General features: G+C 46.6%; 3 protein-coding genes and 1 long non-coding RNA gene across 5 annotated transcripts; 1 reads left to right on the forward strand and 3 right to left on the reverse strand.

The window, feature by feature from the left end:
* Nucleotides 1–25,498: 25,498 nt before the first annotated feature.
* LOC120933813 lies at nt 25,499–30,897 on the reverse strand. The gene is made up of 2 exons (XR_005748129.1): nt 30,647–30,897; nt 25,499–25,900 (listed from the first exon to the last, which is right to left on the reverse strand). It is a non-coding gene; the product is annotated as an uncharacterized LOC120933813 (long non-coding RNA).
* Nucleotides 30,898–37,037: 6,140 nt separating this feature from the next.
* On the reverse strand, nt 37,038–59,287 carry LOC120930823 (activated CDC42 kinase 1-like). Its single transcript, XM_040342002.1, has 9 exons — nt 59,246–59,287; nt 51,318–51,626; nt 51,073–51,225; nt 49,084–49,361; nt 48,416–48,542; nt 47,611–47,757; nt 45,538–45,684; nt 39,601–39,695; nt 37,038–37,206 (listed from the first exon to the last, which is right to left on the reverse strand). Exons 1-9 carry the CDS (start codon nt 59,285–59,287, stop codon nt 37,038–37,040), a joined length of 1,467 nt encoding a protein of 488 aa, XP_040197936.1.
* Nucleotides 58,575–91,881, reverse strand: LOC120933814 (phospholipid scramblase 1-like). Of its 2 annotated transcripts, XM_040347210.1 has the most exons (8): nt 91,777–91,881; nt 91,556–91,678; nt 88,961–89,013; nt 78,864–78,891; nt 75,663–75,847; nt 67,505–67,666; nt 65,571–65,732; nt 58,575–60,500 (listed from the first exon to the last, which is right to left on the reverse strand). In XM_040347210.1, the coding sequence occupies exons 2-8, from the start codon at nt 91,599–91,601 to the stop codon at nt 60,447–60,449; spliced, it is 690 nt and encodes a 229-aa protein (XP_040203144.1). In that variant the 5' UTR covers nt 91,602–91,678; nt 91,777–91,881; the 3' UTR covers nt 58,575–60,446. The 2 variants fall into 2 exon arrangements, with proteins under 2 accessions (XP_040203144.1, XP_040203145.1); XM_040347211.1 differs by lacking the exon at nt 91,777–91,881 and having other exon boundaries at nt 91,556–91,766.
* A 14,141-nt stretch (nt 91,882–106,022) lies between these two features.
* LOC120933815 (asialoglycoprotein receptor 1-like) lies at nt 106,023–141,241 on the forward strand. The gene is made up of 10 exons (XM_040347213.1): nt 106,023–106,083; nt 108,288–108,366; nt 109,048–109,161; nt 123,434–123,529; nt 123,607–123,663; nt 127,692–127,763; nt 128,011–128,085; nt 133,294–133,445; nt 138,971–139,077; nt 140,668–141,241. Exons 2-10 carry the CDS (start codon nt 108,291–108,293, stop codon nt 140,813–140,815), a joined length of 897 nt encoding a protein of 298 aa, XP_040203147.1. The 5' UTR covers nt 106,023–106,083; nt 108,288–108,290; the 3' UTR covers nt 140,816–141,241.
* Nucleotides 141,242–144,179: the final 2,938 nt, after the last annotated feature.

Below are 144,179 nucleotides of genomic sequence, written 5' to 3' on the forward strand. Positions count from 1 at the left end.
TACAAGCTCATTTACATAATCTACACCGGCCGCAATGGAAGCGCCACCTAGCGGTCAGCCAAAACATTGCAATCTAAGATAGGACGGCGCAAGCCGTCGTATCTTAGATATGTTTAAGTGTATCTCTGTTAGAGAATACACTTAAACATAGGTCGGCTTAGATTCAGAGTTAGGTCGGCTTATCTGTAGATAAGCCGGCCTAACTCTTTCTGAATCTACCTAAAACTGTTGGTTGAGATGGAGTCATTTCATTGGGCGCCATGACTGATATGGATTGCATCGCTGGATGCCATGATTGACAGTTTGGATAGGGGTCTGGTTGGAATATTATGGGGAATCCCATAACACTCCTGAAGGTGGAGATGGGTTTTGCTGCGTGTTAGTACCAGGTCACAGTCCTCAAAATTCATACACCAGGAGGTGAGCAAGCCGGGGTCTAGTAGCAGAAATTGCAGGTAGGGATCAAGCAGCAGCATAATCAGTAAACAAGCCAAAGATCAGTAACAAGTGCTTACAGGTTCGGATCAGGTTCGGATCAGGTTCGGATCAGGCGGAATCGTAGTTGAGGGACAATCCAAAGGTTGGTAATGAACGGCAGCAAAAATATGGATGACATCAGGAGCAACAAGTGTGAGATATTTCCTGGAGAGAGCTGGAGAAAGCAAAATAATTTGGCAAACTGAAATGTGGAGGCATGGCTTTAATAGGAAGTTTAGTGTCATGTTCTTTTGTCAGGGCAGGTTTCCTGCAGTATATTGCAGTGCGTTACTGCATGTTTAACACAGTATATTTCAGTGCGTTATTGTAGGTTTACCACAGTATTTAGCAGTGTTAGAGCACCTTTACCACAGTATATTGCAGTGCGTTACTGCATGTTTAATGCAGTACATTTCAGTGCGTTATTGCAGGTTTACCACGGTATATTGCAGTGTGTTATTGCAAGTGTATTACAGTATATTTCAGTGCATTGGTGCACATTTACTGCAGTAAATTAGAGTGTGTTGGTGCACATTTAACGCAGTATATTTCAGTGAGTTACTGCACAATTACTGTAGTATATTGCAGTGCATCAGTGCACATTTAACGCCGTATATTTCAGTGCGTTATTGCAGGTTTACCACAGTATATTGCAGTGCATTAGTGCACGTGTATTAGAGTATATTTCAGTGCATTGGTGCACGTTTATTGCAGTAAATTTCAGTGTGTTGGTGCACATTTAACACAGTATATTTCAGTGGGTTAGTGCAAGTTTACCACAGTATAATGCAGTGCATTAGTGCATGCACATTTAACACAGTAGATTTCAGTGCAGTATTGCATGTTAAACGCAAAATATTTCAGTGCGTTACTGCACATTTACCTCAGTATATTGCAGTGCATCAGTGCACATTTAATGCAGTATATTTCAGTGCATTGGTGCACGTTTATCACAGTATATTGCAGTGTCTTGGTGCACATTTAACGCAATATATTTCAGTGCGTTGGTGCACGTTTACCACAGTATATTGCAGTGCACATAAATAGCTGGATTCAGGATGGCGGGCGCATAGTTGCGGCGGCGTAGTGTATGGCATTTACACTACGTCGCCGTAAGTTAGCGAGGCAAGTACATGATTCACAAAGTACTTTCCTGCTAAGTTACGGCAGCGTAGCGTAAATTCAAATAATTCAAATTCGGCTGAGGGGGCGTGTTTTATGCTAATGGGGGGTGACCTGACGTCATTGACGTATTTTACGAACGGCGCATGCGCCGTCCGTGTACATATCCCAGTGTGCATTGCGGCAAAGTACGCCGCACGGTCCTATTGTTTTCGACGTGGACGTAAATGACGTAAATCCCTATTCAAGGACAACTTACGCAAACGACGTAACATTTTCAAATTTCGACGCGGGAACGACGGCCATACTTAACATTACTATTCCAGCTTTTTGATGGAATAACTTTAGGCCTGAAAGTGCGTTACGTAAACGGCGTATCTGTACTGCGTCGGGCAAGCGTACGTTCGTGAATCGGCGTATCTACTCATTTACATATTCTAGGCCGACCGCAATGGAAGCGCCACCTAGCGGTCAGCCTAAAAATTACACTTTAGGATACAACGGTGTAAGACACTTACGCCGCTCGTATCTGAGCCTAATTTAAGCGTATCTGGTTACCAGAATACGCTTAAATTAGCGTCAGCGCAGATTCAGACTTAGGCTGGCGAATCTACTGATACGCCAGCCTAAGTCTATCTGAATCCACCTATTAAAGTAGTATATATCAGTGCGTTATTGCATGTTTAATGCAGTATATTTTAGTGTGTTATATTTCAGAGCGTTACTTCACATTTATTGCAGTCTATTGCAGTGTGTCAGTGCACGTTTAAAGCAGTACATTTTTAGCGAATTATTGCAAGTTTAACAAGTATATTTCAGTGTGTTATATTTCAGTGCATTACTGCACATTTCATGCAGTATATTGCAGTGCGTCAGTGCAGTTTTTACTGCAGTATGTTATAGTGTGTCAGTAGAGTGTGTCTGTGTAGTAAGTAATCAAGTTAAAGTCCACCAAACACCACTTTCCATTGATTAAAGTGCATCTACGTACATATTTCCCCATCTTTATTACATTTTGTTAATAAGCCCCCTCATCATGTCTGGGGACCAACAAGCAGAGGCAGACATTCCCATGGCACTGTGAGGGGGTCAGCAGCGTATCAGCGTATGTGTTCACAGGCAAAGGTGGGCACAGCCATTACTTGATTCAGATCTTGGTTCTGAGGTTGAGAAAAGTAGGAACATGGGCCTACAGATAGGGCAGAACACTGGCTAACAACAAATTGTCAGTCATGTTGCCCAAGCCGTAGTGTATTGGCAAGTTGGCTTCAGAGATGATGAGGTCAGTGACACGACTTGGGTGCTGGATAGAGCAGAGGAGGAAAGCGAGGCACAACAATTTTGCAGAATGTGCTGTACCACAATGGCTGGTTAAAAAGAAAACAGTAAAGTGCAGCGCTGAAAATGATGTTTTGATGTGATTACATTTTTTGGGGGTTTAAATGAATAAGATAGTGCTGTCTATATGAACTGAACCATTAGATTGCACCTATGTGCTAAGTGCAATATGAACACAATAAATAAATGAAAACAAAATTATTGGTGCATAAAACAAAAATCTAAAATATTGATAAACTAATAGCTGGATTCAGAGACGTTTACGCCGGCGTATCAGTAGATACGCCGGCGTAACCAGATACGCTTAAATTAGGCTAAGATACGAGCGGCGTAAGTCTCCTCCGCCGTCGTATCTTAGGGTGCATATTTACACTGGCCGCTAGGTGGTGCTTCCGTTGTTTTCCGCCTCGAATATGCAAATGAGCAAGATACGCCGATTCACGAACGTACGTGCGCCCGTCGCAATTAGTTACGCCGTTTACGTAAGTGATACGCCGGCGTAAAGATAAAGCTGCTCCCTAGGTGGCGCAGCCCATGCAAGGTATGGATGTCGGAACAAGCCTATCTTTTTACGTCGTTTGCGTAAGTCGTACGCGAATCAGGGTTGGACGTAATTTACGTTCACGTCGAAACGGCGTACTTTGGAGCGATGCACACTGGGATATGTCCACGGACGGCGCATGCGCCGTTCATTAAAAACGTCAATCACGTCGGGTCACCAGTCATTAACATAAAACACGCCCCCCCTGTTCCACATTTGAATTAGGCGCGCTTAGCCCGGCCCATTTACGCTACGCCGCCGTAACTTAGGAGGCAAGTGCTTTGTGAATACAGCACTTGCCTCTCTGACTTACGGCGGCGTAGCGTATATGCGATACGCTACGCCGCCTCAAAGTTATGCCAGTGTATCTGAATCTAGCTATAAGTGTATAGATGCACAAAATGATAAATGTGAATCTATATTAACCACTAGCCACCCGGCGGCCGACTATTTACGGCCGCAAGGTGGCTCTAATCTGCCGGGAGGCCGTCTATATACGGCCTCCGGTCGCGCGCCATTGGGGGTGCAGATGCCGATGCGCAGTGCCTGGCGGCCGCGATGTCCGCCAAGCACCCGCGTTTGGCAGTCACAGAGCCAGGGACGTGGATCTCTGTGTGTAAACACAGAGATCCACGTTCCTGTTAGGGAGAGGAGACAGATGGTATGTCCCTTGTACATAGGGACAACCATCGGTCACCTCCCTCAGTCACCCCCCTCCCCCCACAGTAAAAATCACTCCCAGGGTACGAATTTAACCCCTTCCTCGCCCCCTAGTGTTAACCCCTTTCCTGGCAGTCACATTTATACAGTAATCAGTGCATATTTATAGCACTGTTCGCTGTATAAATGTGAATGGTCCCAAAAATGTGTCAAAAGTGTCCGATGTGTCCGCTGTAATATCGAAGTCGTGCCAAAAATCGCAGATCACCGCCATTTCTAGTAAAAAAAAATAATAAAAAAAAGTAATAATTCTATCCCCTATTTTGTAGGCGTTATAACGTTTGCGCAAACCAATTACTATACGCTTATTGCGATTTTTTACCAAAAATATGTAGAAGAATACGTATCGGACTAAGCTGAAAAAAAATATATATATATTTTTTTTAACCACTTAAGACCCGGACCTTAAGGCAGGTAAAGGACCTGGCCAGTTTTTGCGATTCGGCACTGCGTCGCCTTAACTGACAATTGCGCGGTCTTGCGAAGTGGCTCCCAAACAAAATTGGTGTCCTTTTTTTCCCACAAATAGAGATTTCTTTTGGTGGTATTTGCTCACCTCTGCGGTTTTTATTTTTTGCGTTATAAACAAAAATTGAGCAAAAATTTTGAAAAAAATTCTATATTTTTTGCTTTTTGCTATAATAAATATCCCCCAAAAATATATAAACATTTTTTTTCCTCAGTTTAGGCCGATACGTATTCTTCTACCTATTTTTGGTAAAAAAATCGCAATAAGCGTTTATCGATTGGTTTGCGCAAATTTTATAGTGTTTACAAAATAAAGGATAATTTTATTGCATTTTTATTAATTTTTTTTTTTTACTACTAATGGCGGCGATCAGCGATTCTTTTCGTGACTGCGACATTATGGCGGACAAATCGGACAATTTTGACACATTTTTGGGACCATTGTCATTTTCACAGGATAATTAGGTGGATTTTAGGGGGAACTCCACGCCATTATTTTTACATTTGGGGTGGAGTTCCCCTTAAAATCCACACCAAACCTGAAGGGTCTGGTTATGGATATTTAGGGGGAACCCCACGTCTTTTTTTTTTTAAATTGACGGTGGGTTCCCCTTAATATCCATACCAGACCTAAAGGGTCTGGTTATTGAATTTGGGGGGACCTCTGCGCATTTTTTTTTTCCGAACTCCGAACCCGGACTGGAACTTTCAGCAATTATTCGGGTTCGGGAAAAACCCAAAGTCTGTACCGAACCCAAACTTTACAGTTCGGGTTTGCTCGACTCTTTTGGGGATACATGGCTGGGAGGAGGCAGTTCCAGATACTGTATTCCTCAGTGACCCCGGGGAGTCTGCTTCTCAAGCCTCCGCAAACTTGCAGTGCATGGGCTCCCTCATTCTTCAAAGCCTACAAAAGAACTCATCCTATCCCCACAGAGGGAGCAGAAGATAACATTTCTTGAGGACACCTTAAAGAGTATATGTAATGCCTTTCCAGACTCTGGTAGGTTACAATCTCATGGAAAACATGGAAAAAAGTTTTGAGGTTTCTGTTGGTCAAGAGAGGGGCGGTGGAGAAGGGGGCTGCTCAGTGATGCTTTTCAACTTTTTTTTAGTCCTCGGCACCCAGGGCTGTCAGCTTTCGCATCTTATCGGCAGTGTCTGCAACATATTGTGGGATATTATCTAGGGGCAAAAACAGAGCTGGAGAGCTTTCCAGTTGACGATCCTCTGAGTTTCTTGGTCATGAGAATAGACCACTGCCCAGAACTTGCCCAGTATGCAACTGAGCTGCTGGGCTGTCCTGCATCCAGTGTGCTATCTGAATGGGCATTCAGTGCTGCCAGAGGTTTTGTGACAGATAAGAAAGCGTGTCTGTCCACAGACTCTGTGGACCAGCTGACATTTATCAAAATTAATCATTCCAGTTTTCTGGATCTTGAATCTCTGAAAGACTGTCTAGGCTGCCTAGCTTTGTGGGTGTTAATTTCATCTGGAAGAAATTTTTTGGTTTAGGTTTCATGGGCACAATTAACTCCCAAGGACCAATTTTTCTGCACCTGTTTGATGGGTGCATATCATTTAAATTTTTCACAGAAAGGACAATTCTTGCTTTCATCAAGAGTATCTCTATATGGTTACGGTGTGAAGACACCACCGACACCCTGTTATTTCTATCCAAAGTCTGTGAAGGAGACACCAGAATTTATCCAAAAAAAATCTCTAATCGTGTTCCCAGTGCACTACATTGTGGCCTCATCATATAGACTGGTTACCCAAGACATTGCTTATAAAACAAAGAAATCTAGAAAATGTCCTTTTTTGGCTTTATAAGTGTCATGATTGCTGCAGCAGGTTCTATACATGGTATAGATGTGCCACTGCTACATGCAGAGTAAAGGGACCCCCCCAGGAACTATATTTTAAGGGTTTTTTGTTGTTATTTCTCATTTTTTATGTGTAGCGCTACCCCCGGAGAAGCCGCTGATTAGATTTGGGATCAGCATATTTAAGTTACCTCCGTGATGTGTCTAGGGGTGATGATGGCAACGAGAGCAGTAACTGAATATCCAGACTGTTGGTTGACGTTTTCAATGCTTTATTTCTGGTCCAACACAGTCAACTCGAGGTAGATAAGACAGATTGGTGAAAAGAAAGAATAAACCTTGCAGATACCGGCAATGGATGAATAGAAGCAATCCTGCCTCCAGTAGAATCTCTTTCCTTGTCGCCACTTCAGCCGAAGTGGGTAAAGTGCCCCCCGACAGACCCCTCTCACAGGCCTGGCAGCCGGAGTGTCACTTAGCTCTCCTGGGAAGGAACAAGTCTCTGCCACAGACTTGGCTCAAATGGAATTTGGATCTTAGGATGAGACCTCTGCCACAGGCCTAGTACTTCAGAAGTTTGGATAATAGAGGGAATCCTCCCAGTGCATAATTTGGGGCCACCGACTGACAGCTTGCTGCATACAACCTGTCAGTGTCCGGTACCCAGATCCCCGATGGTTCATTCAAGCCCTATTGGATCACCTGCCTCCGGGTTTTCCTCAAGCCGATCCACCACCGAACAGCACAACTCGCTTGGGATCTTCTCAATAGAAATAGGAGGACCCAGTAAGTCACTGGGGCCCCTTTGCAGCATCAGATGCTCCGGGCCATGAGGGTCCAGAGTCAGAAACTCCGCGTAGCATGTTCCCCCCTGGTAGGCCATATCGCCGGGGGCCTGTGATGTGCGTACACGCTAAAGGTGGGTGCCGCACCTGGAACCAGGAACCCGCGAAGAACTCAGAGCAAAGGCCTCTGCCACAGAATTACCCCTCCCCAGCATACTCCGCGAGGGAAAACTCCTCCAATTGGCTGCTGGGAAGAAGCGGCTCCGCCTGAACCCTCTTTGGCGCCACCTACTATCCGGAGATGAACTGTCATCTTCTGGAGAACAGAATGACCCACAAGACAGCTCAGGGCTGACGACAGCCAAATTTAAATAAATCAAACACAGGTGAGAGCAAGTAAGTCTCTCATCCCACTAGATTTAACATAGCACCTGTACTGATAAGTACACAGGCACGACATATGGTTTTACTTTAAGCATCAGAAAATCACTGCTCATTTAAAAATGATTTTTTACAAACTTTTCTTCATTGACACGTGTCCCCCAGGGCATTACCAGAACCCCTATACTCTTAATATGTTTGTAGCGCCTGGTTACTTTAGGTACCGGTGCTATTTAAAGGGAGATCAGAGTATAGTTAAACTCTGATCCAGATTGTTATGTGCAAAACAGGGTCTCTGTCTCTGTGCTGTGGGCTTATTCTGTTGTGCAGGGGTGTTCTTCCCATCCCTGTGCAGTAGGTGGCAGCAGTGGAGTGAAGGTTTGGGTACTCTTCCCCAGCAGCCAGTCAGGAGGGTTTGGCCTCCCTGTGCATGCTGGGGGAGGGTATTTATGGGGCAGACACCATTGGTTCTGGGTTCTCCTTCGTCCAGTGTGGCACCCACCTTTAGGGTGGCCACATCACGGCACCCCAGGGTTATGGCCAGGGGCGGACTGACCATTCGGTGAGTCGGGCAGTTCCCGAGGGCCCGTGGGGAGGGGGGCCCGGCCGGCTCAGTCTGTCCCTGAAGGTGCCCGCAGCAGCGCTGATTATTATGCACAATAAAATAAAAAACTGTACCCCCGAGGAAGCAGTGCTATGGAACCATTGGCTGTGGCTGTGTGAGCAGCTCAGAGGTGTTTGTTGGCTGGGATGGGTGGCTCATCAGAGCCCTGAGCCGTGCGGGGATATTCTGAGACAGGCGCTCCAGCCACCTCTCCCCCTGCTCTCTCCTGGGGAATCCAGCAGCCATAAGGGCCATAAGTCTGCCGTGGGTTACAGTCTGTGAAGGAGCCTTTGAGGCAGAAAGCACTGCACAATTCACATAGAGGAGAGCTGACTGAGTCAGCTTGGAATTTCAAATGGCATCAATCCACACTGATCTGCCTTGTGCAGCAGCAGGAGGTCAGTGTGATAATGAAATTCGTGCAGTTACTGTGTCTGTGTGTTGTTCTAAGAGCCATGCTGAGTGTTACTTCCTGGTTCCTTCCTTCTTGCCCTGTGCTCTGTGCCTATTTTACCAGATCAAGTGCTATTCACTAATGCACACTGATATCTGGTACAGCACTCAGTGTATAGATATCAGTGTTATATAGGGAATAGCACTTAGCTCTGGTTTACATAGGAGCAATTTGCCATGCGATTTGACATGTCAAATCTCATGGTAAAGGCACTACCTGAATCAGTGCGATGCCCCATTTGTGGCCCTGCACCGATTCCCAAAAGTAGTTTCTTTGCAACTTTTGCTGACTTTGGGGTGCAATTTCCATCGACATCTGTGCAGCAACCCGCTCAGATGTCTCTGAAATCGCCCGCCAAACTCGCACTGACGTGCGGGTATGAAATCGTGCAAGTTTAGCTGAACTTGCATGATTTAATTCCTGCTGTCAGTGTAAACCTGGGCGTAAGTGAGTGTTATTCCCTATATATGAATTACATAAAATCATTGAAATGTATACACTGAGTGCTTTTCCCCAAGTCCCCCTTCACACTGGGATGTTTTTCATGCGCTTTTGGGCTAAAAATAGCGCCTGAAAAGCACCTGAAAAATGTCTCCCCTGCAGTGTAAATGTGAAAGCCAGATACTTTCACACTGAGGCGATGCGCTAGCAGGACGTTAAAAAATGTCCTGCAAGCAGCATCTATGCCCATTGAAATGCAGCGGCACTTTGCAGGTTGTTTTATCCCTTTTTCAGACACTAGTGGGGGTTAAAAGTGCCCCACTACCAGCCGAATATCTCCACAAAAATTACGGTAAAGCGCCGCTAAAAATAGCGGCGCTTTACCGCTGCCGCCACCCCAGTGTGAAAGCGGCCTGATACTGTCATCTGTACACTAAGAATGCACCTTACATTGGTGATCAGTGAGAAGAATGTTCCTTACATTGATGATCAGTGAGAAGAATGTTCCTTACATTGGTGATCAGTGAGAAGAATGTCTCTTACATTGGTGATCAGTGGGAAGAATGTCCCTTACATTGGTGATCAGTGGGAAGAATGTCCCTTACATTGATGATCAGTGGGAAGAATGTTCCTTACATTGATGATCAGTGGGAAGAATGTTCCTTACATTGGTGATCAGTGAGAAGAATGTCCCTTACATTGGTGATCAGTAAGAAGAATGTTCCTTACATTGGTGATCAGTGGGAAGAATGTCCCTTACATTGGTGGTCAGTGAGAAGAATGTCCCTTACATTGGTGATCAGTGAGAAGAATGTCCCTTACATTGGTGATCAGTGAGAAGAATGTTCCTTACATTGGTGATCAGTGAGAAGAATGTCTCTTACATTGGTGATCAGTGAGAAGAATGTCCCTTACATTGGTGATCAGTGAGAAGAATGTCCCTTACATTGGTGATCAGTGGGAAGAATGTCCCTTACATTGGTGATCAGTGGGAAGAATGTCCCTTACATTGGTGATCAGTGGGAAGAATGTCCCTTACATTCGTGATCAGTGAGAAGAATGTTCCTTACATTGGTGATCAGTGAGAAGAATGTCTCTTACATTGGTGATCAGTGAGAAGAATGTCCCTTACATTGGTGATCAGTGAGAAGAATGTCCCTTACATTGGTGATCAGTGGGAAGAATGTTCCTTACATTGGTGATCAGTGGGAAGAATATTCCTTACATTGGTGATCAGTGGGAAGAATGTCCCTTACATTGGTGATCAGTGGGAAGAATGTCCCTTACATTGGTGATCAGTGGGAAGAATGTCCCTTACATTGGTGATCAGTGGGAAGAATGTCCCTTACATTGGTGATCAGTGGGAAGAATGTCCCTTACATTGGTGATCAGTGAGAAGAATGTCCCTTACATTGGTGATCAGTGGGAAGAATGTTCCTTACATTGGTGATCAGTGAGAAGAATGTCCCTTACATTGGTGATCAGTGGGAAGAATATTCCTTACATTGGTGATCAGTGAGAAGAATGTCCCTTACATTGGTGATCAGTGAGAAGAATGTCCCTTACATTGGTGATCAGTGAGAAGAATGTTCCTTACATTGGTGATCAGTGAGAAGAATGTCCCTTACATTGGTGATCAGTGAGAAGAATGTTCCTTACATTGGTGATCAGTAAGAAGAATGTTCCTTACATTGGTGATCAGTGAGAAGAATGTTCCTTACATTGGTGATCAGTGAGAAGAATGTCTCTTACATTGGTGATCAGTGGGAAGAATGTCCCTTACATTGGTGATCAGTGAGAAGAATGTCCCTTACATTGGTGATCAGTAAGAAGAATGTTCCTTACATTGGTGATCAGTGAGAAGAATGTTCCTTACATTGGTGATCAGTGAGAAGAATGTTCCTTACATTGGTGATCAGTGAGAAGAATGTCCCTTACATTGGTGATCAGTGAGAAGAATGTCTCTTACATTGGTGATCAGTGGGAAGAATGTCCCTTACATTGGTGATCAGTAAGAAGAATGTTCCTTACATTGGTGATCAGTGGGAAGAATGTCCCTTACATTGGTGATCAGTAAGAAGAATGTCCCTTACATTGGTGATCAGTGAGAAGAATGTTCCTTACATTGGTGATCAGTGGGAAGAATGTCCCTTACATTGGTGATCAGTGAGAAGAATGTTCCTTACATTGGTGATCAGTGAGAAGAATGTCCCTTACATTGGTGATCAGTGAGAAGAATGCTCCTTACATTGGTGATCAGTGAGAAGAATGTTCCTTACATTGGTGATCAGTGAGAAGAATGTCCCTTACATTGGTGATCAGTGAGAAGAATGTCTCTTACATTGGTGATCAGTGGGAAGAATGTCCCTTACATTGGTAATCAGTAAGAAGAATGTTCCTTACATTGGTGATCAGTGAGAAGAATGTTCCTTACATTGGTGATCAGTGGGAAGAATGTTCCTTACATTGGTGATCAGTGGGAAGAATGTCCCTTACATTGGTGATCAGTGGGAAGAATGTCCCTTACATTGGTGATCAGTGGGAAGAATGTCCCTTACATTGGTGATCAGTGAGAAGAATGTCCCTTACATTGGTGATCAGTGAGAAGAATGTCTCTTACATTGGTGATCAGTGAGAAGAATGTCCCTTACATTGGTGATCAGTGAGAAGAATGTCTCTTACATTGATGATCAGTGAGAAGAATGTTCCTTACATTGGTGATCAGTGGGAAGAATGTCCCTTACATTGGTGATCAGTGGGAAGAATGTCCCTTACATTGGTGATCAGTGAGAAGAATGTTCCTTACATTGGTGATCAGTGGGAAGAATGTCCCTTACATTGGTGATCAGTGGGAAGAATGTCCCTTACATTGGTGATCAGTGGGAAGAATGTTCCTTACATTGGTGATCAGTAAGAAGAATGTTCCTTACATTGGTGATCAGTGAGAAGAATGTCTCTTACATTGGTGATCAGTGGGAAGAATGTCCCTTACATTGGTGATCAGTGAGAAGAATGTTCCTTACATTGGTGATCAGTGAGAAGAATGTCCCTTACATTGGTGATCAGTGGGAAGAATGCTCCTACATTGGTGATCAGTGGGAAGAATGTTCCTTACATTGGTGATCAGTGAGAAGAATGTCCTTACATTGGTGATCAGTGAGAAGAATGTCCTTACATTGGTGATCAGTGGGAAGAATGTTCCTTACATTGGTGATCAGTGAGAAGAATGTCCCTTACATTGGTGATCAGTGGGAAGAATGTTCCTTACATTGGTGATCAGTGGGAAGAATGTTCCTTACATTGGTGATCAGTGAGAAGAATGCTCCTTACATTGGTGATCAGTGAGAAGAATGCTCCTTACATTGGTGATCAGTGGGAAGAATGTTCCCTACATTGGTGATCAGTGGGAAGAATGTCTCTTACATTGATGATCAGCGAGAAGAATGTTCCTTACATTGGTGATCAGTGAGAAGAATGTCCCTTACATTGGTGATCAGTGAGAAGAATGTCCCTTACATTGGTGATCAGTGAGAAGAATGTCCCTTACATTGGTGATCAGTGAGAAGAATGTCTCTTACATTGGTGATCAGTGAGAAGAATGTTCCTTACATTGGTGATCAGTGGGAAGAATGTCCCTTACATTGGTGATCAGTGGGAAGAATGTTCCTTACATTGGTGATCAGTGGGAAGAATGTCCCTTACATTGGTGATCAGTGAGAAGAATGCTCCTTACATTGGTGATCAGTGGGAAGAATGTCCCTTACATTGGTGATCAGTGAGAAGAATGTCCCTTACATTGGTGATCAGTGGGAAGAATGTCCCTTACATTGGTGATCAGTGAGAAGAATGTTCCTTACATTGGTGATCAGTGGGAAGAATGTTCCTTACATTGGTGATCAGTGGGAAGAATGTCTCTTACATTGATGATCAGCGAGAAGAATGTTCCTTACATTGGTGATCAGTGAGAAGAATGTCCCTTACATTGGTGATCAGTGGGAAGAATGTCCCTTACATTGGTGATCAGTGGGAAGAATGTTCCTTACATTGGTGATCAGTGAGAAGAATGTCCCTTATATTGGTGATCAGTGAGAAGAATGTTCCTTACATTGGTGATCAGTAAGAAGAATGTTCCTTACATTGGTGATCAGTGGGAAGAATGTCCCTTACATTGGTGATCAGTGGGAAGAATGTCCCTTACATTGGTGATCAGTGAGAAGAATGTCCCTTACATTGGTGATCAGTGAGAAGAATGCTCCTTACATTGGTGATCAGTGGGAAGAATGTCCCTTACATTGGTGATCAGTGAGAAGAATGTCCCTTACATTGGTGATCAGTGAGAAGAATGTCCCTTACATTGGTGATCAGTGGGAAGAATGTTCCTTACATTGGTGATCAGTGGGAAGAATGTCCCTTACATTGGTGATCAGTGGGAAGAATGTCCCTTACATTGGTGATCAGTGAGAAGAATGTCCCTTATATTGGTGATCAGTGAGAAGAATGTTCCTTACATTGGTGATCAGTAAGAAGAATGTTCCTTACATTGGTGATCAGTGGGAAGAATGTCCCTTACATTGGTGATCAGTGGGAAGAATGTTCCTTACATTGGTGATCAGTGAGAAGAATGTCCCTTACATTGGTGATCAGTGGGAAGAATGTTCCTTACATTGGTGATCAGTGAGAAGAATGTCCCTTACATTGGTGATCAGTGAGAAGAATGCCCCTTACATTGGTGATCAGTGAGAAGAATGTCCCTTACATTGGTGATCAGTGAGAAGAATGTCCCTTACATTGGTGATCAGTGAGAAGAATGCTCCTTACATTGGTGATCAGTGGGAAGAATGTCCCTTACATTGGTGATCAGTGAGAAGAATGTCCCTTACATTGGTGATCAGTGAGAAGAATGTTCCTTACATTGGTGATCAGTGAGAAGAATGTCCCTTACATTGGTGATCAGTGAGAAGAATGTTCCTTACATTGGTGATCAGTGAGAAGAATGTCCCTTACATTGGTGATCAGTGGGAAGAATGTTCCTTACATTGGTGATCAGTGAGAAGAATGTCCCTTACATTGGTGATCAGTGAGAAGAATGTCCCTTATATTGGTGATCAGTGAGAAGAATGTTCCTTACATTGGTGATCAGTGGCAAGAATTAAATTCCTATAATAAACATTTATTTTGAACATTGTGTAGAGAAATTATTTGCAATGTGGGCAGTGCAATATGTAGGTGGGACTTTGTGTGGATATAGCTTGAACGTGGGCAGGGACACAGGGGGCCCCATGTTCTTCTTTTGCCCGGGGGCCCCATGAGCTGTCAGTCCGCCCCTGGTTATGGCCTACCTGGCCACGCGGTGTTCCTGGTTCCGGGGCCACGTTGGCCTGGAACAATTGAGCAACGACTGGGTTCCCACCTTTGAGGATCCCAAGCAGTATTGCTGTTCGGTGGGGAGTCCGTCTGAGGAGCGCCATTTAGAGGCTGGCGGTCCAAAAGGGCCTCCACAAACCACCGGGGATGAAGGTAGCCGGACACTAAAGGATTGATCACCTGTCAGTCGGTACCTGGGTGACAAGTTGAAGGAGATCCAGGCGTAATTCACCTAAAGAGGATCTCCTCCGTAACTACAAATCAGAGAGGGCCTGTGGCAGAGGTGTCTCCCTGACGTTCACCAAGGAGGGTCTGTGGCAGAGACTTTATCCTACAAATGTTCGAGTACTACTCCGGCTGCCAGGTCAGTGAGAGAGGCCTGTCCGGGTACACTAAACCCACTCCGGCAGGAGTGGCACAGAGAAGTGTTACGTCTGGGAGCAGGACTGTTTCCTATTATCACGCCTGAATCTGCTATTCTCCCTTCTTCTTCAGGACCCCACCCTGCCTTCTTCAACTTCAACTTCAACCTTTCCTCACCACAAGTTTTACTGTTTTTACCCGGCTGGGTAATAAAGAGCACAGCAAAGAGCACCTGTTGCAGACATTCCTTTACTTCTACTACATGCATCACGCACCCCTAGGAATTCGGAAGAGCCATGAGGCAAACGTGCGACCCGAAAAAAAAAACAGCAGCTCCTCCGGGGGTAGTGCTACATGTCGAATTACTTGCATTTAAGCCTTCAAAATGGGCACTTCCGAACTTTTGCGATGTTGGAAAGTTCTGGCGCCCTCCCTTTGCTGTTTGTTGAAATATGTCACCAACTTGTTTATTCCATGCCTAGAAGACTTGGTGCTGTCCTTACAAATCATGGAGGTCATACAAAATACTTGATGTAGTAGTTTTTGTTGTGGGGTGTATGCATTTTTGCATCAACTAATTTGAGTAAAACGTAAGATCTTGGGGCCATTTCCACAAAGATCGTGCCTAACGTAATTTTTTCCATTTAAGTTACACTGCCTTAAAATTTCTACCTAAGTGCCCGATCCACAAAGCACTTACCTAGAAATTTTGGGCTGTGTAACTTAAATTCCGCCGTCGCAAGGTGTTCCTATTCAAATGGGGGCGATTCCCATTTAAATTAGGCGCGCTCCCGCGCCAGCCGTACTGCGCATGCTCGTGACGTTATTTTCCCGACGTGTATATTGCGAAATTACGTTACGCCGAGCTTTGTGGATTGCGACGGGTCAATAAAGTTGTGTCAGGAATAAAAAAAAATACGGCGGGAAAAAAAAAATTTCAAAATTCCAAAAAAATTGCGTCGCTGGACAGAAAGGTCTGCTTTTACACGGTGTACTAACTTTACACCATGTAAAAGCAGCCCTAATTTTGCGTATGCAACTTAATACTTACGGAGAAAAAACGAAGCTGAAAAGCTTCGTGGATCTCCGCAAGTGCTAATTTGCATACCCGAGGCGGCATTTCGACACAAAATGCCCCCAGCGGCGGATGCGGTACTGCATCCTAAGATCCGGCAGTGTAAGTCCCTTACACATGCCGGATCTTCTGCCTAACTATGGAAAATTGATTCTGTGGATCAGTTCCATAGTTAGGAACAGGGATACGACGGCGTTACAGCAATTACGCCGTCGTATCCCTTTTGTGGATTTGGCCCTTGAAATCTAAATGATATTATTCACCTTAATTTCATGTTATGAGCCAAACACATGTTCTATAAAACTCAATTTCATCAAAAGTTTGGAAATTGTTCTTGTGTTCATTGAGATTTTTAAATCTTACTTCTCAAAATGGTTGTACTTATGTATTTATGCTGAGCACTGTATATATATAAAGCCTGATGAAGAGCATGGTATGCTCGTAACTCTACAGTAGCATTGCATTTGTCTTGAAGAAACAACCAGTACATTGGAGAATGTGTCCCGTAGTCTTTTTTATTGAATATTGGTGGATTTTTGGGAGCCCACCTTGACACTGCAGAGAACAATACACACTGAGAAATGGCAGCTTTGAACCCAAGAGGATTGGTAGCAGGACTTTCCAGAGGACACCCCCGCTGTACCAGAACTGCCTCTAAACCCCCCACCCCCAACCTATTCTGTTGCTTCCATGTGTACAGGTGGTGGGTTCGAAACCCTGCTCTGCAACCCCTTGGTCCACCGAATGGAGAACTGACTGCTCCATTCAGTCCAGAGTTACTCACAGAACAAGTATTCCCTTGTGATTATAGGTTAAGGCTCCTGTAACAGTCACCACCGTTTACGATATTCCCATTCCATCGCCCCACGACAGCTTATCCGACAGTCCAACAAGCCAGCAGACACGATCCATAAGAATTCCCTCAGAGAGACGAGACATACGCTCTGTGTTCTGAGTCAAAATGTATGAACACTTTTAATGGTATCTTAGCTTTCTTATATATAGTACAAGCATATTTCAGCTAATCACAGGGACAAAGAACTCTCCACCCACACATCACACAATGGGGCTTCAATCACATTCTTTTAGACAATGACATTCAGTTGAGTTAATTATCCTCCAGACGTCCCGTATCTGCATTAGAGGAGGTAATTACTACAGCTTGACAAGTCACATTCCTTTACTAAACATAATTGACATGCTAATTCCCTACCCCTGAAAGGATACATCTGACCCTTAGGACTGAATTAGCATCTCACAATGGAATGTCTTGGAGCTGCCCCAATTAACATCTCAAAAGCACGTGTCCTCACATTGAATGAAAACACTCCACTGACCTGGTGGGGTCAGAATAACCACTTGTAATATCTCAAGATGGAATAGACAAGTGGGTGACTAAAGCGCTAGCCAACAGTGAAAATTAAAAGTGACCAGTGAAAAACAAAATGCTGCTCAAATCTAAAATGTGCTAACAACAAATAAAGGTCTGAATAAAGAATGATGAGCGCAAACTGAAAATCTAAAAGTGAATATAAAGACAGTCCATGGGGACTGATAACAATCAATAAAGATATGCAGTGAATTCAAAATTAGTGAAATAACCCGAAACTGATAATAAATCCAAAAATAAAAGTCCAAATATATAAATCAAAGTTTGGATAAATCAATCTAGTGTGCCAGTGATAAACAAAACTTCTGCACTTCGGGCATCAATGTGGACAATCTTGATAACTCTTTGCTTAGCCTGGGCTCACAGTGCGCTTACCTCCAGACACTAGGTCATGTGTGTCAACGTTCATTTTCTCCTTAAACGAAAACAAAAGAAGATGCGGGCCATGGATTCGATAATGAGATACATCAGATTACAAAGCAGATCAGGTGTTCAAATGGCAGGCAAAACACACGCCTCCATTACCCACTTCAACATATTCAACACCTGAGAAAGAAGAGTATATTGAAGATTTAGGGACAAGTCGACCTGATAAACATTTAGGTTGGCAGGATCAAGCTCCTCCACGAGTGAGAGGAGGTCAAGAACAAGATAATGGTGAAGCACAACGTCACCAAACACCTCAAAATACACGTCCAAAAAAACCTTTTAAAAAACCTTTCAAGAAACCGTACTGGAATCGTCGTAACTCTGAGAGGGACTATAGGGATAATAGGGGGCCAATTTATTATCCGCCACCCCATAATGCCAACCCTCACTATCCCCAATACTATAATTATCCGCAACGGAGTCCAATCCCCACACATAACCGGTTTGAACCTCTGCGTCAATACCAAGATCACCACCCTTACCATGCACCTTACTATGCACATAATTCCCATGAGTCTTTTTTAGACCGGGATCGGAGGAATCACTCTCCGAGACGGTACCCCCAAGATCCTTACTCATCCCCAAGGAGGCAGACACGGGAGGATCAATCTCCAAGAAGAATAAAGGAATATCAGAGATCCCCAAGAAAGCCTCACAACGTAAAGAAAACCCGAATTCCCAAAGAAAACGGGGATGTAGAGGAGGAAAGAGATCCAAAAAGAAAAAGAGTGGAAGGGGGAGGGGGTCTTCAACCTAAGTGGCAAGGAGCTGACCGCAGAAGAAATTTTGGTATTAGAGGGTGGTCTTAAACATGCACCAGTGAAGAACCTTAATACATTTGAAACTTTTATAGGCATACAAAAATATATCAGGAAAATGAACATTAAAAAATATTTTTTAGGTAATCCAATCAAATATGGATCTTCCACATTGACATCCACAAATCCCATTCAACATAGTACACTCCGCAATAATTCTGTGTTTAATCCACAGGTCAGCAATAATCCAAATATTGAAGTTTTCAAAAAATTAGTCCTTCAGGACCTTGATGGACTAAAACTGAAAAAAGCGAGTGATCCCATACATCTCAAAAAGGGAATGCAGTCCCTGAAAAAACGCAAAGACATTGTAATTAGACCTGCCGATAAGGGAGGAGGAGTTGTGGTTCTATCCAAAGAACAATACAATAAAGAACTCCTGAGACAACTGGAAGATACTGAGACCTACACCAAATTATTAGGAAATCCCACCTCCAAATACAAGGAGCAATTGAAACAACTTATTCATTTGGGAGTGAAAGGTGATATCCTGAATAAAAAAGAATCCGTATTTTTATTACCGGAAGTTTGTAGAATACCGATAATATACATCATTCCGAAAATACATAAAGATAAGGTCAACCCACCAGGCAGACCCATCGTCAATGGTGTTGACACCCATTTACAGCCAGGATGGGTCAATACCTTGACCAATTTTTGCAACCAGCTATTCAGCAAACCAAAGCATATCTAAGAGACACTAAACATGTTTTGCAGCTATTAGAAGAGGTACCTGTTGTGGAGGGACAAACCTGGATCGCCACGGCAGATGTATCCTCTTTATATACAATAGTAAATCATCACCAAGCTTGTAGTGCTACGAAGTGGCTTTTGAGAAATTATACTATGCTTATTTGCAAGCAACGGAAATTTCTCATTAAATGCTTGGAATTCTGTCTGAAATCTAATTATTTCTGGTACAATCAATCGTACTATAACCAAAGAACCGGCATCGCCATGGGCGCAAAATTTGCACCCTCGGTGGCTAATGCCTTCATGGCACAGTGGGAGGAGAGTGCCATTTATTCCAATACCCCCACTCAATTAGTATTCTACAAAAGATACATCGATGATGTGCTCATGGTGTGGAAAGGTACCAAGGAAACATTTGAGAATTTCTGTGCAGAATTAAATATTAATGATTAAAACATTAATTTGGTGTTCAATATTAGTGACAAATCAGTAATTTTTTTGGATCTAGATATTACTATATCAACCAATAAATTGATTACCAAAACACAATTTAAAAGTGTTGATTCTAATAGTTATTTGTCACTGAATAGCTGTCATCATAAATCATGGTTGCTAAATATTCCTAAGGGACAGCTGGTTCGTATTAAACGGAATTGCACAAACAATACAGATTTTTTGACTCAGGCAGAGTTCATAGGTGCAAGATTTAAAAACAAAGGATACTCAGATAACTTTATTGATGAACAAATTCAATCAGTTGCGGGTCTAGATCGAAATACGATGCTACAGGGAAATATTAAGAAACAGCGGGATATGATGGCCCCTGCCATTATTTTGGATTACAATATTCAGCATAAAGATGTGGAAAAATTGATCAAAAGACATTGGCATATTTTGAAAGAAGACAGGCATTTAAAATCCATATTGCCAGAAAAACCTAATATTGTGTATACAAGAGCCCCAACCATAAAAGACATTTTGGTGAAAAATGTGGTTGACCCTCCACCTAAGAGTGGTTATACGTTCTTTAATACGAAGGGCTTTGTTCCCTGTAAATATTGTTATGCCTGTAAACATTCTAAAGGTCCTCAAAAGAAAAGGACTGAGTTCATCTCCACCCATACAAATGAATGTCATACCATTAATGACTTCATTAGTTGCCATACTGAAGGGGTGGTATATGTTCTCCAGTGCTCCTGCAACTTGCAATATGTAGGAAGAACGAAGAGAGCATTAATGGTTCGAATAAAGGAGCATGTTGTTAATATAGAAAATGGCTTCCCGAAGCACAACGTTAGTAGGCATTTTGCGGAGAAACATAATAAAGATCCTAAACAACTAATGTTTTGGGGGATAGATAAATTCAACAAGCCATGGAGAGGAGCCCATTTGGTTAGGACAATAAGTCAGAAAGAATCTCAGTGGATTCACTCTTTAAATACTTTAGTGCCTAATGGGTTAAATGTTGAGTTCGACGTCAACTGTTTTTTAAGAAATTTTTAGTTGTTTTAGATTTCTGGTTTAGAATGCAATTATGTGATCTATTCATTGGAGGGGGATTCACTTGTAAACGCAAGGGGTATCACTCACTCCAGTCTAGTCCAGTACCTCATTCACAATTCAAGATTTTATGTATTTTACATTTTAATATTTTAAATTTTATCTTGAAAGGTTATTAAAATTTACAGACTACCATCAATTAATAATTGGATAATGTTTAGGACCCCATTGGTTAATTGTTATGAAACGTTTATCTATCCAATATTGGTGTCCTTAGTCTGTTATCTTGTCATTTATATAAATATTTTATTTTGACAAGTTTTAATGTGGGTTTTACATTTAATTGAATATAATTAATTTTTGGCATTTTGAGTTGTGCATATTCAATATGTCCGTTGTTTTTAGCGTGACATGGTCTGGTCCGTAATTCCGTTACGTCACCAGTTCAAATAAATAAATATTTTTTTCCCTTATCTTTGCCCTTCTCTAAAATGGCCGCAGCCTAGCTCTGTTCAAATGCCATTTTGTAATCTAAAATGGCTGCTGGACCATTTCCTGTTTGTATCAATATAAGGCAGTATCCATTAGTCACTCAGTAACCTCCGATGAAGTCACGTGTCGTGACGTAATGCATAAGGTTAGATGTGACCGGAAGTGACGTGACACCCTGACCGTCCACCGGAAGTGCCGCTGTTTGGCGTTTTATTCGTTTTTTCAATGTAAGCACATTTTTACCTTTATTAAATTTTAAAGTGCTTGCATACTTCACCATGAGAGCTTTTTATTTCTACATTTGCTCCTGATACACCTTGTGGCTATCCTGTGGAGTCGACTTCGCTGCGCCTGGACCTATACTGGTATTGGATACAGAGAACGCCCCTCGATTCTATCTCAGCACTGGGAAGATTCCGTGCAACATGTGTTACCCACTGTTTGGATTCTGTTCCAGTTTTGGGAGGATTTCGTTGACACACATGACCTAGTGTCTGGAGGTAAGCGCACTGTGAGCCCAGGCTAAGCAAAGGGTTATCAAGATTGTCCACATTGATGCCCGAAGTGCAGAAGTTTTGTTTATCACTGGCACACTAGATTGATTTATCCAAACTTTGATTTATATATTTGGACTTTTATTTTTGGATTTATTATCAGTTTCGGGTTATTTCACTAATTTTGAATTCACTGCATATCTTTATTGATTGTTATCAGTCCCCATGGACTGTCTTTATATTCACTTTTAGATTTTCAATATCTCAAGATATCCTGCAAAATGAATTATCAGTTATCATTCACCCTATGCCCAAAAGGGGCACAGGGTGACCCTAGACCCAAAAGTCATTAGTGACGCTGGCACAGGAGTACCCCCCATCCTTCAAAAGTCTCTGGGTGTCACAGGTCATTCCGTTACAGCTCCAAAAGTCCATCTGAAAGCCTGAGGCTTATGGGACAAGGGGGGCTCAGGTCACCTGATGCATGTTCTATTGAGGGGTCCTCTCTTCACCCCCAGGAGGATGACCTCTTCTCTTAGCCACGCCAACTCCTGACCTGACCCGGTTTACACTTTTTACTTGTATTCAGGACCCATTCACCTGCACCATTGTTAGATATTATGAGACAGGACCCACCCAGCCACGTGCAGTCTAACTGTGTACCAGTGGCGGTGCGTCCATAGAGGGCGCAGGAGTGCCGCCCCCTCTCTCCTGCATGAATCCATGTATTGTCGCTGCCGCCCACTATTCAGATGGCTGGCCCCCTGGTGAGCGCCGGTTATCTTAATAACTGCAGCTGGTTGGCTTTGGAAGTGCCTATCAGAGCCACCAGGGGGGTGCATTCCCTGGTTAACACTGACAGGTGTCTCAGCCACTTAGGTTCACTGGTTCTGGTTACCGGTAACCTGATTGGCTGAAGCGTCATCGAGGGCAGGAGAAGACATCGAGGGATGGTGGAAGGAGGATGGCTGACCCCAGAAAGGTAAGTGCCGGGCAGGGAGGTAGAGGACAATCTGGCAGCATTTTACAGGGCACAGTGGCAACAATTGATGGGCACAGTTGCGACAATTGATGGCACAGTGGTGACAATTGATGGCACAGTGGCTGCGTTTGATGGCATGGCAAAGTGGCTGTGTTTGGCATGGCACAGTGGCGACAATTGATGGGCACAGTGGCGACAATTGATGGGCACAGTGGTGACAATTGATGGCACAGTGGTGACAATTGATGGCACAGTGGCGACAACTGATAGCACAGTATCTGTGTTTGATGGCATGGCACAGTGGTGACAATGGGCACAGTGGTGACAATTGATGGCACAGTGGCTGCGTTTGATGGCATGGCACAGTGGTGACAATTGATGGGCACAGTGGTGATAAATGATGGCACAGTGGCTGCGTTTGATGGCATGGCACAATGGATGCATTTGATGACATGGCACAGTGGCTGCATTTGATGACATGGCACAGTGGCTGCATTTGATGGCATGGCACAGTGGCGACAATTGATGGCATGGCACAGTGGCTGCATTTGATGACATGGCACAGTGGCTGCATTTGATGGCATGGCACAGTGGCGACAATTGATGGCACAGTGGCGTCAATTGATGGCACAGTGGCTGCATTTGATGGCATAGTGGCTGAGTTTGATGGGCACAGTGGCTGCAATTGATGGGCACAGCAGCTGTGTTTGATGGGCACAGTGAGGTTGTTTTTTTTTTGGTTTCGTTTGTTTGTGCCCCCCCAAAAAAAATTTGAGCACCAGCCGCCACTGCTGTGTACAGATCCACTTTACAAGCTATCATTCTGCTATTCAGGCATCCTCTTAATAATAATACGCCTGCAGCCAGAAGCCAAAATGCTTCTTCTTTTAATTAAAGATAAGTTAATACAGCTTCTAAATCATGGCATTGAAGTAATAAGAAACTTCAGATAGACAGTCCAGAAACCACTATCCATTGCCATCACAGAGAAGAACTGTTCCCACCCATTTTTGGTTAGCTCAAGTGCAGGAAGGTACATCCTATGGGAAGCCTTAAGCCGGAGGGTCACTAATTCAAATTTTGTGTTGACAACTAAGCTATAGCCAGCCTGAGTATTGCCTGTTTACATTATTTGAGTTCATTGGTGTGACAGACTCACCTGGGACAGAGGCTTTTGGAGGGGACTGAATGCTAGCCTCTTGCCTTGCGATCATGGGCCCTGGCATTTGGGGGAACGGTGCTCTTTGTGAGCTGTATGTCTGGGGACCCTTTATATGCCATATAAGAGTGACTGATTCATACTGTTGGGACATACAGTGTAAAAAGATGCTAATGCCGTCACCTCCAGCCATCTGTCTGTTCTCTGTGCTAATTGACCCTGCTATTGTGTGAAGATGTCCTGTGTTTACACTTATGATAATGTGTATTGTATAGCAAGTGAGCGAGGAGACGTGACATCTACCCTGAAAGGACACATCTATGAGTCACCTAGTCTGGGTAAATGATTAGTTAATTAGCTCATGTTAATTTATGTTCTGGTTACCTCCTCTTTAACTGTATATAAGGTTGTATTCTTGGTTCTATTAAACTCTCCATGTTCAGCAGACAAACAAGTCTCGTCTCGTTGTGTGCTTGAGAGCAGCTGGAATATCTGATATCTATATCCAGACTGATAGGAAGTGGTATATGACGGAAGCACTCAAGCGGAGTGTGGGACGTACCGTTACAATTGGGTTTCCCTGAGCCCAAGGTACTTCTGGAAAGGTTATTTTCCTCCCAGACTTTGCCTGAGGGCAATGTATGATATGAAGATCTTCCCTTCCTAGGCCTGCTGTCTGGGGAGAATGTGAGTCCAAAATGAGTCCTGCCTGCGGAGAGGTCCAGCCTTTATGGACCTGACTCTGGGAGAGAAAGCCCAACCTGAAGAAGAGTCCTGTTCAGGCAAAACTGTGAGAGGTCCTACTTATTGGCCTACTGGATGTACACCAGCCTGTGACAGAGGCATACAGAGTTCTAACCTGACCTGTAGAAAAAGTAAAAAGTAGAGGGAATTTTTCTTGCTGTTTTTTTTTTGGCATTGTGGGCCAGATTCACAAAAAAGATATGACGGCGTATCTCCTGATACGCCGTCGTATCTCTGTGATCCGCCCGTCGTAACTATGCGGCTGATTCATAGAATCAGTTACGCATAGATAGCCCTAAGATCCGACAGGTGTAAGTGTCTTACACCGTCGGATCTTAGGATGCAATTCTAGGCTGGCCGCTAGGTGGCGATTCCATTGCGGTCGGCGTAGAATATGCAAATGACTAGTTACGGCGATCCACGAAGATACGCGCGTTCGTCGCAATCTCTTAAGTCGTCGCTAGTCGGTTTTTCCTGTCGCAAACTTAGGCCTGCTTTTTTATGGCTTATCTTTAGAACAGCCATGTTAAAGTATGGCCGTCGTTCCCGCGTCGAATTTCAAAAAAAAACGTCGGGGTGCCGTAATTTTGCGCAAAGCACGTCGGGAAATTTCCTAACGGAGCATGCGCAGAACGTTCGGCGAGGGAACGCGGGTAATTTAAATGGTGGCCGCCCCATTTGAATTAGGCGGGCTTGCGCCGAGCGGATTTATGTTACACCGCTGCAAGTTTACAGGTAAGAGCTTTGTGAATCAGGCACTTACGCTGTAAACCTGCGGCGGTGTAACGTAAATGGGATACGTTACGCCGCCGCTGCGCAGCGTAAATGTACCTGAATCTGGCCCTTTGTACCCCAAATCCTCTTCCCTTACGCAACTGAGCCAATAAAATAGCAACAAGCAGATCAATGGAGTGGAAGTCTCATTGTCACCGTCGTCAGGGCGGTGAGTGTTTCTGGGTGCAGCTAAAAGACAAATCTCCATTAGGAAGGGAAAATAATGTGTTAAAAACCAGCAGGTCTCAAAGCGGTGGCCGGTCGGTGATTGAAGACACGTCCTCTGGCACCATCCTAGGCAGGCAGGAATTCTCCTCGAAGGGAAGAACCTTCATGAAGTCTATTTAGCAAGGTTTGCTATGTATATGATATGGAGGGAAGCAGCTTCCAGGTTCCAGTTGAACTTCTCCAGGATTTGGCGGCACTCCTCCTTACTGTACCGCGTCACGTTGTACAGCTGAACTACCTGGAAAGAGAAGAGAGTATTCCATGACACAGAGAGAGAGAGAGAGAGAGAGAGAGAGAGAGAGAGAGAGAGGACCCTTACATTGAGAAATTGGTGTCACTTCTAATTCATACTGATGTAGGGTTCATGAGATCGCAAATTATTGTGCTTATCTTCTAGGCTTTAACCAGTTTCAATACTAGAGTGATGATTATGAAATCTAAAAAAAAATAGTTTTGGATGGTGTGAGGAAGAGTTGGAACCCTCGTTCCAATTCTTTTTATGCCTTTGTCTCACTTCTTCACTTTACTTCTGGCAGGATTTAAGGGACCAGGACCCCACCCTGCCTTCACCCTCCATTATGGGTGTAACGGGAGTCCCTTTTGGGCATAGGATGACTGAAAACTGATATCATGAATTACATGAGATGGGACATTAATTATAATTCATGTACTGCAAGAACTTGACATATTACAGGTCAATAAGAGTGTCTCCTTCAATGCTTAACATAGACTGTTGAGATGCTAATTAAGTCCCCCTGGCTGTAGTTGGGGCTTGCTGTGATTGCATTCTGTGTCCGTTGTGCTAATTAGGTCTGCTTCTAAGATATTTCATTGTGTGATGCTAATGACACTGTTTTGTGTGAAAAGTCTATTGATGATAAGATGTGGAATGTGACTTGTCAACTGTATCTTGACATATTACAGGTCAATAGGAGTGTCTCCTTCAATGCTTAACATAGACTATTGAGTTGCTAATTAAGTCCCCCTGGCTGTAGTTGGGGCTTGCTGTGATTGCATTCTGTGTCCATTGTGCTAATTAGGTCTGCTTCTAAGATATTTCATTGTGTGATGCTAATGACACTGTTTTGTGTGAAAAGTCTATTGATGATAAGATGTGGAATGTGACTTGTCAACTGTAGTAATTACCTCCTCTAAATGAGGAACCAGGCTGTCTGGATAATGATTAGTAATTATTCCATCTGAATGTGTATTGAAGCCCCATTGTGTGATGTTGGGGGTGGAGAGTTTCATTGTCCCTGTAACTACTGTAGCATACTTTTTGGTGTATAAAAGACTGAGTTTTACCATTAAAAGTATTCATTCATTTAGGAACCAGTAACAGAACTGTGTTGTCTCGTCTTTCTGGGGAATTGGTATGGATCGTGTCTGCTGGCTTGTCGGACTGTCGGATAAGCTGTCTTGGGTTGGTGGAATGAAAGATCGCAAACGGTGGTAACCCCTGACCGTTACAATGGGTATCCCCCAAAGGGGTCTTCAGGGATAGGGCTCTCTCCCTGGTAGTCTATGGCCATGGACCTGCGTAGCACGCTGCAGCTAACTGAATGTGAGGCATCATTTAAAAGCAAATATTTCTGTGCACTTAGTCCAGTAGGGGAATGCTGCATTTAATATCCCAGATACAGGAAGATATAATTCGTTGTTTGTCCCCTGAAGTCTTCTATTTGCAGACGAAACGTGTTTGGAAGGGCAAGTGGTCTATGATGTCATCATGCCCCCTGGTGTTTGTTTTTATGCTTTTATATACCTTGTGATAATATATATACTATGGCCCAGATTCTCATACATTAGCGCTGCTCCTGGGCAGCGTAATGTATGAGCTCTACGTTACACTGCCGCAGGTCTACAGGTTTAAATCCTGATTCTCAGAACACTTACCTGTAAACTTGCGGCGGTGTAGCGTTAGATTGCTCGGCGCAAGCCCGCCCAATTCAAATGGGGCGGGCACCATTTAAATTAGGCGCGCTCCCGCGCCGAGCGTACTGCGCATGCTCCGTCGGGTAAATTACCCGACGTGCATTGCGCTAAATGACGTCGCCCCGACGTCATTTGCCTAGATGTATACGTAAATGGCGTCCAGCGCCATTCACGGACCTCTTACGCAAACGACGTCATTTTTATTGAATTCGACGCGGGAACGACGGCCATAGTTAACATTGGTTGCGCCTGCTAATTAGCAGGGGCAACCTTACGCGTCGGGTACGCTACGCAAACGACGTTAATTCGCTGCGTCGACCTCGCGTATGTTCGGGAATCGCCGTACTTACCTCATTTGCATAGACGACGGGGAAAAGCGACGATGCGACACCTAGCGGCGGGAAAAAAAATTACTTTTAAGATCTGACAGGGTAACAGCCTTACGCTTGTCAGATCTAATGGGTACCTATGCGCAACTGATTCTGAGAATCAGTCGCATAGATACCCGGGGCCAGATGAGGTGTTACGACGGCGCTAATGGTGTTGCGCCGTCGTAACGCCTTTGAGAATCTGGCCCTATATAGGCAATAAATTGGATGTGTCAGTAAAGACGTCTGCAAGGTACAGCTGCTGTTACCCAGGGGCACACCTGTGTGCATGCGCCAACCAAGGGCGCACAGAACGGCCACAAGCGCTTCTGCTAATGCGCATGCACATATGCGCGTGCACGCATGCGCACCTGTCACCAGAACTGGCGCCAGTCGGCCTATTTAAACAGAGCTGTGACGCAGACTTATTGCTGCTTGGTTTACAGCGTTTACCTGAATCCTGATACTTCTGTGTGTGAATTCCGATACTGATCCGGCCTGTTTCCGACTACCTCTGCCTGCTTCCTGCCCTGACCTCTGGCTTCCTACAGATTGATCTCTTCCTCCAGTTCTTGTTATCCAGCACCTGTTGCCTAAACCTGCCTGTGACCTGACTACGCTTCTGCCTGCTGACTTTGCCTGATCTACCTGCCTGTTGTCAACTCAGCTTGTCTGACCCCGCTCCAGCTGTACAGCCTGTCGCCAGTCCTGCTTAAGGTGGTGCATCTCCACTTGTCTCTTGCCAAGTCTGCCAGCTTGTCTGCCTTCTCGCTTGCCCGTCACCTGCTGTGTCCGGTTCCCGCTCGTGAGTTCCTGGCTTCTACCTGTACAGACTTCTGGACTGATCATAGGCACTCTTACCCCGCTGTGCTCCTGGGTCTGCTGTCTCACTATCAGTGGCCCATGAGCCAGAGCTGTACGGGAGGCCCTCTCCACAAGTCAGGCTCGACCACCAGGTACGTGACAGGATGCTTTGGTGATATTACTCTATGGTCCTTTGTTGCTCTATTCCCACTATCCCTGTTGACCCTTGGTACTCGGTGAAGGTTTGGGAGTGGCCTAAAAGTGCCATTGTGCCCTGGAGTGACCTTGTGTGGCTGTCCAAGCACTATTGATCTCTTTTGTTTAGAGATCATTGAGATCCGGTAAGAAGGTGACACTTTTGTTGTGAGGTGGCTCGGAAACACTGTCTGCTTGATTTATGTGCTACATTGTACCCCTACCCATTCAACAAAAAAGTGTCAAAAAGTAATAAACACAGTTTTTGACAATTCCTTTATTAAAAAATAAAAAAAAATAGTATCCCTTTATGTAAATTTGTCAATCACGCTACCCACTGACCAGAGAATCAGAAAAACGTTCTGCCTCCTGGGAGGCCTCCCGCCGAATGCCTTCTCTCCGCTTTGACATTTCTTATAAAAGGGACAGGGCCATCTAGCTATGCCACCCAGTGGCCCCGCCCCCACATGCCCAGCATGCACCAGTCCATGATGTCAGAAGGGGTTGGTGCCCCCGGGTGACGTAGCTAGGTGGCCCCGCCCCTTACCTATATAAGAAATGTCAAGGCGCAGAGCAGTCATTCAGCGGGAGACCTCCCAGGAGGCGGAGACTGACGATGTATTTACATCAGGGGACACAATTTTTTTATTTTTTAATAAAGGAAATACCTTTTGACACTTTTTTGGTGAATAAGTAGGGTAATAATGTACCCAATACTCATTCACATGAGGGGGGCAGGATCTGTGGGCCCCCTTGTTAAAGGTTGCTTCCAGATTACTATTAGCCCCCCGCCCACAGACTCTGACAACCTCAACCCAGGTTTGTCGGGAAGAGGCCCTTGTCCCCATCAAGGTGCTTTGGGATGGGTGGGGTGCAGAGCCCCCCCTGCCCAAAGGCACCCACCTCACCATGTTGAGGTAATGTGAACTAGTATGGTTTGGGGGGGTGCTCGTTTGTTTCCCCCTTCCTGACGTGCCAGGCTGCACGCCCGGATAAGGGTCCGGTATCGATTTTGGGGGGACCACACGCCATTTTCTTTTAATTCAGGCGTGGGTTTCCCCTCCAAATCCATATCCATACCAGTTCTGAAGGGCCTGGTATGGACTGGGGGGACCCCATGACATTTTTTTCTTTATTTTTAAATTTTTCCTGTTCGGCTCCCATAGACTTCAAAGGGGTTTGAACGTTTCCCCTGTACAGGAGTTCTGCTCCGAAACGAACATATGTCCATTCCTTGTTCTAGGTCAGTGATGCAGAAAGTATTGTAGCCATCCTGGAAACTAGTATTCTCAGAATGAGGTTCTCAGTGGCCATCAGAAGGAGGTCCACCATGGCCACAAGGGGATATCTCTAATGATTGTAGTCAAACCTCAAAAATTCTTCCGCCTCTAGACAATCCAAATCTTTGGGTTCCCTAAAATTGGGGTCAGTTAATTAAGGGTGTGATGTTGTCTAGATATTTGGTTGATAACGTTTATGGTGTGAAGCTCACCCCCGTCCCAGATGTTATGGTGCTACAACTGACCTCAGTAATTAAATTAAATAAGTTCATGCCCAATGAAGTTCTCATCGCACAGCTATGCGCCGAACACCATAGAGGAAGATGAGGCATTTGTAGGCGTCCCCCAATTCACATTCATCTCTGATATGAGCAGTTTGTTGATTTATTAGGAAACTGTCACCTTTAAGTGGTGGACGGCCCGTGTCACGTCCCCTCCGAAGAAACGCAGCGCTTCCTGGCATTTTTCTGGCGTCACGCCATGGACCTGCTCCTCCACCTGCAGCAAAGTAGATAATAGGCATTAGATGTCCTCATCAGCTGGGATTCAGTGGTGCCTGCAAAATGCATTGCTTATATTAAAGTGTACCTGTCATGAAAGGAACACGGAGGCTGCTGTTCAAGAACTTTTTAAGGATAAAAGTTTGACACCATTCCACGAGCGGACGCAATTTTGAAGCGTGACATGTTGGGTATCAATTTACTCGGTGTAACGTATCTTTCACAATATAAATAAAATTGGGCTAACTTTAGTGTTGTCTTATTTTTTAATTCAAAAAAGTGCGCTGGTAAGACAGCTGCGCAAATACCGTGTGACAAAAAGTATTGCAACAACGGCCATTTTATTCTCTAGGGTGTTAGAATTTTTTTTTATAATGTTTGGGGGTTCTAAGTAATTTTCTAGCAAAAAGAATTGTTTTAAGCTTGTAAACATCGAGTCTGAAAAAACAGGCTCGGTCCTTAACTAGTAGCCGACCAGCCACCGTCATTATACGGCGGCAGGTCGGCTCTCCTGGGCGAGAGCCCGTAGCTATACGTCCTATCGTATAGCCGCCACTAGGGGGCGCGTGCGCGCCGCCGGAGGCGCGCGCGCGCGCTCCCCGCTCGCCCCCGACTCCCGTGCGTGTGCCCGGCGGGCGCGATCGCCGCCGGGCACACGCGATCGCTCGGTACAGAGCGGGGAACGGGAGCTGTGTGTGTAAACACACAGCTCTCGTTCCTGTCAGCAGGGGAAATGCTGATTTTCTGTTCATACAATGTATGAACAGAAAATCAGTGTTTCCCTCAGTCAGTCCACCCCCCCCCCACAGTAAGAACACACCCAGGCATACTTAACCCCTTCCCCGCCCCCTAGTGTTAACCCCTTCACTGCCAGTGGCATTTTTATAGTAATCTAATGCATTTTTATAGCACTGATCGCTATAAAAATGCCAATGGTCCCAAAAATGTGTCAAAAATGTCCGAAGTGTCCGCCATAATGTCGCAATACCGAAAAAAAAATCGCTGATCGCCGCCATTACTAGTAAAAAAAATATTAATAAAAATGCCATAAAAATACCCCCTATTTTGTAAACGCTATAACTTTTGCGCAAACCAATCAATAAACGCTTATTGCGATTTTTTTTACGAAAAATATGTAGAAGAATACGTATCGGCCTAAACTGAGGAAAAAAAATGTTTTTTTATATATTTTTGGGGGATATTTATTACAGCAAAAAGTAAAAAATATTCATTTTTTTCAAAATTGTCGCTCTATTTTTGTTTATAGCGCAAAAAATAAAAAACGCAGAGGTGATCAAATACCACCAAAAGAAAGCTCTATTTGTGGGAAAAAAAGGACGCCAATTTTGTTTGGGAGCCACGTCGCACGACCGCGCAATTGTCTGTTAAAGCGACGCAGTCCCGAATCGCAAAAAGTACTCTGGTCTTTAGGCAGCAATATGTTCCGGGGGGTAAGTGGTTAAGTGGTTAAACTTCAACCCTCAACCAAATTCCCTCCTCCCGCCCACCCAAAATGTTTGCAGAATTTCTTTATTAACAAGCAGACCACTCGGTCAGTGTCATCTTAAGAGCATTATAGGCCCCCGGGCAATACAGTGCACTGGGGCCCTGTCTACACAATTACGCACGAGAATTACTGACAAAAATCATAACATTAACTGGCAGAACCACATTTTTTACTGCCACTGCAAAAAAAGTACCTAAAATTACATTTTTCAGTGCCCAACAATGCAAATGTCAGTATTTAAACTATAAACATATATCTAGTGCTATTAGAAATGTGTTTAACCACTTACCCCCCGGACCATATTGCTGCCCAAAGACCAGAGTACTTTTTGCGATTCGGGACTGCGTCGCTTTAACAGACAATTGCGCGGTCGGGCGACGTGGCTCCCAAACAAAATTGGCGTCCTTTTTTTCCCACAAATAGAGCTTTCTTTTGGTGGTATTTGATCACCTCTGCGTTTTTTATTTTTTGCGCTATAAACAAAAATAGAACGACAATTTTGAAAAAAATGAATATTTTTTACTTTTTGCTGTAATAAATATCCCCCAAAAATATATAAAAAAACATTTTTTTTTCCTCAGTTTAGGCCGATACGTATTCTTCTACATATTTTTCGTAAAAAAAAATCGCAATAAGCGTTTATTGATTGGTTTGCGCAAAAGTTATAGCGTTTACAAAATAGGGGGTATTTTTATGGCATTTTTATTAATATTTTTTTTTACTAGTAATGGCGGCGATCAGCGATTTTTTTTTTTCGGTATTGCGACATTATGGCGGACACTTCGGACATTTTTGACACATTTTTGGGACCATTGGCATTTTTATAGCGATCAGTGCTATAAAAATGCATTAGATTACTATAAAAATGCCACTGGCAGTGAAGGGGTTAACACTAGGGGGCGGGGAAGGGGTTAAGTATGCCTGGGTGTGTTCTTACTGTGGGGGGGGGGGTGGCCTCACTAGGGGAAACACTGATCTTCTGTTCATACATTGTATGAACAGAAAATCAGCATTTCCCCTGCTGACAGGACCGGGAGCTGTGTGTTTACACACACAGCTCCCGTTCCCCGCTCTGTACCGAGCGATCGCGTGTGCCCGGCGGCGATCGCGCCCGCCGGGCACACGCACGGGAGTCGGGGCGAGCGGGGGGCGCGCGCGCGCGCCTCCGGCGGCGCACGTGCGCCCCTAGTGGCGGCTAAAAGGCAGGACGTCCATTTACGTGGTCTCGCCTAGGAGAGCCACCTTGTGGACGTATAATGACGGTGCGGCGACGGCAAGTGGTTAAGTTAAACAAAAGTAAAAAAAAAAAAATGTCTTCATTGACATGAAGGTCAGGTTACTATAACCCAGCCAGCACAGAGTTTCCTCTTACATCAGAGTCTGCAGGATTCCCCCTTACAGTGAAAGGGAACTCTTATGTAAAGGGGAACTCTGCAGATCATGATCTAAGGGGGGAACTCCGATGTGGAGGGGGGCTATGGTGACCAGAGACAACCTTATATCAGAGTCCACTGCTTTCTCTTTCCCACTTACATCAGGGTCCGCAGACTGAGTTCCCCCTTGCATTGTAAGGGGGAATCCTGCAGACTCTGATGTGGGGGGTAGTCTGGTGACCAGAGACCACCTTCCTTAGATTAAATACACTAAGGTAAGGGGGGTCACTAATATAGGAGGGGGAACCTTTATATCAGTGCCCCCTTACATTTTTGCATTCACTCCCCCCTTACATCAGCAACCCCCCACACTCGTGGAGGACCGGATCTTCTCTGTGATTTCCGCGAACTGGGCATGGGCAGTTCTAACCCGTCACTCTCCATAATTTTTTACTGGGGTTGCTGGGCAGCCGGTGGGGCCCCCCAGGCAAGCGGGGCCCCCGGGCAACTGCCCAGCGTGCCCAATGGAAAAGATGGCCCTGCACTCGGTGTCCTCACCTCTCTGATCCGTCTCTGCAGTTCGCTGTGTGTAATCTTGCTGCTGCATCTTCGAGATGTAGATACTTGTGAAGGTCGACGGACAATCCGGGTCTCTTCTGGACCCAAGGCTGTGGGAGACAAAACTTTATCCCTCCTATTGAAGCTCGAGGACCGTCTAGGGCAATTCACGGTGGTGGGCACAACCAGAAACTGATCCTTGGAGGATGTTGTTTTGGGAGGAGCTGAGCAGTGGAGGTTGTCCACTGAGTGCTGCGAGGGCTGCGAGGGCTGCGAGGGCTGCGAGGGCTGCTCACTCCTTCTTTTTATACAGGACCTACGGCTCAGAGTTGTTATGCAATCCATATCTCGCATACAGGGCTCAGGTGTGAGCGGCCTATGAGGCTTGCCATTTACCTCCCAGTCAGGGATGATTTCCACACTTCTAGACACACCTGTAGGTGCAATTCACAAAAATGTGAGAGGAAGGACAAGATAAGGATGACAGAATAAGAGGCCAAAGTTCATAGGATTAATGATGATGGTTGGAAGATGAAAATAAGTAATGTACTTAAACTTTTCAGGACTCATGAGCATATAACACCCCTGTTCCATGACAGCCACTGGTATAATTCCAGCATCCTAGTTTTGGCTGGGCTGCACTCTCCCTGTCTGTCTGTCCACCTGCAGGGTGATTGGTGCCTCTTGGTGGAGACCAAACCTGTTTATAGCCTTCCAAACCCTCAGTGTCATGCTTGTGATAGTGGTTACATTTGTGCTTCAAGCTCCTTGTTTGCCTGCCTTGTTCCTGTGCCTTAAATTCTGTGCCTTTGCCTGATCCCTGCTCTGCCAGCTGGTTTGGATCTTTCCTTGTTATCCACCTCGGATTAGACTTTGGATTACTCTCTGAACTCAGCCTACCTTTTGACCATGAATTTGACCCTGACTACTGTATTCTCTAGGGTTGTCCCGATACCGATACCAGTATCGGTATCGGGACCGATACTGAGCATTTGCGGGAGTACTTGTACTCCCGCAAATGCCCCTGATGCCAGATCCGGTACTACCCCCCCCGCCGCCGCCGCTGCATACCGCAACGTCACCGCTGCCTAGTTAATCAGCGTGTGCGGAACATTACAGCTTTCATTTGAATAGCTGTCTGTTCTGCGCCGCGTATAGACACTCCCCCTTGCTCGGGATTGGACGGGTGATCTGTCTATCAAAGTGCAGATCACCTGTCCAATCCCGAGCAAGGGGGAGTGTCTATACGCGGCACGGCGGGGAACACACAGCAATTCAAATGAAAGCTGTAATTTTCCCCGCACGCTGATTAACGCGGCGGCGACGGTGGCGGCATCTAGGTATGGGACATGGCTGCATATGTGGGGGACATGGCTGCATTTGGGGACACATTTAAAAAAAGTATTGGTATTCGGTATTGGCGAGTACTTGAAAAAAAGTATTGGTACTTGTACTCAGTCCTAAAAAATTGGTATCGGGACAACCCTAGTATTCTCTGAATGTTTCCTTCCTGGACCTGGATTGCCATTGCACCACATTGCTTGTCTGCCAACCGCAAGTACCTGTTTGCTGTGCTTAGCTCGCATGGTAGCCAGTGTTGTGGAAATTTTATGAAGATGTATTTAATATGTATTGTCATAGTGTCGCCCAGTGTTGGTACTCCCGCGGCCCGCTCTAAAGAGCTGACTGGGGCAGACTGACACTGGTTGAATCCCGTCTGGTGGTGGAAAACTTCCTGGGGTTGGAGAGAGGTGTTTGCATAGTGGGGATATGTTCGCCAGCGGGCCCCTGTGCAATACACAGACGTTCATCTAAGGGGATATGTTCACTCTGCAAGGACATTATCTGTTATAGGCGGATGTGCGCTCTTGTCTCTGCTGCGTCTGATCAGCTCAGGTCGAGATTCGTAGCGCACACACATTCAGATAGCCTCCCATCCACAAGGAATGGTAGTATAATCCGGGTATGCATTGTTCTCTGGAACAACGCAGAATAAGGATTCCTATCAGCGGAAATACGGGATTGTTATGGTCAGAGAAAAAGTCCATGTTTGAAAGCAATACGGCTTCTTTTGCAAAGCTTCAATGCACCCTGTCTCTGCTCAGACACGCCCATAGGACTGCTTAAGCCATTATTCATTGGTTGTTTGTATTAACTCATCCTGTTGGAAGGATTTCCTGTTATGTCATTTCCTGTGTGGAGGTTACTTCCTGTGAGGTCACTTCCCATGGCAGAAGCGATTGGCTGCTGGAGCCATCACTTCCTGTTTGTCAATGCTTTTGTCTTTTACGAATAAAAAGGGCAAGCAGACTGGTCGCTGGGGCAGTCGTGCTGATGGAGCTGAGAACGTAAGCTGTGGTGATGTCTGTTTACTTGGGGATATATACGGTAAATAGAGTGATAGGTAAGATGCGTTATATCATTAGACAAAATGTGTGCTTATTAGCACAGAAGATATGGTGTGTACATAACGTACAGCCTGAATCTCCATGACACCAGACACTCTAGCATTGTGTATAAGGTCTTGGGACAACCAAGTCCTTGAAGGCCTGCTTGCCTTATGGGAAAGGGGGCTGCTATAGGTGAAGAACACAGAGCCAACTATAGTGCCTGACCACCAACGCTAGATGGTAGGCGTTACAGAACTGACGTGAAGAAGAGGGGAGGAGGTGGTAAGGGATAATAATTACAACATATAGACACTTAGGTCGACCAAGCAATGTTTTTCCACCTCTAACTTGACAATGACCACACCTTTGATCCTCCTTTGCTCTGCCTCTCATGCTGAAAGTAATAAAAACGTATGAGTACGTGAGAAGTATCGTTACTTCCTTCACTTGGAGGTAGTAAGAGACTTACTCTTTCTGTGAGTCGTCGTTTCTAAGAGAAAGCTTCTCCAGACGATTGGACAAGTGCACAGAAGTACACAGATGGGCAAAGTCCTCTGGGCAGATCGAGGCAGCAGAAAAAGATCCAATCTGAAGAGTCCGGTGATTCTGTCCTCTCCAGAGCTTGGTGTCTAACCTGGAGGAAGAAATTTAGAAAAGTCTCATGGGAAAATTTAATTTGTCTGGGCTGGTACATATATATATATATATATATATATATATATATATATATATATATATATATATATATATATAGTGCTGGGTTGGACCCCTTTTGCCTTCATTCTTGATGGCATAGATTCAACAAGGTGTTGGAAACATTCCTCAGAGATTTTGCTCCATAGTGACATGACATGGTGCTCTATTGGATGAGATGTGGAGGCCATTGGAGTACAGGGACCTCATTGTCCAGTGGTGAGATGATTGGAGCTTTGTGACATGGTGCTGCTGGCCCTCCTGGGAGGAGCCATCAGAAGATGGGGACACTGTAGTCATAAAGGGATGGACATGGTCACCAACAATACTCAGGTAGACGTGGTGTTTAAACCATACTGAGTAGTGTTGCTCACGAATATTCGCATTGCGAATATTCGTTACAAATATGGCATATTCGAATATTCGCGAATAACTCGAATTTCGCGGCCAATATTCGCTATTCCGAATATTCATATTTTTTCAATTTTATTTTTAAAACAGATCACATCCTAGTGATCTCCATCGACGTCTAAAAGCATTGCTGGTATGATTAGAGACCCTGGGCCGAGTAGCAAAGCTGAGGCGATCCTTTTATGTTGCAGAATATTCGCAATCGCGAATATTCGATTTCCGAATATTCGCGAATAATTTCTCCGCCCTTCTTTTGCATCAGAGCCAATCAGAGTTCTCCTACCACAGTTGTCATAGGAGAGAGTGGAGTGTTTCTGTGTGTTTTTCCAGTGTATCACATCTTCAAAGAATTTTCCATCTTTTGTCCCGTGTCATCATTTGCATTTGACCTCTTTAATGAGAATAATAACTGTTTAACATAAAGACATTTAAGAGATGTCAACGTAAACGGTTTACTTGTATTTTCCAAATCTATGGTTATTCAATATTTATTAAACTAATCAATATACAAATTGGTCAAAGTAAACCCTCAAATCTATATAATAATGTATTTATTTTATTAATACCTTGTTAGTTGCAGGGTCTATTACGTAAAACCACACTTTTTCCAAAGGGCAGGTGAAATTGAATGTTTCAAAATTTCGCAATCAGTTTCGCATTCGCAATAGCGAAATTTCGCAAAAATATTTTTTTGATAAAATATCACGAATATTCGATTTTAGCGAATATTTCACGAATATTCGGCTATATATTCGTGATATATCGCGAAATCGAATATGGCGTATTCCGCTCAACACTAATACTCAGTTGGGTATTAAGGGGCCCAAAGTGTGCCAAGAAAATATCCCCCACACCATTACACCACCACCACCAGTCTGAACCGGTGATACAAGGCAGGATGGATCCATGTGCCAAATTCTGACCCCACCATCTGAATGTTGCAGCTGAAATCCAGACTCATCATACCATGCAACGTTTTTCCAATCTGGGCCAATGATGGGACATTATTCCTCCCACTGACGCCAATGATGGGACACTATTCCTCCCACTGACGCCAATGATGGGACGCTATTCCTCCCACTGACACCAATGATGGGACACTATTCCTCTCACTGATACCAATGATGGAATAACTATTCTCCCCACTGATACCAAGGATGGGACACTATTCCTCCCACTGGCACCAATGATGGGACACTATTTCTCTCACTGATACCAATAATGGGACACTATTCCTTCCTCTTACACCAATGATGGAATAACTATTCTCCCCACTGATACCAATGATGGGACACTATTCCTCTCACTGATACCAATGATTGGGCACTATTCCTTCCTCTGACACCAATGATGGGACACTATTCCTTCCTCTGACACCAATGATGGGACACTATTCCTCCTACTGACGCCAATGACAGGGGGTTCTATTCTTCCCATTAACACCAATGATTGGGCACTATTCCTTCCACTGACACCAATGATGGGGCACTATTCCTCCCACTGACACCAATTATAGGGCGCTATTCCTCCCATTAACACCAATGAGTTTCTACTCATATTGGCCACAGTCCGGCTTTTCTAAAGTCTGAAGGATAATAAACTGGTCCTTTGTTTTGAAAATTTGGAGTCCCCTGGTCTGTGAAAGTAAATGAAAGTCTGGACTGATTGGCCTATTGCTGGCATGACCTCCAAATCAAGTAGAAGGATAATGGATAATGAATGGTAAACGGAAATAAAGACGTTCTAAAGATAGATGGATAGAAGCTGATCAGGAAGGAGTAAGGAAATATTGATTATGGATGTTAATTGATAAAAAAACAGAAAATTGCAGAAGATAAATATTGACTAGTTATGAACTGTGCATGATGATAGATGGATGGTTGGCGGTTGTACATGGACATTGAGAACATACAGTTTTTCTTACCCAGCCTCGATGATGGTGACAACATCTCCAGCATTCAGGGGCAGCCAGTTAGGATTGCCAACGTCCTTAAGAATTTTAAGCTCCAGAGGTTTCACCTGAAGAAATAAGAAATTGTCTATCCAATGAAGGACTAACAAGAGAGGACAATTTGGTTGCCGTTTCTTCATAAGTAACATCCCAGATCATCGTATTTGGTGAAAGCTCTCTTTCAAAAATAAAGCATAAAATACATTTTAAAATTAGATGAATGAACGGAAATTTATTGAAACATCCACAGTACAGCTACAGCCAATAGTGGCTTCACTCCAGAACTACCACCTCCTTACCGCGTTTTATCAACAAATATCGATTTGTTGGGGAAACAGGTGTTTCTGCGGCTGCAGCTATGCTGTGGATTTTTGAAGAAATGACTTGGAAGAGCGGAGGTCGGAGTGCGGCTCTCATTCATCGATGACAGTGGTTCTCAACCTCTCTAGTGCCGTGACCCCTTGACAACATTTTCCAAGTTGTGGGGACATTTAGCGCTCCCCAAGTCCCTTCCACTCGCACAATATTAAAACCCCTTATAGTACATTTTTGGATGTACCACGCTTTCTCTTTTCTTTCCCTTTTATTTTATCTATCCTAATTTCTTGTTTTTTCCCATCCCTCTCTCTATCTGTCTTTCTTGTTCTTTCTCTTATTCTTTCTCTCCCTTTTTCTTTGTTCCTCCCCCTCTTCTCATCTCCCTTCCATGTATTCTCTATTACTCCTTGGTGGGGGGGTGGGGGAAATGGGATGAGTGGCAGTGCTGGTGGGGAGTTGGGATGAATGGCAGTGCTGTTGGGGGGAATGGGATGAGTGGCAGTGCTGGTGGGGAGTTGGGATAAGTGGCAGTGCTGTTGGGGGGAATGGTATGAGTGGCAGTGATTGCGGGAGGTTGGGATGAGTGGCAGTGCTGGTGGGGGGAATGGGATGAGTGGCAGTGATTGCGGGAGGTTGGGATGAGTGGCAGTGCTGGTGGGGGGAATGGGATGAGTGGTAGTGCTGGTGGGGGGAATGGAATGAGTGGCAGTGCTGGATGGGAGTTGGGGTGAGTGGCAGTGCTGGCGGGGAGTTGGGATGAGTGACAGTGCTAGCGGGGAGTTGGGATAAGTGACAGTGCTAGTGGGGAGTTGGGATAAGTGGCAGTGCTGGTGGGGGGAATGGGATGAGTGGTAGTGCTGGTGGGGGGAATGGAATGAGTGGCAGTGCTGGATGGGAGTTGGGGTGAGTGGCAGTGCTGGCGGGGAGTTGGGATGAGTGACAGTGCTAGCGGGGAGTTGGGATAAGTGACAGTGCTAGTGGGGAGTTGGGATAAGTGGCAGTGCTGGTGGGGGGAATGGGATGAGTGGCAGTGCTGGCGGGGAGTTGGCATGAGTGGCAGTGCTGGCGGGGAGTTGTAATGAGGGGTGGGGTGGCTCTTGACATCTAATGTAAGGGGAGGCGATGTGCTGGACATTTAATCGTACAGATACAACCGGCCCTTTTGAGGGCAATCATAATGCTGATGCGGTCCACAATGAAATTGAGTTTGACAACCCTGTTCTAAGGGGAAAAAAATCCTCAACTTAAGTGGGCACCTTGTCAGTCTGTAGATAAGGATAAGAGCGGGTTCGGAGTGGTGCTGTGGATCGAGGATGTTTCACCTCCTTGAAATTGTTATGGTATAAAAAGTAATATTGGCAATAGACCTTCAAGATCAGAGCAGAGGGAAATGTTAGAAATATAAAACCCAGATCTGTGAAAGATTAGTCACTCTACAGCATGTATACATGGAGTATTTTACACCAGAGAAAAGGCCAACGTAAAAAACAGGCCACCACCAGGATTCATGGAAAATCAAAGTAGAAGGCAAGCATAGAAATACACTTCTAGACCCATCACAGATCAGAGACAGAACACCAAGACCCATGAAGGATAGGATAAGAGTTCAAAAATGGTAAGAGTCCTCCTAGATCCTTTTCAAATCAGAGTAGAGGGCAACATTGGATACAGATATCCTGAGTGCATTTTACATGTTAAAGGCAGACTTTTAGGACCCATGAAGGATAAGAGTAGAGGACAAACATGGTAATAGTCTTTCTAATCCATTACAGATCAGTGAAGAGTAGGAATTAGCTTTGTGTTCGAGTCAAACTCACGTTCGACTCGAACATCGTATGTTTGACAGTTTGTCGAAATACGAACGTTATTCGACAAATTCGAGTGGCGTGTCACGGCCCATAATTCACTGCGGCATCGCAGTGCATTGCTGGCTGATGATTGGCCAAGCATGCACTATGACCCGCATGCTTGGCCAATCACAGCTTGCAAAAACGGAGAGCCATAATTGGCCAAAGCCAGGGTGGCTTTGGCCAATTATGGCTCAGGGGGCTTAGTACACGCCCCACACTATAAAAGGCCACCTGCAGGTCGGCCTTGTGTAGTGTGTTGCGGTGGTTAAGAAAAGACAGAGTGAGAGAGAGAGAGTGTGTAATTTATTGCAGGTAGATAGAGCAGGCAGGCTAGTCAGTTAGAGTTACAGGGCCATATTCTGAGTAAGATACTCCATCGTATCTCTCTTTTTTGGCCCGTGTATCTATGCGACTGATTCTTAGAATCATTTTTGCATAGATACACTTAAGATCCGCCATGTGTAAGTCGCTTACACTGTCGGATCTTAAATGTAATTACTCCGCCCGCCGCTAGATGGCGTTTACGTTCAGGTCTCATTTGTTTATGCAAATGAGCCTGATACCCCGATTCCCGAACGAATTTGCGTCGCGTAACCGTCGCTAACGTCGTTTGCGTAAGCGTAAACTTACCCCTGCTATATGAGGGGTAAGTTTACGCAAGTCCCACGTAGGCCATGTTAAGTATGGCGTCGGGTTCGCATCGTGTTTTTCCGTCGGCTACGTCGTTTCCCTAAGTCGTTCTTGAATACGCCGCCCCAAACTACGGAGCAAGTGTTTGGGGAATACAGCACTTGCTCCTGTAGGTTGGGGCGGCAGAGTGTAAATGGCTTACGCGCCGCCCGCGGGAAATGTACGAGAATATGGCCCACAGTGTGTAGACGATATATATACATCCCAGGTGTTGTATATATATTTATACACTGTATAGTTTAGCTAGATCCGCTCTTCCTAATTTACTGACAGGCAGGCAGGTGATTGTGCTAGCTGCAGTATTCTCACGTGGTGTACTGTCTATGTCCTCTGCAGTGTGCACCTAAAGCTATGTGGTGTGTGTACTGTCTGTGTCCTCTGCACATTGTGCACCTAACGTAAAGCTGGTGTTTCTCATATTTACTCCTAGAAGAGGGAGGAAGAGGAGGACGTCCTTACCTCTCAAGGCCACTTTATCCAGACAGTGTTCCTGCTTGCCCACCTATCACACAGGAAGAGGACGAGGAGGAGGGGAATTGTGTCAGCATGGAGGTGGAGCCTAGCACTCAGCAGCAGCAGCAGTCTTCAAGGGATCAATTACAGTCCCAAGAAACCCATGGACTTGTACATGGCTGGGATGAGGTGGCTGCGGATCATGTCGTTCTCAGTGACCCAGAGGACTCCACACCGAATGCCTCAGCAAACCTACATTGTATGGCCTCCCTGATCCTGCAAAGCCTGCGGAAGGATCCTCGTATTCGTGCTATCAAGGAGAGGGATCATTACTGGCTGGCAACTCTCCTTGATCCACGTTACAAGAGTAAGGTTGTGGACCTTATCTTGCCGGCACAGAGGGAGCAGAAGATAAAACATCTTCGGGAGGCCTTGCAGAAAGGGAGGTTACAAAATCCTGGTCCTGAACAACGTGTTGCTGAGGCTTCGGTCAGTCACAGAAGGAGCGGTGGAGAAGGTGGCTGTCTGACCGATGAGTTCAGACAATTTTTTAGTCCGCAGCCACAAGGTATGACCGGTTCCAGCAACCATCGCCAGCGTCTGTTTTACATGGTGCTTGAATACCTAGGGGCAAGATCAGACTTGGACACCTTCCCCACCGAAAATCCTCTGGCTTACTGGGTCTTAAGGATGGATCACTGGCCAGAGCTTGCACAGTACGCAATTGAGCTACTGGCTTGTCCTGCATCCAGCGTTCTTTCAGAACGCACCTTCAGTGCTGCTGGAGGCTTTGTAACCGATCACAGGGTGCGCCTCTCCACCGACTCGGTTGATCGACTGACCTTCATAAAAATGAATCTGGCTTACATCACCACCAGCTACCAAGCACCTGATGCTGATGTAACTGAATAATTTTTTTGAAATGTCAGATCCCTTCAAGACTGCCTATCCTGTTAGTGACTATCCTGTTATGCTGAGTGACTATCCCTTTCCTCCTCAATGATCATGCTGATAGCTTGTAAGAACATTGTTGGTTCTGGGCACCGCCACCAGTGGCTAAGGCCCAAATTTTCTGCCCCTGTTTAACAGGGGCATGCAATTACTATTTTTGATGCAATACTTTGCAGCGGGCTCATTCCTGCGCTCCATATAGAGTATCTGTGAGGGGTTGCAGTGTTGTGGCACCAGCACCACCACCACCAACAAACGCCCAATTTTTCTGCCCCTGTGCAACAGGGGCATGTAATTACAATTCTTGATCTAATATTTCACAGCAGGGCTCATTCCTGTGCCCACTAAGAGTAACTGTGAGGACTTACAGTGTTGTGGCACCAGCGCCAGCACCAAAGGCCCAATTTTTCTACCACTGTTCAACAATGGAATGTTATTACAATTCTTGATATAATAGTTTACACAGCAGGACGTTCCAGCGCCCACCAAGACTAACTGTGAGGGCTTACAGTGCTGTGGCAACACCAACACCTAGGGCCGAAATGTATGCAGAGTATATACGGCAGGCCCCTACTTTCAAACATCCAACTTACAAACAACTCCTACTTGCAAACGGAAGGAGACAACAGGAAGTGAGAGGAAATCTACCCCTAGGAAGGGAAATTCTCTTCTGTAAGAGGTGTCTCCTGTCCACTGATGCTTTATCACCAATCCTTGTTTCACAAAAAAAACTAATTTTCAAAAAATCATTTGTCATTGGGACAGAAAGTGAGGTGCAATCTTCTGAACAGATGCCCACAGACAGCAAAACAAATGTTAAAGGGGTGATAACCCTTCTCTATGTTTTCAGAAAAGCTTAAAAATAGATTTTATGGCTGGAGCTACACTTTAAAAAAGTACCAGTTCAAAATTACAAACAGATTCTACTTAACAACAAACCTACAGTCCCTGTCTTGTTTGCACCGCCTGTATACTTCTGTTCAAAGTATATAGGGCCAAAGGGGCTTGTAATGACCTGGGGGGAGGGGGGAAACCCATGCTATTTTTCTCAGTGATTTTCATCCATATTGCAGGGACCAAACAATACATTAAAGCTGCAAGCAGTTTTAAATTACCTTTTTCTTATAGTAATCTCATGTTGTGGAGGGACAGTTCTAAACATGTGCCACTTCACAGGCATACTATAGACACCCAGCAGGTACGATATTTAAAGGAATTTTTCAATTTTTTTTTCACTTTAAGCATCATTAAAATCACTGCTCCAGAAAAAATGACCGCTTTTAAAACTTTTTTTTCCATTGATACATGTTCCCTGGGGCAAGACCTGGGTTCTCAAACCCATTTTACGACAATAACTTGCATATTAGGCTTTAAAATTAGCACTTTTTAATTCGAACGTTCGAGTCCCATAGACTTCAATGGGGTTCTAAATGTTCGCGCGAACGTTCGGTCTGTTCGAAGGTTCTGGTGCGAACCGAACAGGGGGGTGTTCGGCTCATCCCTAGTGAAGAGATGGATCTTCTGAATCCAAACATCGGCTCCCCCTGGATCCATCAGAGGATACACTACAGAACAGTATTGGAGTCCTTTCAAATTAGAAGACAATATGTGAGATGGATCTCTTTGGTACAGTCGTCAGATCACTCACCTCTTGAAGAAGGCTGATGATAGAGGTAAAATTTGGTCTCTCTTTCGGAATGTACGCCCAACATTTCATCATCACATTGTACAAAGCAGGAGAACAATCTTCGGGGCACTCCAACCGTTCAGCGCCTCTTTCAATTGCAGCTAAAATCTGGAGAAATGGAGACAGTTACAAACCTCAGGACTGGGAAGGTGATTGGTAGAGATGCGTTCAACAGAAAAATGTGTTTTGTTTCGGATTCTTCATTAAGTTGACAATTTTGTTACCTCATATTCGTTATGTTAGAATGATTTGTTTTCGGAATCCATTTCATATAGTTGGATATGTTTCGTCTATACCATATTTGTTATTTTTCAGATCGATTCGAAATTAGAATTTTCGAAAATTAGAATTTTGGAAAACGGCTATATTTGTTGTAATTTATCGTATTCTAATCTATTTAAAAAAAAATCTATTCTGTTTTATTTTACTTTTTTATTCTATTCTTTTATTTTCTATTCTACTCTATTCATTTATATTCTATTATTTTCTATTCTATAAAGCAGGAATTGTCATCTTATTTTACTTTTACTATATTTATTGCATTATGTTTTCATTTCAAATTCAGGGGGGGATCGTGTCAGCATGGAGGTGGAGCCTAGCACTCAGCATCAGCCTTCAAGGGATCAATTACAGTCCCAAGAAACCCATGGACTTGTACGTGGCTGGGATGAGGTGGCTGCGGCTCATATCATCCTCAGTGACCCAGAGGACTCCACACCGAATGCCTCAGCAAACCTACGTTGTATGGCCTCCCTGATCCTGCAAAGCCTGCGGAAGGATCCTCGTATTCGTGCTATCAAGGAGAGGGATCATTACTGGCTGGCAACCCTCCTTGATCCACCTTACAAGAGTAAGGTTGTGGATCTTATCTTTTGCCGGCACAGAGGGAGCAGAAGATGAAACATCTTCGGGAGGCCTTGCAGAAAGGTCTGTACAACGCGTTCCCAGAGACTGGGAGGTTACAAAATCCTGGTCCTGAACAACGTGTTGCTGGGGCTTCGGTGAGTCACAGAAGGAGCGGTGGAGAAGGTGGCCATCTGACCGATGCGTTCAGACAATTTTTTAGTCCGCAGCCCCAAGGTATGACCGGTTCCAGCAACCATCGCCAGCGTCTGTTTTACATGGTGCGGTAATACCTAGGGGCAAGATCAGACTTGGACACCTTCCCCACCGAAAATCCTCTGGCTTACTGGGTCTTGAGGATGGATCACTGGCCAGAGCTTGCACAGTACGCAATTGAGCTGCTGTCTTGCCCTGCATCCAGCGTTCTTTCAGAACGCACCTTCAGTGCTGCTGGAGGCTTTGTAACTGATCACAGGGTGCGCCTCTCCACCGACTCGGTCGATCGACTGACCTTCATAAAAATGAATCAGGCTTAGATCACCACCAGCTGCCAAGCACCTGATGCTGATGTAACTGAATCATTTTTTTTGAAATGTCAGATCCCTTCAAGACTGCCTATGCTGATGCTGAGTGACTATCCTGTTATGATGAGTGACTATCCTTTTCCTCCTCAATGATCTTGCTGATAGCTTGTAGGAACATTGTTGGTTCTGGGCACCGCCACCAGTGGCTAAGGCCCAATTTTTCTGCCCCTGTTTAACAGGGGCGTGCAATTACTATTTTTGATGCAATACTTTGCATGTGGCTCATTCCTGCGCTCCATATAGAGTATCTGTGAGGGGTTGCAGTGTTGTGGCACCAGCACCACCACCACCAACAAACGCCCAATTTTTCTGCCCCTGTGCAACAGGGGCATGTAATTACAATTCTTGATCTAATATTTCACAGCAGGGCTCATTCCTGTGCCCACTAAGAGTAACTGTGAGGACTTACAGTGTTGTGGCACCAGCGCCAGCACCAAAGGCCCAATTTTTCGGCTCATCCCTAGTGAAGAGATGGATCTTCTGAATCCAAACATCGGCTCCCCCTGGATCCATCAGAGGATACACTACAGAACAGTATTGGAGTCCTTTCAAATTAGAAGACAATATGTGAGATGGATCTCTTTGGTACAGTCGTCAGATCACTCACCTCTTGAAGAAGGCTGATGATAGAGGTAAAATTTGGTCTCTCTTTCGGAATGTACGCCCAACATTTCATCATCACATTGTACAAAGCAGGAGAACAATCTTCGGGGCACTCCAACCGTTCAGCGCCTCTTTCAATTGCAGCTAAAATCTGGAGAAATGGAGACAGTTACAAACCTCAGGACTGGGAAGGTGATTGGTAGAGATGCGTTCAACAGAAAAATGTGTTTTGTTTCGGATTCTTCATTAAGTTGACAATTTTGTTACCTCATATTCGTTATGTTAGAATGATTTGTTTTCGGAATCCATTTCATATAGTTGGATATGTTTCGTCTATACCATATTTGTTATTTTTCAGATCGATTCGAAATTAGAATTTTCGAAAATTAGAATTTTGGAAAACGGCTATATTTGTTGTAATTTATCGTATTCTAATCTATTTAAAAAAAAATCTATTCTGTTTTATTTTACTTTTTTATTCTATTCTTTTATTTTCTATTCTACTCTATTCATTTATATTCTATTATTTTCTATTCTATAAAGCAGGAATTGTCATCTTATTTTACTTTTACTATATTTATTGCATTATGTTTTCATTTCAAATTCAAAAATCATTTTTTAATTTGGATAATTTGTTTAATTCCTATAATTTATTTCGGATTCATTGAAATTTGTTACTACTGTGATTTGGAAATATAGATGCATCCGAATCTCCATATAAGGAAAATCTCGGCTGAATTTTGATTCATAATGAAGGCGAATGGCACATGTCTATTGATGGGTGGCACTCTACAGGATATTTACATCACCTGTCTCCCATTTAAGCCAAACCAAGGTTCTTGTCCATAGGTGAACATCTCCCACATGGTGACCCCGAACATCCAGACATCACTTGAGTGTGAAAAGTTGCCAAACTTCAAGCTCTCCGGAGCACACCTACAACACAGAGGGAAAATAATGGACTCATTAGTGGTTAGGTCTTTCCAAACAGAACCCAACCTTAGATTTGGTTAGCATTTAAGGCCTCATACACACGGCCGGTTTTCCTGATGGGAAAACTGCGAGGAGAGCTTTTGGCCAGGAATCCCGGCCGCGTGTATGCTCCTCGCAGGTTTTCCGACGGGAAAACTGTCTAAAAACCGCTAGACAAAAAAAAAGAATCAACTCTCTTTTTTCCCCGCCGGGTAAACCGGCGGACTTTTGCCCGGTGGTTTTTGTCAGTTTTCCTAAGAGAAAAACTGCGATGGAGCATACACACGGCCGGGAATCCCGACCAGAGCTCCATCGCAGTTTTCCTGTCCGGAAAAACGGCCGTGTGTAGGGGGAAAGAAAGCAGGTTCTCGGCTTTCCCCTCTGGATTTCTGACAGGAACTTTTCCCGTCGGAAATCCCGCACGTGCGTACGGAGCATTACTCCATACAATGAAGGATAGATCCTTCACTCTATGACCAAAAAATGTGCTGAATTCCACCCTCACCATGCAAAGGGCATCTTTCGGCCGGGAGACGTGGTGTAATGATCATCATTTGTGGCCAAAATCCTTGTCAATCCAAAATCTCCAATCTTTACCAAATGTTCACTGATCACCAAAACATTCCGAGTTGCCAGATCCCTGTGGATGAAATTGTGGGTCTCAAGGTAGCTCATCCCAGAGGCGATCTGGATGGAATATGACCACAGGAGCTGCAGAGAATACACGCCGTTATAGGAGTGCAGGTGACTGAGTAAGGATCCGAGAGGTGCCAACTCTGTAACCTGAGATACAAGAAAGAAAGAAGGAATGTCCTTATTATAATGTTATACATATTATACCTCTGTAACCAATCAGGGGCAGACTCATAACTTTTTCTTCTTCTTCGCCACCCTGCAAAGAGGAAAGGAGGAGGAACACCTATATCTTCCTTCTTTCAAGATACATTTTTGCGTACATGAAATGTGCTCTTCCACAGTTGCCCTAACCAGGATAGTTTTTTTTTGTTAAGTACACCTGCACTCAAATGTCTCCATTGGAGTGACAGCCCCCCCATTGCTGCAGCCCTAACCCAAGTCTCCCCTGCACCCAAGCCTGGTCCTTGTGCAGCCACTTGTCAGGAAAGTAACATTTGTGTGCACAGACACACAAACCTAAGAAATCCTGCCCATGACCATTTAGCGGGTGCACACGTTCGTGCGCGCTTGAGCGGGTGCGTGCATTGACTCCAGGCTATTTAAAGCGCACTAGTGCAGTTTGCCAGTGCTGTTTGGACTATTACATTCCCATGTTAATGTTGCCAAATTGCCAACCTGATCTTGCCTGAATGCCACCCATATCGACCCCTGGCTTGTCCCTAGAATACGCTTCTGCCTGCTGCTACTGCTCATCTGTTCTGATGTTACCGATCCCGGCCTGTCTCAAGACTACTCTTCTGATTGCCACCTGAACCTGATCTGCTGCTCACCAGTTGCCAACCCTGACTGCCCATACTGCATCTGCACCTCCCTATCTGTATTCTTCACTGGCTCTTGTTCCTCCACCAACATGTCCAGTCCTGTTATCCCTGCATTTCCGAAGCACACCATTCCCTGCCAGCAGAAGACTTACCACTCTGAGCTCCAGCATTCCCTGTCACCTTACCAGGGACTCCTGAGCCAGGGTTGCAAGAGAGACCTTCCGCAACTTTTCAGGCTCCACCACCAGGTATGTTACACCACCGCTGCACCTGCTAAGTGTCCCCTGTGCCTTGCAACCTCAGAAGCACCCACAATCTTGGCCTCACCTTTTCTGCACCCAAAAGTCCCAGTCCGAGTCTCTGCTGTGCCGTCTCTGCACTTGCAGCTTCCAGCCTCGCTCCTGCCCCCAGCAATTGCTCTCTGCTAAGTCCATGCTCTTATGAGAAGGCATAACACTGCTACCCCATAGACTAAAGTGACCAGATTTTTTTAGTAATGGGGGCAATCAGCGACTCTCTGCCCGTTGCCACCGCTGCCCATCTCACAGCCTATCAAGTCAAACTCTCCGGGCCCCAGCTAATACTGGTTAGGGAGTGGAGGAAGATCACTCTGCCAAGGAAGGCAAGGAGATAGGCAGGCAGGCAGCTGGTCGGGACTTGAGCCAAGGCAGAAGAACATGCAAACGGAGCTGAATGGGCATACACCCAAAACTGAAGAACTCTCCGACCAGCACATGATCAACAGAAAGGGGCACAGATAATGAAAAAATTACACCCCCCCCTCAAGCTTGGAGGAGCGTCGGAGTGGTGTGTACTTTTTTTATTCTGCACTGACTGTCTTAGAAATTGCTCCAGCCCCTGTTCAAATCCAATTCGTGGGGCAAAACGGGGGGACAAAATTGGTCCGGGGACAGTGTCCTCAATCCGTGGACTGTCCCCGGAAACCTAGGATGTCTGGTCACCCTACCATAGACTCCACTCGCATGAAAAGCAGAAGGGTCTACATCTCGGGTTTGTAGCAAATGTCAGCCACTCACCATTTTCATTGGCTGTGTAAGAACGACGCCGTAGAGTCGGATGAGATGTGGGTGATCCAGGGCGTACATCGCATTCACTTCCTGCAGAAAATCCTGAAGGACCGCAGGGTCATAGCTGGCATCCGCACGGAGGGTTTTCACTGCAACCTTCACCTGTAAAGATGTTGTAGATGATAAAGGTAGAACCTGACAGGAGGGCAGAGAACTCAGAGAACCAACAGAGATAAAAAGAAAGCGATACTCACTGTCCTTTCACTGGAAATCCTCCATTCTCCTTTCCGGACTACCCCAAAGCAGCCGTCCCCCAGATGCTCCGACAGGTGCAGGTCTCGGTCATTGATCAGACACTTCAGGGAGCTATCAGTTTCCCTTTGAGGGGTGATAGGTGAAAATGAGCTTGTGGGTGATAGGGGTACAGGAAATAGACCAGAGGGGGATTGGGATGTGGGTGATTGGATCGTGGGGGTCTGGGCAGAGGGCGACCGGAAATGCTTTGATTTATTCATGTCCTGATGAAGTGGTGGATGAGCTTTTAGTCTTCTAAATATGAAAATCTAAAGAACAGGAAAAGCAGAAATAAGACAATTTTTATTGAGTTGCTTTCAGCAAAATCATGCTTTGGGTACTGTAACGGGAGGGCCCATGGAACCCAGAATCCCTTGGAAAGGTTGGGAAACCCTTATTTCAGCTCCCCATGCACCCTGTATGTCTAAGCAGCAAACAAACTCCCAGCCTATGAGACCCTGAACAGCCCAAAACAAACAATCACTGCTCCCTTGACTACAGAAGGAGCCACTCCTTCACTACTATATGTTAACGCCCTTTTTCTTGTTCTTGATCCCGACCCGCAATCACTTGTTACCGACCTTTGGCTTGTTTCTCTACAACACTTCCACTTGATCCCGACCTGCAATCACTTTTTACCAACCTTTGGCTTGTTTCTCTACAACACTTCTACTTGATCCCGACCTGCAATCACTTGTTACCGACCTTTGGCTTGTTTCTCTACAACACTTCCACTTGATCCCGACCTGCAATCACTTGTTACCGACCTTTGGCTTGTTTCTCTACAACACTTCTGCTTGATCCCGACCTGCAATCACTTGTTACCGACCTTTGGCTTGTTTCTCTACAACACTTCCACTTGATCCCGACCTGCAATCACTTTTTACCAACCTTTGGCTTGTTTCTCTACAACACTTCTACTTGATCCCGACCTGCAATCACTTGTTACCGACCTTTGGCTTGTTTCTCTACAACACTTCCACTTGATCCCGAGCTGCAATCACTTTTTACCAACCTTTGGCTTGTTTCTCTACAACACTTCCACTTGATCCCGACCCGCAATCACTTGTTACCGACCTTTGGCTTGTTTCTCTACAACACTTCCACTTGATCCCGACCCGCAATCACTTGTTACCGACCTTTGGCTTGTTTCTCTACAACACTTCTACTTGATCCCGACCTGCAATCACTTTTTACCAACCTTTGGCTTGTTTCTCTACAACACTTCTACTTGATCCCGACCTGCAATTACTTTTTACCAACCTTTGGCTTGTTTCTCTACAACACTTCTACTTGATCCCGAACTGCAATCACTTGTTACCGACCTTTGGCTTGTTTCTCTACAACACCTTCACTTGATCCCGACCTGCAATCACCTGGTGATGTAAACAGGTGACCTCACCTCCTCTGACACCACAGGGGTATATAACAGCTGTCACGGTGGGAGAAGCATCACTCGGCGGCCACACAACTGTCACAGCTTTTTTTTTTGTTTTTGGTCGTTGGCGACGTGAATTTACATCGCTGGGCATTTTTATTTAAACTTTTTAATAAAGGACTTGTCCCAAGCTGTCTCTGAATTTACATCGCTGGGCATTTTTATTTAAACTTTTTAATAAAGGACTTGTCCCAAGCTGTCTCTTGTCTTTTTTACAATTTTTGATACTTTTTTTGTGAAATGGTAGTGGTACAATGTACCCGTTACCAAATTCAAATAGGTGGGCCGGAATCTGGGGATCCCCTTGTTGAAGGGGGCTTCCAGATCCCCCCCGCCCGCAGACCCCCACAACCACCGGGCAAGGGTTGTGGGTATGAGGCCCTTGCCCCCATCAACATGGGGACAAGGTGCCTTGGGGTCAGACCAAAAAGCATCCTCCCCATGTTAAGGGCATGTGGCCTGGTACGGTTCAGGAGGGGGGCACACTCTCATCCCCCTTCTGTTCCTGCGGCCTGCCAGGTTGTGTGCTTGGACAAGGGTTTGGTATTGGATTTTTTTATGTGTTCATGTTGTAGATTGTCATTTATCTGTCTGCCGCCATCTAGTGTCTATGTTGTAGATTGTCATTTATCCGTCTGCCGCCATCTAGTGTTCATGTTGTAGATTGTCATTTATCAGTCTGCTGCCATCTAGTGTTCATGTTGTAGATTGTCATTTATCTGTCTGCCGCCATCTAGTGTTCATGTTGTAGATTGTCATTTATCTGTCTGCTGCCATCTAGTGTTCATGTTGTAGATTGTCATTTATCCGTCTTCTGCCATCTAGTGTTCATGTTGTAGATTGTCATTTATCCGTCTGCTGCCATCTAGTGTCCATGTTGTAGATTGTCATTTATCCGTCTGCCGCCATCTAGTGTCCATGTTGTAGATTGTCATTTATCCGTCTGCCGCCATCTAGTGTTCATGTTGTAGATTGTCATATATCTGTCTGCCGCCATCTAGTGTCCATGTTGTAGATTGTCATTTATCAGTCTGCTGCCATCTAGTGTCCATGTTGTAGATTGTCATTTATCTGTCTGCCGCCATCTAGTGTTCATGTTGTAGATTGTCATTTATCTGTCTGCCGCCATCTAGTGTCCATGTTGTAGATTGTCATTTATCTGTCTGCTGCCATCTAGTGTCCATGTTGTAGATTGTCATTTATCAGTCTGCTGCCATCTAGTGTCCATGTTGTAGATTGTCATTTATCCGTCTGCCGCCATCTAGTGTCCATGTTGTAGATTGTCATTTATCTGTCTGCTGCCATCTAGTGTTCATGTTGTAGATTGTCATTTATCTGTCTGCTGCCATCTAGTGTCCATGTTGTAGATTGTCATTTATCCGTCTTCTGCCATCTAGTGTTCATGTTGTAGATTGTCATTTATCTGTCTGCCGCCATCTAGTGTTCATGTTGTAGATTGTCATTTATCTGTCTGCCGCCATCTAGTGTCCATGTTGTAGATTGTCATTTATCTGTCTGCTGCCATCTAGTGTCCATGTTGTAGATTGTCATTTATCTGTCTGCCGCCATCTAGTGTTCATGTTGTAGATTGTCATTTATCTGTCTGCCGCCATCTAGTGTCCATGTTGTAGATTGTCATTTATCTGTCTGCCTCCATCTAGTGTCCATGTTGTAGATTGTCATTTATCTGTCTGCCGCCATCTAGTGTTCATGTTGTAGATTGTCATTTATCTGTCTGCCGCCATCTAGTGTCCATGTTGCAGATTGTCATTTATCCGTCTGCCTCCATCTAGTGTCCATGTTGTAGATTGTCATTTATCTGTCTGCCGCCATCTAGTGTCCATGTTGTAGATTGTCATTTATCCGTCTGCCGCCATCTAGTGTCCATGTTGTAGATTGTCATTTATCTGTCTGCCTCCATCTAGTGTCCATGTTGTAGATTGTCATTTATCTGTCTGCCTCCATCTAGTGTCCATGTTGTAGAATGTCATTTATCTGTCTGCCGCCATCTAGTGTTCATGTTGTAGATTGTCATTTATCCGTCTGCCGCCATCTAGTGTCCATGTTGTAGATTGTCATTTATCATTCTGCCGCCATCTAGTGTCCATGTTGTAGATTGTCATTTATCTGTCTGCCGCCATCTAGTGTTCATGTTGTAGAATGTCATTTATCTGTCTGCCGCCATCTAGTGTTCATGTTGTAGATTGTCATTTATCCGTCTGCCGCCATCTAGTGTCCATGTTGTAGATTGTCATTTATCTGTCTGCCGCCATCTAGTGTCCATGTTGTAGATTGTCATTTATCTGTCTGCCGCCATCTAGTGTCTATGTTGTAGATTGTCATTTATCTGTCTGCCGCCATCTAGTGTCCATGTTGTAGATTGTCATTTATCTGTCTGCCGCCATCTAGTGTCCATGTTGTAGATTGTCATTTATCTGTCTGCCGCCATCTAGTGTCCATGTTGTATATTGTCATTTATCTGTCTGCCGCCATCTAGTGTCCATGTTGTAGATCGTCATTTATCTGTCTGCTGCCATCTAGTGTTCTTGTTGTAGATTGTCATTTATCTGTCTGCTGCCATCTAGTGTTCATGTTGTAGATTGTCATTTATCTGTCTGCTGCCATCTAGTGTCCATGTTGTAGATTGTCATTTATCTGTCTGCCGCCATCTAGTGTCCATGTTGTAGATTGTCATTTATCTGTCTGCCGCCATCTAGTGTCCATGTTGTAGATTGTCATTTATCTGTCTGCTGCCATCTAGTGTTCATGTTGTAGATTGTCATTTATCTGTCTGCCGCCATCTAGTGTCCATGTTGTAGATTGTCATTTATCTGTCTGCTGCCATCTAGTGTCCATGTTGTAGATTGTCATTTATCCGTCTGCCGCCATCTAGTGTCCATGTTGTAGATTGTCATTTATCTGTCTGCCGCCATCTAGTGTCCATGTTGTAGATTGTCATTTATCTGTCTGCCGCCATCTAGTGTCCATGTTGTAGATTGTCATTTATCCGTCTGCCGCCATCTAGTGTCTATGTTGTAGATTGTCATTTATCTGTCTGCCGCCATCTAGTGTTCATGTTGTAGATTGTCATTTATCCGTCTGCCGCCATCTAGTGTCCATGTTGTAGATTGTCATTTATCTGTCTGCCGCCATCTAGTGTCCATGTTGTAGATTGTCATTTATCCGTCTGCCGCCATCTAGTGTCCATGTTGTAGATTGTCATTTATCTGTCTGCCGCCATCTAGTGTCCATGTTGTAGATTGTCATTTATCTGTCTGCTGCCATCTAGTGTTCATGTTGTAGATTGTCATTTATCCGTCTGCTGCCATCTAGTGTTCATGTTGTAGAATGTCATTTATCTGTCTGCCGCCATCTAGTGTTCATGTTGTAGATTGTCATTTATCCGTCTACTGCCATCTAGTGTTCATGTTGTAGATTGTCATTTATCCATCTACTGCCATCTAGTGTTCATGTTGTAGATTGTCATTTATCTGTCTGCCGCCATCTAGTGTCCATGTTGTAGATTGTCATTTATCTGTCTGCCGCCATCTAGTGTCCATGTTGTAGATTGTCATTTATCTGTCTGCCTCCATCTAGTGTCCATGTTGTAGATTGTCATTTATCTGTCTGCCTCCATCTAGTGTCCATGTTGTAGATTGTCATTTATCTGTCTGCCGCCATCTAGTGTCCATGTTGTAGATTGTCATTTATCTGTCTGCCGCCATCTAGTGTCCATGTTGTAGATTGTCATTTATCCGTCTGCCTCCATCTAGTGTCCATGTTGTAGATTGTCATTTATATGTCTGCTGCCATCTAGTGTCCATGTTGTAGATTGTCTCTGCCGCCATCTAGTGTTCATGTTGTAGATTGTCATTTATCCGTCTGCCGCCATCTAGTGTCTATGTTGTAGATTGTCATTTATCCGTCTGCCGCCATCTAGTGTCCATGTTGTAGATTGTCTCTGCCGCCATCTAGTGTTCATGTTGTAGATTGTCATTTATCCGTCTGCCGCCATCTAGTGTTCATGTTGTAGATTGTCATTTATCCGTCTGCCGCCATCTAGTGTTCATGTTGTAGATTGTCATTTATCTGTCTGCCGCCATCTAGTGTCTATGTTGTAGATTGTCATTTATCCGTCTGCCGCCATCTAGTGTTCATGTTGTAGATTGTCATTTATCAGTCTGCTGCCATCTAGTGTTCATGTTGTAGATTGTCATTTATCTGTCTGCCGCCATCTAGTGTTCATGTTGTAGATTGTCATTTATCCGTCTGCCGCCATCTAGTGTTCATGTTGTAGATTGTCATTTATCTGTCTGCCGCCATCTAGTGTCTATGTTGTAGATCGTCATTTATCTGTCTGCTGCCATCTAGTGTTCTTGTTGTAGATTGTCATTTATCTGTCTGCCGCCATCTAGTGTCCATGTTGTAGATTGTCATTTATCTGTCTGCTGCCATCTAGTGTTCATGTTGTAGAATGTCATTTATCTGTCTGCCGCCATCTAGTGTTCATGTTGTAGATTGTCATTTATCTGTCTGCCCCCATCTAGTGTTCATGTTGTAGATTGTCATTTATCTGTCTGCCGCCATCTAGTGTCCATGTTGTAGATTGTCATTTATCTGTCTGCCGCCATCTAGTGTCCATGTTGTAGATTGTCATTTATCTGTCTGCTGCCATCTAGTGTCCATGTTGTAGATTGTCATTTATCCGTCTGCCGCCATCTAGTGTCCATGTTGTAGATTGTCATTTATCTGTCTGCCGCCATCTAGTGTCCATGTTGTAGATTGTCATTTATCTGTCTGCCGCCATCTAGTGTCCATGTTGTAGATTGTCATTTATCCGTCTGCCGCCATCTAGTGTCTATGTTGTAGATTGTCATTTATCTGTCTGCCGCCATCTAGTGTTCATGTTGTAGATTGTCATTTATCCGTCTGCCGCCATCTAGTGTCCATGTTGTAGATTGTCATTTATCTGTCTGCCGCCATCTAGTGTCCATGTTGTAGATTGTCATTTATCTGTCTGCCGCCATCTAGTGTCTATGTTGTAGATTGTCATTTATCCGTCTGCCGCCATCTAGTGTCCATGTTGTAGATTGTCATTTATCTGTCTGCCGCCATCTAGTGTCCATGTTGTAGATTGTCATTTATCTGTCTGCTGCCATCTAGTGTCCATGTTGTAGATTGTCATTTATCTGTCTGCCGCCATCTAGTGTCTATGTTGTAGATTGTCATTTATCCGTCTGCCGCCATCTAGTGTCTATGTTGTAGATTGTCATTTATCTGTCTGCCGCCATCTAGTGTCCATGTTGTAGATTGTCATTTATCTGTCTGCCGCCATCTAGTGTCCATGTTGTAGATTGTCATTTATCTGTCTGCCGCCATCTAGTGTCCATGTTGTAGATTGTCATTTATCTGTCTGCCGCCATCTAGTGTCCATGTTGTAGATTGTCATTTATCTGTCTGCTGCCATCTAGTGTCCATGTTGTAGATTGTCATTTATCTGTCTGCCCCCATCTAGTGTCCATGTTGTAGATTGTCATTTATCTGTCTGCTGCCATCTAGTGTCCATGTTGTAGATTGTCATTTATCTGTCTGCCGCCATCTAGTGTCCATGTTGTAGATTGTCATTTATTATTGTTGCCTCATGTCCCAGCAGAACTACAAGTGCAAGGATGCCTTTCATAACAAAAGGTCTATTTATTGGAAGAAATACATTCATAGCAGTGTTGCCATAATATTAAATAAGAAATTAATAATAAATACATAATGATATTCCAATACATGTGTTTATATCTTTATTATATATATATATATTATTTACTATTATATTTATATCTTTTAGTAATAAAGTGGAACTCTTTTATAAAATATCTTGCAGTTTAGGATAAAATGATGTGTTGGGATCCATTTGCCCTCCATGTCACAGTCTGACTGAACCGCCCCTCTGCAGCCTTCTATAGAATTTCACCCACTGATGGAATGTGAAGCAAACTATTCAATCTCTCAAGTCTCAGTCATGGAAGCTTTTGAAATACTTACTTGTTGGTGAATCCAGAGCTGATTGGGGGGGGGGGATACAGGTAGTACTTCCATACCAGACCCTGGGCCCCATCAGGTCAACAGAGGGGATTGGGCACGGGCCGCACAGTGGGTGGTTGTCCCTATCAGGTTAGGTGATCCCACTTTAGCAGACGGTTGAGTTTCCTAGTGTCGCGCCTCCACCAGTCAGCTGCTGCTGTGAGGTGTTCCCCAGCCAATGGCATATGAGGCAAACCCACATGAGAACACATTGACCTCAGTAAGAAGATGGCCACCTCCAACTTCAGTGACCTGAGTGGGGGCCCTCTCTTGTAACCTCCTAGCCTTGGTGGACACAGTGCTCTGCCTCCTAGCTTTGGTGGACACAGTGCTCTGCCTCCTAGCCTTGGTGGACACAGTGCTCTGCCTTCTAACCTTGGTGGACACGGTGCTCTGCCTCCTAGCCTTGGTGGACATGGTGTTCTACCTCCTAGCTTTGGTGGACATGGTGCGCTGACTCCTAGCCTTGGTGGACATGGTGTTCTACCTCCTAGCTTTGGTGGACATGGTGCTTTGCCTCCTAGCCTTGGTGGATATGGTGCTCTACCTCCTAGCCTTGGTGGACATGGTGCGCAGAGTCCTAGCCTTGGTGGACACAGTGATCTGCCTCCTAGCCTTGGTGGACACAGTGCTCTGCCTTCTAACCTTGGTGGACACGGTGCTCTGCCTCCTAGCCTTGGTGGACATGGTGTTCTACCTCCTAGCTTTGGTGGACATGGTGCGCTGACTCCTAGCCTTGGTGGACATGGTGTTCTACCTCCTAGCTTTGGTGGACATGGTGCTTTGCCTCCTAGCCTTGGTGGATATGGTGCTCTACCTCCTAGCCTTGGTGGACATGGTGCGCAGAGTCCTAGCCTTGGTGGACACAGTGATCTGCCTCCTAGCCTTAGTGGACACGGTGATCTGTCTCCTAGCATTGGTGGACACGGTGCTCTGCCTCCTAGCCTTGGTGGACATGGTGCTCTGCCTCTTGACCTTGGTGGACATGGTGCTCTGCCTCCTAGCCTTGGTGGACATGGTGCTCTGCCTCTTGACCTTGGTTGACATTGTGCTCTTTGACCTTGATGAAATGCTCACCAACAACAACACAAAGACCCTCGCCATTTACTCCAACAATCTGGGCCATTTGTGCTTCTTGCTAAGTATAGAGATGAGTTCAGTGTTGTTTAGAGAGGTGGGGTGTCCTGTCAGTAGGCTGTATGAGGCCCCGCGATTGGTTATGGTGGCCCTGTGTACATTTTTATCAGATTTTACAATCAGACTGTAACATGTATGTGATCGAATTAGTTCCACTGTCATGTTCTTACCACAGGGTCCCCTTTTGGGTGTTAGCCCCTCACTTTTTATGGTATAACCAGGACAGGAAGGGGGGGAATCAGATGGCAAGAAAAAATTTCCCCACTCCACCCAAAGCTAAAAAAAAAAAGAATTTGGCTGGAGCCCAACCCTTCATGTAAATGTCTCGGATATCACCCATACAGAATATATACGACTCTTTTTGTGCTCTGGGGTGTCATCTTCATCCTCGTTATCCACCAGACACACCTCATGAAGGCTCTGCAGGCAGTGTACGGCATCAGCTGGCTCTCTGGGAGCTCTGGTTCCGTCTGCTCTCCTCATGCAGAAGGTCCTGAAATACAAAGGAGGTCCACTCATCACTAAGTCATAATTTTTATTATTTTTATTTTTTTAATTAAAACAGGAAAAGCCTTCTTAGAACAGAAGATATTAACATATCCATTCCATCCCAAAAATAAGGAAACTGGGCGGAGCCACCATGCAAATCATTTCTTTACAACCCCTCAGCCAATTACCCACCCAAAACCGCTGGAGCAGGGTGCAAATATAGCGGAGTGTTATAGAGCCATTTATCCCAAACTGCATACAGGTATTTCAAGATTTTTTGGTCATCACCAGCACAGTGTAAGGAAACGATGGCTGCTATGGAGTGGGGCTTTAGGACCAGTGGCGGCTGGTGCTCAAAATTTTTGGGGGGCGCAAACAAAAAACATCAATTGCAGCCACTGTGCCCATCAAACACAGCCACTGTGCCCATCAAACGCAGCCACTGTGCCCATCAAACGCAGCCACTGTGCCACCAAACGCAACCACTCTGGATCTCCCAGACTGCAAAGGCCTGAGTCCAGACTGAGTTCTTCCAGTGTATTGATCCTGAAAGGGAGGGACCCCTGGAGCGCCTGGATCTTTTTACGTTTGGGTGATGAAGAGGGACCCCCGGAGCCAGTGGCGTCACTATGGGGGCCGGAGAGGGCCATGGCCCCCCAACATTATACTGTGCCCCCCTAAAATAAACGGACACTGGGACCAGTATGGAATTCAGGGGACAGGGATGGACTGAGCTGCCATATCGCTGGCTCTGGTTCCTCCTCCACCTGGCCACTGGTTGCTAGAGCCGCCTGGCATCTAACAACCAGTGACGTCAGAGCCAGCATTAGTAGTTCTCTCTCCCCTCCCTCCTCTCTTGCACGCGATGGGAGATCAGCTGCTTCTCCCCTCCCTCCTCTCTCGTACGGGATGGGAGAGGAGACACATTCAATCTGCTCCTTCTCTTTCCCCCTCCCCCCTTTCCCCCACCACCGCTGCCGCTCTCATTCTGTGTGTGTACTGTGGGAAGTGTGAGCTCGGTAGCTTTACACTAGACCTCCTTCAGACAGAGCCCCCCAGATCACGTTGGAGCTGAGCCCAGACTGAGTTCTTTCATTGTATAGAGCAGGGTTTCTCAAATCCAGTCCTCAAGACACCCCAACAGGTAATGTTTTCAGGCTTTTCCATTATTTTGCACAGGTGATTTGATCAGTTTCACTGCCTTAGTAATTGCCACGGCTGTTTCATCGGAGGGAAATCCTGAAAACATAACCTGTTGGGGAGCCTTGAGGACTGGAGTTGAGAAATACCTGATAAAGGAGGGCCCCTGGAGCCCCTGGGCTGGTGATGGCTTCCACATAAAGTGGATGAAAATGGGCAAAGACTGACAAATGTGGAATAAAGGAAACTCATGGGCTAGCTTAGCTTGTAAGGAGGTCCAAGGAGCCCCTCGCCACACCATTTCAAGGTAATTCTCAGAGGGCCTCCAATTCCCAGAATGCCATTGCTCTATTGGATCAATGACAACACAACTTCTTGGTCCACCCCCCTCCTCACCCCTGCGTTTTCTATTGACTGTATGTGTACCTGGAGCCACAAAGTAAGGTGAACCCCCAGGTTTATAAAAAAAAAAAAATTAATGTAGCACCCTGGGGTTTAGTCAGGAGCTCCTCGACACATTCCTTGTCAGGAGTAGCTACTGTAGTTAAAGCGGGAGTTCACCCATAAAAAATGTTTTACCCTTAGATGAATGCTCATTTTGTGAAGGAGAATCGGCTAGTTGTTTTAAAATCGAAGCTGTACTTACCGTTTTAGAGAGCGATCTTCTCCGCGGCTTCCGGGTATGGGTCTTCGGGACTGGGCGTTCCTATTTTGAAGCGGCGGAGAAGATGCATCTCTAAAACGGTAAGTACAGCTTTGATTTAAAAAAAACTAGCCGATTCCCCTAGACAAAATGAGCATGAATCTAAGGTTAAAAAATTGTATTTCCGGGTGAACCTCCACTTTAATTACTAGGTATCCATTGACTTTTTCCTACGTTTGGCCTGGTTGTACTTTCCTCTTGCTCCACCAGGTGGCCGGGCACTTGGAGGTATTGGATTGAGAAGGACAACTCAAGGTCAGGTTATGGGAATATGGGGTGTCTCAGCCAATGGGAAGGGATTTTGTTGAATCCCTTGGCCTGCTGGGGAGTCTATGGGCCAGATTCTCAGTGGAGATACGACGTCGTATCTCTGCTTTGTGCCATCATATCTATGCGCCTGATTCTTAGAATCAGTTACGCATAGATATCTATTAGATCCGACAGGTGTAAGTCTCTTACGCCGTCGGATCGTAACTGCATATTTACGCTGGCCGCTAGGGGCGTGTACGCTGATCTACGTGTCGAAATATGTAAATCAGCTAGATGCGCGAATTCACAAACGTACGCCCGGCCGACGCAGTAAAGTTACGCCGTTTATGTTAGGCTTTTCCCGGCGTATAGTTACCCCTGGTATATGGTGGCGTACCAATGTTAAGTATGGCCGTCGTTCCCGCAACGAAATTTTAAAATTTTACGTTGTTTGCGTAACTCGTCCGTGAATGGGGCTGGACGTAAATTAACATTCACGTCAAAACCAATACGTCCTTGCGGCGTATTAGGAGCAATGCACACTGGGAGATTTCCACGGACGGCGCATGCGCCGTTTGTGAAAAACGTCAATCACGTCAGGTCACAGAACATTTACATAAAACACGCCCCCCTGTTCCAAATTTGAATTAGGCGGGCTTACGCTGGCCGATTTATGCTACGCCGCCGCAACTTACGGAGCAAGTGCTTTGAGAATACAGCACTTGCCCGTCTAAGTTGCGGAGGCGCAGAGTAAATCGGATATGTTACGCCGCCGCAAAGATACGCCGCTGGATGAGAATCTGGCCCTATATATTTGGGGAGGTCAGGTGATCTGGGGTTCTTGTGTGCCACCCAGACCGTTGTCTGGGTGGATGTGTGTCCTCTGCCCCACCCTGCTAGGCCAGAGATTGGGCCTGTCCCGGGGGCATCACACTGCCAGGCTGTGAGAGGTCCGATCCAGAAGTAAGAAGGCAGCATAGGGTTGGGATTGCAGCTTGCAGTCCAACCAAAAGTGACGGTTCTGCTGGCCGGAGAACCTGTCATGGTCGGAGGTAGAAGGGCAGCTGTCACCACTAAGGGACCAACCACCTTATTACCAGGGACCACATTGAGTAACTGAAGCAAGTACCAGAGCAGAATTCTTATCGAATGGCACGGTGGAGAATCAGGTAAACTTTAGGCGGTGATCAAGTCAGGGACCCAACCAGCGGAGGGGACGCTTACTGAGCAGCCTTGTGTGTCAAGCCAGGGACCCAACCAGCAGAGGGGACGCTTACAGAGCAGCCTTGTGTGTCAAGCCAGGGACCCAACCAGCGGAGGGGACGCTTAAAGAGCAGCCTTGTGTGTCAAGTCAGGGACCCAACCAGCGGAGGGGACGCTTACTGAGCAGCCTTGTGTGTCAAGTCAGGGACCCAACCAGCGGAGGGGACGCTTACTGAGCAGCCTTGTGTGTCAAGTCAGGGACCCAACCAGCGGAGGGGACGCTTACTGAGCAGCCTTGTGTGTCAAGTCAGGGACCCAACCAGTGGAGGGGACGCTTACTGAGCAGCCTTGTGTGTCAAGTCAGGGAGCCAACCAGCGGAGGGGACGCTTACTGAGCAGCCTTGTGTGTCAAGCCAGGGACCCAACCAGCGGAGGGGACGCTTACAGAGCAGCCTTGTGTGTCAAGCCAGGGACCCAACCAGCAGAGGGGACGCTTACAGAGCAGCCTTGTGTGTCAAGCCAGGGACCCAACCAGTGGAGGGGACGCTTACAGAGCAGCCTTGTGTGTCAAGTCAGGGACCCAACCAGCGGAGGGGACGCTTACTGAGCAGCCTTGTGTGTCAAGCCAGGGACCCAACCAGCGGAGGGGACGCTTACTGAGCAGCCTTGTGTGTCAAGCCAGGGACCCAACCAGCAGAGGGGACGCTTACAGAGCAGCCTTGTGTGTCAAGCCAGGGACCCAACCAGCGGAGGGGACGCTTACTGAGCAGCCTTGTGTGTCAAGCCAGGGACCCAACCAGCAGAGGGAGCGCTTACAGAGCAGCCTTGTGTGTCAAGCCAGGGACCCAACCATCGGAGGGGACGCTTACAGAGCAGCCTTGTGTGTCAAGCCAGGGACCCAACCAGCGGAGGGGACGCTTACAGAGCAGCCTTGTGTGTCAAGCTAGGGACCCAACCAGCGGAGGGGACGCTTACAGAGCAGCCTTGTGTGTCAAGCCAGGGACCCAACCAGTGGAGGGGACGCTTACAGAGCAGCCTTGTGTGTCAAGCCAGGGACCCAACCAGCGGAGGGGACGCTTACAGAGCAGCCTTGTGTGTCAAGCCAGGGACCCAACCAGGGGAGGGGACGCTTACAGAGCAGCCTTGTGTGTCAAGCCAGGGACCCAACCAGCGGAGGGGACGCTTACAGAGCAGCCTTGTGTGTCAAGCTAGGGACCAAGCCGGTCAGCAGGGGTGAAGATTGAAGGTAACCAAAGTGCCAAGCTAGGGACCCAGCAGGGTAGTGTGGGTGACACTTGAGGGAGATACCACCGCAAAAGCCTCGAGGAGCTCACAGGATTCAGAGTTTGTGAATCAGAGGGTCCAGTGAGAGACCAGGAGCTCAGGGGACTGAAGAACTACAAGTAGAAGTTGTAGTAAAGCTGAGAAAACTGATACTTTGAGTTAGTAACAGTTTAAGTACTGTTGTTATAGGAGACAGCAATCCTGCATGTGCAGAAGTGGCACCTTGCTGGGGTCTTTCCCTGTACAGCTGTCCTCCTATTGAAGTCTCGGCGTCTGGCATTTTAAATTGCAACTACTTAAGGGTGTCCTGGCCCTAACCCTCTTTCCCTTGCAAAATATAAAAAGGACTGTCAAAGAAATAAAACCTCATTTACATCCAAGAAGTGTCTGGCGCCCAATGACTTTTACCACCTTTGCACCCACTATGTCTCACAACCCACCACGTATTGAAGGATGTCAGCTATAAGCTGTGTCCTCTCCAGACTCACAACTCACAATGAACAGGGTGCATGCCACCAACATGGCTTTCACTGTGACATGGAGGTCCTGAGGGAAGCTAATGATGTAGGTGTCCTTGTTGATGAACATCTCCCTGAAGAATCCTCTCCACACCCGTGTGATGACACCAATTTGTGCCGTTTTATCCCCGGATATCACCTGGAAGATGAGGAGGGAGGGGCCACATAAAGAAAACAAAAAAACAAGCATATTAACAGTAATTTTTGTAGATCTGTTCTTGTAAAATGTCAAAGTCTCCTCCCCCTGATCCAGCGCCAGGTCCCCTCTCCGGCTCTCAGCAGGGTATCGGCTAATCAGGAGACAGCTCTCCTGATCACTGCCAATCAGGAGACAACCCTCCTGATTGGTGCTGCTTCAAATTCTAAAGCGCCAGGTTGTTCAGTGTTGGAGCAATGCATTGCTACTAAGGATGAGCCGAACACCCCCCACAGGTACGTCCTCTTTAAGTGCCCAGCCGTGGGTCGTGGGCTCGCGCCCGCGACCCGGTCCGAAGCTCCGTGAACCGTGAACGCGGGACCCGCTGACCCGATCGCCACTGGAGTCCCGCGATCGGTCCCTGGAGCTGAAGAACGAGGAGAGCTGTGTGTAAACAATCATCGCAAAAACTGGCCAGGTCCTTTAGCTGCCTAGAGGTCCGGGTCTTAAGTGGTTAAATATCGTACCTGCTGGGTGTCTATAGTATGCCTGTGAGGTGGCACGTGTTTAGAACTGTCCCTGCACAAAATGAGATTACTATAAGAAAAAAGTCATTTAAAACTGCTTGCAGCTTTAATGTAATGTCTGGTCCCTGCAATATGGATGAAAATCATTGGGAAAAATAGCACAGACACAGACAGTACACACATCACGTAGCTTTAGGTGCAAACTGCAGAGCACACAGTCAATACACCACGTGAGAATACTGCAGCTAGCACAATCACCTGCCTGCCAGTAAATTAGGAAGAACTGATCTAGCTAAACTATACAGTGTATAAATATATGTACAACACCTGGGATGTATATATATCCTCTACACACTGTAAATTTAACTGACTAGCCTGCCTGCTCTATCTACCTAGAAAAAATTACTCTCTTTCTGTCTTCTCTCTTTTAACAACCGCAACTCACTACACAAGGCCGACCTGCAGGCGGCCTTTTATAGTGTGGGGCGTGTACTAAACCCCCTGAGCCAATTATGGCTCTCCGTTTTTTGCAAGCTGTGATTGGCCAAGCATGCGGGTCATAGTGCATGCTTGGCCAATCATCAGCCAGCGATGCACTGCGATGCCGCAGTGAATTATGGGCCGTGAAACGCAACTCGAATTTGGCGCGAATGGCCCAAAACGTTCGTAATTCGACGAACGATCGAACATGCGATGTTCGAGTCGAACATGAGTTCGACTCGAATACGAAGCTCATCCCTAATTGCTACACCTAAGCAGAACCCACTGCTGCGGATGCACCCTTTCTTTCTACTCATTCCTTGTGCCATCTGTCCACCTGTGTCACCCTGTGCCCTCCAAGCATCCTATGCTCTCAGTCACTTCAGAGCATCTTGCACCTTCCAGAACCCCCATCCTGTGTCAACCTGTATCACCCCATGACCAGGGGCAGACTGACCATTGAGGCAATTGGGGACTGCCTGAGGGCCCCATGCCACTAGGGGGCCCCATGAGGGTTGCCAGGCTCAATAAAACCAGGGACAGTATGTCAAAATCTGTGTTTTTTTACATCTGTCCCTGATATGTCCGAAACCGACATGCTTTTGATGCACTGCCTCCTGGCGTGGTGGCCATCTGTAAGCCCAGGGGCCCCATAATCTTCTATTGCCCGGGGGCCCCATGAGTTGTCAGTCCGCCCCTGCCCATGACCCTAGAGTATCACAGATCAGAGACAAAATCATTTCACAGCATTTTGGGCGGGAGACTTACCTGATAATAGGCATCAGACATGAAACTTTCTCCCCATCCCGGACCTTTGACTTTAAGATAAATAAGTCCCGAGGGGTCTGAGATGTCAAAGGTTGAAGAGAAACTTGCCCACGTTTTATCTATGTAGCCGAGAAGCTCACCGGTGGAACTGGAGACCTGCAACTATAATAAGGAATGGTCATGATGTAAATGTTCAGCTCAACAAAACCTCCATTGTGTGACTAGGGACTGAGTGGTGAGTCCTTCACCAGTCACTAATGGTCTGGGTTTCATAGTAAAGTGGGATGTCACGTCACCGGTCCTAGATGTCTATGTGAATTATATGTCACCATTCCTTGAGATCTCTGTCCCGTAGCAGCTTAGCCTTAGTGATCTGTGCTCTGTATTATATCAGTTCTGACTGTTCCCATCCACCATCTACCTATTACTAGTGACTGTGCTCTGTGTTCTGTATACTACCAGTTCTGATCGCAGAAGTCCATGCCTTGTATCCCACCAGACCCAGTAGTTTGTGTAATTGTATTTCCCCAATTCTAAAGACCCATGCTTTGTCTCCCCCCGAGCATCCTAGTGGTGGGTGCCTTGTGTGTTGCCAGTCTTTTATGTATTGTATCTTCCCAATCCTAAAGGTCCATGCTCTGTATCTTCCTAGTCATAGAGGCCCATGCCTTGTCTCTTCCCAGTTCTAGTATGGTATGTCTTCTGTCTTCCCCCAGTTCTATTTGTTTATGTATTGTATCTCCCCAGTCCTAAAGTCCCATGTCTGTATCTCCCCAGTTCTAAAGGTCCATGTCTTGTATCTCACCAGTTCTAAAGGTCCATGTCTTGTATCTCACCAGTCTTAAAGGTTCATGCCTTGTATCTCCCCAGTCTTAAAGGTCCATGTCTTGTATCTCACCAGTCTTAAAGGTTCATGCCTTGTATCTCCCCAGTCTTAAAGGTCCATGTCTTGTATCTCACCAGTCTTAAAGGTTCATGCCTTGGATCTCACCAGTTCTAAAGGTCCATGTCTTGTATCTCACCAGTCTTAAAGGTTCATGCCTTGGATCTCACCAGTTCTAAAGGTCCATGTCTTGTATCTCACCAGTTCTAAAGGTCCATGTCTTGTATCTCACCATTTCTAAAGGCCCATGTCTGTATCTCCCCAGTCCTAAAGGCCCATGTCTGTACTGTATGTATCTCTCCAGTTCTAAAGGTCCATGTCTTGTATCTCAACAGTTCTAAAGGTCCATGTCTTGTATCTCACCAGTTCTAAAGGTCCATGTCTTGTATCTCACCAGTTCTAAAGGTTCAGGTCTTGTGTCTCACCAGTTCTAAAGGTCCATGCCTTGTATCTCCCCAGTATTAAAGGTTCATGCCTTGTATCTCCCCAGTCTTAAAGGTTCATGCCTTGTATCTCACCAGTCCAAGTGGTGTATGCCTTATATATTACCCCACTTTATATATGGCATTTCTCCAGTCCTAGAGACACATACCTTGTATGTCCCCAGTCCTAGAGGTCCATGCCTCTTATCTCCCCACTCCTAGAGGTCCATACCTTGTATCTCCCCAGTCTTAGTGGTGATGCCATGTATCTTACCCAAATTCCAGTGGTTTATTTATGGTATCTGCCCAGTCCTAGAGGCCCATGCCTCATATCTCCCCAGTTCTAGAGGTTCATACCTTGTATCTCCCTAGTCTTAGTGGTGGTGCTTTGTATCCCACCCCACTTCCAGTGGTTTATATATGGTATTTCCCCAGTCCTAGAGACCCATACCTTGTATCTACCCAGTCTTAGTGGTTTATGCCTTGTATCCTGCTCTCCAGGATTGAGTCTGAAAGAGTGACTCCTCCCCAGGGCAAGAACTAGCTCCAGTAGTAATCGGCGTACGGATCCTAGCAGTGGGACGTACGGCTCCTGGAGCCAGACAGGCAGGGCTTCCACCCCCAGCCTTCAGCTTCAGCTCAGCCCCTGGTCTACCCCCCTACCACGGCTGTCTGCTCTACAACTTTTCTCCGCAGACTCATCACCTGGCTTCCCCCCGGCCTACCTGACATCCCCTGGCTCCCTCTTTCATCCCCTCTCCAGGGAGCCAACAGGTAAGCCTGTTCTCAGGGCCAGCTACTGGGATCGTGGGCGGCCGTCCTTTTCAGGACAAGCCGCCACAGCTACCCGATCAGCATGGCTCTCCCCCTGCTCCTCACCCCCTCTGCTATATCCCCACATAGCCATCCATAACCAGGACTTACTCACCTACTCCCCCGCCGCAACCGCCCGCCGTTTTCAGCGTTCTCCGGACATCCGCGCTGGCCTATGGAGAGCCGCGGCAGCCGCGATCTAGGAAAGACCACGGCTTCACCTGCGGCCTAGCGGCGCACCGCTTCCAACGCCCGATAATCTCAGCCAAATTGCCCAGAAACACCCCCCCCCCCACCCCAGAAGGTTACCTGTGCCTCCTGGCCATCGATCCAATCCTCCACAGTAGCACCAATCCACCAAAACAGGCAGCCCCCAGCCTGGTTCCTGCAGCCTGGTCAGTGACCATCTTGCTACACTCAGCAACAAGGATACCCCTCATGCCCACTCCCCCCCCATCTCAATACAATCAGCACTTGATCCAGGGCCTTGTCCGATCGCCTCTCGGGGGGTCAGGAAGGAATTTTTTCCCCTGCCGTAGCAGATTGGCGTAGCTCGGCCAGGTTTTTTTTGCCTTCCTCTGGACCAAGCTAGGAGGGAGGATTAAGTTAATCTCCCCTCCATCACCCTTAAAAACTACCCCTCCACCCCCCCCCCCCCCATGGTGTTTGGCGACCATGGTTAATCTGCAATATTCGGCGGAAACCATTTGGGGTCTGAGGCGTTTTGCCGCAATACTACCAGCCATCACCAAAAAAGCACTAAGAATTGAGCGATTACTTCGACGATCAACTGTCAAGAATGTCAGCCATTCACCCAAGCCTAAGCACATATTATGTGCTTTGATCAACACAAGATCGGCAGTAAAACACCGACTGGAAATCCACGATCTTATTTTGCAATACGACTTAGACTGTCTATTCATTACAGAGAGCTGGCTCACAGCCGACTGTAACACCATTCTTGGAGAACTGCTATCGTATCATAACCGAAAACAGAATAGGGCAAAGAGGAGGAGGCCTGGCGGTGATCCACAGGAATCACCTGGCGATCACAAAACCAGTCCTTCAAAACCCCCTTCCATTCATGGAAACCCTTACTTTGCAACTGCAAACCAATCCCCAGGAAACCGTCCGCATCCTACTCTGCTATAGGCCACCTGGCCCAAAATCGCAGCTTCTCCCATCATTGACAGAGTTTATCGCCACTTACACCCTTAATAGCAAACACTTTTTGCTGCTCGGGGATTTCAACCTTTGGGCCAACTCCTCACAAGACCCCGCTGCCGATGCCTGTATTGACCACCTGGAAGGATTAGGGCTACAGCAACTAGTATGTGGGCCCACACATGCTTCAGGTCACACGCTCGATCTTATTTTCAGACAAGATCTGGAAATAAACATTTTGGAAAATGAACCGTTGCCATGGACAGACCACCATGCAATCAAATTCATAATTTCCAAAATCCCCCCCTTAACAAAAACATCCAAACCAGTGACAACACACTGGACTAGATGTCAGAAGAAGCTCCATTCTGAACTCTTCAAAACCACATTAAGGGAAAAAACAAAAACAATTCAACCTCATCAAACGGCCTCAGAAACACTGAATGCCATAAACACAGCCCTATTACAGTCAGCCGACTTAATAGCGCCGAAACGTAAAACCTGCATCCGGAAAAACACCTCTAGCTGGTTTAACAACCAGCTATCGTTACTGAAGCAAGAGCGCAGAAGGGCGGAAGCCGCCTGGAAAAGAAGCGCCTCAGAAGAAAATCTCATCATCTATAAGGTAATAACAAGAAAATACCATAAAGAAATTTTTAAAGCCAAGAAAAATTACTTTTCCAAGGCTATCAACAGCGCCCTAAACCGCCCCCGCGAACTCTTCAAGCTGGTCACTCAGACCATGAATCCCGTCTGTCTTGAAGCCCCCAATTCAGACACCCAAGAGTTCTGCAATGAATTGTCGGATTACTTCATTAATAAAATTGAGGGAATACGGGAAAGCATTCAACCAAACAATACCCCCCTCAACCCCCCCCCCCCGTAATTATTTACTTAATACCCACAAAAATTCACCACAATTAGGAAAATTCACTCTAGAACCGATTACCATCGACGACACTAAAAATATCATCGGAACTTTGCGAAACAGCACATCACCAAATGATATTATTCCAACCAAACTGCTGAAGGAATGTGCCGATATCCTGGCACCTCCTATCACGCAGCTTATTAACCAATCCTTCAAGGAAGGTATAGTGCCCTCCCAATTGAAGGAGGGCATAATTCAACCCATCTTAAAGAAACCCACCCTAGACCCCAAGGACCCACTTCATCGCCGTCCCATAACAGGCCTAAACGTCCTCTCTAAGGTAATGGAGAAAGTAGTGGTACTAAAGCTGCAACAGCATCTAGATACCCATAACCTACTTGATCCATTTCAATCGGGTTTCCGCCCCGGACACGGTACGGAAACAGCATTACTCAAAATATGGGACGACGCTCTAGAGGCCGCAGACGAAGGAGAATCTTGTCTCCTGGTTCTAATGGACCTGAGCGCTGCCTTCGACACAGTAGACCACAAACTGTTACTGACTCGGTTAGCTGACGTAGCCAAAGTCGCAGAAGGTGATTTGCCTTGGTTCTCCTCTTTTTTGGAAAACCGGTCACAAACAGTGAAATTAGGATCTTTCACTTCTGAGAAACGCACGGTACCGTACGGAGTCCCTCAAGGATCACCTCTGTCGCCAGTGCTGTTTAACATCTATCTTCGTCCTCTTTTCGAAATCATTAGCAGCCAAAAACTGCTTTATCACTCCTATGCAGACGACACGCAACTGTATTTCCGCATTTGCAACAAAAAGGATCACCATCTCAATCTAGAGACATGCCTCTCTTTGATAGAGGACTGGATGACAAAGAGTTATCTTAAACTCAACGGAGCGAAAACAGAACTTCTCCTGTTTCACGCCAAGCGTATGAATCAATCTGCAACAACCTGGATACCCCCACCCATTCTGGGCAAAATCATCTCCCCTAGCGCCAAAGTCAAAAGTCTCGGGGTCATCTTCGACTCCCACATGACAATGGACGCACAAATAGGGTCAGTAGTCAGTGGATCTCACCATCTGTTGCGCCTACTACGCAAACTCACCCCTTTTATTCCCAAAGAAGACATAGCAGTCGTGGTGGGAGCTATTGTAAACTCCAGATTGGACTATGCAAACGCCCTTTACCTCGGACTCCCAAAGTACCAAAGTGCAAGTCGTTCAAAATACGGCCGCCAGACTAGTGACTGGGAAAAAACCCTGGGAATCAATCTCACCTTCACTGAGAGCCCTTCATTGGTTGCCAGTTAAAGACAGAATTGTCTTTAAAGCTCTCTGTCTAACGCATAGATGTATCCATGGGAATGCTTCCCATTATCTATGCGAAAAAATAAAAGCTCACAACTCCAATCGCATTCTGCGATCCACCAACCAAAATCTGCTCCTGATACCGAAAGCCAATTACAAGTCCAAAGGAGAAAGAAGATTTGCGGTCCAGGGTCCCAGACTATGGAACGCTTTACCAACCAGCATTCGGTTGGAGGAAAACCATTTAGCTTTCAGGAGAAAGATCAAAACTCATCTCTTTTGATATCAAAGGAGACAGGAACATCAAGCGCCCAGAGGCGATTTAGTTCGCATGTGCCGCGCTATATAAGTTTTTCATTCATTCATTCATTCATTCATTATCTTACGACAGGTCAAGTGGTTTATGTGTTGTGTCTCCTTAGTCCTAGAGGTCAATAGCTTGTATCTCCCCAGTCCTAGTGAAGTATGCCTTGTAGCTTACCCCACTTCTAGTGGTTTATGTATTGGATCTACCCACTCATTGAGTGCCATACCTTGTATCTCCCCAGTCTTAGTGGTGATGCCATGTATCTTACCCAAATTCCAGTGGTTTATATATGGTATCTCCCCAGTCCTAGAGGCCCATGCCTCATATCTCCCCAGTTCTAGAGATTCACACCTTGTATCTCCCCAGTCTTAGTGGTGGTGCTTTGTATCCCACCCCACTTCCAGTGGTTTATATATTATATCTCCCCAGTCCTAGAGACCCATACCTCATATCTACCCAGTCTTAGTGGTTTATGCCTTGTATCTTATGACAGGTCAAGTGGTTAATGTGTTGTGTCTCCTTAGTCCTAGAGGTCCATAGCTTGTATCTTCCCAGTCTTAGTGGTGTATGCCTTGTATTTTACCCCACTTCTAGTGGTTTATGTATCGGATCTACCCAGTCCTGGAGGTCCATGCCTTGTATCTCCCCAGTCCTAGAGGCCCATAGCTTGTATCTCCCCAGTCCTAGTGGAGTATGCCTTGTAGCTTACCCCACTTCTAGTGGTTTATGTATTGGATCTCCCCACTCCTAGATGTCCATACCTTGTATCTCCCCAGTCTTAGTGGTGATGCCATGTATCTTACCCAAATTCCAGTGGTTTATATATGGTATCTCCCCAGTCCTAGAGGCCCATGCCTCATATCTCCCCAGTTCTAGAGATTCACACCTTGTATCTCCCCAGTCTTAGTGATGGTGCTTTGTATCCCACCCCACTTCCAGTGATTTATATATTATATCTCCCCAGTCCTAGAGACCCATACCTCATATCTACCCAGTCTTAGTGGTTTATGCCTTGTATCTTATGACAGGTCAAGTGGTTAATGTGTTGTGTCTCCTTAGTCCTAGAGGTCCATAGCTTGTATCTTCCCAGTTTTAGTGGTGTATGCCTTGTATTTTACCCCACTTCTAGTGGTTTATGTATTGGATCTACCCAGTCCTGGAGGTCCATGCCTTGTATCTCCCCAGTCCTAGAGGCCCATAGCTTGTATCTCCCCAGTCCTAGTGGAGTATGCCTTGTAGCTTACCCCACTTCTAGTGGTTTATGTATTGGATCTCCCCACTCCTAGAGATCCATACCTTGTATCTCCCCAGTCTTAGTGGTGATGCCATGTATCTTACCCAAATTCCAGTGGTTTTTATATGGTATCTCCCTAGTCCTAGAGGTCCATGCCTCATATCTTCCCAGTCCTAGAGACCCATACCTCGTATCTACCCAGTCTTAGTGGTGTATGCCTTGTATCTTATGTCAGGTCAAGTGGTTTATGTTTTGTGTCTCCCCAGTCCTAGAGGTCAATAGCTTGTATCTCCCCAGTCCTAGTGAAGTATGCCTTGTAGCTTACCCCACTTCTAGTGGTTTATGTATTGGAATTTTCCCACTCCTTGAGTGCCATACCTTGTATCTCCCCAGTCTTAGTGGCAATGCCATGTATCTTACCCAAATTCCATGCCTCATATCTCCCCAGTTCTAGAGATTAACACCTTGTATCTCCCCAGTCTTAGTGGTGGTGCTTTGTATCCCACCCCACTTCCAGTGGTTTATATATGGTATTTTCCCAGTCCTAGAGACCCATACCTCGTATCTACCCAGTCTTAGTGGTTTATGCCTTGTATCTTACCGACAGGTCAAGTAGTTTATGTGTTGTGTCTCCTTAGTCCTAGAGTTTTATAGCTTGTATCTTCCCAGTCTTAGTGGTGTATGCCTTGTATCTTACCCCACTTCTAGTGGTTTATGTATTGGATCTACCCAGTCCTGGAGGCCCATGCCTTGTATCTCTCCGGTCCTAGAGGTTCATGTCTTGTATCTCACCAGTCCTAGAGGTTCATATCTTGTATCTTCACAGTCCTAGAGGTCCATGGCTTGCAACCCCTAGTTGTGGAGGTCCATGGCTTGTCTCTCTGCAGTTCTAGTGGTGTATGCCTTGTATCTTCCCCCAGGTTTAGTGGTTCATGTAGTGTGTCTAACCAGTACTAGGGGTCCATGTCTTCTGTTTTCTCAGTCCTAGAGGTCCAAGTCTTATATCCCCCCCATAGTCCAGGAGGTCTGTGTATCTCAGAAGACTTAGAGATCCTCCTCTTCAAGGACAGACTTAAAGGACTGGTATGAGACAAGTTCATATTGCTATCCACCATCAGTTTTCATCTTGTTTCTCCTTACCTCGGTGTCCCAGTTGCAGAAATTGGAAGGCACGAGGAGATTTAGGACATTACATCCCTGAGTGTTGTTAACCATTAAATCCAAACGGGGGCCACAACATTCCTGCTGCTCAATGGCCTCATACAGGAGATGGCCATCAGGGTCATACAAGTCATAGGTACAGTAGCTCTGAAAAGTGCTGTTCCCTGAAAAGACAGAATTTATTTATGAGGCCGGACAGGTGACTTCAGGAATCTTCAGATATACATTCTGTCGTTATGTAGCCATCTTCATTCACCTGTCAATTCACACCATTTCTGTCACAAGGAACGTAAACATCTTTTGTGACAGCAATAGACACGTGACAGGTACTCTTTATGCGACCCCAAATCCCTCCTCTGCTCTAGAAAGCATTCAAAACACCAGGATCTGCGTTTTTGAATACTTTCAATTCTTAAAAAATGGTGACATTGACATCCCGCTAAACCTATAGTGAAGAGCCGGTCAAAGCTGCTCCTGGCCTTGTTTGGGTCTCGGGCTAGCCGGTGGATGTGCTGGCTGGTAGCTCGGGTCTCCTGGTAGGACGGGAGATCCTGAGCAAGCCACGGCAAGTTGGCAAGAATGGGGGGGGGCGTCTCCTTCCGCTGCTTGCGTAGGCACAGGCTGTGCCAGATGTGCCTAGGCACACCCTAATCACCATGTGCAGTGCCAATTGCCCCTGTTTCCTGGCACCTCCTGTCTCCCCGCTGTAGTGCTGCCAACTTCCCTCCTCTCCCGCCGGCTGCTGCGGGGGATGTTTCAGGATATTTCATTTAATACCTCCTTCCTTTTCCTGAATGAACACAGTGCGTGATCTGTATCCAGGGCCGGGACAAAGGGTGGGCAGGAGGGGTGGCTGCCCTGGGCACTGTGGTATCATGAGAGGAGGGCGTCACCACAAGCGTGGGGAGGGGTTTGGTTGGGAGGGGGAATTTGGGGGGCAGCAGGGAGTATGAATTGTTCTAGGAGGGGGAAATGGGGGGGGTAGGAGTTGTGATTTGAGGGTATTTGTGCTGGGAGGGGGGGATTTGAGGGGCAGCAGGGGGGTATGAATTGTTCTAGGAGGGGAACATGGGGGGTGCTAGTAGTTGTGATTTGGGGGTATTTGTATTCGGAGGGGGAATTTTGGGGGCAGCAAGGGGTATGAATTGTTCTAGGAGGGGAAAATGGGAGAGTGCATGCTAGGAGTTGTGATTTGGGGGTATCTGTGCTGGGAGGGGGGATTTGGGGGGCAGCAGGGGTATGAATTGTTCTAGAAGGGGAAAATGGGGGGTTCTAGGAGTTGTGATTTGGGGGTATTTGTGTTTGGAGGGGGAATTTGGAGGGGGGAGAAGGGGGTATGAATTGTTATATGAGGGGGAAATGGGGAGAGGGGTGCTAGGAGTTGTGATTTGGGGGTATTTGTGCTGGGAGGGGGTAATTTGGGGCGAAGTAGGGGGTATGAATTGTTATAGGAAATTGAAATGGGGGGAGGGGGGTGCTAGGAGTTGTGATTTGGGGGTTTTTGTGCTGGGAGGGGGTAATTTGGGGGGAAGTAGGGGGTATGAATTGTTAAAGGGAGTTGAAATGGGGGGGAGGGGGGTGCTAGGAGTTGTGATTTGGGTTTTTTTGTGCTGGGAGGGGGTCATTTGGGGGGAAGTAGGGGGTAAGAATTGTTATAGTTAGGGAAAATGGGGGGAGGGGGTGCTAGGAATTGTGATTTAGGTGTATTTTTGTTGGGAGGGGGAATTTGGGGGGCAGCAGGGGGTATGAATTGTTCTAGGAGGGGAAATTGGGGGTGGGTGCTAGGCAGGGATGGACTGGCCATTGGGACTACAGGGAGTTTCCCGGTGGGCCGATGGCTCAGTGGGCTGGCTTCAGTGACAGCAGACCGCCTCCCCCCTCTGCTCCTCTGTCTCTCCCTTCCTGCAGCGCTCACCTCCTCTCCCTTCCCGCAGCACTCACCTGGGGGGGGGGGAACAGAGAAGCAAGGGGAGGACTAGAGGAGCAGGGGGGACAATAGAGGAGCATGGGGGGGAGGGGACAGACAGCTGACCAAACAGCTATGGCCTGGGAGTTTCTCACTTCTGCCTAATCTTGTCCCATAAGGGGGGGCACTGAACTGATTCTTTGCCCCGGGTGAAATAATGTCTAGCTTCCCCACTGGTACTGCCTATAAGAGTACCAGTACCAGCCATTCTACTCTAATAAAGTAGTATGGCTAGTGGCTAGTAAAGGGGAGAGGGGGCTTGGGTGGCCGGGGGGGGGGGGTGCGGGAGTTGTCCGGACGCCATGGGAGAGACCTGTCAAAGTGGGCCAGTCTGGATGAAGTCCAGGGCCAAATGTTTGCCCCAGTCCATCCCTGGTGCTAGGAGTTGTGATTTGGGGGTATTTGTGTTCGGAGGGGAAATTTGGGGGGCAGCAGGGGGTATGAATTGTTCTAGGAGGGGGAAATAGGGGAGAGGGGTGCTAGGAGTTGTGATTTGGGGGTTGCTAACCACAACATACATGGCCATTCACAACATCGTCCCCCATCTACATCATCAACCTCATCTGCAGATATCACCCAAATTGTCCCCTCCGCTCCTCCCAGGACCTCCTGCTCTCTAGCTCTCTTGTTACCTCCTCCCCATGCTCGCCTTCAGGACTTCTACAGAGTCTCTCCCATCCCCTGGAACTCCCTGCCCCAGTATGTCTGATCAGCCCCTACCCTGTCCACCTTTAAGAGATCCCTGAAAACTCATTTATTCAGGGAAGCCGATCACACACCCACCTAACAACTGTCCCCGAGCCCCCCCATCAAACCATTCTCCGCAGCTATTACCTTTTGTACCACCCCCCTCTCTTTAGAATGTATGCTCAATGAGCCGGGCCCTCCTCTATCTTCTGTATAGTACTGTAATTGTGTTGTCCCCCCTCTACATTGTAAATGGGGGGTGTTGATTTGTGCAGAGAGGATTTGAGCTGGGAGGGGGCAAACATTATCAAAGCGTATCATCCCACTACAACCGAATGATGTACCAGGTACAGGATTTGGCTGCAAGTGGTTGAACACTAGAGGACCAATGAGTTTAGTGATCAGCAAATGAAGGACGCTGGGTATAAGGGGGGGGGGGGGGGGGGGGGGGGTAGCAAGGATGGAGGAGATGTCAAGAGGACGACATTTTTAGAATTATGATTTATGTTCCAACAAAAACAACTTACATGTCTGTTTCACATAGAGCTCACTGACCTAAAAAACAAAGAAGAACGAAATGTATCAATGTTCATCCATCCAACGTCATCAACACTACGGCCAACTGGACACCCTCAAAGATAACTCCGCCCCTATGGCCAATGTCCCCACCACCTCCGTCATCAAGACTATGGCCAACTGGACACCCTCAACTCCGCCCCTAAGGCCGATATCCCCACCACCTCCATCATCAAGACTACGGCCAACTGGACACCCTCAACTTCGCCCCTATGGCCGATGTCCCCACCACCTTCATCATCAAGACTACGGCCAACTGGACACCCTCAACTCTGCCCCTATGGCCGATGTCCCCACCACCTCCGTCATCAAGACTACGGCCAACTGGACACCCTCAACTCCGCCCCTAAGGCCGATATCCCCACCACCTCCATCATCAAGACTATGGCCAACTGGAAACCCTCAACTCCGCCCCTATGGCCGATGTCCCCACCACCTCCATCATCAAGACTAAGGCCAACTGGACACCCTCAACTCCCCCCCTAAGGCTGATATCCCCACCACCTCCGTCATCAAGACTACGGCCAACTGGACACCCTCAACTCCGCCCCTAAGGCCGATATCCCCACCACCTCCGTCATCAAGACTACGGCCAACTGGACACCCTCAACTCCGCCCCTAAGGCTGATATCCCCACCACCTCCGTCATCAAGACTACGGCCAACTGGACACCCTCAACTCCGCCCCTATGGATGATGTCCCCACCACCTCCGTCATCATTGCTGAGGGTCACCTCTACCCCATTCATCACCCACCAGACTAGAGGTCTACCTACAGTACAGAGAGGCCATGGCCACACTTCATATACTTCCTACACTTCATCTGCTTCTTCCTCTCCTCCACTTTGGGTTTGCCATCTTGGATATGGGAGCTGGTCGTGGCTTTCTGAGGAAGCTCACATGGAGTAGCTGCCGGTGCACAATTTCTTTGGAGGGGCGGCAAACCTGACCCCCTCACTACCCCCCGGTCACTTGATTGATCATCTCTTTGTTTAACCCATCAGCCCCGTACTTACCCCATCCAGGTTATGGCTTCATCAGCTTCCCCCTGCATCTCCTCCCAAGTCCCGGCGGTCACTTTTCCTCCCGGCCAACCGGGTCGTAGGACTCCTGGCCAATCGGGTCTTTAGACTCCCAGCATAGACGTGCGCACAGGGTGTGCCTAGGCAAACCCTAATCACCCCATGCGCATTAGTATTATCACTCTGTGTAGCAGCAGAAACATGGGAAAGATCTCCCTCTTACCGGTTCAGCCATAAGAGAAGTGTTTATGCTCTTCTCTTTCACTGTGCCAGGAGGTAGATCAATGTGCCGGGGTCATATATACGCAGACACATGCACATGCATGAGTGTTTGAGCTTTGGGGGGGGGGCACACCCTAATGCAGGGATCTCAAACTGTCGGCCCTCCAGCTGTTGTGAAACTACAAGTCCCATCATGCCTCTGTCTGTGGGATTCATGCTTGTAACTGTCAGCCTTGCAATGCCTCTTGTAGTTTCTCAACAGCTGGAGGGCCGCCAGTTTGAGACCCCTGCCCTAATGCCTTTGACTCCGAGCCAATTGGTTCTCAGGACCCGCTTCCTGATTGGCCGGGAGAAGAAGCAGGATATTAGCGAATATTAATTTGCTATTGTCACACAAGTGGGTGGGCTCGGGAGCGCAGTGCTCTGTGCCCCCGAGCCCACCCTTTTTGAAGCCAATAAGAACCTCAGGCTATAATCATGTGCTTCAAAAATACAAAAACTCCATTGGAATCCATGTGTCCAGACCACGCTGCGGCGTAATCTGTCACGGGGTGCATCCACCAATGCCTGATCAGTGTACCAGCCTGCTGCCAAGTACCATGTGGTCACTGTGACCAATCACAGCAGGTCACATGACAACTGTAAACAATTGAAGGCTTCTTTTCATGCCATCCATTATGTACCATTTTGTTGCTAGCTGTGATTGGTCACAGTGATCACATGGTACAGACAGGGCCAATCACACCTAATCACAACAAAACACACCGAATGAAGCGGTTTCATTCAGTAAGAATAATTTCTCACAGCAGTGAAATTCACTGATATAAATATTCATAATGTTTATATATATATATGTAGCGGGGTCATACTATCATGGACTATTTGATAGTTATGCATACTGTAAGGTTGGGGGTTATTAGCTCTCGTGGTATGGGCGTTTTTTCAGCGATTCACTCCAGCCAGGAACTATGGTTAAGGGCATGGTAGCCCATTTTTATTAAAAAGGCAAAAATAAGTCCAAACAAACGTTTTCCCACGCAGGGGTTCTTCTCCATCAAATATACAATAGAAAATGCTAGTCCACCTCTGGCTCTCTGTAGCAGTACCTCTGCTCTTTATCCTGGTTGCCCAGACCAGCGGACTCCTCAACATAGACCGCTTCCCTTCAACGTCTACAGCTCTGCCTCTTGCAGTCACCGTTCTGGCTGTCTCCTACAGCCTCTCTGATTCCTGGAGACCTCCTGTCTCTTCCAGGAGCTGTCTCCAACTGGGAGCCATGAGGTCTTCCCACACACTCATTATTAAGGGCTGTGTTCACCTGAGCACACACACCCTGCTGGTAATGAACAAAGCCTGGATTACCAAAACCTGGAGAAAGCTGCAAAAGCAGTCTTCTCCAGTCCACAGCTATGTTCTGTAGTTTTGCACATCTCAAGTGTGCATACCCTGGGTCCATTTTACCATCACAGTAGCTCCTACTGTTACATACCTCCCCCCCTTGTTTTGAACCCGTAGGGGGCGGAACACACAAGCCTGAATCCTTGATTGGGCCTACGCAGCGAACAGCTGGCGCAGAGGTGCCCCAATCTTTTTTTCGGGTGCGTTTCCAGGCACGCCCTATCCTGGATCGGAACGGGGTCCTACCATTCTGTATCCCCAGCCTACTCCCTCTGTCCTTGGGGTTCCTGAACTCATGTTTCTTTTCTGGTGGCCCCCTGCCTTTCCTGCTACTTTTGGGTGTACCAACTTTTGCCAGCTCACACTTTTCCATATCCCAATGTTTGTTCCTCTCCATACTATATTTTAGAGTGTCTCCGGGTACCCCAACTTGTACCTCTTTGTAGGTGAGAGACAAAATATCTGCTTTTGCTGTGTCCGTATCTGGCCCTTCCTTCTTAGTTGTAACGGGTGAGGCAGTATCCGCGCCATTTACAAAACACTGCTCAGCCGCACCTCGGACCACATTAGCAGACATTTCCATCACCGCATCAGGCGGAGAGACCTCTGATGTCTCCAGCAGCCCCCCAGAGTGCCTTCCGTACTGAACTGTATGCGGAAGCACCCTCACAGGAAACTGGGAGATCACCTGCCACACTATCAGAAAGCACTGTACTAACCAGTTCCACTGGTGACTAATTTTAACCGGCACAGGTTGCACTACCTGGCTCCATCCATTGGTACCACGCAGTACCACCACCTCTGACTGTAATGGAGGCACCCAGGTATACAAGGACTGTGCTTTCACCAGTTCAAGCAAATCCACTAGCATATCTGTAATTTCTACACACTCCACATCAATATGCCAAACATTTTTGGGGACCTTAACCTTATTAGAGACATGGAGGGGCTCATTCACTGCAGCTTGGGGGTCCGAGACCTTTAAAGGGGCATCCACCTCACTGGAGGTAGCCACCACAGCCGGATGCTCCCCTGGAACACTGTCCAAATTTAGCATCACTTGTTTCCCCATGTACACTGCATGCTTCATTCTGTCAGTTTCATCACCAACATCCTCATATGACTGCGACCTCGTCCTAGTCTCCCTCTGAAGGACATCCTGACTATCTCGCCACTCTGAGGTTTTTAAGTCATGTGACACCTTGCTAAGTTTTGGGCTTTTTCCCTCCAACCATTTTTTACCAGGATCCTTCTCAGATCCTAGAAGTTCCTCAAACCTCAGGAAACCTTCCCCAGAATTACCCTCCTGAACCTCTAGGGGGCCTACTTCTGCTATACCTTTTTCCTCTTCTGTGTCAAACCCATCATTCCCTGTCTCGCTACAATTTTCAGGGTTTTCTACAACCAGATCAACTTGACCAAGACCATCATGTCTACCATTATTTTTGATGTCACCCATGGCAACCATACCATCAAAAATCGCCAACATGCTACATTTTTCATCATGGTCAGAAACATCAATGCATTTGTCATATTTAATTTCACCCATGTTCCGCAGGGCAGTGTCTGGAGAGGAACTGCACCCAACGGAGTGGTTGTCTCCGGCAGCTTCAGTACACGCAAACTCCACTGGCATGAGATCCTCTGCCAGCAACTGTCCCGACCGCTGAACATCACATAACACAACATTTGGATCTTTGACTACAATCAGTTCACTTATTGCTGTGCCCTCTGGCACTTCCACCAACATCAGCTCATTTGGCATGGCACCATCCATTACCACATCATTAGAACCTTTGTGGATCACAGACATGACCTCTTCTGTGCGTTCGCCGTTACTTGGCGCTTCCATCTTGTGAGCAACATCATCTGCAGCAGCAAATGCACCATTGCATACAAGTTGCTCTGCAGGTCCTTCATCTGGCACTGCGGAAATCATGTCTGCTCCACTCTTACCAACAGAGGCCTTTTCCAACAAAGCCAACAGGCTTTTTGTCCATCTGTCCCAATCTGTTATCTCTGCGCTACCAGAGGGACAGAGTGGCTCAGCAACAGACACATTGCAAACATCACTTTTGTGTAAACCAGACTGTGGTAATACATTTTTAACCATTGCAGGCTGCAATACCACACTCTCACCTTCTGGTGGCGCTTCATTAAATGCATGAAGACCTTCACACCTGTCATTGCCAGACAGCATTAAGACACTTCCATCATGAGTGTTTTCAAACATATTAGTTTTAGCATTTAACATTTCATTATTACCATGTTCAGGTACCGTCTTATCCTTCAGAGTGGCACCATAGCTGTCCCAGGCAACCTCCGGCTCCAAAACGCAGAGCTCCCTGGGGGTTTCTAGGGACACCTCTGTGGCCTTCATCACGGTTGCTAGGGGAGATAGCACATCTTTAACTGTATTCATATCAACATTTATATCTCTAGTGAGGTGCACTAGCCCATTAGCAGCTGGGCCATCAACTTTAGCCAACACAATATCAGTTTTACCCATCACATTGTCATATTCAAGTTTACCACTTGCCTCCCCACTGAACAGGGCACTGCAGCGAGGAAAGTCCTTTTCCACACAGACAGTGGATCTCCCATTTGGGGTCACTGCAACTCCAGTGTGCACATTCACATAGTCAATCTTTTCCATGCATTTACCAGCAACAGTCTTACCGATCACTGTAACGGGGGCTGCCATGTTCATTTGAGTACGTTGTCTTTCACTGGCCAACTCTCCCTGGTGGCCATGGGATGAAACTGCAGCAGCAATTTCTGACTCCTTAGCACCCCCAGGAGGCACAACAAAAAACTCCTTGTTGCCAGGGGAGACGGCAAATATATTTTCACAGGAAACTGGCTCAGCCTCATTATCTCCAGGTGCACCCCAGAATCTAGGGCAAGACAATATTTCATGCCCCAGCTGGCCACATTCCAGGCATGGTACATTTTTACACATATCTTTAATGGGATGCCTCTTTACATCTCCACAGTAGCTCCTCCTTCCGGTTGACATTTGATCTCTCGTTGCCAAGGGAGATGGCACTCTTCCAGCTGTACTTTGCTGACTCTCCCAAACGCAGCGACTTTGCGATCCTTGAAACATTGTTGCTTTCAACTTGCCACGATCCTTTGTCGGCAATTCGTTTCTCACGTGGTTTGCAGACTCGATATCTCCACCGTTGCTACGGGCAACCACATACCTCTCGAACTTTGTATGCGACTTTTGGACACTCCTGGCACTCAAATTAGGTTTTCCAAACATTGTCGCAGACCTTTGTTTGGCCATGTCACCTTGTCTTGGAGACTGAGACAAAGGGCACTTGGAGACAACATGCCCCCACTCACTGCACCGCAAACAGCGCTCTTGCTTCATAGCCTTAGCAGGGCTTCCCCAACTGCATCCTCTTTCAACCTTAGGACTTTGCACATTAACAGCTGGCCTGCTTGTACTAGCGTTACCAGGGGCAACCACATGCACTTCCCCTTTAACTGGCGTTAGTTTAGCAAAAAACAGTCTGCAATGCTCTCCGGCAGGCTCAAACCCCTGCATCATCTTTGCAGTCACTCCACCAAACTTTTGCACCGTCCAGCAAAAATGAAGCACTGTCACTTTAAAGCAAGTTGCTTTTCACTTCATGCAAGCTTTCCTCAGCTGCACACAGATTGTGCTGTCTCAAGCACACAAACACAGTTCATATAACAGATGAACTTACTTTTGCAGAGATCTCCAGTTCTGCCAAGATTGTCCTTTCACAGGTACATAACCTGCAATGCCTTTTGCCTGGCTGCACTTCCACACACAGCCAACAGTTCCTGACGTGAACTCACTGTGGAGCAAGGACCCGGATGCCACCGTCTTGTGCCCGCATTCTCCACCACTTGTAAGGTTGGGGGTTATTAGCTCTCGTGGTATGGGCGTTTTTTCAGCGATTCACTCCAGCCAGGAACTATGGTTAAGGGCATGGTAGCCCATTTTTATTAAAAAGGCAAAAATAAGTCCAAACAAACGTTTTCCCACGCAGGGGGGGTTCTTCTCCATCAAATATACAATAGAAAATGCTAGTCCTCCTCTGGCTCTCTGTAGCAGTACCTCTGCTCTTTATCCTGGTTGCCCAGACCAGCAGACTCCTCAACATAGACCGCTTCCCTTCAGCGTCTACAGCTCTGCCTCTTGCAGTCACCGTTCTGGCTGTCTCCTACAGCCTCTCTGATTCCTGGAGACCTCCTGTCTCTTCCAGGAGCTGTCTCCAACTGGGAGCCATGAGGTCTTCCCACACACTCATTATAAAGGGCTGTGTTCACCTGAGCACACACACCCTGCTGGTAATGAACAAAGCCTTGATTACCAAAACCTGGAGAAAGCTGCAAAAGCAGTCTTCTCCAGTCCACAGCTATGTTCTGTAGTTTTGCACATCTCAAGTGTGCATACCCTGGGTCCATTTTACCATCACAGTAGCTCCTACTGTTACAATACCTAAATCCCCCGGGAGTTCCAGTCACGTTGTATATATGTGTTTTTTTTCCTAAAGCAATGCATTGTGGGTTTTGAAGTATTAGGAGAAACGGACTCCATTGACATTAGTAGAAATAGACTACGGTACCCACAATGCATTGGCTTCCCAGAGAACATTGCACCCCGGCACAGCTTTATGGGGGAGATTACCTAAAGGCGGGGAGGAGCTGAATTCGCTCTCTTGGGATCGGCATTCTTCCCTCTGCGGAACGAGGGAGAGCACTCCAGCCAAGCAGCTAGGCCTGAAGCCTGAGCCAGGATCCACCGGAAGACCAGCCATCCGGAGAGGGACAAGGTCAAGTGCGTCCAGTTCGTGCTTCCAAGAGACCGGAGAGACTCACGAGCTGACGATTGTAACAGTGGAGAGCGGGATACCGGAGACTGTGCGTTGCAGAGTGGCCACTGACCAGCGTAACTTTCGTGAGGAACTCAGGCGGACTAGGCCTGCTCAGGTGAGAGGGCACTTGCCCAAAATTTCAATACTACCTCAGCCTTGTGACTCGTAGTGCCCCACATATTAGAGCAGCGTACTGTCTACTGATCTAACCCAGAGACCGAACATCTGAAAGTCACGCTAGCCAAGTTAACCGATGCCGACTTGAGGATCGGTTCGCAAGCACCTGTACTGATCATACCCTTTAACTGAGCCTGAATACCTTTTGGATTACAAATAAGTTAACGTGCACCAACGAATTTACAAATAGACTTCACCACGGAGGAACATTCTGGAGTTATCCAAGCCGGGCCTGGTCAAGATTACTAGTGATTGCACTTAAAGGGATTGCCCACTAGGGCAAGCTCGCGAGCACAGACTATTTATAGCCGCTTGCAGACTTTATAACGTTAACATTTTTAGTTTTGCTCTTATTGACTCTTGCAAAGGGCCCTTGCAGAGTCAGCTATATATATATATATTGTGAAGAAAATAGACTTTATTCTGTATTTTCTCATAGGTTCGTTTTTTTTTAAGAACCCCTGGACCTATCTTTGTGAAATTTGTATATGTTGGTCACCCAGATCAGGGCTATCAGTGGATATGAAATGGTAGGGATACCTTGTGTGGAAAGGGGTGTTCCAACTTTTGGGAAAATTGTGTGCTCTCTGCCTGGAGATAATTGGTTTATTCCTTAACTGATCTCAATATCTCCCAGGCAGAGAGAGGGCGGGAGTGGGGTACTCCTGTTTCAGCTTTACCCTTGACTCTTGTGTCTAAAGTCATCCTATGTCCACTAGGGGCATATGATGACTGATAAATGATATCTTGGGTTACAGGAGATGGGACAGTAATGATAATTCCAGGATATCTTGAAATATTACAGGTTGTTGATTCTGAACCCAACCGGTCAATAGAAAGAGTGATTCATTCAATGTGGAACACAGACTGTTAATGTGTTTAATGTTGTCTGCCACTGTCATGTAAATGAACCTTAGTCTGGCTCACAAGAACCTTTCATTGTGTGATGCTAATTGACACTGTATTGTGTGAATTTCTATTGATGATAAATGTGTATTGTATAGCAGGGGAGAAGAGATTATCACCTTAGTCACCTTAATTGTGTGCCTGAACCAGGTGTGTTTGGTCATTGGGTTATATATGTGTGATGCAGCTGCGATTCCCCTGATTTTAATTGACAACGTCTTTTTTTAAATGTGATACCACTCTGTTTATCTGACATTTTTCTATATGTTTTTTGTTGCACTATATATTTTTTCTACTTAATAAAATTCATTGTTTTTTCCATAGTGTTCTAATTTTGGTCTTCTTTGGGGGAACTATTTTCTCTCGTTTTGTTGTTATCTCTGAGTCACCTTGTCTGGGTAAATGATTAGTAATTAGCTCATGTAGATTATCTCGGAGACAGAATGTCTGTCTCCTAAATTATGTGTATTGGAGGCTCGTTAGTACCCATTGTATGATGTTGTGGGTGGAGTGTGTCATTGTCCATCTGATTACTGCAAGTATTCTTTTTGGTGTATATAAGAGCCTGCCTTCTCAATAAAGATGTTCTATGCCTGGTACACCCTTCATGAAGTCTTGGCTCATGTTTGGGGGAATATTCTAACATTCGGGGAAGAATCATCCTGGAAACTGGGATGGAAAGAAGGCCGCAGTACCATAACCACTGCAGGTCTTAACATATACATATATATGTATATATATATATATATATATATAAAATTATATATATAAAAAACCCAGCAGTGATTAAATACCACAAAAAAAAGAAGCTCTATTTGCGTGAAAAAAATTATAAACATTTTTTTTATCATGTTTGTACTTCTGAGAAACTTGAATAAGTTTGTACAAACACCCCCATGAGATGAGTGGAGTTGGTTTGGCCCATTACTTGTTATATACTGTATAACAATGAGTTAAGCCTTGTACACACGGGCCAGAATCTCGTTAGGAAAAAAAAAAAAACAAGAATCTCTTGCCGCCCGAGTATACAGACACTCCATTCAAAGTAACCGCGGTGACGTCATCGCGTACGACGAGCATCCGCTCGTCACATTCGATGCCGTCGCCGCCATCTTGCTGCACCCTACCTATGCCTAGGAAGCTCCCGCGCATGAGTCAAAGTCATTTCGAGCATGTGCGGGTTTCCACGGCGACCAGGTAAGTATACATACTCTCGGGTTTTCTCGAGAGTCCGAGAATCACGACGAGAAAATAGAGAGCATTTTCTCTATTTTTCTCGTCGAGATTTTAGGCAGTTTTCTTGATGAGAAACCTGAAAGCCACGTACACACGCTCGGTTTTATCGGCAAGAAAGCTCTGCCAGCAGTTTTCTTGCTGGTTCTTGCCGAGTAAACCGAGCGTGTGTACGAGGCTAGAGACAAAGAATACATCATGAGAACAAATCTGATGAGTTCCTATAATGTCTCACCTGGAGAAGATTTTCCAGACCGGGGGGGACTACCGGGACTCCAGCCATGATAACTGCAATAGAGAGATAGATAGATAGATAGATAGATAGATAGATAGATACAGGGCTTTTTTTCCCAGAGACTAGGTGCAGGAACTCCTCTTTTCAAGTCCCTTCTTGTCTCTGCCCCCTACCCACCTCTGAGCACCCTCCCTTGATTCCTCCCCCTATCCACCTCTGAGCACCCTCCCTTGATTCCTCCCCCTACCCACCTCTGAGCACCCTCCCTTGATTCCTCCCCCTACCCACATCTGAGCACCCTCCCTTGATTCCTCCTCCTATCCACCTCTGAGCACCCTCCCTTGATTCCTCCCACTATCCACCTCTGAGCACCCTCCCTTGATTTCTCCCCCTTTCCACCTCTGAGCACCCTCCCTTTATTCCTCCCCCTATCCACCTCTGAGTACCCTCCCTTGATTTCTCCCCCTATCCACCTCTGAGCACCCTCCCTTGATTCCTCCCCCTATCCACCTCTGAGCACCCTCCCTTGATTCCTCCCCCAATCCACCTCTGAGCACCCTCCCTTGATTCCTCCCCCTACCCACCTCTGAGCACCCTCCCTTGATTCCTCCCCCTATCCACCTCTGAGCACCCTCCCTTGATTCCTCCCCTATCCACCTCTGAGCACCCTCCCTTGATTTCTTCCCCCTACCCACCTCTGAGCACCCTCCCTTGATTCCACCCCCTATCCACCTCTGAACACCCTTCCTTGATTCCTCCCCCTATCCACCTCTGAGCACCCTCCCTTGATTCCTCCCCCTATCCACCTCTGAGCACCCTCCCTTGATTCCTCCCCCTATCCACCTCTAAACACCCTCCCTTGATTCCACCCCCTATCCACCTCTGAGCACCCTCCCTTGATTCCACCCCCTATCCACCTCTGAGTACCCTCCCTTGATTCTACCCCCTACCCACCTCTGAGCACCCTCCCTTGATTCCTCCCCCTATCCACCTCTGAGCACCCTTCCTTGATTCCTCCCCCTATCCACCTCTGAGCACCCTCCCTTGATTCCTCCCCCTACCCACCTCTTAGAACCCTCCCTTGATTCCTCCCCGATTCACCTCCCAGTACCACCCCTTTTAGAGAATACAGAACCAAGTATGATTTTGCGGTACTAAATAATTTGTATGGAATTTTTATGGAATTTGTTAATGATAAGCTGTAAAATATATCCCCTGCAGCCAGAGACAATACACCCCCCTTTCAACAATAGTTCAAAAGACCCCCCACAACAAACAACTATAGATCCACCCCAGCATTGGTAGACCCCCCCACCGGCAATAATAGAATCTTGAGTAGCCAGCATCCCTCCACTGGGTGCCCGTACAGGACCGGGTGACATTCAAGACTCTCTGCCTCACCCACAAATGTATACAGGGGAACGCTCCCCAATACTTAAGCGAGAAAATAAAACCCTACGTCACCAAGCGTGTGCTCCGGTCAACCAACAAAAACCTTCTCCAAGTTCCTAAATCCCGCTACAAATCGAAGCGAGAACGTAGATTTTCGTTCCAAGGACCACGGCTCTGGAATGCTCCACCCACTACCATCCGCTTGGAGGAAAACCATCGGGCCTTTAGGAAAAAACGAAAGACCCACCTCTTCTGAAAGACCGGTACGACGCTGGATTCCAAGCGCCTTGAGGCGATTAAGTTCGCATTGTTGTGCTATACAAGTTACTCCCTCACTCACTCAACAGACCCTCAACAATAGACCACTTCCTCAACAGTAGATTCCTCCCAGCAGCAATGGAACCCCCCTGCCCCAGCAACAATAGATCCTCCAGCAACCAAAAACAATAAACCCCTCCCTCAACAGTAGAACCCTCCCAGCAACAATTTACTATCCTGCTTAGCCAGAGCTTTTTTTCTCAGAAAATAGGTGCAGGGTCTTAAGTAGAAGGGTCTTAATGGGGCATTAAATACCAGGATTGCATTACATACAGAGTGCAGAGTTCAGGGGGTTACACACAGAGTGCATAGCTGTCACTTGTAAACACATAAACCAGACTTCTGTGTTTACAAGTGATTGTGGTGAGCATGCACCAAACGGTCTGAGCCAAAGGTGGTGGAACTGAGTTCCCACAAGTTCCCCCTGAAAAAAAGCCCTGTGCTTAGCATCAATAGACCCTCCAGCAGCCAACAACAATAGACCACTCTCTCAACACTAGATCCCTCCCAGCAGCTATTGAACCCCCCCCCACAGCAACAATAGATCCTCCAGTAGCCAGCATTAATAGACCCTCAAGCACACCTAAACACCCCTTGCCATTAATACAATCAGTGCTGGAGGTGCCGGAACTGCGTTCCCCCGCGTTCCCGCTAAAAACAGCCCTGGATAGATAGATAGATACATAGATACATAGATGGATAGATAGATAGATAGACAGATAGATAGTAAAGAGCAATAAGGATCATGAAGAACATTTTTGTAAGGTGTAAGGTTTTATCTGGAGAGCACCCAAGCTTGATCTCTAGCTGACAGAATATATATATATAGTATATGCACACACATATACAGACAGTGGTGATGTCATCTGACGGAGAAGGACTTACCTTTGGACGTTGTTGCTGTGCAGTAATCAGGGCGTTGTTCTGTCATCAGACACCATGGTTCTCCGAGGACGTCTCACCTCCGTCCTGTAGCTGAGATCATTCCTCAGACAGGTCCTCTTCATTCTTATAGGAAGAGAGAATATTGGGACGTGTGATAGGATGCAGCACACAGTGGTGGGGTGGGGGGGAGATGTGCGGAGAGGATGGGAGACATTGATTACCAGAACAATGGAAGAGACCCTCCCTTATGAATAGATGGAGGATGGAGATATCAGGCTGTGTGCTGAACGGTCCTCTAGACAAAAGCTAAACCGAGACGTTGCTGAGCCCCCCCCCCTAGAGACTGCCCCCCTCTCAGACACCGTCCATCCTCCCACCACAATTATCCAGCACCAAAAATTCACGTCTCCATAAAGAATACCTGTCACCCACCAAATACTATCATGTATGGGTTAACCCCTTGTGATAGCCATAAAAGTAAAAAAATAATAATAATAATAATAATAATAATAATAATAATAATAATAATAATAATAAAAAGACAAAAAGTTAAAAAGAAATATGATAAAATGTATTTAAAAAAAAAATCAACCGTAAGAATAAATAATAATTAAAAAAGTGCTAAAAAAAATTAACCATAACCATAAATAAAAAAAATATATATATATAACAAAATGTACCTTGACCACCTCAATACCAGGGGGGCACTTTCACCCACTTCCTGCCCAGGCCAATTTTTCAGCTTTCGGCGCTGTCGCACTTTGAATGACAATTGCGTGGTCATGCTACACTGTACACAAATTACATTTTTATCCTTTCCCCCCCCACATATAGAGCTTTCATTTGGTGGTATTTGATCACCTCTGCGGTTTTTATTTTTGTGCGCTATAAACAAAAAAAAGAATGACAATTTAGCATTTAGATTTTTTCTTTGTTTCTGTTCAAAAATGTGTAAATAAGTAATTTTTCCCCACAAATAGAGCTTTCTTTTGGTGGTATTTCATCACCTCTGCGTTTTTTTATTTTTTGCGCTATAAACAAAAATAGAGCGACAATTTAAAAAAAAAAATCTATATTTTTTACTTTTTGCTATAATAAATATCCCCCAAAAATATATAATTTTTTTTTTCCTCAGTTTAGTCAGATACGTATTCTTCTACATATTTTTGGTAAAAAAAAATCACAATAAGCGTTTATTGATTGGTTTGCGCAAAAGTTATAGCGTTTACAAAATAGGGGATAGTTATGACATTTTTATTAATATTTTTTTTGCTGCGATTTTTATCATGACTGCGACATTATGGCGGACACATCAGACACTTTTGATGCTATTTTGGGACCATTGTCATTTATACAGCGATCAGTGCTATAAAAATGCACTGGTTACTGTGTAAATAACACTGGCAGGGAAGCAGTGGCGTATCTAGGGTATGGCAGTTATGGCAAGTGCCATGGGCGCCATGAGTAGGGGGGCAGCAAAAAGCCACCCCCCTGCATGAAAAAAACCCCACCTGTCCTCCCACGGTCGCCCACACTAATCCCACACTAATGTAGCTCCCGGCGCCACGCCCACCCTGCTGAAGCGCAACGCCGGAACAACAATTGCTAATATTTTCTCCTTCTGCCTGGGGAGGGGAGTGACATGTTCACCCAAGACGGCTGATAACTGGCCAGACCGGATCCACATACGGTAGTGGCTGCGTTTGATGGGCACAGTGGCTTAAATTTATGTATTTTTTTTTTTTTTTTAGTTTGTTTGCGCCCCCCAAAAAATTTCAGTACCAGCCGCCAGTGGTCCCCAGTGTCCCTCTTTGTCCCCGCCGTGTCCCTTGTTATCTGAAAAATGGGTTTGAATGTTTTGACAAGGGTGCAGTTTTAAGTGCTTGCCATAGGCGCCATTTTCACTAGATACGCCTCTGCAGGGAAGGGGTTAACCAGTAGGGGGCGAGGAAGGGGTTAAGTGTGTCCTAGGGAGTGATTCTAACTGTGGGAGGGTGGGCTACATGACAGTGATCACTGCTCCCGATGACAGGGAGCAGTAGATCAGTGTCCCTGTCACTAAGCAGAACAGAGAAATGCTTTGTTTGCTAAGGCGTCTCCCCGTTCGGACATCAAGTCTGCGGGACCCACGGGCACGCTCACAGAGGTGCGCGCACGCCTGCACGGCAGCGAATTCAAAGCAACATACAGGTTCGTTGCTTTGCGCAGCCGTGCCATTCTGCCGACATATATCTACAGGCGGTGGTCGGCAAGTGGTGAAAAAATCAACCGTAACCATAACTAATAATTTAAAGAAGTGATAAAAAATTAACCATACCCGTAAATAAAAGCAAAACCAGATGGACCTCTCTGATAGGGTCTTCTCAATTGGACAGTACCAGATGGACCTCTCTGATGGGGTCTTCTCATTTGGACAGGACCGGATGGACCTCTCTGATGGGGTCTTCTCATTTGGACAGGACCAGATGGACCTCTCTGATGGGGTCTTCTCATTTGGACAGGACCGGATGGACCTCTCTGATGGAGTCTTCTCATTTGGACAGGACCAGATGGACCTCTCTGATGGGGTCTTCTCATTTGGACAGGACCAGATGGACCTCTCTGATGGGGTCTTCTCATTTGGACAGGACCAGATGGACCTCTCTGATGGGGTCTTCTCATTTGGACAGGACCAGATGGACCTCTCTGAAGGGGTCTTCTCATTTGGACAGGACCAGATGCACCTCACTGATGGGGTCTTCTCATTTGGACAGGACCAGATGCACCTCACTGATGGGGTCTTCTCATTTGGACAGGACCAGATGGACCTCTCTGATGGGTTCTTCTCATTTGGACGGGACCAGATGGACCTCTCTGATGGGTTCTTCTCATTTGGACCAGACCAGATGGACCTCTCTGATGGTTCTTCTCATTTGGACCGGACCAGATGGACCTCTCTGATGGGGTCTTTTCATCTGGACAGGACCAGATGGACATCTCTGATAGGGTCTTCTCATTTGGACAGGACCAGATGGACCTCTCTGATAGGGTCTTCTCAATTGGACAGTACCAGATGGACCTTTCTGATGGGGTCTTCTTATTTGGACAGGACCAGATGGATCTCTCTGATGGGGTCTTCTCATTTGGACAGGACCAGATGGACCTCTCTGATGGGTTCTTCTCATTTGGACGGGACCAGATGGACCTCTCTGATGGGTTCTTCTCATTTGGACCAGACCAGATGGACCTCTCTGATGGGGTCTTCTCATTTGGACAGGACCAGATGGACCTCTCTGATAGGGTCTTCTCAATTGGACAGTACCAGATGGACCTCTCTGATGGGGTCTTCTTATTTGGACAGGACCAGATGGATCTCTCTGATAGGGTCTTCTCATTTGGACAGGACCAGATGGACCTCTCTGATGGGGTCTTCTCATTTGGACAGGACCAGATGGACCTCTCTGATATAGTCCCCCTTGGAGGGGGGGGGTGGAATTAAAGATCCATATCAGAGTGGCTCTGATGTCATGTTTTCAGGGGGGGCTCAAGGGGACAATAAAGATTAGTCAAAATCAGAGGGGAGGTAGTGCTCTACCCAGGGCTTCCACAATCATTAATATCTTTAGGTTCTGTAGAGGAAGACTGCTTCTATCTTGGCGTTTGATTATGGCTCTGGTGACCCTGTTTTTGGTCTCTACAATATTAATATAGGGAGTTTTCCAGGCCTTGGCGATGGGTTTGCTTCGCCAACTGGTGGGTTGGTAAGTGTTATGGGGATACTATAGAACTGTGTAACTCTAGACAGGCTAAGAGGGTCCAATATCACCGGTGGCCCCTTTGGGGGTGATTGTTACATACATATTGAATATATAATGTGGTCTCCACAGCGAGCTTTTAGGGATTCAGACCTCTAACCAAGGTGCAGTAAAGGCTGCATTCACACCTGAGCGTTTCGTTTTGCCGCGATTTTGTGGAGATTTTTGCCGCAATATTGTTATAGCGTCTACAAACTATGAGAAAGAGCCCACCCAGTTGTCTTCCTGCTTCTCCCCTCAGCCAATCAGGAAGCAGGTCTTAAGACCCGATTGGCCAGGAGGAGAAGGAATCATATTGGCCGCCAAGGAGGAGACGCAGGGGGGAAGAAGCCAGGGAGGAGACGCAGAGGGAAGGCACCGAAGCTGCCTGCGACCTAGATGGGGTACGTGCGGGGCTGGTGTGGGAGGACAGGCGAGCGGGAGGGGGGGTTTGACTGATGGACCGACCGATTGAAGGGGCACCAGTCGCCAATACTTGAGATAGTTCAGAGGGTCAGGAGGGCGCAATACAAAGGGGGAGGAGGGTACACTACATTAAAGCAGGGCACATTATGTGAGAGCAACTGTAGGGTCTTGCGGAGCGCTGGTTGAAAAACATTGCTGTAATTTCAGGAGATGCTCTCATGGCTTGTGAATTTCAGGAGATGCTCTCATTATGTAACCATACAAAGCGTACCATTTGGAGTAAGATAACCCTCCACAGCCCCTCCGATTTGTTCCTATATAACATGCTATATTTTTCACACACCCACACATTCTTTATGATTTCCTCTCTACAAGGTTGGATGAGCTTAAGGCAGGGGTCCTTAAACTAAGGCCCGCGGGCCAAATCCGGCCCGCCAGTGTGATCCGGCCCGCGGACTGCCCCATTAATATCGCAGCAATCCCCCTTCCCTTTGCTACCTTTTTATCACACAAGATGAGAAACATGACAGATCCGGACAAAAGACGAGTCTTTTGAGTTAAGCAGCGGGGCGGTTTCAGCAATCAAACACCTGCCTTTCACTAGCAAAGCCCCGCCCTTTGTCCGGATTTGCCAGGCTTCACGTCTTGTGTGATTGAGGTAGCAGAGAGGCGGAGTGCTGGGATGTTATAGAAGGGGCAGCAGTGTAATATCGATTGGGGGGATCTGTGATAGGATGGGAGATCTGTGATGGGGAGGCCTGTTATGGGGGGCTATGTGAGGAGAGGAGTTTGTCTTGGGTGGGCTTTGTGATGGGGGGAAGTCTGTGATGGGGAGGATCTGTTATGGGGGATCTGTTATGGGGGTCTATGATGGGGTGGTCTGTTATTGAGGGCTTTGTGATGGATAGGAGTTTGTGTTGGGGGCTTTATGATGGGGAGGATCTGTTATGGGGGCTTTTTATATGGAGAGGAGTTTGTGGTGGGGGGTCTGTTATTGGGGGCTTTGTGATATAGAGGAGTTTGTGTAGGGAGGGCTTTGTGATGGAGAGAAGTTTGTGTAGGGAGGGCTTTGTGATGGGGGGCCTAATATGGGGGAATCTTTGATGGAGGGAGGAATCTGTGATGGGGTGGTTCCGTGATGAGGGGGGTCTGTGTTGCGGAGGGGTTCTGTGATGAAGGGAGTCTGTGAAATACTAATAAGTTTATGTTGATTAAAATTGTTCTTTATTTTAAATATTGTATTTTTTTTTCCTGTTTGTTTAAACTATAGTCCGGCCCCCCAACAGTCTGAGGGACCGTGAACTGGCCCCCTGTTTAAAAAGTTTGAGGACCCCTGAGCTAAGGGGAACAAGACCATGACCACCAGACATGGAGCCTGACTAAATCCATGCTCAAAGTTCCAGCATAGACTCCTCCACCGGGCTGCCGGGTCCGAGGAACCCTTTTTCTGGCCTTCCTAGTGTCACTTGACACATCTACACTGTCACTGCCAAAAGCTTCTGATACAATTTATATCATTATGTCTTATGTTTTATTATCATTTTGTTTTCTGAACTTTTAGTTTAACATAAAACGTCAAGGCTAGTTTGAGCGGGGAAGAAAGTTGCTAAGAAAGAAAATCTCTGGTTGGCAATTCTCTAGTATTGGATCAGAAGATGAAGAGATCTTCCATCCAATGTGCAGAAAAATGGCCAAACTCCTTGTAACGGTCACCACCGTTTACGACCTTCCATCCCATCCAAGACAGCTTATCGACACTCCAACCAACAGGACCCGATCCATCCCATTTCCCCAGAATCAAGACGAGACACGCAGCTCTGTACTTGTTCCAAAATGAAGACAACTTTAATGGTTCACTCTCAGCTTTTATGCAGTTTTCAAGGCACATGAACAATCAAATTCTCGACCCACCCATCACACCCTGGGGGGCTTCAATACACCTTCAGATGGCTAATTGCTAAACATTCTAGACATCTCGGCGCCGGGCTATAATTATCATGACCTAATCACTGCACATTCCTTCATTAACATAACTCAAACAAAACACCATCACACAATGATCTCTTCTCAATCCACATCCCTAGACAGACGTTCTGTCTCCGCATACAGCTTGGCAAGTTCCATTCCACATCTTATATCAATAGAATTCACACAAAGCAGCATCACACAATGAGAGGACTTTCAGAAGAAGACTCAATTAGCATGTCACTAGCCAGGGCTAATCATAGAAATGAGTCACTATTGACTGGTTGGGTCACAATTAACCAACAACTTGCAATATCTCAAGATCCTGCAATATGAACTATCAGTGATGTCCCCTGTCCTGTAATTTAGGATATAATTTCTCAGTCACCCTATGGCCCTATCGGACATAAGGTGACCCTAGACATAAGACTCCTTGGTGATGCCAGTACAGGAGTACCCCTCATCCTTACAAAGTCTCTGGGTGTCCCGGGTCATTCTGTTACACTCCTCATAAAGGGTAAGAGAGTGATCTGTGCAGTGGTGGTGCGTCCATTGAGGACGCAGGAGCGCCGCCCCCCCTCTCTCCTGCACCCCTCAGTTAACAATACATAGATTCATGCATTGCATGAATCTATGTATTGTCGCCGCTGACACCCCCTATTCAGATGTTGGCCCCTTGTCGAGCACCGGCCATCTGAATTACAGCGGTGGGTGTACTTTGGAAGTGCCTGATTAGAGCCGTCGGCTGTAATAAGCGCCTGTGCGTTCACTGATTTAAACAGTGCTGTGTTAGGGAATCGCTCCCCTAGTGCCGTGTACACACGGTCATTTTTTGTGATAAAATAAAACAACATTTTTAAAAACGTAATTTAAAATGATCGTGTGTGGGCTTCACATCGTTTTTTGTCTTCTAAAAAACGACCAAAAAAAAATCGAACATGCTTCAATTTTTTATGTCGTTTTTCAAAATGTCGTTTTTTGTGTCATAAAAAATAATCGTGTGTGGGCTAAATAAACGTTTTAAACAACGTTTTAAACCCGTGCATGCTCGGAAGCAAGTTATGAGACGGGAGCTTGAATGGAACAGAGGGCCAGATCCACAAAGAGGCGCCGTAACTTAACTATTTTGATTTAAGTTACGCTGCCGCAAAATTTCTACCCAAGTGCCCGATCCACAAAGCACTTACCTAGAAATTTTCGGCTGTGTAACTTAAATCCGGCCGGCGCAAGGCGTTCCCAATTCAAATGGGGCGAGTCCCATTTAAATTAGGCGCGCTCCCGCGCCAGACGTACTGCACATGCTCGTGACGTCATTTTCCCGACGGGCATAGCGCGAAATTCCGTTACGCCGTGTTTTGTGAATCGCGCCGGGTAAAAAAAGTTGCGTGGGGGGAAAAAAAAGATACGGCGGGAATTTAAAAAAAAAAAAAAAAACATAAATCAGCTTCGCTGCAAAGAAGGGTCTACTTTTACAAGGTGTAAACAGTTTACACTTTGTAAAAGCAGCCCTAATTTTACGATTGCAACGTAAGTATTTACGGAGATTTCACGAAGCTAAACCGCTTCGTGGATCTCCGTAAGTGCTCATTTGCATACGCGAAGCGGCATTTCGACTCGAAATGCCCCCAGCGGCGGATGCGGTACTGCATCCTAAGACTTGGCAGTGTAAGTCCCTTACACATGTCGGATCTTCTGCCTATCTTTGGGAAACTGATTCTGTGGATCAGTTCCATAGATAGAAACAGGGATACGACGGCGTATCCCTTTTGAGGATCTGGCCCAGAGTGCCGTCGTACATGTTGTACGTAACCTCACTTTGCTAGAGCTTTTTCAGAAAACAATGGTGTGTGGGCAACGTCGTTTTTTATGATGAAGTTAGAAAAACGTCGTTTTTTTCATGATGAAAAACGATGTTTTATTTCATCACAAAAAATTACCGTGTGTACGCGGCATTACACTGACCCGCCTCTCGGTCAATCAGGTGCGCCAGGTCTGGTTACTGGTCACCTAAATGGCTGAAGCATCAGGCGCTGTGATTGGATGCCTATCAGTCGTCCAATCATAGCAGAGATGAGATGAAGAGGACGGGAGAAGACATCGAGGACTCAGAGGGAGTGTGGAGGACGGCGCTGTCCCGAGGAAATGTAAGTGCCTAGCGGGGGGGCAAACTGGCGGCTATTTATGGGAATGCAAACTGGCAGCATTTGATGGGGCAAACTGGGGGCTATTGATGGGCCAAACTGGTGACAATTGATGGGCACAGTGGTGGCATTTGATGGGGCAAACTGGCGGCATTTGATGGGGCAAACTGGCGGCATTTGATGGGGCAAACTAGAGGCATTTGATGGGGCAAACTGGAGGCATTTGATGGGGCAAACTGGTGGCATTTGATGGGGCAAACTGGTGGCATTTGATGGGGCAAACTGGCGGCATTTGATGGGGCAAACTGGCGGCAATTGATGGGGCAAACTGGAGGCATTTGATGGGGAAAACTGGCGGCAATTGAAGGGGAAACTGGCGGCATTTGATGGGAATGCAAACTGGCAGCATTTGATGGGGCAAACTGGGGGCTATTGATGGGCCAAACTGGCGAGAATTGATGGGCACACTGGTGGCATTTGATAGGGAAAACTGGCAGCATTTGATGGGGCAAACTGGGGGCATTTGATGGGGCAAACTGGCAGCATTTGATGGGGAAAACTGGCAGCATTTGATGGGGCAAACTAGCGGCTATTGATGGGGCAAATTGGCGGCAATTGATGGGGCAAACTGGCGGCATTTGATAGGGCAAATTGGCGGCAATTGATGGGGCAAACTGGCGGCATTTGATGGGGCAAACTGGCGGCATTTGATGGGGCAAACTGGCGGCATTTGATGGGGCAAACTGGAAGCATTTGATGGGGCAAACTGGCGGCAATTGATAGGGCAAACTGGCGGCATTTGATGGGGTAAACTGGCAGCAATTGATGGGCAAACTGGTAGCATTTGAGGGGCCAAACTGGTGGCATTTGATGGGGCAAACTGGCGGCATTTGGGGCAAGCTGGCGGCATTTGATGGGGAAAACTGGCGGCAATTGATGGGCATAGTGAGGCTGCAATTGATGTTTTTTTTTAAATTTGGAGCACCAGCCGCCACTGGATCTGTGATCACACTGTCTGTTACGTACTTGCAATATGATTTCATTTAAAGGATGTCAATTCTTCCTTCTATCACTAATATCATCATCATCATCATCATCATCATCATCATCATCGTCGTCATCATCACTTCTCGAAATCCTGTTTTATTGTAAGTGACCAAACAAATGTGCAGATGGTCTATTATCGAAGAAATACAATGGTGTAAAAAATGAGTCAAGTGTCCTGCTACAGGATAAAAAACGATCTGCCTGGAAGGATGGGAGAGAGGAAGAGGAGGAGGGGGGGGGACAGTACAAGGAAAACCCGACAACCAGAGGAAAAATAGGAGATCGGCAATTACTGTATCATCATCATTATCATAGGAGTTCCAAATCAGAAAGAACGAGAGAGACCATCAGAAGAACAGAGAAATACAAGGTGAGAGAGAGAGAGGGAAGGATAAAAGACTGGAGAACTACAAGGAGAGGGAAGGATAAAAGATCGGAGAACTACAAGGAGAGAGAGGGGTAAAAGATCGGAGAACTACAAGGAGAGATAGGGATAAAAGATTGGAGAACTACAAGGAGAGAGAGGGATAAAAGATTGGAGAACTACAAGGAGAGAGAGGGATAAAGACCGGAGAACTACAAGGAGAGAGAGGGATAAAAGACCGGAGAACTACAAGGAGAGATAGGGATAAAAGATTGGAGAACTACAAGGAGAGAGAGGGATAAAAGATTGGAGAACTACAAGGAGAGAGAGGGATAAAGACCGGAGAACTACAAGGAGAGAGAGGGATAAAAGACCGGAGAACTACAAGGAGAGAGAGGGATAAAAGATTGGAGAACTACAAGGAGAGAGGGGGATAAAAGATTGGAGAACTACAAGGAGAGAGGGGGTAAAAGATCGGAGAACTACAAGGAGAGAGAGGGATAAAAGATCGGAGAACTACAAGGAGAGAGAGGGATAAAAGATCAGAGAACTACAAGGAGAGAGGGGGATAAAAGATTGGAGAACTACAAGGAGAGGGAAGGATAAAAGATTGGAGAACTACAAGGAGAGAGAGGGATAAAAGATCGGAGAACTACAAGGAGAGAGAGGGATAAAAGACCGGAGAACTACAAGGAGAGAGAGGGATAAAAGACCGGAGAACTACAAGGAGAGAGAGGGATAAAAGATTGGGGAACTACAAGGAGAGAGAGGGATAAAAGACCGGAGAACTACAAGGAGAGAGGGGGATAAAAGATCGGAGAACTACAAGGAGAGAGAGAGGGATAAAAGATCGGAGAACTACAAGGAGAGAGAGGGATAAAAGATTGGAGAACTACAAGGAGAGAGAGGGATAAAAGACCGGAGAACTACAAGGAGAGAGAGGGATAAAAGATTGGAGAACTACAAGGAGAGAGAGGGGTAAAAGACCAGAGAACTACAAGGAGAGAGAGGGATAAAGGATTGGGGAACTACAAGGAGATAGAGGGATAAAGGATTGGGGAACTACAAGGAGAGAGAGGGATAAAAGACCGGAGAACTACAAGGAGAGAGGGGGATAAAAGATCAGAGAACTACAAGGAGAGAGAGGGATAAAAGATTGGAGAACTACAAGGAGAGATAGGGATAAAAGATCGGAGAACTACAAGGAGAGAGGGGGATAAAAGACCAGAGAACTACAAGGAGAGAGAGGGATAAAAGACCGGAGAACTACAAGGAGAGAGAGGGATAAAAGACTGGAGAACTACAAGGAGAGAGAAGGATAAAAGACCGGAGAACTACAAGGAGAGAGAGGGATAAAAGATTGGAGAACTACAAGGAGAGGGAAGGATAAAAGACTGGAGAACTACAAGGAGAGGGAAGGATAAAAGATTGGAGAACTACAAGGAGAGAGAGGGATAAAAGACTGGAGAACTACAAGGAGAGGGGAGGATAAAAGACTGGAGAACTACAAGGAGAGAGAGGGATAAATGACCGGAGAACTACAAGGAGAGAGAGGGATAAAAGACCGGAGAACTACAAGGAGAGAGAAGGATAAAAGACCGGAGAACTACAAGGAGAGAGAGGGATAAAAGACCGGAGAACTACAAGGAGAGGGAGGGATAAAAGATCGGAGAACTACAATGAGTGAGAGGGATAAAAGACCGGAGAACTACAAGGAGAGAGGGGGATAAAAGACCAGAGAACTGCAAGGAGAGAGGGGGATAAAAGACCGGAGAACTACAAGAAGAGAGGGGGATAAAAGACTGGAGAACTACAAGGAGAGAGAAGGATAAAAGATCAGAGAACTACAAGGAGAGAGGGGGATAAAAGATCGGAGAACTACAAGGAGAGGGGAGGATAAAAGACTGGAGAACTACAAGGAGAGAGGGAAGGATAAAAGATCGGAGAACTACAAGGAGAGAGAAGGATAAAAGATTGGAGAACTACAAGGAGAGAGAGGGATAAAAGATTGGAGAACTACAAGGAGAGATAGGGATAAAAGATCGGAGAACTACAAGGAGAGAGAGGGATAAAAGATCAGAGAACTACAAGGAGAGAGGGATAAAAGATTGGAGAACTACAAGGAGAGAGGGATAAAAGATTGGAGAACTACAAGGAGAGAGAGGGATAAAAGATCAGAGAACTACAAGGAGAGAGGGGATAAAAGATTGGAGAACTACAAGGAGAGATAGGGATAAAAGATCGGAGAACTACAAGGAGAGGGAAGGATAAAAGATTGGAGAACTACAAGGAAAGAGAGGGATAAAAGATTGGAGAACTACAAGGAGAGGGAAGGATAAAAGATTGGAGAACTACAAGGAGAGAGAGGGGTAAAAGACCAGAGAACTACAAGGAGAGAGAAGGATAAAAGACCGGAGAACTACAAGGAGAGAGAGGGATAAAAGATTGGAGAACTACAAGGAGTGAGAGGGATAAAAGATTGGAGAACTACAAGGAGAGAGAAGGATAAAAGACCGGAGAACTACAAGGAGAGAGAGGGATAAAAGACTGGAAAACTACAAGGAGAGAGAGGGGTAAAAGACCAGAGAACTACAAGGAGAGAGAGGGATAAAAGACCGGAGAACTACAAGGAGAGAGGGGGATAAAAGACCAGAGAACTACAAGGAGAGAGAGGGATAAAAGACCGGAGAACTACAAGGAGAGAGAGGGATAAAAGACCGGAGAACTACAAGGAGAAGGGAGGATAAAAGATTGGAGAACTACAAGGAGAGATAGGGATAAAAGATCGGAGAACTACAAGGAGAGAGAGGGATAAAAGATTGGAGAACTACAAGGAGAGAGAAGGATAAAAGATTGGAGAACTACAAGGAGAGAGGGGGATAAAAGATTGGAGAACTACAAGGAGAGAGAGGGATAAAAGATTGGAGAACTACAAGGAGAGATAGGGATAAAAGATCGGAGAACTACAAGGAGAGAGAGGGATAAAAGACTGGAGAACTACAAGGAGAGAGAGGGATAAAAGATCGGAGAACTACGAGGAGAGGGAAGGATAAAAGATTGGAGAACTACAAGGAGAGAGAGGGATAAAAGATCGGAGAACTACAAGGAGAGAGAGGGATAAAAGATTGGAGAACTACAAGGAGAGAGAAGGATAAAAGATTGGAGAACTACAAGGAGAGAGAAGGATAAGATTGGAAAACTACAAGGAGAGAGAGGGATAAAAGATTGGAGAACTACAAGGAGAGAGAGAGGGATAAAAGATTGGAGAACTACAAGGAGAGAGAGGGATACAAGATTGGAGAACTACAAGGAGAGAGAGGGATTAAAGACCGGAGAACTACAAGGAGAGAGAGGGATAAAAGATTGGAGAACTACAAGGAGAGAGGGGGATAAAAGATCGGAGAACTACAAGGAGAGAGAGGGATAAAAGACCGGAGAACTACAAGGAGAGAGAGGGATAAAAGACCGGAGAACTACAAGGAGAGAGAGGGATTAAAGATTGGGGAACTACAAGGAGATAGAGGGATAAAGGATTGGGGAACTACAAGGAGAGAGAGGGATAAAGGATTGAAGAACTACAAGGAGAGAGAGGGATAAAAGATCGGAGAACTACAAGGAGAGAGAAGGGTAAAAGATCGGAGAACTACAAGGAGAGAGAAGGATGAAAGATCGGAGAACTACAAGGAGAGAGAGGGATAAAAGATCGGAGAACTACAAGGAGAGAGAAGGGTAAAAGATCGGAGAACTACAAGGAGAGAGAGGGATAAAAGATTGGAGAACTACAAGGAGAGAGAGGGATAAAAGATCGGAGAACTACGAGAGAGAGGGATAAAAGATCGGAGAACTACAAGGAGAGAGAGGGATAAAAGATCGGAGAACTACAAGGAGAGAGGGATAAAAGACCGGAGAACTACAAGGAAAGAGAGGGATAAAAGATCAGAGAACTACAAGGAGAGAGAGGGATAAAAGACCGGAGAACTACAAGGAGAGAGAGGGATAAAAGATTGGAGAACTACAAGGAAAGAGAGGGATAAAAGATCAGAGAACTACAAGGAGAGAGAGGGATAAAAGATCGGAGAACTACAAGGAGAGAGAGGGATAAAAGATTGGAGAACTACAAGGAGAGAGAAGGATAAAAGACCGGAGAACTACAAGGAGAGAGAGGGATAAAAGATCGGAGAACTACAAGGAGAGAGAGGGATAAAAGATCGGAGAACTACAAGGAGAGAGAGGGATAAAAGATTGGAGAACTACAAGGAGAGAGAAGGATAAAAGATTGGAGAACTACAAGGAAAGAGAGGGATAAAAGATCAGAGAACTACAAGGAGAGAGAGGGTTATTCCGCATACACATGATCGGAATTTCCGACAAGAAAACTTTTTTTCCAACAGAATTTTGGCTCAAACTTGTGTTGCATACACACACAAAATTCTGACCGACAAGAACGCGGTGACTCACAACACTACGACAAGCCCAGAAAAATTAAGTTCAATGATTCTGAGCATGCATCAACTTGATTCCAAACACGCGTGGTTTTTGGTGCGTCGGAATTGCATACGGACGATTGGAATTTCCTCCAAGTACTTTTCTTGTCGGAAAATTTGAGAACCAGCTCTCAAATTTTTCTTGACGGAACTTCCGACAGAAAAATTCAGATGGAGCCTACACACGGTCAGAGTTTCTGACCAAATTTCACATCGGACTTTTCTTTTCGGAATTTATGACCGTGCGCGGCATTAGACTGACAGGAGACCAGAGAAATACAAGATAAGAGAGACATGCAGAGAAATTGAAGTGAAGAAAGGCACAAAGGTAGACACAGAAAGAGAATTGTAGCACCAGCTGGTGGCCCTTTTGTCACGCCTGGAGGAACGTTTACTCTAGCCTAGTAGACAGTCTGCCCTTAGCGATCGGGCTGGGAGAATTTCGTGGGATTACTAAAACTCCCAGTTGGGTGTGAAAGTCCCTACAAATAATTCAAAAGCCCCAATGCTGATAGGATTGGCCATCACTGTAATGCCGCGTACACACGATCATTTTTCGGGTTTTAAAAAACGATGTTTTTAAAAAATGCCATTTAAAACGATCGTGTGTCGGCTTCAGAGCATTTTTCGGGTTCTGAAAAACGACAAAAAAAATAATTCGAACATGCTCTATTTTTTCACAACGTTTTAAACAATGTCGTTTTTCGGGTTGTAAGAAATGATCGTGTGTGGGCTTTAATGACGTGAGAAACCCGCGCATGCTCAGAAGCAAATAATGAGACGGGAGCGCTCATTCTGGTAAAACTAGCGTTCGTAATGGAGATAGCACATTCATCACGCTGTAACAGACAGAAAAGCACAAAGACTGAAAAGCGCAAATTGTCTCTCACCAAACTTACTAACACGCGGTAACACAAGGGTGGCATCATCCGCATGGAACTTCCCCTTTATAGTGCTGTTGTACGTGTTGTACGTCACAGCGCTTTGCTAGAGCATTTTTTTTTTCACGATTGTGTGTGGGCAACGTCGTTTTAATGATGAAGTTGGAAAAAACTTTTTCCAGAGGCTGGAAAATAACGTTTTTTTTTGCAACCTGAAAAATGATCGTGTGTATGCGGCATAAGAAACATAATGACCCAAACAGGCCATCTCCACTGGGGGCAGCACTAAGGAGATGGAGAGGGAGAGAAGGGGAGAGGGAGAGAAGGGGAGAGGGAGAGAAGGGGAGAGGGAGAGGGAGAGAAAAGGAGATGGAGAGAAGGGGAGAGGGAGAGAAGGGGAGTGGGAGAGAAGGGGAGAGGGAGAGAAGGGGAGAGGGAGAGAAGGTGAGTGGGAGAGAAGGGGAGAGGGAGAGGGAGAGAAGGTGAGTGGGAGAGAAGAGGGAGAGAAAGGGAGATGGAGAGAAATGGAGAGGGAGAGAAGGGGAGAGGTTGAGAAGGGGAGAGGGAGAGGGAGAGAAGGGGAGAGGGAGAGAAGAGGAGAGGGAGAGAAAGGTAGATGGAGAGAAGGTGAGTGGGAGAGAAAGAGGGAGAGAAAGGGAGTGGGAGAGAAGGGGAGAGGGAGAGAAGGGGAGAGGGAGAGAAAGGGAGATGGAGAGAAGGGGAGAGGGAGAGAAGGGGAGAGGGAGAGAAGGTGAGTGGGAGAGAAGGTGAGTGGGAGAGAAGGGGAGAGGGAGAGGGAGAGAAGGTGAGTGGGAGAGAAGGGGAGAGGGAGAGAAAGGGAAATGGAGAGAAATGGAGAGGGAGAGAAGGGGAGAGGGAGAGAAGGGGAGAGGGAGAGAAGGGGAGTGGGAGAGAAGGGGAGAGGGAGAGAAGGGGAAAGGGAGAGAAGGGGAGTGGGAGCGAAGGGGAGTGGGGGAGAAGGGGAGATGGAGAGAAGAGGAGATGGAGAGAAGGGGAGAGGGAGAGAAGGGGAGAGGGAGAGAAGGGGAGTGGGAGAGAAGGGGAGAGGGAGAGAAGGGGAGAGGGAGAGAAGGGGAGAGGGAGAGAAGGGGAGTGGGAGAGAAGGGGAGAGGGAGAGAAGGGGAGAGGGAGAGAAGGGGAGAGGGAGAGAAGGGGAGAGGGAGAGAAGGGAGTGGGAGAGAAGGGGAGAGGGAGAGAAGGGGAGAGGGAGAGAAAGGGAGATGGAGAGAAGGGGAGAGGGAGAGAAGGGAGTGGGAGAGAAGGGGAGAGGGAGAGAAGGGGAGAGGGAGAGAAAGGGAGATGGAGAGAAGGGGAGAGGTAGAGAAGGGGAGATGGAGAGAAGGGGAGAGGGAGAGAAAGGGAGATGAACAGAAGGGGAGAGGGAGAGAAGGGGAGAGGGAGAGAAAGGGAGATGGAGAGAAGGGGAGAGAAGGGGAGTGGGAGAGAAGGGGAGAGGGAGAGAAAGGGAGATGAAGAGAAGGGGAGAGGGAGAGAAGGGGAGTGGGAGAGAAGGGGAGAGGGAGAGAAAGGGAGATGGAGAGAAGGGGAGAGCGAGAGTAGGGGAGAGGGGGTCTTTTCATTGATCTGTCTCTCTGGATATGTATCTAATATTCTACGCTTTTTTTTCCAGGTCATGTCACTGAAACAAGAGGATTTCCAGAACTTTCAAGAAGACACAACACCCAAAAACCTAGGAAATGGCTTTCAAGGTAAGAACATCCAACTTACGCCCCATACACACGATCAGTTTTGCTGTTGGAAAAAGTCTGATGAGAGCTTTTGGTCGGGAATCACGACCGTGAGCACGTATGCTCCATCAGACTTTTTCCAACAGGAAAACGGCTGGAAAAAGATAGAGAGCAGGATCTCTTTTTTCCCAGACATTTTTGATCGCGTGTACAAATCCCGACGCGCAAAATTCATACGCATGCTCGGAAATAATTTGAAGAATTGAACTTAATTTTCTTGGCTCGTCGTAGTGTTGTACGTCACCGCGTTCATGGCAGTCAAAAGTTCACCGAATGTTTGTGTGACCGTGTGTATGCAAGGCAGGCCTGAGAGGAATTCCGTCAGGAAAACAGTTTTTTTTTTTTCCGACTGGAAACCCGCTCGTGTTTAGTCCATACATATGGAAGAAGAACAGATACCGAGAATTTACACCCAGCATTAAGGTCAAGGTACCGCCGTGGAATTATGATCCAGTTTCGGCACAGAAGATGATCTTGGAGTCAGTGGGGGTTCCATTGATAAGTCAGAAGTTAGTGTTCTGTCTTATAGTTGGAATTTCCTTAATGTTGTTCCTCTGTAATAATATGAATTGTGGGGCCCACACAAGATATATGGGGTCCCATTGTGTCACTTCTCACTATTTTTCTCTGTGTCATTACTAGGAGTCACCATGCAAGGAGAGATCCCCCGACCCTCCAAAGCCCTCATCTGCTCCCTCTCAGCACTCTGCAATGGACTTCTCTTCATCATCATCATCCTCATCATCACCATCACACGTGAGTCTTCAGTCCACACATTTATCTTCCTGTTTACTATAAGTGAATAAAATATTCTACTGGAGCATCTACCCCCCCCCCCACAAATCTCACTGGCAGCCAGTGGACTCCCTATTAAGCAGAAAAAGCCAGGATATTGACATTGATGAGAGAGATTCCTGATAAAGCTACAAGATTAAAAAATGACTCTCCACAAATCTCCTGTATTGTATCTAGTGTACCCAACTGTCATACCCTCTATCCACCACCAACTCCTTCCCTATTGTATCTAGTGTACCCAACTGTCATCACCTCCATCCACTGCCATCTCCTTCCCTATTGTATCTAGTGTACCCGACTGTCATCACCTCCATCCACCGCCATCTCCTTCCGTATTGTATCTAGTGTACCCAACTGTCATCACCTCCATCCACTGCCATCTCTTTCCATATTGTATCTAGTGTACCCAACTATCATCACCTCCATCCACTGCCATCTCCTTCCCTATTGTATCTAGTGTACCCAACTGTCATCCCCTCCATCCACCGCCATCTCCTTCCCTATTGTATCTAGTGTACCCAACTGTCATCACCTCCATCCACTGCCATCTCCTTCCCTATTGTATCTAGTGTACCCAACTGTCATCACCTCCATCCACTGCCATTCCTTCCCTATTGTATCTAGTGTACCCAACTATCATCACCTCCTTCCACTGCCATCTCCTTCCATATTGTATCTAGTGTACCCAACTGTCATCACCTCCATCCGCCGCCATCTCCTTCCCTATTGTATCTAGTGTACCCGACTGTCACCACCTCCATCCACCGCCATCTCCTTCCCTATTGTATCTAGTGTACCCAACTGTCATCACCTCCATCCACTGCCATCTCCTTCCCTATTGTATCTAGTGTACCCAACTATCATCACCTCCATCCACCACCATCTCCTTCCCTATTGTATCTAGTGTACCCGACTGTCACCACCTCCATCCACCGCCATCTCCTTCCCTATTGTATCTAGTGTACCCAACTGTCATCACCTCCATCCACCGCCATCTCCTTCCCAATTGTATCTAGTGTACCCAACTGTCACCACCTCCATCCACCGCCATCTCCTTCCCTATTGTATATAGTGTACCCAACTGTTATCACCCCCATCCACTGCCATCTCCTTCCCTATTGTATCTAGTGTACCCAACTGTCATCACCTCCATCCACTGCCATCTCCTTCCCTATTGTATATAGTGTACCCAACTGTCATCACCTCCATCCACTGCCATCTCCTTCCCTATTGTATCTAGTTTACCCAACTGTCATCACCTCCATCCACCACCATCTCCTTCCCTATTGTATCTAGTGTACCCGACTGTCATCACCTCCATCCACCGCCATCTCCTTCCCTATTGTATCTAGTGTACCCGACTGTCATCACCTCCATCCACTGTCATCTCCTTCCCTATTGTATCTAGTGTAGCCAACTGTCATCACCTCCATCCACTGCCATCTCCTTCCCTATTGTATCTAGTGTACCCAACTGTCATCACCTCCATCCACTGCCATCTCCTTCCCTATTGTATCTAGTGTACCCAACTGTCATCACCTCCATCCACTGCCATCTCCTTCCCTATTGTATCTAGTGTACCCAACTGTCATCACCTCCATCCACCACCATCTCCTTCCCTATTGTATCTAGTGTACCCGACTGTCATCACCTCCATCCACCACCATCTTCTTCCCTATTGTATCTAGTGTACCCAACTGTCATCACCTCTATCCACCACCATCTCCTTTCCTATTGTATCTAGTGTACCCAACTGTCATCACCTCCATCTACTGCCATCTCCTTCCCTATTGTATCTAGTGTACCCAACTGTCATCACCTCCATCCACTGCCATCTCCTTCCCTTATGTATCTAGTGTACCCAACTGTCATCACCTCCATCTACTGCCATCTCCTTCCCTATTGTATCTAGTGTACCCGACTGTCATCACCTCCATCCACCACCATCTCCTTCCCTATTGTATCTAGTGTACCCAACTGTCATCACCTCCATCCACTGCTATCTCCTTCCCTATTGTATCTAGTGTACCCAACTGTCATCATCTCCATCCACTGCCATCTCTTTCCATATTGTATCTAGTGTACCCAACTGTCATCACCTCCATCCACTGCCATCTCCTTCCCTATTGTATATAGTGTACCCAACTGTCATCACCTCCATCCACTGCTATCTCCTTCCCTATTGTATCTAGTGTACCCAACTGTCATCATTTCCATCCACTGCCATATCTTTCCATATTGTATCTAGTGTACCCAACTGTCATCACCTCCATCCACTGCCATCTCCTTCCCTATTGTATATAGTGTACCCAACTGTTATCACCCCCATCCACTGCCATCTCCTTCCCTATTGTATCTAGTGTACCCGACTGTCATCACCTCCATCCACCACCATCTCCTTCCCTATTGTATCTAGTGTACCCAACTGTCATCATCTCCATCCACTGCCATCTCTTTCCATATTGTATCTAGTGTACCCAACTATCATCACCTCCATCTACTGCCATCTCCTTCCCTACTGTATCTAGTGTACCCGACTGTCATCACCTCCATCCACTGCCATCTCCTTCCCTACTGTATCTAGTGTACCCAACTGTCATCACCTCCATCCACCACCATCTCCTTCCCTATTGTATCTAGTGTACCCAACTGTCATCACCTCCATCCACTGCCATCTCCTTCCCTATTGTATATAGTGTACCCAACTGTTATCACCCCCATCCACTGCCATCTCCTTCCCTATAGAATCTAGTGTACCCAACTGTCATCACCTCCATCTACTGTCATCCTTCCCTATTGTATCTAGTGTACCCAACTGTCATCACCTCCATCCACTGCCATCTCCTTCCCTATTGTATCTAGTGTACCCAACTGTCATCACCTCCATCCAACACCATCTCCTTCCCTATTGTATCTAGTGTACCCAACTGTCATCACCTCCATCCACCACCATCTCCTTCCCTATTGTATCTAGTGTACCCAACTGTCATCACCTCCATCCACTGCTATCTCCTTCCCTATTGTATCTAGTGTACCCAACTGTCATCACCTCCATCCACTGCCATCTCTTTCCATATTGTATCTAGTGTACCCAACTGTCATCACCTCCATCCACTGCCATCTCCTTCCCTATTGTATATAGTGTACCCAACTGTTATCACCCCCATCCACTGCTATCTCCTTCCCTATTGTATCTAGTGTACCCAACTGTCATCACCTCCATCCACCACCATCTCCTTCCCTATTGTATCTAGTGTACCCAACTGTCATTACCCCCATCCACTGCCATCTTCTTCCCTAATGTATCTAGTGTACCCAACTGTCATCACCTTCATCCACTGCCATCTCCTTTCCTATTGTATCTAGTGTACCCAACTGTCATTACCCCCATCCACTGCCATCTTCTTCCCTATTGTATCTAGTGTACCCGACTGTCATCACCTCCATCCACTTCCATCTCCTTCCCTATTGTATCTAGTGTACCCAACTGTCATCACCTCCATCCACTGCCATCTCCTTCCCTATTGTATATAGTGTACCCAACTGTCATCACCTCCATCCACTTCCATCTCCTTCCCTATTGTATCTAGTGTACCCAACTGTCATCACCTCCATCCACTGCCATCTCCTTCCCTATTGTATATAGTGTACCCGACTGTTATCACCCCCATCCACTGCCATCTCCTTCCCTATAGAATCTATAAAAATAAAGGGGAATCCGCGCTTAGGATGTAAATTAATGCTGCTGCCTCCTAAAAAAACCTCAGTAATGAGATCAAAAAAGATGTAGAAAGATTGGGATAGTGGCGCTGCAAATTAGGTCACCCTTAGGTGTTCCGAGTTCCTATGTATTCACAGGTGTTGGGTAATCTGTTAACAGGAAAGATCCAATCCAATGGACCTCCCTAGTAAGAAACACAATCCTTCAGATACCCTATTTAATGGTGCCAATGATATAGCTGTGTTAGAGAGGATTAATGTGGGAGTGTCCTGTTATAGGATCTATTATTCTGATGCCTTAAGGTTTAAATGTCCGATACAAAACTAATTGAAATATATTAAAAAGTAAAACTGTTTCTGATTGCCAAAAACAAAACCAATGCAGGAATTAATATGCAACCTTCTAAGGGGTGTGGACACCGATCTCTGGAGGCAGGTGATAGTCACAGGTGAATGGTGAAGAGTGTTATAGATAAACAAAAATAATGAGCTAAAATATATATGTATATATATATATATTTGGTGACCCCTGTGTTGTGACGAGGTATCGAAAGGGCACTAAGCGCCCTACTTAGTGGATATATTAAGGAGTGATATTCTTAGTTTAAGTGTCTACTACCATTAAAAATAATATATTGCAACATCTAGTAGCACAAAGAAAAAATATATATAAGTATCAATATAAATAGTGCAACAATGTATTGCGAGGTATTTGAGAGTTAATGCAGAGCCTCTCAAAATAAATTCAGTGTGTGATAGATACTAAGTATTAATAAATTGCTGGTAAAAAATAAAATAAAAAAGTTCATATATGCACAAGTGTTCTTGCAACTCAGGGGAATAGAAAAAAGTGAAGGATTATTACAAGGGCTTGAAAGCCACACACTTTTGAACCAAACAAGGTAGTCTTATGTTAACGTTCCTTCATGCGGGTTAACCCTCAATTAGCTGGTGACTTGAAGTGCCATTAACGTGCATTGAAGTATTGGTGACAGCAGTGCTCCCCCACATGGGTCCCCACTCACCAGATGTCGTCACCCCCCAGGGGGCAAAAAGCGGGTGGTGGTGGTACCTCGATGTCTGCAAGGTGATGGTTTCCTACGATCAGTCCTCGAGTGTCTCCTTTTTCCAGGGATCAGAGGGTGCTTGAAATGGTTTTTCAGATGTTCACGTTGGATCATTCATTAGACAAAAAATAAAAAGAAGGAACGCATGGCGTAATACGTTTTGATATTGTTAGGATGTACCCAACAAATTGATTTATTAAAAAGGAAAAAATTGGTCAGTTGGAGTGGAATCTCCACGTGAGTCCCTGCGCAGAGGGAGTTCCAACGAGCAGTGTATTTAAAAACAAACACAGAATAAAGAATTAAAAAATTAAAAGAAAAGAGCCACAAGCTGCCCTAGCACTCTGCACTCTGCTGCTAGTAGTTGCTTCACTGCTGGGACAGCCAACTTAAAATCCTCCCTTGGCGTCCGTATGCACTAGCGCAGTGATCAGCTGAGACAGATAGCGTGCTGGCAGGTAGCGTGTGAGCGAGTGTATGAGCGTCTGTCTAGGTCAACTGACGCGTTTCGTCATGTGACGTTCTCAAAGGCGATGTCTAGTGTATCTAGTGTACCCAACTGTCATCACCTCCATCCACTTCCATCTCCTTCCCTATTGTATCTAGTGTACCCAACTGTCATCACCTCCATCCACTTCCATCTCCTTCCATATTGTATCTAGTGTACCCATCTGTCACCACCTCCATCCACCGCCATCTCCTTCCCTATTGTATCTAGTGTACCCAACTGTCATCACCTCCATCCACTGCCATCTCTTTCCATATTGTATCTAGTGTACCCATCTGTCATCAGCTCCATCCACCGCCATCTCCTTCCTTATTGTATCTAGTGTACCCGACTGTCACCACCTCCATCCACCGCCATCTCCTTCCCTATTGTATCTAGTGTACCCGACTGTCACCACCTCCATCCACCGCCATCTCCTTCCCTATTGTATCTAGTGTACCCAACTGTCATCACCTCCATCCAACACCATCTCCTTCCCTATTGTATCTAGTGTACCCAACTGTCACCACCTCCATCCACCGCCATCTCCTTCCCTATTGTATCTAGTGTACCCATCTGTCATCACCTCCATCCACTGCCATCTATTTCCATATTGTATCTAGTGTACCCAACTGTCATCACCTCCATCCACTGTCATGAAAGCCCTAAACAAACTTGTTCAATGTTATAGGAGGACAATATGAGTTTCTTGCAGATCTACCAAAAAGAAATCCTCTTGGGCCGGATTCAGATACATTGGCGCATATTTATGCCGGCGTAGCGTATCTTATTTACTAGGGTTGTCCAGATACCGATACCAGTATCGGTATCGGGACCGATACCGAGTATTTGCGGGAGTACTCGTACTCGTGCAAATACCCCCGATACCTAAATAGAATACTTCCCCCCCCCTTTCCCCCCCCCCGCCGCTCCTGCCGCATCGTGCCGCTGCATCGAGGGACATGGCTAGAGGGACATTGCTGCATATGTGAGGGACATGGCTAGAGGGACATTGCTGCATATGTGAGGGACATTGCTGCATATGTGAGGGACATGGCTGCATATGTGAGGGACATGGCTAGAGGGACATTGCTGCATATATGAGGGACATGGCTGCATATGTGAGGGACATGGCTAGAGGGACATTGCTGCATATGTGAGGGACATGGCTAGAGGGACATGGCTGCATATGTGAGGGACATGGCTAGAGGGACATGGCTGCATATGTGAGGGACATGGCTAGAGGGACATGGCTGCATATGTGGGGGACATGGCTGCATATGGGGGGGACATGGCTGCATTTGGGGACACATTTAAAAAAAGTATCGGTATTCGGTATCGGCGACTACTTGAAAAAAAGTATCGGTACTTGTACTCGGTCCTAAAAAAGTGGTATCGGGACAACCCTATTATTTACACTACGCCGGCCCAGCGCAGAGAGGCATGTACTGTATTCAGAAAGATATTACTCACCAAGATACGCCAGCGTAACGTATTTTTGACGGCGTAAGGCGGCGTAAGGCAGAGTAAGTGTAAGTGGGCGTCACCCCATGCAAATGATGGTCTGACCGTGTTGCAGAGAGATACGTTGGGCGTATCTTAAACGGCGCATGCGCTGTGACGAGGACGGATTGTCTGCCCCCATCTGCGCATGCGCACAACTACGCCCGGCGTAACCCCTAAGATACGCCGGCCCACTGACTATGCCCAGTGCATAAATACGCCCAGAGATGCACCTGTCAAGTGCAAAAGTACACAAGCATTTTTTAGTACTGCTAGTACTTTTGCATTTTGTTGGAGGCATGTCTGCACCAGGTGCTAAGAGAAAGAGGAAGCAAAATTTCCCCCCTGCTGAGAAGGGTGTGATTATTGAGGGCCTCGATAAATATGGGGCGTGCCTCTATGGGGCACAGGCTGGCACTACCAGCAAGGTGGAGAGGGATCGTATTGTGCTGGAAATAACAACCCAGGTGAATGTCCACATTACTGATAGCTCATATTGCAGGATCTGAGATATTGCAAAGTGTTGGTTTATTCTATGACTCATCTCTCTGTGTAGACTGTTGACATGTTAAATGAGGCTGGCTCTTGAAAGGCCTTCCATTGTGTGAGGCTGTTGAGATGCTAACTAAGACTGCTTCTGTGGATTGAAACTGAGAGTCAGCCTGGCTCCAAGACCTCTCATTATGTATACTGTTTGTGTGTGGAATGTACTTGTCGGAGACGTAACGTCTGGGGGATAATTAACTCTGAATATCATTATGTAAAATAATGTGATTGAAGCCCCCCCATCGTGTGATGAGGGGTGGAGAGTTTGATTGTTTTTTTTTTAAACATTTTTTTTTTTTTTTAAACATTTTTTTTTTTTTTAAACATTTTTAAACATCCACAGAAGCAGTCTTAGTTAGCATCTCAACAGCCTCACACAATGGAAGGCCTTTCAAGAGCCAGCCTCATTTAACATGTCAACAGTCTACACAGAGAGATGAGTCATAGAATAAACCAACACTTTGCAATATCTCAGATCCTGCAATATGAGCCATCAGTAATGTCCCCCATCTCCTGGCTCAATCTGTGCCCAAAAGTCACTCCTGTTACAGCCCCTCAAGGGCCACCATCCCCATCAGGGATAGCCCCTCAAGGGCCACCCCATCCAGCCTGCCCCAAGCCTCCTCTGCCCCAAGGAAGGCTACCCGGAAAACAAGAGGTGTTCCGGAGGCATTGGAGGAGAATTTGGCCAGGGACCAGGCCCGCCAAACCCACCATATGTCAGCATTAGTGGGGGACCTGCACAAGGTGATGAGTTTTGTTATTATTTGCACTCAGGTTATGAGTTTTATTTTAGTTATAACCCCTGTACACGGTCAGTAGTGCAGGCTACAGTGTGACTGGTGTGTGAATGTGGGGGGTGACACTCCTGCCAGTAAGGGGTGTCACCCTGGCTCGTTGGGGAGATTTTATCCCCACGGCTGTGTGAATGTGGTATGAATGGTCAGCAACATAATTGGAGCCTTGGCGTGGCATTGCTGCTCCCAAGTCCTGGTTGGTGGACTTGGGCTAATCCAATGTGATGAGGATGTGGGGTGTGTGAGCTAGGGACCACAGTGGTGTGCATGCGTGCATTCTCCTTGTGCCATGATAAATGTGTGTGTTTAACGTGCAAAGAAGCCTACCACGAGGCAGCATCTCCTGACTGCTGTTCCCTCAGAAGACGGGGTAGCCTCGGGCAGGGGGGGACTGTGTGGTTGGGGGGTCAGGTCATCACGTAGGTCAATCTCCAGGCCCTTTCTCATGGCGTAGTTGTGTAGAATGCAACATGCACCGATGATCTGGCACACAAAGTTTGGGGAATACAACAGGGTCCCCCCCAGACTTATTCAGGCATCAGAAACGGGACTTCAGGAGGCCAAAGGTGTGTTCCACCACTGCACGGGTACGTGTGTGTGCAGCATTGTATTTTCTCTCTCCTCTGGTTTGGGGATTCTGGAATGGAGTCATGAGATGGGGCCCAAGTGCATATGCAGAGCCACCTGGAAGGGAAAAGACAGGAGGATGTTAGCCGTGCATGTGCCCCTTGTGATGTCTGCATCATGGGGGCGGACAGTCATGCCTGACTCGCATGTCACTCACCAACCAGCCAGCTGTCCCTGTACACGTTGTGTTCGAATTCCGTTGGGATGGTGCTTTGACGGTATATGTAGCTGTCGTGGCTGGCCCCGGGGTGTTTGGCACGGACGTGCCATATGAGGCATTGGGCATCGGCTATCACCTGTACGTTGATGGAATGTCAGTGCTTCCGATTGCGGTATATGTGCTCTGTGGCACGGGGGGGCCGTAGTGCCACATGTGTGCAATCAATGGCCCCCACAGTGCATGACAATCCTGCAATTCTGAAGAAATCTGCCATTGCCTTCTGCCGCAGATGCTCCTGGGTGGGTCTGATGAAGTGGTGGGACATGCGTCTGAGGATTGCGGGGATAACCTGGTGCACACATCTGCTCATGCTGGTTTGTGACATCCCAGCCACAACTCCACTTGTACGCTGAAAAGATCCACTTGCAAGGAAATGGAGTGTTGCCAGTACCTTGACCAGTGGCTGCACTGCATGTGAGCGGTGTGTCTTGCTGGTGATGTCATCATGCGGGGTTCTGGCTAATTCCAGGATGGCATCAGGGCTGAATCTGAAGATGCGATACACCTCCGATTCCCCCATGCCAAAGACGTCAATGCGTGTTCGTCCTCTCCCGTGCCCTCCTACGTGTTCGTAGACGCAGTAGGGCTATGACCACGGCTGCCCCTGGCATGTTGGCATACAGATGTGTTGTCCTGCAAGTGTGGTTGCTCAGCTCGTCTGAAATGGTGCTGCTGTAGCTGCTCTCCGGCTGACTTGAGCAAGTCTGGTGCAAAGTTACCCCTGCTTTATGAGGGGAAACTTTACGCCAGATATTCCACTTACGCGCACCGCGCGTAGCCTGCGCCGGCCAAACGTACGTTTCTGAATCAGCGTATCTCGCTCATTTGCATATTTGAATACGAAAACAATGGGAGCGGCAGATGCGCCCAGCGTAAATATGCGCCTACGATACGCCGGCGTAAAAAAGTTACGTCGGTTGGAGGAAGCCTATTTTATGGCGTATCTAGTTTTCTGGGTACGGCGCATAGATACGACGGCGCAAATTTACACTTACGCCGCGCATCTCGAGATACGCCAGCGTAAGTGCTATCTGAATCCGGCCCCTTGAGTTTATGGGAACACACAGGATAAGGAGACCCCCTTTGTCTGGGTTGAACAAGGGACGGAACATCTCTTTAATAAGCAGTTTCTGTTCCTCCCTTATCTACACTTCATCTCGGAGAAATTCTTTCTTCACGTATTTTTTCCGTTGTCGGTCATGTGAATTTCTTTGTTCTCTGTCGGAGAATGCTGACTACTCCAATAATTCTGTAATAATACAACAACATCTGTATGATCTTTTCTGGGACTTTCTGTCCCACGTTTCCATTTCCTGGATTTTGTTTCTCTCTTCTCATTCCGTAGAAAACAAATATTGTGCAATAAATAATTGTGCTCACCTAGAAGAAATGACACAAATTTACTTTATATACATATTATCAGTGTGGGATCTTCTGATTAGAATGGGCATGTGGAGGGCTGGAGAAGAATGGGGGGGGGGGTTCTATCCATTGAGAAAGTAAAGGTATTTGCAGGGCCGTCTTTATAGCATCATGGGCCCCTGGGCAAAGTAATGCCCTGGGGCCCCTGCCAGCCTGCCCCAAACTTACGCACCTATTTAAGAATTAAAGTATCAATAGTTGATACAATTTTATATATATATTAGTACTTTCAGTAAAATAGATTTTTAATCATCATTTTTTGCTAGAAAATAACTCAGAACTCCCAAACACTATATATGTTTTTTTTTCAGCAGACACCCTAGGGAATAAAATGCAACTTTGTATCTCTCAGGGTATTTGCGCAATATTCTTTCAAACGCCTTTTTTTTGGGGGAAAAGAAAAACGTTTTCATGAATTAAATAAAAACAAAACAGTAAAGTCATCCCATTTTTTTTCATATAATGAGAAAGATGAGTAAATAGATACCTAACATGTCAAGCTTTAAAATTGCGCACACTCATGGAATGGCGCCTGTAACGATCAGGGGTTAACACCGTTTACGATATTCCATTCCACCAACCCAAGACAGCTTATCCGACACTCCACAATCCAGCAGACAGGACCCATTGGATTTCCCAGACAAACGAGACACAAGCTCTGTTCTCTGGTTCCAAACAGAATGAATACTTTCAGGTTTTTATACAGTTAGAAGCCAAATATGGACAATGACTCAACTCCACCCACAACATGACACAATGGGTGCTCAATACATATTACGTTAATGACATTCAGATGAGCTAATTACTAATCATTCCCCAGACGTTCTGACTAAGCTATTCTCACCTGCTACATAAAACACATTCCTTTAGTAAACATAATTGACATGCTAATCCACTACACCTGAAAGGTCAGACATCTGACCTTTCAGACTGCCAACACATATCTATCATCAATAGAACTTTCACACAATACAGTGTCATTAGCATACACAATGAAAGGTTCTTGAGAGGCAGACTTAATTAGCACAATAGACAATAGAATGCAATCACAGCAAGCTTTTATCACTACAGCCAGGTAGACTTAATTAGCACCTCAACAGTCTATGGCCCAGATTCTCAAAGGGCTTACGACGGCGCAACGCAATGTACGCCGTCGTAAGTCCTAATCTGGGCCGTCGTATCTATGCGACTGATTCTTAGGCCCCATACACACGAGAGGATCCATCCGCTGAAAAATCTCAGCGGATCGTTTTCAGCGGATGGATCCCCTGGTGTGTATGCTCCAGTGGATCTTTATCCGCGGATATTTCCGAATTCCAGCAGATAAAAATTTGTTGACATGCCAACAAATCTATCCGCTGGAATCGTATCCCACGGATCGATCCGCTGGTCTGTACAGACTCACCGGATCGATCCGTCCGAGGGGATCCCCCGCATGCGTCGTAATGATTCGACGCATGCGTGGAATTCCTTATATGACTGCGTCGCGCACGTCGCCGCGTCATCATCGCGGCGACGGCGCGACACGTCATCGCCAGAGGATTTCGGCGCGGATTTCGATTCGATGGTGAGTACACTCCATCGGATGGAAATCCGCGCAAATCCTCTAGAGGATTTATCCGTGGATACGGTCCGCTGGACCGTATCCGCGGATAAATCCTCTCGTGTGTATGGGGCCTTAGAATCAGTTATGCATAGATATCCATTAGATCCGACAGGCGTAAGGCTCTTACGCTGTTGGATCTAAAATGCAATTTATTTTTTTGCCGCTAGGTGTCGCCTCCGTCGTTCCCCGTTGAGTAAGCAAATTAGCTAAATACGCGAATTCCCGAACGTACGCGCGGTCGACGCAGTGAAGTTACTACGTTTACGTTAGTTTTGCGCGGCGTAAAGTTGCCCCTGCTATATGAGGGGCAACCAATGTTAAGTATGGCCGTCGTTCCCGCGTTGAAATTTGAAAATTTACGTAGTTTGCGTAAGTCGTCGTGAATGGGGCTGGACGCCATTTACGTTAACGTCGAAACCAATGACGTCATTTGGAGCAATGCACCCTGGGATCATTTTCGGATGGCGCATGCGCAGTACGTTCGGCGCGGAAACGCGCTTAATTTAAATGCTCCATGCCCCCTACCCGGCTAATTTGAATTAGGCGGGCTTGCGCTGAGTGATTTACTCCACGCCGCCGCAACTTTACAGGCAAGTTCTTTGTGAATAAAGCACTTGCCTGTAAAACTTGCGGCGGCGTAACGTAAATCAGATACGTTACGTCCGCACAGTTTTACGCCCATATACGAGAATCTGGGCCTATGTGTCTCCACATGAATGAATACTGTCCTATTGACCTGTTGGGGTCAGAATAAACCACTTGTAATATTTCAAGATATCCTGCAATACAAGAATTATCATTATTGTCCCATCTCATGTAATCCGAGACATCATTTCTCAGTCCTCCTATGCCCCTATTGGACATAGGATGACCCTAGACCCAAGAGTCATTAGTGAAGCTGGCACAGGAGTACCCCGCATCCTTCAAAAGTCTCTGGGTGTCACGGGCCATTCCGTTAGAGCGCCAAACTTTAGTACTTAAAAATCTCCATAGGCGAGTCTTAATTTTATTTTTACAGGTTACCAGTATAGAGTTTCAGAGGAGGTCTAGTGCTAGAATTGTTGATCTCGCTATAACGCACGCAGCGACACCTCACATGTGTGGTTTGAACAGCGTTTTCATATGTGGGCGGGACTTACATGTGTGTTCGCTTCTGAGCGCGAGCTACCGGGGACAGAGGTTTTTTAAATTAATACATTTTTTTTTACTTCATTTTTTTTTTTTTTTACTTTTTGATACATTTTTTTTTATCACTTTTATTCCTCTTACAAGGAATGTAATAGGAATCAGTGTGACAGGTCCTCTTTATGGAGAGATGCGGGGTCGATAAGACCTCACATCTCTCCTCCAGGCTAAAAAACATGAGATCAGGAAAAAAAAAATTCACTGATCTCATGCCGATCTCATGCCGACAGCCGCGATTTCGGCTTTGTTTACTTCCGGGTACCCGGGCGTAACATTATAACGTCGCGCCCGGGCCTCCGACAGTCATAGAGATGACAGGCGACCATCTGGTCACCAGTCATCTCTATGCTTCTCATCGGGCTCCAGCAGATCATTTCTCCGGGTCCATGATGGCACGGGAGAGCCCGGAGAAGCACCGGATGTCGGCGAGAGGGTGGGACGTTCCCCCGTCACCTATAAGAACGATGATCAAGCGGTGGAACTGCCGCTATGATCATTCTTATGGTGTGCAGAATCGCCTGCAGGAAATAGTGGTATCTGAATGATGCCTGTAGCTTCCCCCATCATTCAGATATCCCCCCACTGAATGTCCAGGACGTCATATGACGCCCTTGGGCGGGAGGTGGTTAAACAATACGACAACATGACATAAATCATAGACTAACTCAACACACAGAGCGGGGGGGGGGGGGGGGGGGGTCAGAAGGGCATGAGGAGGGCAAAGTACAAGTTACATAGTTAGGTTGAAAAAAGACACAAGTCCATCCAGTTCAACCATAAGAAATAAAATAATGATAATATCGTACAATCCCATATAACCAAGTTCTGGGATTCCGCTCAGGACATCATCCTGGGAAAACTTAGTAAAATGCATGACTATCCAAGCAGATATGGGACAGACAGTTGGCAAATTTGATGTAATGCAAGACTATCATGGGGCCCCCCCATGCACCTGGGGGCCCTGGGCAGTGCCCAAGTGTGCCCAGGCAGTAAGAAAGCCCTGAGTATTTGACCTTGGAACTAAAACTGTGGTTCTTTCTGTTTCTGGGGCAGGTCACGGGGTGAATCAGACTGAACACAACCTGGAGGAGAAGCTGAGGAACCTGAGTACTGAAATGGACTCCAGATTGAGCCAATTATACGAGGACGGTAAGGGGAATGCAAGGGTGATGCTTGATGAGGGGTTGGCCAATCATTCTCATTCTATGAATGTTCTCCTCCACCAGATTCCCAGATGATGGAGAAACTGACAACCATTGAAAGCTTCATGAAGGACTTCAGAAGTAGGTGTGGGGCTTTGGAGATGTCCAGAGTGGAGGGTGCAAAAAATGATAACTTGTAACCTACCCTAATTAGTGCCGACCCCGGCAAGGGTTGTCAGGTGATGAGATGCCAAGGTTATGGGTGAGACACAAAGAAAATCAGAGCCTCTTACATGATTAACGACCAGCCACCGTCACCGTTTCTTTCCTGATTCCGGAGGAAGAACAAGTCATTATATTGGTGGTTTCACCTTGAGCTTCCCCAACACCGGCAGATGTGCCGGAAATGTGTTTATGGTTCAGCCTCGGCCTTCTAATAATGGTTCTTCCAGGCCCCAGTACAATCAGGGCTTGTATCGACTGGCTATTGTCAGTGTAATGCCGCGTACACACCATCGGATTTTCCGGCGGAAAAACCTTGGATGTTTTTTCCGACGGAATTCCGCTCAAGCTTGGCTTGCATACACACGGTCACAGAAAAGTTCTCTGAACTTTTGACCGCCAAGAACGCGGTGACGTACAACACTACAACGAGCCGAGACAATGAAGTTCAATGCTTTTGAGCATGCGTCAAATTGTTTCCGAGCATGCGTCAAATTGTTTCTGAGCATCGGAATTACTACAGACGATCAGAATTTTTTTCGGCAGAAAATTTGAGAGCCAGCTCTCAAATTTTTGTTGGCAGAAATTCTGACAGGAAAAGTCAGATGGAGTCTACACCCGGTCGGAATTTCCGACCAAAAGCTCACAGACTTTTCTTGTGTGTGTGTACTGGGCATTAAACAGGTTTTACATTCCCATAATTGTCTATAGCAATGGTCTTCTAACTGTGGCCCTTTGGTTGCTTCCATCTGGCCCTTAGGGCACTATTTCGTCAACAAATACCAACAATGGGGCACAATCTCTGACACCATTGAAGGTGCACAATTCCTCCCAATGACACCAATGATGGGGCACAATTCCTCCCAATGACACCAATGATGGGGCACAATTCCTCCCAATGACACCAATAAAGGGGCACAATTCCTCCCAGTGACACTGTAATGGTCAGGGGTTAACACCGTTTACCATATTCCATTCCACCAACCCACGACTGCTTATCCGACACTCCAACAATCCAGCAGACATTCTGGCACCGAATCTAGAGGAGTTAATTACTACAGCTGACAAGTCACATTCCACGTCTATTATCAATAGCATTTTCACACAAAACAGTGTCATTAGCATACACAATGAAATATCTTAGGAGCAGACCTAATTACAACAGAATGCAATCACAGCAAGCCCCATCACTACAGCCAGGTGGACTTAATTAGCATCTCAACAGTCTATGATACTCATTGAATGAGACACTCTTATTGACCTGTTGGGGCCAGAATAAACCACCTGTAATATGTCAAGATATCCTGCAATACACGAATTATCATTTCTCAGTCATCTTATGCCCAAAAGGGACATAGGATGACCCTTGACCCAAGAGTCATTAGTGAAGCTGGAACAGGAGTACCCCACATCCTTCAAAAGTCTCTGGGTATCACGGGCCATTCCGTTACAGACACCAATTATGGGGGCACAATTCTTCCCACTGACACCAACGATGGGGCACAATTCCTCCCAGTGACACCAACGATGGGGCACAATTCCTCCCAATGACACCAAAGATGGGGCACAATTCCTCCCAATGACACCAACGATGGGGCACAATTCCTCCTAATGACGCCAATTATGGGGGCACAATTCTTCCCACTGACACCAAAGATGGGTCACAATTCCTCCCAATGACACCAATGATGGGGCACAATTCCTCCTAATGACGCCAATTATGGGGGCACAATTCTTCCCACTGACACCAAGGATGGGGCATTGTTTATTTCCATTGATGTTGGGACCTTTTCTACTCCCCCTGGCCACAGTCCAGCCCCTCTAAAGTCTGAGGGACAGTAAAATGGCCCTCTGTTTAGAAAGTTTGGCGACCCCTGGTCTATAGAAAACTTGTTTGAAGGGATACTAAAGGTTTGTGTCATACTTACCTCCACTGAACATTTTTTTGTGCACAGAGTGGCCCCTATAGTCCTCTTCTGGGGTCCCACTGCGGCTCTCCCGGGTCCTCCCCACAAGAGCTAACCCACGGTTATTCGGGGCTCAGATAAGTAAAGCGGGGGCTGGGGGGGGCGGCAGTGACTGCAAGGTGTTTTTTCACCTTTATGCATAGGATGCATCAAGGTGAACAAACACGAAGGTTTACAACCCCTTTAACCTTTTTTCCCCTGGAGGAACCCTGAAAATCATTCTCAGTTCTCGAGGAACCCCTGCAAAACCCAATTCATTGGTTGGTAGGAAAAGATCTCCTCACATTGATGGTCAGTTGGAAAACTCTGAGGCCCCGTACACACGACCGAGGAACTCGACGTGCCAAACACATCGAGTTCCTCGGCGAGTTAAGTGTGGAAGCCGCCGAGGAGCTCGGCGGGCCGACTTTCCTCATTAAACAACGAGGAAATAGAGAACATGTTCTCTTTTCGGCCCGACGAGTTCCTCGACGGGTTCCTCGCTGAAAAGTGTACACACGACCGAGTTTCTCGCCAGAATCCAGCTCCGACCGAGTTTCTGGCTGAATTCTGCCGAGAAACTCGGTCGTGTGTACGGGGCCTTAGGCCTTGTACACACGATAGGATAGCCAGAGGACAACGGTCTGAAGGACCGTTTTCATCGGTCAAAACCGATCGTGTGTGGGCCCCATAGGTTATTTAACCATCGGTTAAAAAAAAGCCAACTTGCTTTAAAATTTAACCGATGGACGCCTAACCAATAGGTCAAAACCGATCGTTAGTATGCAAAAACCCGCGCATGCTCCGAATCAAGTCGACGCATGCTTGGAAGCTTCGTTTTTTTCAGCACGTCGTTGTGTTTTACATCACCACATTCTGACACAATCGGTTATTTAACCAATGGTGTATAGGCGTGACGGAGCATCAGTCAGCTTCATGGGTTAACTGATGGCACCGGTCCTTCGGACCGTTCTCATCGGATGGACTAATCGCTTGTACGAGGCCTTACAGTGGTGGGCAGAATGCCATCCTTACAAACAAATAAAAAGATCTTTGGTTCTGCTAAGTGGAGTATGCCCCCTGGAAGTATGAAGACACCATCCTATGGGAGGTCAGTCAACCGCAACTCAAGGAACCCCTTAGCAACAACTTCAGGATGGACCTTAGTTGACAATGCCAGATCTAAATCAATGCAAAACCAGCTTTAGAAGGCGATCGACCTTGGGTCAGATGCACATGTCAGTGAATTCTCAATGATCTGACATCAAACTGGTGCCATCGTTATAAGCGCAAAGCCCGTCAACACAGACCTTAGGGGAAAAAAGTTGGGATGAAATGACTCTATATACTGCACAGTCTGTCTTTGCCTTGTAATAGTATACAGTATATAGCAGCAATCAGGGGCGGACTGACCACTCGGGCACTGCCTGATGGCCCCATGCCACTAGGGGGCCCCATCAGGGTTGCCAGCCTCAGTAAAACCAGGGACAGTATGTAAAAATCTGTGTTTTTTTTACATCTGTCCCTGAAATGCCCCTTACCGACATTATAGCTGCTGTGTGTGTGTGTACTGTGTATGTATACTGTATGTGTGTGTGTACAGTACTGTGTGGCCCCATAATCTATTGCCTGGGGGCCCCATAATCTCCTATTGCCTGGGGGCCCATAATCTCCTATTGCCCGGGGGCCCCATAATCTCCTATTGCCCGGGGGCCCCATAATCTCGTATTGCCCGGGGGCCCCATAATCTCGTATTGCCCGGGGGCCCCATAATCTCCTATTGCCCAGAGGCCCCATAATCTCCTATTGCCCGGAGGCCCCATAATCTCATATTGCTCGGGGGCCCCATAATCTCCAATTGCCCGGGGGCCCCATGAGTTGTCAGTCCACCCCTGGCAGCAATGGTGTCTGGGAAGGTGGATGTATGTATAGTTCAGAGGGCCGGCCGATGTCTAAGTTGGGGTAATTTGTAGACTGATGCCCGTTTTCTTGTCTTTACAGGTGCCAGAGTGATAACTAAAGTGTCAGAGAGTGCATTAATGATGAAGCGTTATACATCCCCTGAAGTATTAGGTAATGGCAGGATGGGGTGGGTATGTCCGGGGGGGAGGGGGTGTTATGGAGAGTTACGTCATCTTAGTCCAAACTGCTAACTGCCCCAATTGGCGGACTTACCTGAGAATGGGCGTGGTTTGTGGAAATATGAGAGTATATCCAGATGCTCTTTCTGTAAAATCTCTCCAAGGATCCCCCCGGCCCCCTATCTCATTGGTGACTTGACCCCAATATTAGTCGGTGTATCTCTCTCTCTCTATTACAGGATCGTTTTCCAGCGACAATCAGAGGATTTTGTCAGCTGTGGGCAAAATGAAATCCAAGATGCAGAAAAAAAATGGTGAGTTTATCGCATTCCAGACCCACCAAACCTTCATTTCCCAGAACGTCCTTTGATATCCACCATCCTCCCGTCACAGTTGTGCATTGTGATTAGGGTGACCACATGTCCCCGGGACAGTCCCTCACTTTGCAGGCCTGTCCCAGGTCCCGGGCACCTTCATTCCAGGACAATACAGTGTGAAGCTGACACAGCCACCCCCCCCTCCCCTCTATCTGTTGCCCCCAAAAAAGGCCACCACATCGCCGCTTTACTCACTGACCGCGCTTGTCCTGGCCGGGAATGTCTGGAGAGGCACAATCCCCGCCCCCTGCTTGTGATTGGAGAAATCATAAATCCCACCTCTTGGGCCAGATTCACAAAGAGATACAACGGTGTATCTACAGATACACCATCGTATCTCTGACTTAGGCCGGTCGTATCTATGCGACTGATTCATAGGGCCAGATTCACCTAGCTCAGCGGATCTATAGATCCGCTCGATCTACGTGAATTAAGATCCGCTCCCGCAAGTTTAGGAGGCAAGTGGGTAATTCACAAACCACTTACCTCCAAACTTGCGACGGCAGATCCTAAATCCCCAGGCGGAATTCAAATTCCGCGGCTAGGGGAGTGTACTATTTAAATCAGGTGCGTTCCCGCGCCGATTTAAATGCGCATGCGCCGTCCGCGAAATTTCCCGGCGTGCATTGCTCCCACTGACGTCGCTAGTACGTCAGTGGTTTCGACGCTTACGTAAACGACGTCCATCCGTATTCTAGAACGACTTACGCAAACGACGTTAAAAAATTAAAATTCGACGCGGGAACGTCGGCTATACTTAACATTGGCTACGCCTGATGAAAGCAGGGGTAAGTATACGACGGGTACGCCGCTACGGAAACGTCGTAAGAAGACTGCGTCGGGTCCGCGTACGTTCGTGAATTTGCGTATCTCGCTGATTTACATATTATTTATCGTAAATCAGCGGGAACGCCCCCGGCGCCATTTTTAAATCGAAAAAAAGATCCGACAGTGTAACACTGTCAGATCTTAGCCCTATCTATGTGTAACTGCTTCTATGAATCAGGCGCATAGATAGGACCAGTGTAAGTCAGAGATACGATGGGGGATCAGGAGATATCTGTAGATAATACACCGGAGTATCTCTTTGTGAATCTGGCCCATAGAATCAGTGAGGCCTCGTACACACGACAGAGTTTCTCGGCAGAATTCACCGAGAAACTCGGTCAAACCCGGATTCTGCCGAGAAACTCTGTCGTCTGTACACTTTTGGCCCGATGGAGCCGCCGAGGAACTCGTCGAGAAAATAGAGAACATGTTCTCTATTTTCTCGTTGTTCTATGGGAGAAGGCGGCCCGCCGAGCTCCTCGGCGGCTTCATCCCTGAACTCACCGAGTTCCTCGGCCGTGTGTACGGGGCCTCACGCATAGATATGCCTAAGATCCGACAGGTGTAACTGTGTTACACCGTCGGATCTTAACTGCAATTTAAAAATGGCCGCGGGGGGCGTTCTTGCTGATTTACGTTGCGAAATATGTAAATCAGCGAGATACGCCAATTCACGAACGTACGCGGGCCCGACGCAGTGTTGTTACGACGTTTACGTAGCAGTTTTCCCGGCGTATACTTACCCCTGCTTCTATGAGGCGCAGCCAATGTTAAGTATAGCTGTCGTTCCCGCGTCTATTTTTGTTTTTATTACGTCGTTTGCGTAGGCCGCTCGTCGCAAGTTACGCTCACGCCGAAACCACTGACGTCCTAGCGACGTCAGTGGGAGCAATGCACGCCGGGAAAAATCGTGGACGGCGCATGCGCATTTAAATCGGCGCGGGGACGCGCCTGATTTAAATACTACACTCCCCCTAGCCGTGGAATTTGAATTCCGCCGGGGGATTTACGATCCGCCGCCGCAAGTTTGGAGGTAAGTGTTTTGTGAATTACCCACTTGCCTCTCAAACTTGCGGCAGCGGATCTTAAATAAAAGTTTGTAAACAAAATCACATAGATCACGCAGATCTAAAGATCCTCTGATCTATGTGAATCTAGCCCCTTGTGTCTAATCACAGCAGGGCAGTGTAAAGCCAGCGTTGGAACAAGGTAAAGCGGGTCTCGGCCAGTCAGGACAAGTGCTGTCAGTGCTGCCTTTCTTGGGGGGCGTGATCGGTAGAGCGCGCATCCGCTGCCCCAGCTGTGCTGTGACTCATTAAAGCACAAGATGATTTTTGGGAAGGGGGTCCCCGAATGGCCGTTTAGGAATCTGGTCACCCTAATTGTGATGTGTTGATGGCACACAAAAAAAAATCATCATGTGCTACCCCTGACTTTCATGGGTCCCATGAACTTTATTGTGGAACACACTTTAACCCAATGTGCTCCCATGTACGAGCCTCAACCATGGAAAGTGCCAACCACCCGCCAGTGTGACGAGGCCCTACAGGTTTCGTCACGGATCAGAGAATACAGATTCATAAATACTTTCCAGAGTATAATGCATGGAATATGGATTGTACATCTATGAGATCATTGTATATGTGAAGGAAACATTATGATGAGAACACTCTGAAATACCCCCCCCCCTCTCCTATCCACTCCTTTTATCTCTTCATCCCTTCTCTTTTTCCTTCTAAACCTGTCTCTGCTCTTCCCTCTTCTGTCTCTCTCTCCCTTTTCTCTCTACCCTCGTCCTCTCCTTTTCTCTCCTCTTTACCCTTCCTTCTCTTCTCCCTCTACCCTTTTCTTTCCCCATCTTCCCTGCCCCCCCACCTGTCTTATCTCCCTCCCTCCCTCCCTGCCCTCCTCTCCTTTCTCCTCTATCTCTACACTCTTTACTCTCCCTTCTCCTTCTTTCTTTTTTTTCTGTCTATCTCTCCCCTCCCTTCTTTTTTTCTCCGACACCCCCTCCCCCTCTCTCTTCCTCTTTTCCACCTCCCTCTCTTTCTCCCCTCTTTACCTTTCCTTCTCCCTTTTCCCTGTTCTCCCCACCTCTTTCCTCTCTATTATTTTCCTCTATATTTCCTCTCTCTTTCCCTCTCCTTCTCTCTCCCCTCTCTTCCCCATTCTCTCCCTTTCCCTCCTCTCTTCCCTTACTCCTCCCTCTCCCTTTCTTTTTCTCTCTATCTCCTTCTCTCTCTCCTCACCTCTTTATTTCTCCTCCTCTCCCTCACTCCCTCCTCTCCTTTACTCTCTCCCCACCTCTTCTCTTACCCCTCGACCCTCCTCCCCTTCTTCCCCTTTACCTACATCTCTACCCCCTCTCCCCTCCTCTTCTCTTACCCCTCTCCCCCTTCTCCCCCTTCTCTCCTACTCTTCCCTCTCTATCTCCTCATTTTTTTCTCTCCCTCCCTGCCCTCCTCTCCTCTCCTCTCTTCCCTCTTACCTCCTCCTCTCTCTCTACTCTCCCTTCTCCTAACTTCTTTTTCTATCTCTCCCCTCATTTCTTTTTTTTCTGTTTTCCCTCACACCTCTACCCCTCTCTGTCTCTTTTCCATTCCCCCTCTCTTTCTAACCTCTCTCTCTTCCCTCCTCCTCTCTCTTTCACCCCTCATTACCATTCATTCTCTTCTCTTCCCTTCTTTTCTCTTCTTTGCTCTTCTCTTCTCTCCCCTTCTCCATGTTCTCCCCACCCCTCTCTTATTTCCTCACTATTTCTCCTCTCTCCCCACTCTCTCTTTCCTTCTCCTTCTCTCTCCCTTCTCTTCCCCTGTCTTGCCCCTTCCCTCCTCTCCTCCCTGACTCCCCCCTCTCTATTTCTCTCCCTCCCCTTCTCTCTCCTCTTTATTTCTCCTCCTCTCCCCCACTCAAACCTTCTCCTCTTCTCTCCCCCTTCACCTACTTCTCTACCCTTGCCCCCCTACTCCCCTCCCCCTTCTCCCCTACTCTCCCCCCTCTCTCTCTCTCTTCACCCTCCCTCTCTCTCTCTCTCTCTCTTTCTCTCCTTCACTTTCTTGTCTCCCTCCCTGCCCACCTCTTCTCCCTCTGCCCTCCTTCTCTCTCTACTCTCTTTACTCTTCCTTCTCTTTCTATCTTTTTTTTCTGTCTATCTCTCCCTTCTTTTTTATTTTTCTTCTCCCCCACACCTCCTCCTCCTCTCTCTGTCTCTTTTCTATTCCCCCTCTCTTCCTCCCCCCACTCTCTCCTCTATCTTTTCCTCTCTCTCTCCCTTCTTCCCTTCTCTCTTTTTCTCTTTCTCTACTCTACATTTCTCCCTCTTCCCTCTCTCTCTCTCTCTCTCTCTCTCTCTCACCCTCCACAATTCTCTTCATTTCCACTTTCTTCTCTCTCTCTCTCTCTCTCTCTCTCTCTCTCTTCCTCCTCTCTTTCTCTATTTCTCACTCTTCCCCCCACTCTCTTTTCTCTCTCCCCCTCTCTCTCCCCATCCTTCCTCTTTCTCTCTTTTCTCTTGATTTTTTTCTCCCCCACGCCCTCACCCCTCCCTATGTTTCCTCTCCCCTCTCTTTTTTGCCCGCCCTTCACCCTCCCTCTTTCTTTTCTTTCTCTTCCCCTCTCCCTCCCTCTCCACTTCTCTTAACTCCCCTCTCTCTATCTTTTCTCTCCCTCCCTCTCCTCTCTTTCCTCCTTCTCTCTTTCTCACCCTCCCTTTCTCCACTCATCCCCCCTCCTCTCTCTATCTTTTCTCTCCCTCTCCTCTCTTTCCTTCTCTTTTTCTCCCCCTCTCCCTCCCTCTTTACTCTCTCTCCTCTAACCTTCCCCCTCTGCTCTCTCTATCATTTCTCTTCCTTCCTCTATCTCCTCCCTCTTTCCCACTTCTCTCTTTCTCAACCCTCTATTATCTCTCTTTCTCTTTCCTCTATCTCTCCCTCCCTCTACTCTCACCTCCCCCCTCCGCTCGCTCTATCTTTTCTCTCCCTCTCTCTCCTCCCTCTTTCCTCCTTCTCTCTTTATCCCCCTCTCCCTCCCTCTTTCCTCCCTCTCTCCCCTCCTTCTCCTCTCACCCCCCACTCTCTCTATCTTGTCTCTCCCTCCCTCTTTCCTCCCTCTCTCCCCCTCCCTCTCCTCTCACCCCCCACTCTCTCTATCTTTTCTCTCCCTCCCTCTCTCTCCTCCCTTTTTCCTCCTTCTCTCTTTCTCCCCCCTCTCCCTCTTTTTCCTCCCTCTCCTCTCCCCCACCACTCTCTCTATCTTTTCTCACCCTCCCTCTCTCTCCTCCGTCCCTCTTTCCTCTCTTCCCCCCTCCCCATTTTTCAGGCACAGTGGACCCGTTGTGCGGTGAAGACTGGATACATTATGGCTTCAGCTGTTATTTCATGTCATGGAATGTACGTTCCTGGGAGAACGCCAAGACATACTGTGAGAATAGGAAGGCGCACCTGGTGGTCATCAATGGCGAAGACGAGATGGTGAGAATAGGCAGGTTGACTCTTGTACTCTTTCAGAGAAGATAAGTGCTATCACTTTTATTGTCAAAAATTGCTCCTCTGTGCCCCTCTCTGGTTTAGTTTCACTTTGCTACTGTAGCCTGATATCCCTGATTTAAGGGCTGAGCACTATCAATTGCCATATGCCCATCCATTATAAACCTCTCACTCGGGCACACAATATTGGGGTAAACGAAAAAAAAAACAGTGATGGTATGGTACTAAAAATTCAGCCAGCATTCATCCTGCGCTGGTCTGAATTCAGTAAGGGAAGCCAGATTGGTTGTTACACTCTCTGGGCCAGATCCACAGAGCGAGTACGCCGGTGTATCTACTGATACGCCGGCATACTTTCAAATTTCCCGCGTCGTATCGTTGTTTTGTATCCTCAAACCAAGATACGACGGCTTCTGGGTTAGATCCGACAGGTGTACGTCTTCGTACGCCTTCGGATCTAAGATGCAATACTTCGGCATCCGCTGGGTGGCGTTTTCCGTGTCGGGTATGCAAATTAGCGATTTACGACGATCCACGAACGAACGCGCGGCCGTCGCATTTTCTAACGTCGTCTGTAGTCGGCTTTTTCCGGCGTATAGTTAAAGCTGGTATTTTTCGTCCTAGCGACGTCATTTAGCGCAATGCACGGCGGGAAATTTCGGGACGACGCATGCGCAGTTCATTCGGCGCTGGGACGCGCTTCATTTAAATGAAACCCGCCCCCAACCTGCCCAATTTCAAATCCGCCGCCAGAAATACACTACGCCGCCGTAACTTACGGCGCAAACTCTCTGAGGATTCGAATATACGCCAGGTACGGTACGGCGGCGTAGTGTATCTCTGATACGCTGCGCCGATCTAAATGTATGTGGATCTGGCCCTCTGAGTTTAGAAAAGGGTGATAATGGGTGGGTAGGAGTAGGGGGGCACAAGCAACAAGTGGACAAAGGATCTATTGTACAGTAAATGCTGCTAACAGATGTACCACACACCTCACATAGGAAAACAAAGTACCATCTTTAAGGGACACTGCCTGCTTTTGATTCCTCATCTGGCAGAAGGGAAGTGCCTCCATGATGGTCTCTCCATGATCCCCACTGAATTCCAAGGGAAGTGCCTCCATGATGGTCTCTCCATGATCCCCACTGAATTCCAAGGGAAGTGCCTCCATGGTGGTCTTTCCATGATCCCCACTGAATTCCAAGGGAAATGCCTCCATGATGGTCTCTCCATGATCCCCACTGAATTCTAAGGGAAATGCTTCCATGATGGTCTCTCCATCCCCACTGAATTCCAAGGGAAGTGCCTCCATGATGGTCTCTCCATGATCCCCACTGAATTCCAAGGGAAGTGCCTCCATGATGGTCTCTCCATGATCCCCACTGAATTCCAAGGGAAGTGCCTCCATGATGGTCTCTCCATGATCCCCACTGAATTCCAAGGGAAGTGCCTCCATGATGGTCTTTCCATGATCCCCACTGAATTCCAAGGGAAATGCCTCCATGATGGTCTCTCCATGATCACCACTGAATTCCAAGGGAAGTGCCACCATGATGGTCTTTCCATGATCCCCACTGAATTCCAAGGGAAATGCCTCCATGATGGTCTTTACATGATCCCCACTGAATTCCAAGGGAAGTGTCTCCATGATGGTCTCTCCATGATCCCCACTGAATTCCAAGGGAAGTGCCTCCATGGCCGTCTCTCCATGATCCCTGCTGAATTCCCAGGGAAGTGTATCCATGATGGTTTTTCCATGATCCCTGCTGAATTCCCAGGGAAGTGTCTCCATGGCCGTCTCTCCATGATCCCTGCTGAATTCCCAGGGAAGTGTCTCCATGATGGTCTCTCCTTGATCCCCACTGAATTCCCAAGGAAGTGTCTACATGTTGGTTGGTTGGTTTCTCCATTATACCCACTGAATTCCCAGCGAAGTACCTCCTTGATGGCCTCTCCACGATCCCTGATGAATTCCCAGGGAAGTGTCTCCATGTTGGTTGGTTTCTCCATTATACCCACTGAATTCCCAGCGAAGTACCTCCTTGATGGCCTCTCCACGATCCCTGATGAATTCCCAGGGAAGTGTTTCCATGATGGTTTCTTCATGAGCCCCAATAAATTGCCAGGGAAGTACCTCCATGATGGCCTCTCCATGACATGATCCTTGCTGAATTCCCAGTGAAGTGTCTCCATGATGGTGTCTCTACAATCTGTGCTGAATTCCAAGGGAAGTGTCTCCATGATGGTCTTTCCATGATCCCCACTGAACTCCCAGGGGAGTGTATCCATGATGGTCTCTCCATTATTCCCACTGAACTCCCAGGGAAGTGTCTTCATGGTGGTCTCACCATGATCCCCACTGAATACCCAGAGAAGTGTCTTCATGATGGTATCTCTATGATCCCCACTGAACGCCTAGGAAAGCATCTTCATTAAGGTGTCACCATGGTCCCTACTGAATAGCCAAGAAGGTGCCTCCATGATGGTTTCTCCACAAGCCTTGCTGAATTCCCAGGAAAATGTCTTTATGATGTTCTCTCCATGTGCCTTGCTGAATTCCTAGGGAAGAGTCTACATAATATTCTCTCCATGATCCCCACTAAATTACCAGGATGGTGTTTCTATGATGGTCTCACCATGATCCCCACTGAATTCCTGGGGAAGTGTCTCCATGATGGTCTCTCCATGATCCCCACTGAATTCCCCAAGGAAGTGTCTCCATGATGGTATCTCCATGATCCCCACTGAATTCCACAGGGAAGTGTCTCCATGATGGTATCTCTATGATCCCCACTGAATTACCAGCGAAGTGTCTCCATGATGGTATCTCTATGATCCCCACTGAATTACCAGGGAAGTGACTCTGTGATGGTATCTCTTTGATCCCCACTGAATTCCCAGGGAAGCGCCTTCATGATGGTATCTCTATGATCCCCACTGAATTACCAGGGAAGTGACTCCATGATGGTATCTCTGTGATCCCCACTGAATTCCCAGGGAAGCACCTCCATGATGGTATCTCTATGATCCCCACTGAATTCCCAGGGAAGCACCTCCATGGTAGTCTTTTCATAATCCCCACTGAATTCCCAGGGAAGTGCCTCCATTATGGTATCTCTATGATCCCCACTGAATTCCCAGGGAAGTGCCTCCATGATGGTCTCTCCATGATCCCCACTGAATTCCAAGGGAAGTGCCTCCATGATGGTATCTCTATGATCCCCACTGAATTCCAAGGGAAGTGCCTCCATGATGGTATCTCTATGATCCCCACTGAATTCCAAGGGAAGTGCCTCCATGATGGTATCTCTATGATCCCCACTGAATTCCAAGGGAAGTGCCTCCATGATGGTCTCTCTATGATCCCCACTGAATTACCAGGGAAGTGCCTCCATGATGGTATCTCCACGATCCCCACTGATTTACCAGGGAAGTGCCTCCATGATCCCCACTGATTTACCAGGGATGTAACTCCCTGATAGTTTCTCCATGATCACCACTGAATTCCCAGGGAAGTTCCTGAATTATAGGCACTCCAGGAACCTGACTAAATTGCTGGGGAAGTCTCTCTATGATAGTCTCTCCATAAACCCCTGTGAATTTCTTGAACAGTGTCTCCATGTTGGTCTCTTTGTGAGCTTTATTGAATTCCTGGGAAAGTCTCTTTATGATAGTCTTTCCATAGGCCCATGGGAATTTTGGGGAAAATGTCTCCATGATGGTTTCTCCAGGAGGCCATCACTGAATATATATATAGACACTGCTCCCTAAATGGGAAGGGAATTTACAACCTAATAAATTCCATATCATTTTCCCTGCCAGTAAGAACCTCCAAGGCTCTTCCGCACTGTGTGGTCCAACTCTCAGCTATAAGAGAACTAGTAGCCATGCAACATACATACTGTAAGAATAACCTGAACTGAAGCTTACTTGGGGGCAGTGGCGGCTGGTGCTGGAGGATTTTGGGGGGTCAGGCGCGGGCGGGTCCCTCCAGGTCTGCACTTTGGGTGGAGCCCCCCAGAAGTCATGGCTCCCCTGGTGCCCCGGTGCCACAGATTCTGTGTTGACCTGATCTTCTTTCTGGATTCTGGGTCTTCAGCCTCCTGTCCTGATTGGCTGGGGTGGAAAGCTGGAAGCTGATGGCGAGTGTTGATTCACTGGTATTGCAGGGTAGGAGGGTTTTGGGGCGCAGTGCTCTGCACCCCATGGACAACATGAAACAGGCAAACAATGAGCCAACAGAACCCAGCAGAAACAGGCCAAATGGGGCTCTGGTCATGTGCTTGTGGGAAGTTGATGGACCTGGAGAAGACCTGTTGGTCCGGCGCACACAGTGCACGGCCACATACATGGAGCAAAGTGTGGCCCCTTGTGCTTAAGTCCATATGGGACTCCTTCTTGCAGCCAGCAGAAACTTCTCTGTCTGGATACTGCATTCTCTGCCGATTGCAAGGATCTGTTGGCAGGTGCAGTCTCTTTCTTGGTAGCAGCAATCTCAGGAAAGTCCTCCACACACTGAGAGAGATTTTCAACAAGTATTCCTTTACCAAGATCTTCATCTGATGAGTCAGTGCCCCTCAAAGGAGATTCCATTTCTGTAATAGCCTGCAGCAATCCGCCATTTTCCTCAACCTCCTCCTGAGATGATCCAGGCTGCTGGAGAGGGAGGGGGACAGATACTGACTCAGACAGGACAGATCCTGAGACAGGGGTAGTACTGGGGCTTCCACATGAAGCCACTTCCTTACCCCCATTCATACTGTCGCCATTGCTGTGGTAGCCACCCTCTGGCTGGAACTGGCACAGGCACTCTCCTTCATCTGTTGGAATCTCTCCTCATTCTCATACTTCTCCTTGAACACACCGCTGCGTTCCTTCAGAGAGGCGACCAACTTCTCCTGCTTTTTCAATGCCTCCTCCAGAAACTTCAGCCTGGATTCTTCCCTCTTACCGCTTCCAGACTTGCTATGCAGGGATTTTTTTTCCTGAAATCTGCTTTCAGGGCAGCAAGCTTCTGTTCCTCCTCAGTAATAAGGAAAGTCTTTTCGCCACTCTATCCTGAAAGGCTGGTAAGGTCTCCCTTACAAGGGAGGAAAGGACAAGCCCAGGATCCAATGCAGCTTGAGCACTTGATGTAGGCCTCAGTGCCTCTGGAGAACCTCCACCTTTGTCTTCTCCAGCCCATTCCATGATGGCTGGGGAAAAGCCTGCAGGAGAGGCCCCAGGCTTGCTGCTTCTCTAAGCTGAGACCAAAGCAGAATGAGCCAACAACACCCTGCAGAACAACACCACCTGGTGCAGAGACTGATGTGTATGTCTCAGTGTTCTCTGTACAGCACTGCGGTATATGTCAGAGCTATATAAATGTATAATAATAGTGTGTGACAGGGGGTGGGGGGGGGGGCATTAGAGTGTAAGCAGTGAGCAGTAAAAAATATGGATAATTATATAAACCTAGTAAATTTCCAGCAGCCACTTTGTAACAATTTGTGATTTTTGTTTTAATTCAGAACTTTCTAGGTAACATTTCACAGATATCAGGATGGTGGATCGGTCTCAGGCCTTTCGATGGAACCTGGACATGGGTGGATGAAACACCTTATGAGACGACTCCAAAGTAAGACACATGAAAGCATGTCTCCAGTCCCCAACAACCCTTATAACATATCCACATGCTCTGACCATCTCCCGTACTATGTCTGCAGTCTCTGACCATCTCCTGCAGTATGTCTGCAGTCTCTGACTATCTCTTGTTTCATGTCTGCAGTCTCTGACCATCTCTTTTTTCATGTCTGCAGTCTCTGACCATCTCCTGCAGTATGTATTGAGTCTCTGACATCTCCTGCAGTATGTCTGCAGTCTCTGACCATCTCCTGTAGTAGGTCTGCAGTATCTGACCATCTCCTGCAGTATGTCTGCAGTCTCTGATCGTCTCTTGTTTTATGTCTTCAGTCTCTGACTATCTCTTGTAGTAGGTCTGCAGTCTCTGACCATCTCCTATAATTTGTCTACAGTCTCTGACCATCTCTTGTATTGTGTCTGCAATCTATGACTGTCTCTTGTTGTATGTATGCAGTCTCTGACAATCTCTTGTAGTATGTCTGTAGTCCTTGACCGTTTCCTGTATCATGTCTAAAATCTCTGACTCTCTTGTTTTATGTCTGCAGTCTCTGACCATCTCCTGTAGTAGTTATGCAGTCTCTGACCATTTCCTGTAATATGTCTGCAGTCTCTGACTATCTCTTGTGGTAGGTCTGCAGTCTCTGACCATCTCCTGTCTGCAGTCTCTGACTATCTATTGTAGTAGGTCTGCAGTCTCTGACCATCTCCTGTACTATGTCTGCAGTCTCTGACCAACTCCTGTCTGCAGTCTCTGACTATCTCTTGTAGTATGTCTGCAGTCTCTGATCATCTCCTGCACTATGTCTTCAGTCTCTGACCATCTCTTGTAGTAGGCCTGTAGTCCCTGACCATCTCCTGTAGCATGTCTGCAGCCTCTGACCATCTCCTGTAGCATGTCTGCAGCCTCTGACCATCTCCTGTAGTAAGTTAGCAGTCCCTGACCATCTCCTGTAGTATGTCTGCAGTCTCTGACCGTCTCTAGTTTCATGTCTCCAGTCTCTAACCATCTCCTGTAGTATGTCTATAGTTTCTGAAAGTTTTCTGTATCATGTCTACAATCTCTGACTGTCTCTTGTTTTATGTCTGCGGTGCCTGATCATCTCTTGTAGTAGTTCTGCAGTCTCTGACTATCTCCTGTAATATGTTTGCAGTCTCTGACTATCTATTGTGATAGGTCTGCAGGCTCTGACCATCTCCTGTCTGCAGTCTCTGACTATCACTTGTAGTAGGTCTGTAGTCCCTTACCATCTCCTGTAGCATGTCTGCAGCCTCTGACCATCTCCTGTAGTAAGTTAGCAGTCTCTGACCATCTCTTGTAGTAGGTCTGTAGTCCCTTACCATCTGCTGTAGCATGTCTTCAGTCTCTGACCATCTGCTTTAGTATGTTAGCAGCCTCTGACCATCTCATGTAGTACGTTAGCAGTCTCTGACCATCCCCTGTACTATGTCTGCAGTCTCTGACATAATTTTTCAGCAATCACTGAATATTATGTGCAGCCCCTTGGCGATGTCAGGGGCCACACCTAGGACCCCCTGTATGAAGAGCGTGGACCTGCTCTGCTGTAATGTATCTTGTTTCCCGCAGGTTCTGGAAGGAAGGAGAGCTCTCCGATGTGTACGGTAGCCAAGTATACGGATGGGATTATTGTGCCCAGCATGGAGATGGAGGTCAATGGGAGAGCCGTATATGTTCCTGGGCCAGTCCATTCTTTTGTGAGAAGAAGATATCATAAGCCCAGAAATACCCCTCCCCCCCCCGTGGTCCCTCCTCTGCCCTGCTTCAGTGATCTGGAATCCACTAACACATAGACCTGACCTCCGCAACACATTCTGGGACTTGGACAAGATCTACAGAGGAAAAGGACAACTTCCACAATCTTCATTGTAAGAAAGACATGAACTCCAACCAATCAAAAAAAAGAAAAACACATTGTGTGCGTAGTGGGCGGAGCTCTACTGTTTTCTTTGTTGCAAGGTATAACTTGCACTTGTTTGTAGACATGGGTGTTGCCAAGTCCAGAAAAAGAGAGAATATACTAGAAACTGTGCTGGGCTGGGTTAGTAGGCTCCTCGGGGGCGGGGAATGTTTTCAGTGCCTCCTCCATTATGTCAGTATGTTGTGCCTAGATAGCCTAACTCAATAAACTCAGCAAACTGTGCCTTTGGATGTTCTTTATGTGACATTGTATGGGTGGCCCTGGACCCAGGTCAGTTCAGGAAGCCACCCAGGGCTCAGAAATCAAAGAGGGCCCATGGTGTCCTTCACAATTCTACTATTTTGCAGCGCCACATTTTTCTTTGTTCACAATTCTACCAGTGGCTTTACAGTAAGAGGAATGCCCAATTACATTATATAATGAAATGGGAGGTGGGGACTGGAAATCTCCCTTCACTAAAATGAAGTTTTTATATAAAGTATACAAGGCATCTGCCCTTCCTATTATATTATCTTTAAAGGGGCTTCCTGAAGACCTCCACTACCACCAACCAGGTTGTAGGGAAGAGGCCCTTCTCCTCATCAACATACCATGAAAGTGCTTGCCAGTGATTTCGCCCTGGCAAGGTACCCTCCCCATGTTGAGGGCATTTGGCATGTTAAGGTTCGGGGGTGGGGGGGGGTAAGGGCGTGCATTGATCCTCCCACTTTCCAGGTCAGCCAGATAACATACCCAGATAAGGGTCTGGTGTGGAATTTAGGGGTGACCCCATGCTGTTTGTAAAGAAAAATTCTTTGTATGGGGCCCCCCTTGAAATCTGTACCAGACCCTCATCAAGGATAACGGTCTGGTATGTTCTTTTAGGGGGAACCCCATTCCTTGTGGAGTCCCTATTAACATCTTTATAATACCCTTAGTCTGGTATAAATGAAGAGAATCCACACTTGTTTGCTGACATGCAACCAGGAAATGTAATTTGCTGACAATTTAAATGGCATTTTGCTTTTGTAGGTTGCATATATCGTACATGAATGAGAGGGGTGGGGGAGGAAGAGAGGTAATGAAAGGGGTGGGGGAGTCGATAGGAGGGGGAAGAGTGGGGTGGGGGACTATGCAGAAAGGAAATGAGAGGAGTGGGGGAGTAGGTAGAAAGGAAATGAGAGAGGTGGGGGACTAGATAGTAAGGAAATAAGAGGAGTGGGGGAGTAGGTAGGAGGGGAATCTGGTTATCTGGCCACCTGGTTATCTGGTCACCTGATTATCTGGCCACCTGGTTATCTGGTCACCTGGTTATCTGGCCACCTGGTTATCTGGTCACCTGATTATCTGGCCACCTGGTTATCTGGTCACCTGATTATCTGGTCACCTGGTTATCTGGTCACCTGATTATCTGGTTATCTGGTCACCTGGTTATCTGGTCACCTGATTATCTGGTCACCTGGTTATCTGGTCACCTGATTATCTGGTCACCTGGTTATCTGGTCACCTGGTTATCTGGCCACCTGGTTATCTGGTCACCTGGTTATCTGGTCACCTGATTATCTGGTTACCTGGTTATCTGGCCACCTGGTTATCTGGTCACCTGGTTATCTGGTCACCTGATTATCTGGTTATCTGGTCACCTGGTTATCTGGCCACCTGGTTATCTGGTCACCTGGTTATCTGGTCACCTGATTATCTGGTTATCTGGTCACCTGGTTATCTGGTCACCTGATTATCTGGTCACCTGGTTATCTGGTTATCTGGCCACCTGGTTATCTGGTCACCTGGTTATCTGGTCACCTGGTTATCTGGCCACCTGGTCATCTGGTCACCTGGTTATCTGGCCACCTGGTCATCTGGTCACCTGGTTATCTGGTCACCTGATTATCTGGTCACCTGGTTATCTGGTCACCTGATTATCTGGTTATCTGGCCACCTGGTTATCTGGTCACCTGGTTATCTGGTCATCTGGTTATTTGGCCACCTGGTCATCTGGTCACCTGGTTATTTGGTCACCTGATTATCTGGTTATCTGGTCACCTGGTTATCTGGTCACCTGGTTATCTGGTCACCTGGTTATCTGGTCACCTGATTATCTGGTTATCTGGTCACCTGATTATCTGGTCACCTGATTATCTGGTCACCTAGTTATCTGGCCACCTGGTTATCTGGCCACCTGGTTATCTGGCCACCTGGTTATCTGGTTATCTGGTCACCTGGTTATCTGGTCACCTGATTATCTGGCCACCTGGTTATCTGGTTATCTGGTCACCTGGTTATCTGGTCACCTAATTATCTGGTTATCTGGTCACCTGGTTATCTGGTCACCTGGTTATCTGGTCACCTGATTATCTGGTTATCTGGTCACCTGATTATCTGGTCACCTGATTATCTGGCCACCTAGTTATCTGGCCACCTGGTTATCTGGCCACCTGGTTATCTGGCCACCTGGTTATCTGGTCACCTGGTCACCTGATTATCTGGCCACCTGGTTATCTGGTCACCTGGTTATCTGGTCACCTGATTATCTGGTCACCTGATTATCTGGTTATCTGGCCACCTGGTTATCTGGTCACCTGGTTATCTGGCCACCTGGTCATCTGGTCACCTGGTTATCTGGCCACCTGGTCATCTGGTCACCTGGTTATTTGGTCACCTGATTATCTGGTTATCTGGTCACCTGGTTATCTGGTCACCTGATTATCTGGTTATCTGGTCACCTGATTATCTGGTCACCTGGTTATCTGGCCACCTGGTTATCTGGCCACCTGGTCACCTGGTTATCTGGTCACCTGGTTATCTGGCCACCTGGTTATCTGGCCACCTGGTTATCTGGTCACCTGGTTATCTGGTCACCTGGTTATCTGGTTACCTGGTTATCTGGTCACCTGATTATCTGGTCACCTGATTATCTGGTTATCTGGTCACCTGGTTATCTGGCCATCTGGTTATCTAGTTACACATTCCCTCTGGAGGACCTCAGAATTCTGAGTATGACCTGAATTATTGGGACTCTCTGTATTTTAGAGCTTTGTAATCCTCCGTAGGATGTGATGTCATTCGGAGTGAAGAGGACCTGAGTGGCCGCCAATCATTGAATATAACGAGACGCCCCCTTCTGTAAATTTCTGGATCCTCTCGGTTCCCGGGTCAGGACAGGTCCTCTTCACTCAGAATG

The sequence above is a fragment of the Rana temporaria genome, chromosome 3 (assembly GCF_905171775.1).
Source record: "Rana temporaria chromosome 3, aRanTem1.1, whole genome shotgun sequence".
Classification (NCBI taxonomy): Eukaryota; Metazoa; Chordata; class Amphibia; order Anura; family Ranidae; genus Rana; species Rana temporaria.

Excerpts from the sequence above, each read along its gene's own strand:
- LOC120930823 (XM_040342002.1), bottom strand. The coding sequence starts at position 59,287 with ATGTCCACCAAGGCTAGGAGGCAGAGCACCGTGTCCACCAAG. Across the intron at positions 51,226-51,317 it reads GGATTTCCAGTGAAAGGACA|GTGAAGGTTGCAGTGAAAAC; the intron begins GTGAGTATCGCT and ends ACATCTTTACAG. Across the intron at positions 37,207-39,600 it reads GTCACCATCATCGAGGCTGG|GTTAGACACCAAGCTCTGGA; the intron begins GTAAGAAAAACT and ends TTCTTCCTCCAG.
- LOC120933815 (XM_040347213.1), top strand. The coding sequence starts at position 108,291 with ATGTCACTGAAACAAGAGGATTTCCAGAACTTTCAAGAAGACACAACA. Across the intron at positions 108,367-109,047 it reads CCTAGGAAATGGCTTTCAAG|GAGTCACCATGCAAGGAGAG; the intron begins GTAAGAACATCC and ends TGTCATTACTAG. Across the intron at positions 128,086-133,293 it reads CAAGATGCAGAAAAAAAATG|GCACAGTGGACCCGTTGTGC; the intron begins GTGAGTTTATCG and ends CCCATTTTTCAG.
- LOC120933814 (XM_040347210.1), bottom strand. The coding sequence starts at position 91,601 with ATGACAGAACAACGCCCTGATTACTGCACAGCAACAACGTCCAAAG. Across the intron at positions 89,014-91,555 it reads CACAGCAACAACGTCCAAAG|TTATCATGGCTGGAGTCCCG; the intron begins GTAAGTCCTTCT and ends TCTCTATTGCAG. Across the intron at positions 75,848-78,863 it reads GCTCTATGTGAAACAGACAT|GGAACAGCACTTTTCAGAGC; the intron begins GTAAGTTGTTTT and ends CTGTCTTTTCAG.